The sequence below is a fragment of the Ostrinia nubilalis genome, chromosome 10 (assembly GCF_963855985.1).
Source record: "Ostrinia nubilalis chromosome 10, ilOstNubi1.1, whole genome shotgun sequence".
NCBI classification, from domain to species: domain Eukaryota; kingdom Metazoa; phylum Arthropoda; class Insecta; order Lepidoptera; family Crambidae; genus Ostrinia; species Ostrinia nubilalis.
Genome location: NC_087097.1, coordinates 7,097,110 through 7,203,049, shown reverse-complemented (window position 1 = coordinate 7,203,049; position 105,940 = coordinate 7,097,110). Strand labels below are relative to the sequence as shown.

Sequence of the window (105,940 nt, the reverse complement as noted above, 5' to 3'; positions counted from 1 at the left end):
GGCGAAAAGTAATTTGGCCAAACGGAAGGATACCCTTTGGGGATTGAAGAAATGTTATTATTGTATTGAGGATAAATGATAAAAAGTAAAGATCTCATTTTGTTAAATGCTTCCTTAAAATTTTATGCTGTGTTGTATAATTTGTGATTTTATATCGGTTGATGTTTTTTAATTATCCTGTTTTTTTCCAATATTTCCAATACGATAATGTTATTGTTTATGGAATAAATGACTATGACTATGACTATTCGGCAGGTCCATTTTAAAACCTAGTAGTGGACACTTGCAAAATTTCATTTTTGTCATAAATCAATAGTATAATGTTGATGGTGCTGCGACGTTATTTATCGATACTAATCCCTTAGTATCGATTAGCGCATTTGCATGATAAGTCTGCGGTCTATGTCATTATACAGGGGGGAGGGGGGTGCGATTGTCTTTCAATGAGTCACGTCCAGTCCAGTCTCACTGCAAAGTGATGCAGTGCTGGACGTGACTCACGTGATAGTGCCATGCAAAGACACTAAACTTTTATTAGTGGGTAATTAGTGTGATTGACTTACATAGTTTTTAAGACCTTTGTTACTAACACTTTTAAGGGCCATGCCATGCCTGAAATTAATGACTTTTTTTATCTTACCATTGATTTGCCCCCATAGTTATGATACCCTTTTTGATCGAATCGAAAATCGAATCCGTCATAACTCCACGCAAAAAAAACTTTTCAACTGGTTTGCTATTTAATTGTGCACCTTTGTCTACTCTAGACCCACAGCTATCGATATTCGAAAATCGTAAGTATCGATATTCGACAATCGTGAGTCGCGACATCATTATTCCTCAACCAATGAAATGTCAAACTGACAGTTTAATAATCACAGATAATAATCTTCGCTTGTTGTTGTGAGATTTATTGTGGGTTTTAATAAATTATAGCCTGACCAGGAACATAAAAACCCTCGCCATGTTGCGGAAAACTAATGGTACTAATTTCTTTTAATGGCAACAGTAACTGAAAACTTCATTGACATGTCACCTTGCATGTCAGTCTATTGCTGTCAAAGTGTAAACAAACTTTATTTTAAATGTGCGCAATTGGTTTTATGAATTAAATTGCTAAAATATTTTTATAGTCGTGAAAGAAAAGTGGTTCACAATGTGTTAAAGTATTTGTCGAAGAGAAATACTAAGGGTTCGGACAATATTTTCATTGAATAATGTTTCCGACAAAGGTTGTCAAATTGACTGTCATGTTTATCGTATAGTACAGTCCACTATGAAAATTAGCTGTGGTTTGTTTCAACTACCTATTTTAAAAATTTTGTCACTTTCTAAGTGTTGAATTTTATGGGATTGGGAAAGAAGTACCGAGTTTGAAGCGTTCATGAGCAGACATTGCAGTTGAATATTCAAGTTCTGAATTTGATTATTGATGAATAATAAAATAAATCTATTAGCTCGATTGATGGTTTCATTTAATTTATTTAAATCAGGTTACCTATAATAATATTTTTTCGTTAATTTATGAAAATATCAAATTAGCCCGTAATCCTGAATCCTGATACATAAAGTTAGCATATTAATTTAACACAGGTACGACTGTACTCAGTGTTGCACTATCAAATGCAATTGAGGCGCCTCTATGCCAGGGTTTTTATGTTCCTGGTCAGGCTATAAATACATAATTTTTTTGTTAATTCGTCGCTAAGTCGAAGATAAGCCGCTAAGGAGAAGAAAATTTATTTCAAACTACACAATGGCCGATGATGAGCAAGATCCTAAAGAGTACCGATGGGAAACAGGTTATGAAAAGACATGGTAAGTTTTTATTCGTTTTATGGTTTTATTAATCTAAGGTTTTATGTATTAAATTTTAACCGTAAATTACTTATTTACCGACTTGTTGTTTAATTTAATTCTAGGGAAGCTATCAAAGAGGACAAAGATGGTCTTGTGGAAGGTTTGGTCGCAGAGTTCGCCCAGAAAGCAGCCCGCAAAGCATTGGTGCCGCGGCGCGGCCCAGTCCGTTTGGGCATGATGAGGCACCTCATCGTGGCTGTAGACTGCTCAGAGGCTATGAGCTCACAGGATTTGAAACCAACCAGGTTCTTGTGTACAATTAAGGTACTATATCCCATATTTTTAGAAACTAAGAGTAGAAGTTCTAATTGAGTGAGAATGTTATCAATTTGTTTATTTTTAGTTGCTGGAGAAATTTGTTGAAGAGTTCTTTGACCAGAATCCTTTGAGTCAATTAAGTATTGTAGCCATGAAAAACAAAAGAGCCGAAAAAGTTACTCAGCTGTCTGGAAACGTTAGAAAGCATGTAAAAGCTGTTCAAGGGTAATAAATTTTAGAAGTAATTTTTGTAAGTTGTTTATTTTTAGGATACGGATATAATATATTTCTACATTGTTGGGATTTCAGGTTATCAAACATTGCTCTTACTGGTGAGCCATCATTACAAAATACATTAGAGTTAGCAGGCCGAGTGCTCAGGCCACTGCCTGGCCATGCCTCTAGGGAGCTTCTTGTTTTATTTGCATCACTCACTACATGTGATCCTAGTGACATCACCACTACTATACAGGTAGATATTGTTTATAAACATTGAGTTCAATTATTATTTATATGTATACCTACCTATTATTACTTCAATTGTTTTTATATTTTGTTGTAGACTCTCAAAACAGATGGAATTAGATGTTCAGTTATTGGACTGGCAGCAGAAGTTAGGATTTGCAAGAAATTATGCCAGGACACTGGTGGGGAATATGGGGTAAGAATAGAAACATAAAGTTAACATTGTAATATTTATCTATAAAACAGACTTAGATGATTGCTTTTAATAATTAGCCTATTGGCTAGAGATTTCTGTTTTATGGGAATTGTCGGAAACTCCGCCACTACTTGCTCTTATTAAGAATATGATTTTTAGTAGCCTTGAAATTAATAAAATAAATAGTCAATTGAGCTTATGATAAGCTTTATTATGGCAAAGACAGGCTATGAGGTCACTACCATTCAAACTTTTTGTAAAGTTTATTGTCACTTTCTGTCAGGTGGTGCTAGACGACGTTCACTAAGGCCCAGAACAGATGGTGAAACGCAACTGCAACGAAACTGCAACTGCTAGTTACTTTTGAGTTGCATCTAAGTTTCTGCCATAGCGTCCGTTGAGAGACCACACATGACGCGACCAGTTTGAAACTTTCAGTTTCAGTTTCATTCATCAGAATCATCACAAAGTGGCAGTTTCGTTGCAGTTGCGTCTCACCGTCTGTTCTAAGCCTTGGATTTTCGAAAAGTTTACTATGACTTTCCCCTAGGTGGTGCTAGACGACGTTCACTACCGCTCCCTGTTGTTAGAGCACACAGCGCCGCCGCCGCGAGCGCGCGCCCTCGACGCGGGCCTGGTGAAGATGGGCTTCCCGCACAGCGCGCCGCCCGCCGTGCAGCCCGACGCCGCCGCCGGCGCCGACCCCGCCATCACTGTGTGCATGTGGTCAGTAGCAAGTGTAGTGATGTAGTAGTAGGACACTATCGATAGTATTACTGCTGCCTGAGCACACGGTAGCGCTCGACGCGGGCCTGGTGAAGATGGGCTTCCCGCACAGCGCGCCGCCCGCCGTGCAGCCCGACGCCGCCGCCGGCGCCGACCCCGCCATCACTGTGTGCATGTGGTCAGTAGCAAGTGTAGTGATGTAGTAGTAGGATACTATCGATAGTATTACTGCTGCCTGAGCACACGGTAGCGCTCGACGCGGGCCTGGTGAAGATGGGCTTCCCGCACAGCGCGCCGCCCGCCGTGCAGCCCGACGCCGCCGCCGGCGCCGACCCCGCCATCACTGTGTGCATGTGGTCAGTAGCAAGTGTAGTGATGTAGTAGTAGGACACTATCGATAGTATTACTGCTGCCTGAGCACACGGTAGCGCTCGACGCGGGCCTGGTGAAGATGGGCTTCCCGCACAGCGCGCCGCCCGCCGTGCAGCCCGACGCCGCCGCCGGCGCCGACCCCGCCATCACTGTGTGCATGTGGTCAGTAGCAAGTGTAGTGATGTAGTAGTTAGACACTATCGATAGTATTACTGCTGCCTGAGCACACGGTAGCGCTCGACGCGGGCCTGGTGAAGATGGGCTTCCCGCACAGCGCGCCGCCCGCCGTGCAGCCCGACGCCGCCGCCGGCGCCGACCCCGCCATCACTGTGTGCATGTGGTCAGTAGCAAGTGTAGTGATGTAGTAGTTAGACACTATCGATAGTATTACTGCTGCCTGAGCACACGGTAGCGCTCGACGCGGGCCTGGTGAAGATGGGCTTCCCGCACAGCGCGCCGCCCGCCGTGCAGCCCGACGCCGCCGCCGGCGCCGACCCCGCCATCACTGTGTGCATGTGGTCAGTGACAAGTGTAGTGATGTAGTAGTTAGACACTATCGACAGTATTACTGCTGCCTGAGCACACGGTAGCGCTCGACGCGGGCCTGGTGAAGATGGGCTTCCCGCACAGCGCGCCGCCCGCCGTGCAGCCCGACGCCGCCGCCGGCGCCGACCCCGCCATCACTGTGTGCATGTGGTCAGTGACAAGTGTAGTGATGTAGTAGTTAGACACTATCGACAGTATTACTGCTGCCTGAGCACACGGTAGCGCTCGACGCGGGCCTGGTGAAGATGGGCTTCCCGCACAGCGCGCCGCCCGCCGTGCAGCCCGACGCCGCCGCCGGCGCCGACCCCGCCATCACTGTGTGCATGTGGTCAGTGACAAGTGTAGTGATGTAGTAGTTAGACACTATCGACAGTATTACTGCTGCCTGAGCACACGGTAGCGCTCGACGCGGGCCTGGTGAAGATGGGCTTCCCGCACAGCGCGCCGCCCGCCGTGCAGCCCGACGCCGCCGCAGGCGCCGACCCCGCCATCACTGTGTGCATGTGGTCAGTGACAAGTGTAGTGATGTAGTAGGATACTATCGATAGTATTACTGCTGCCTGAGCACACGGTAGCGCTCGACGCGGGCCTGGTGAAGATGGGCTTCCCGCACAGCGCGCCGCCCGCCGTGCAGCCCGACGCCGCCGCCGGCGCCGACCCCGCCATCACTGTGTGCATGTGGTCAGTAGCAAGTGTAGTGATGTAGTAGTTAGACACTATAGTATTACTGCTGCCTGAGCACACGGTAGCGCTCGACGCGGGCCTGGTGAAGATGGGCTTCCCGCACAGCGCGCCGCCCGCCGTGCAGCCCGACGCCGCCGCCGGCGCCGACCCCGCCATCACTGTGTGCATGTGGTCAGTAGCAAGTGTAGTGATGTAGTAGTAGGACACTATCGATAGTATTACTGCTGCCTGAGCACACGGTAGCGCTCGACGCGGGCCTGGTGAAGATGGGCTTCCCGCACAGCGCGCCGCCCGCCGTGCAGCCCGACGCCGCCGCCGGCGCCGACCCCGCCATCACTGTGTGCATGTGGTCAGTAGCAAGTGTAGTGATGTAGTAGTAGGACACTATCGATAGTATTACTGCTGCCTGAGCACACGGTAGCGCTCGACGCGGGCCTGGTGAAGATGGGCTTCCCGCACAGCGCGCCGCCCGCCGTGCAGCCCGACGCCGCCGCCGGCGCCGACCCCGCCATCACTGTGTGCATGTGGTCAGTAGCAAGTGTAGTGATGTAGTAGTAGGACACTATCGATAGTATTACTGCTGCCTGAGCACACGGTAGCGCTCGACGCGGGCCTGGTGAAGATGGGCTTCCCGCACAGCGCGCCGCCCGCCGTGCAGCCCGACGCCGCCGCCGGCGCCGACCCCGCCATCACTGTGTGCATGTGGTCAGTAGCAAGTGTAGTGATGTAGTAGTAGGACACTATCGATAGTATTACTGCTGCCTGAGCACACGGTAGCGCTCGACGCGGGCCTGGTGAAGATGGGCTTCCCGCACAGCGCGCCGCCCGCCGTGCAGCCCGACGCCGCCGCCGGCGCCGACCCCGCCATCACTGTGTGCATGTGGTCAGTAGCAAGTGTAGTGATGTAGTAGTTAGACACTATCGATAGTATTACTGCTGCCTGAGCACACGGTAGCGCTCGACGCGGGCCTGGTGAAGATGGGCTTCCCGCACAGCGCGCCGCCCGCCGTGCAGCCCGACGCCGCCGCCGGCGCCGACCCCGCCATCACTGTGTGCATGTGGTCAGTAGCAAGTGTAGTGATGTAGTAGTTAGACACTATCGATAGTATTACTGCTGCCTGAGCACACGGTAGCGCTCGACGCGGGCCTGGTGAAGATGGGCTTCCCGCACAGCGCGCCGCCCGCCGTGCAGCCCGACGCCGCCGCCGGCGCCGACCCCGCCATCACTGTGTGCATGTGGTCAGTAGCAAGTGTAGTGATGTAGTAGTTAGACACTATCGATAGTATTACTGCTGCCTGAGCACACGGTAGCGCTCGACGCGGGCCTGGTGAAGATGGGCTTCCCGCACAGCGCGCCGCCCGCCGTGCAGCCCGACGCCGCCGCCGGCGCCGACCCCGCCATCACTGTGTGCATGTGGTCAGTGACAAGTGTAGTGATGTAGTAGTTAGACACTATCGATAGTATTACTGCTGCCTGAGCACACGGTAGCGCTCGACGCGGGCCTGGTGAAGATGGGCTTCCCGCACAGCGCGCCGCCCGCCGTGCAGCCCGACGCCGCCGCCGGCGCCGACCCCGCCATCACTGTGTGCATGTGGTCAGTGACAAGTGTAGTGATGTAGTAGTTAGACACTATCGATAGTATTACTGCTGCCTGAGCACACGGTAGCGCTCGACGCGGGCCTGGTGAAGATGGGCTTCCCGCACAGCGCGCCGCCCGCCGTGCAGCCCGACGCCGCCGCCGGCGCCGACCCCGCCATCACTGTGTGCATGTGGTCAGTAGCAAGTGTAGTGATGTAGTAGTAGGATACTATCGATAGTATTACTGCTGCCTGAGCACACGGTAGCGCTCGACGCGGGCCTGGTGAAGATGGGCTTCCCGCACAGCGCGCCGCCCGCCGTGCAGCCCGACGCCGCCGCCGGCGCCGACCCCGCCATCACTGTGTGCATGTGGTCAGTAGCAAGTGTAGTGATGTAGTAGTAGGACACTATCGATAGTATTACTGCAGCCTGAGCACACGGTAGCGCTCGACGCGGGCCTGGTGAAGATGGGCTTCCCGCACAGCGCGCCGCCCGCCGTGCAGCCCGACGCCGCCGCCGGCGCCGACCCCGCCATCACTGTGTGCATGTGGTCAGTAGCAAGTGTAGTGATGTAGTAGTAGGATACTATCGATAGTATTACTGCTGCCTGAGCACACGGTAGCGCTCGACGCGGGCCTGGTGAAGATGGGCTTCCCGCACAGCGCGCCGCCCGCCGTGCAGCCCGACGCCGCCGCCGGCGCCGACCCCGCCATCACTGTGTGCATGTGGTCAGTGACAAGTGTAGTGATGTAGTAGTAGGACACTATCGATAGTATTACTGCTGCCTGAGCACACGGTAGCGCTCGACGCGGGCCTGGTGAAGATGGGCTTCCCGCACAGCGCGCCGCCCGCCGTGCAGCCCGACGCCGCCGCCGGCGCCGACCCCGCCATCACTGTGTGCATGTGGTCAGTGACAAGTGTAGTGATGTAGTAGTTAGACACTATCGATAGTTTTCTGCCGCTGGAGTACACGGCGGCGCGGTGAAGATGGGCTTCTCGCACAGTGCGCCGCCGCCGGCACTGATCCTGCTATCACTGGCGGCATTTGTGGTCAATCAATAACGAGTGTCTTTTTTTTTATTTACCAGACTTTTATGATAGTTAGATACTATGGATGGTATCTATTGTATCGATCGATAGTGACTATTATTATTATTTATTATGAATTGGCCTACATTCCCCACATTGGCCTACATATCCTTTTTCACTCCTTACTGTCTAACCTAGATAAAAAAGAATTGTTGTCATGTGTCAGTGAAAAGGAGTGTAAGAAAATTGTTATCATTAATCATTACCTAATTTAACGGTGAATATTGTTGCAGCCACTTGGAGGAAGGCGAGAGCGTGGGCGGCGAGGGCCACTTCTGCCCGCAGTGCCGCAGCAAGTACTGCTCGCTGCCGGCGCAGTGCCGCACCTGCGGGCTCACGCTGGCCTCCGCGCCGCACCTGGCCAGGTACCTACACCAATGATGAAAACATGACGATCGTTTGATAAGCCTAGGCGTTTGCCTCCTGTCACATAAAAAAAACAACTTTTAGTCGGCCGATAGTTGGGCCCGATTTTAATTTGTATGAAAATATAATCGGCGGTGTAATGTGCGCACTTCATACATGTCCATATTGATTAACAGAACGACCCAACATCTATCGGCCGACGAAATTGAAGGGTTGAGTGGACAAAGGTCATAACTAACAAAAAGTTCAAAATGAGTTATGAGTGTTTGAAAATGTTAGTCTGGTATGAATGCTTGTCAGATAACACCTGTGTTAAGCCACGTACCTACCACAAATGCCACAACAAATGTTGCGTAATGAATACGTAGCTTTAAGGTCTGTATTTTTGACACGTAACAAAATTTGAGTGTTTTGAGCTCATTAGTCGATTTTGTCATCACTGAAAACCTATGTTCATGCAAAAAAGTAGATTCTTCAGTTTTGTCAGATAACACCTTTGCCCACTTACCCCTTCAATTTAGATGGTCTGCGTCTGGGCTAAGAGAGTTACTGGCGACCTGTAACAGCTAGCCTTTACACGCTGTAAGCAAGCTTTACTATAACTGCGAGCCGCGGACAAATATCCAATTTTAGGACAATAACTCGCGACTTCGTGTGATGGCCCCGGAGGACACCGTTGGGTTTTAGTGGGTAGGCTGCGCTATTTTGGCTGGTAGAGTCCCACTTAACCAGTGATGTATAAGATACCCAATATAAAGTATCTGAAATACAAGATGCAAGATACTTTAAAAAAAAGCATTTCAGATACCAGATACAAATAATTTTCTAAAAAGGTATCTGAAATACTAGATACAAAATACCTATCTTTCAAATACTTTTTAAAGATAAAATACTTTTGTAAGAAAACAACATTTAATTGAACTTATCTAAGTTTATTCGTTCGAGAAAACAATTTTCGAATAGATCGCGTTGATAACAAGGATCAGGCAAATGTAACAAGACAAAATATGAAGGTATTAAAATAGAGACTCATAATTTTAATGCTTTAGTTGAGATTTGAGTAAAAGTAATTCCTCAAACATATTGTCAGTCATCTTCCTTCGATGAGGCCTCATGATCATGCCCCCAAAGGAAAAGAGTCGCTCCACAGGGGCAGAGCTGGGCAAACAGGTGTTATATTTTAGGAATATTTTTTTTACTGTAGGATAAGCATTTAAGCTCTTAAAGTTTGCATCTTTATTGTTGAGGTACTGGAGTGTCTCTAAATCACTGGTGCTGCTTGTGTTTTCGCCACTAGCAATAGAGGAATCGGAGTCCTCTAGAAACATATAATAAGATTCATCTTTTGTCTTTTTTTTTATTTCACCTTCAATGTTGTTTAAAGCCTCCGATTTTTGTTTTTCAGATCGATTGATCTTTCTTGTTTCAGACAGAAAAAGTTCTTTTACATATTCCTTTCGCGCTTTTGGTACCCATTTTAATTTAAACATGGGATGGGACACTGAGGCTAATATAGCATCGTTTGCTGCTGGTTCCAACTGCAAAAACCGTTTAAACCGTCTCTCTAGGTTTTCTTCCAATACATCAAGCAGAGGGCTGCAGTATTTCAGATTTTCCGTTCTGAGGCTTTTGATAACATGTTGGATTCTGTATAATTCCGGTAACAGACAGCCATAATAAGTATCTTTTTCCCCTTGCAGGCTTTGTATAGCTTCTGCTATTGGCTTTGAACAATCCACATATTCACTTAAAAAGTGAATTTCATTTTCTTTCAGCTGTGGTAACTTTAACATTTTCAAGGCTTCACTCAAACGGTTCTGTACAGCTAAAAGATCTTGTATAGAATTATAGTAGGAGTTCCATCGAGTTGCACATGGAGAAGTTGGTGACTTCCCTGTTATTTCTAAATATATCTCGCATGCCTTTGGGGATCTAGCACACAAGTTCCACAGTGCTTGGCACTTTGATAAGGCTGTGTCATGTAGTTTCTTATAAAATGTATTTTTGGTTCTTGCTTGTTTGAAATCAGTACTAGCAATCAGGTGTAAAGTGTGTGTAGCACATCTTTCATGTCCGGGCAGAAGGCAATCACCTTCTAAGTCTGATGAAGCATCTGGAAAAGCTTGTAGTACTAGAAGTGAATCATCATCTTCACTACCTTCATCAAGTGATGTTTTTTCAAGATCTCCAAATGCATGTGAAACATGTTCATTTAGAACTACCTCTGAATCAGACTTTCCAAATACCTCAAAAGCCTTAACCATGTTTGAGCCGTTATCTGTAACCGTTTTAACAATTTTTGATAGTTTCAGATTATAGTCTGAATGTATATCAGCTATCATTTCAGCAACTTTATCATATGTGTGAGCCCCCTTGAATCTTCTGCAAGCAATTGCAGCACTTTTCCTTTCAAACATCTCACTTTCAATCCAATGGACTGTAACCCCCAAGTAACTTCTTTTAGATGAAGACCAAATATCAGCTGTACTGCACACAAATTCGACGTTGTCCAACTCTAGCTTAAGGTTTTTCTTAAATTCATTGTACTCATTACTAATTTTATTCTTAGCTGTATTACGACACATAACCTTTGGAGGCTTAGTTAGTTGCTGTGAACCTTCAATTAAAGCTTTAAAATACTTATTCTCCACTATTGATACTGGTGACATGGTGTCAACAATAAATTGTACAATCAACTTGTCCAAATTAACAGATCTTGAACCGCTTACATCTGTAAGAAGAGACTGCTTCAATTTTTTACATGTTGATTCTGAACCACTTGCACCACTGTTACTAATCTCAGTAAGTTTTCTTTTTTTAAGAGTTGTGTTTTTAACATTTTCATAATCTTGCAATAGATCTGAGTGGCCTTTAATCTGTAATAACATAAAAAATATATTAGTACATTTAAAAATGGAAAATTGCAAGAAATTTAATATCTTTCAGGACAAAAACCTAGTATAAAAAAAATGTAGCACAAAGTAAGTAAATAAATGATTTCTTAAACAAATGAATCTGTTTACAAAACCTACCTTTAAATGCTTCAGGAAATTTGTAGTAGAAGTAACACTACCCTTTATCGTTTTTGAACATACATTGCACACTGCAGATACATTCACATCACTTCCATCCACTTGTTTAATATCTTTGAAGCAGTACTTTAAAATGAGTGGTATACTCAACTTGTTCTCTTTATCCCTGAAAACAAAACAAACTTTGTTAGGAAAAGTAATATAAAATTTTACCGTGGCAGTGACGAAGCAACGGGCTAAGTAGCCAGCCCAGAATAACAACTAACCTAACAGAATGAACTCTCTGATTCGACTCAAAACTTATAAATTGAATGTTACTAATTTAAAAACAAATGCGTAAAAAGATCAATTTATTATGATATTTGTCCGTTGTTATTGTTATTCTAACCTAAACTTTTCCCGTTTTGTTCGCAATGCACGTTACATACATATTTCTGACGAACATGTAATGTAGTAAGCATCTTAACAAAATAAAATAAGACTTACGTTTCCATGTTCGCGATCCCGAATCCCACAAAGGCGATATTGTTATTTATTATTTAATTTAAAACACCATACCTACAACATGTGCACACGAAAAAATTACGGAATGAGTGACAGCCGACAGGAGTGACAGACATCTTAGCTGATGACATTTGTAGAAAGATAGTGTCGCCATCTGTTATTTGATTCCCGAATTCCGACAATATTGACCAAATTTTTAAACGACGCGCTACGTTCAGTTGCGTTCGGTTAGAAAAACTGCGAAGTTTACTTCAGTAAAAGTATCTTGGAGAACAAAGTATCTTCAAAATACTAAGATATCAGTAAAATGTATCTAAATATCAGATACAAAATAAAAAATAAAAAAAGTATTTCAAATACAAGATGTAAATACGTATTTTGTATCTTGTATCTGTATTTCAGATACTTTTATCTAAGATATGTGACATCTCTGCACTTAACCCACTGACCGTCTCCATCGGCTTGTGGTTATGCAAAGTATTTCCCGACGGAAAAAAACTTCCTGTAACTGCGACCTTGTTTTCAATCAGTCAGATCTTCTCTGCATCCTCTCACACAAATCTGTTATTAGCGTTGTACCTATTTATCGAAAATGCACAGTTTTGCCTGAAATATTTGCGATAAATGACTCATTTGCCTTCTTTCTAGATCCTATCATCACTTATTCCCAGTGGAGCCGTATGAGGAATTGCCCAATGAAGGACAAGCGCAATATTGTTTTGGCTGTCTGAGACAGTTCACTGATCAGGATAAACAGGTACTATTAATGTGATATACGTATTTAGAGAGTAAAAGATATCCAATTGGATAGTTTACATCATTATTATTTCCATTTGATAATTTATTTATCTATTTATCTTGGAAATTGACCAATCAATCAGTTTTTAGCCCGGAAATTTAAGCCAGTTTTAAATTTGTTTCAAAATAGCTGATGCCTATGTTCAGCAATGCACATCCTGTGGCTGAAATGATGATAATAGAGGACACGATATAAAATAGTATCAAATCTATGTTATTTCGTCTAAGACGAGCGTCTACCCCTTACAGCGTTGTGAGTGCAGTGGTGGTGGTACACTCAAATCCTCTTCCTCCGTCCCTTTATATCAAAAATTTAGTTCGATCAAAGCAGACGCCCATATTTTGCGGCTCCTAAAATCCTGCCGTCATAGGCTTCCTATTGCTTGATCCGCCGACCGCTACTGAGTGAGTAACCCTTCTCCGCAGGTGTACCGCTGCAAGCGCTGCCTGGAGTGCTACTGCTGGGACTGCGAGGGCTTCGTGGGCGCCACGCTGCACGTGTGCCCCGGCTGCGCCGCGCGTCCGCATCTCTACCAGCGTCTGCCCGATACCGCCTGACGAGATATACTGTGCTTTTGACATATTACTGGAAGAGCAAAAACGGCGTAGCGTGCCTTAGGCCCAGTGCCCCCAATGCGCTAAATATTTTCAACTACAACGCGACTAGACGACGAACGAAAATTACAAATTCGTATCGCGGTGTCGCTTTGACAGCTAGTTCAAACTAAAACAAAACGCAACTGCTTCTTTGTGTAAAAGCTGAAACAAGCTGAAAGAAAGCTACTTTTTCTCAAACGCAAGTCAAACGTCTTCACGAACATTGCTGTGTTTTAGTGAAAAAATAAGGTGTTCGGACTTTTAATGGAAAGTTGTTTGCGCGTGAACTTTACCGCGATACCGAATTTGCACCTCAGCTGGAATGAAAACGTGAAATCGGGGCACAGGTTCAGATGATGAGCTCTCAACGCGCGTTTACCCTATCACGGCGTATTTAAAACGTGCCACGACGTTTCAGGAACGCGGCGTTAAAGGTGCGCTTTTTTACTACAAATGTCTATAGATTGGGTCTGAATTTCGCGTGTATCGCGCTTACAAAACGCCGTGTGCATAGGCTCTTAGACGGGCCCTTTATCCAAAATTTTTGGGAAGATTAAAAGATTATCAGGGGCCCTTTTCATCTATCTAAATGGAACTTTTCAACTATTGGTATGTCCTGGTAATGGGGTATCCTGTATCAATTAACACAACGGTAACCACGCCCCTGGCCTTAAAGTGTAGATATGAACTTTGTTACAATGGCAAGCAGTCACTTAATGATGAACAATCAAGACTGAAACACATTTCTTGTTGATAACTCTATAGTGAAGAGATTGTATTTGTCCAATCAAATGTTATGTACATAATGTATGTAAGTATAGAAATAAAATTATGCATAAATTACAACAACATAATGTTTTATTTAGAGCGTAGGTATATGAAAATATAAATAAAAGACAGCATTAAAATATTTCGATATATTTTTATTAATCATATCTCAATTTGTATATTTTCTACTACACAATAGAAAAAATAACTCTTACGCTAAATACATAGTCTCAGAAGCACCTACACATTTATTATGTATGTACAACACGGTAATTATATAAATCACAGATAAAAATCTCGTATTGTAAAAGTTATAGCAATGACATAGATACAATTTATGAAATATACGTACATATTTCTTGTTTTTTTTTTTAACATTAATCATTGTAAAAGTTGCGTATAAATGCACTTATTTGGGCACTATTAAAACAATCTAAAATATAAAAGGAGCTGGCTCATATTTATCATACCATCACAGATGTGTATTTGTATTTTCTATCTGACATATTTGGTCAACATTGTCTTACTTAATACGTGTCAGTAGAATAATCTATACTTATAATAAATCTGTAGAGAGGTCAATTCTGTACATGAAATATATTTCTAAAATAACTATCAGGGGGTGATTAGTGATCGATACTGATGCCAAAAATGCAATCAGTAAAATTTTTGTCTGTCTGTCTGTCTGTCTGTATGTTCCTTATAGAAACAAAAACTACTCGACGGATTTTAATGAAACTTGGTACAATTATTCTTCATACTCCTGGGCAGGTTATAGTATACTTAGGAATTCCCACGGGAACGGGAATTAGCGGGAAAATCCATTTGTATGAAAAATCTAAACCGCGTAAGATAGTACAATACAAAGTTTGTTGTATTTAATAAAAAGGTGCTAAATCAAATCTAGCAAACAGTCCCGAGGAACATAAAACGCTGTTGTCTACTTATTTTAGAAAGGTTTTATGATTCTATTAACTAATTATAAGATCTAAATCATATTACGAGAAATAAAGATCACGACACCTAAATGATAAACAGTCAAACATAACTGTTACGATGAATCAATACAACACTTTACGGATGCTCACAGATCGTGCGTATAAATAACATAGACAACAATATAACAATTACTATACTAATCGTTTCAAACGGCGTCGCTGTCACCGTTTTTCTTCCGCGTCACCCACATGATGTTGGATTTCTGGTAATACTGTTCAATTTGTAGGAGAGATTTTCCTTTAGTTTCTGGTAACATTAAGTACAGGACGATAGTGGCGAGGGCGGATGATGCGCCGAATAAGCCGAAGACTCCAGCCATTCCGATGGCGTTTTTCATGATGGGGTAGAGTTTGGTGAATCCGAAGAGGACGGTGTTAAATAGGCAGAATATGTAGCCGCCGCAGAGGCCGCGGACTTTTGTGGGGAGGAGTTCGCCGATCATGAGTCCGGGGAGGAGGAAGAAGCCGAGGGTGTTGAACCCGACGTAGCCGAGGATGAGCGCTGGCGGCAGCCAGCCGGAGCCGCGACCCTGGGTCAGCATGAAGGCCAGCACCAGGGTACAGAAGGCCGTCCCCACTCCTGAGATCATGACCAGCGCGCGCCGCGTCATCTTCAGCAGCATGATGCACGCCACCACCGTCACGCCCAACCTTACTAAGGCACTTACGTTTGCTGCCATCTGCAAATAAATGATCACATTAGTAAATAAATCATCACCGCGGACGATATCAAACGGACGAATGCCTCGCCTATCAGCGAATTTCCCTATTGTATTTTGATAGCCTATAGGCAATACAAATTGTACTTAATATAACTTATAACTGATGTAGGTAATTCTTTCTTAGTAACAGGAAAGTAATAATAACCATAATATACAGTGTGAGTCGCGTTAAAGTGCACATATGAAAATAGATGAAACTAGACCTATTTTTATCGACAAAAAAGAGGTCAAAAAATATTTAAGTCTTTTTTTTTAAATTATAGTTTTTTTTTTCTTCCAATGACTTATTGTAAAGAAAACGTCATAACTTTTAAACTAAGAGGTATATACTGATAAAATAAAAACAGTAATAATGCTAAATAACAGGCGATACTAAAAAAATACATAAAATACTCAGAAAATGGCAACAAATAATAAAAAATGATAAATTTTGAGAAAAATCTGCATTTTGATTTGTGTTTTTTTGGTTATTTGATAAATTTCTCCAAATAATGCCCCCATAACAGGTAATTTTTATTATAGCCTGACCAGGAACATAAAAACCCTGGCATAGAGGCGCCTCAATTGCATTTGATAGTGCAACACTGAGTACAGTCGTACCTGTGTTAAATTAATAGGCTAACTTTATGTATCAGGATTCAGGATTACGGGCTAATTTGATTTTCATAAATTAACGAAAAAATATTATTATAGGTAACCTGATTTAAATAAATTAAATGAAACCATCAATCGAGCTAGTAGAATTTATTTTATTATTCATCAATAATCAAATTCAGAACTTGAATATTCAACTGCAATGTCTGCTCATGAACGCTTCAAACTCGGTACTTCTTTCCCAATCCCATAAAATTCAACACTTAGAAAGTGACAATTTTTTTTAAAATAGGTAGTTGAAACAAACCACAGCTAATTTTCATAGTGGACTGTACTATACGATAAACATGTCAGTCAATTTGACAACCTTTGTCGGAAATATTATTCAATGAAAATATTGTCCGAACCCTTAGTATTTCTCTTCGACAAATACTTTAACACATTGTGAACCACTTTTCTTTCAAGACTATAAAAATATTTTAGCAATTTAATTCATAAAACCAATTGCGCACATTTAAAATAAAGTTTGTTTACACTTTGACAACAATAGACTGACATGCAAGGTGACATGTCAATGAAGTTTTCAGTTACTGTTGCCATTAAAAGAAATTAGTACCATTAGTTTTCCGCAACATGGCGAGGGTTTTTATGTTCCTGGTCAGGCTATACTTTGTGTTATTCTTTATCGTATTACCTTTGTAAAACCAAAAATCGCATGTCTCTATCCCTATCACAACGTTTGCAATGATCGTTTGAACAAAGGCCTGCCACCACATTATTCTCCGCTACAGGTAGAGACAATTTTAATTTTAACTAAAATGTTTATTTTACTTCGAAATCTTTTGTTTTTATTTGAAATCTACCTTGTCTTTATCAAAATTACAAATCTAGAGCCACTTTCAGTTTCGTTGTTAACGAATCGTTGAATGGCGCGCCCGGAGAGGCTTAGTTCAAACGATCATAGCAAATGTTGTGATAGGGATAGATAGTCTCTTTTTTGTCGATAAAAATTGGTCTAGTTTCATCTATTTTCATACTAGCTTTCCGCCCGCGGCTTCGCCCGCGTGGTTTGTTATTCCAAGTCTGATTCTTTTTTGTTATACCACGTTTTATAGTGACTGACGTTTCATGTCAAGTCGAACGGGATAAAAAGTATCCTATGTCCTTCTCCTGACTCTAAACTACCTCCCTGACAATTTTCAGCAAAATCGGTTTAGCCGTTCTTGAGTTATAAGTGGAGTAACTAACACGACTTTCTTTTATATATATAGAACTAGCTGACCCGGCGAACTTTGTTCCGCCTTAATGGCAATAAATAAGCAGACTTTTTTTTTATTTCGAACGGGATAAAAAGTATATCCTATGTCTTTCTCCTGGCCCGAAACTACCTCCCTGACAATTTTCAGCTAAATCGGTTCAGCCGTTCTTGAGTTATAAGTGGAGTAACTAACACGACTTTCTTTTATATATATAGATATAGATGTACAGTTTTGGTAGGCATAAAGCACCGCAATAGGTGATATGAATTTTAAGAAAGCAAAACATTGGGTGCGTTTGGCCGTTACATAACTACTATAGAATACTTAATACTAAATTATACTAGTTTTTGCAGTGTCTGTGATACGAGGAGGGGCGGCTGAAAAGTTTTGAGCCTAGGGTATTAAAAATGCCGATAGAAAAGTATAAAAAATATATTTTCCTCTTTAATCTCCCTCTACTACAACGGACTTCTTACATTTATGTAAAAGAGCTTTTAACACACTGAAAAAAAATTCGCAATCTTTGCCTTCGAAATGAGCCTTTAACGCCGCCTTAATTTCTTTGTCACTCAAAAATCTTCGTTCCTGAAGGTCTTTTTTCCAATTTGAGAATTAGACAAAATAGCTAGGGATTCGGACTAAACTGTGTAGTGGGTGATTAATTTCTTGAAATCCAATTTTACCTGGGGCAAGCCATGCAACATGCGCGATGTGCGCGGGCGAATTGTCTTGCAATAACAGATTTCCTTTCGCCAGTTTGCCTCTCAATATTTCAACAACCACTTGACGCACTCTTATCAACAGTACAGTGTAATAATCTCCGTTTATTGTAGTTTTTTTTAAATAGGTAGTCAATGAATAAAATTCCTCCACAATCCCAAAAATAGTGTCTATGAGCTTGGGTGTCGATCGCTCCACTTTGAATTTCCGCGGCGGCGTTTTCCCTTTTAAATCCATTGCATTGACTCTTATTTTCTTATTTTGACTCGACATCGTACTGCCGGATCTATTACTTATCAATAGTGACAATGTGAGAAAAAAAATTGTTAGGATTATGGCCAAAGATGTCCTAAAACTCCTGCGAAGTTGTGACTCGACCCTGGTTGTCGAGCGGCGTGAGCATTATTGGCACCCATCGCGCGCACCCCTATTTCATGTGCAAATTAGTATGAAAAATATCGCCAATACGTTCCTTGCTAATGCCTATGGCTTCAGCTATCTGTCACAGCTTAATTCGCTGATCTCTAAAGCAAGATTCATAAAATTTTCATTATTTTATTCGTTAATGGCGAAATCTGGCCGCCCTGACTTGCGGTCATCTTTTAGCGACTCCCTGCCATGCTTGAACTATCGGATCCAATCTTTCATGATGGCAAATGAAGGCCCAGACTCCCCATAAACTGTAAACATCTCATCAAATGTTACCGTCAGCGGTTTGTTCCTCTTTTTGAGGAATTTTATGACAGCTGTGTACTTCAATTTCGTACATTGCGCGGATGACTGAGACATGATGATGTTTACGAATTAATTACTAAAAGCGTGATGACGCTAATGAAATGAAACTTTGTACATATACTAAGGAGGTTATTGGCAAATTAATTAAATTTAGTGCGAGTCAATAATAACACTTGAAGATACTTAGGCTCAAAACTTTTCAGCCGATCCTCGTATGAATTTTAAACTATCTGAAGCAGCATTTGCTGCTCTATTAATGAATCTATTTGAGACGGGCATCTTGTTTAATTGAGTTGTTTGTGTTTTGGGGGACTTCTTAATTGAGTTGTTGTGACATTGTTACTATCAACATTATGGATTATGATTTAGTTTGAGCTACCGGGTTTGCTAGGTCAATTGAGCGGTTGCTTAAAGTTATAAAACAAGCGAGAACTGGTTGATTCAAAAACTAACACCTTGACGTGACCTGTTTAGTTCCTTGGGGATATTGATCTTGGCGCGCGCCTCACTTTGGTCAGGAACCTGATGCTCTCTCAGTCCCGCGCCTTCTCTCTACTTACTTGAGGGTTCATAGAGCCGCCCGAGTCCTTCACGATGTCGACGGCGTAGAAGATGACGACGTAGCTGCCGGATAGGATCTGCAGCATGTTGAAGGCGTTGATGAGCAGCAGCGGCTTCAGCCCCGGCGCGCGCCTCACTGTGGCCAGGAACCTGATGCTCTCTCAGTCCCGTGCCTTCTCTCTACTTACTTGAGGGTTCATAGAGCCGCCCGAGTCCTTCACAATGTCGACGGCGTAGAAGATGACGACGTAGCTGCCGGACAGGATCTGAAGCATGTTGAAGGCGTTGATGAGCAGCAGCGGCTTCAGCACCGGCGCGCGCCTCACTGTGGCCAGGAACCTGATGCTCTCTCAGTCCCGCGCCTTCTATTTACTTACTTGAGGGTTCATAGAGCCGCCCGAGTCCTTCACGATGTCGACGGCGTAGAAGATGACGACGTAGCTGCCGGACAGGATCTGCAGCATGTTGAAGGCGTTGATGAGCAGCAGCGGCTTCAGCACCGGCGCGCGCCTCACTGTGGCCAGGAACCTGATGCTCTCTCAGTCCCGCGCCTTCTCTCTACTTACTTGAGGGTTCATAGAGCCGCCCGAGTCCTTCACGATGTCGACGGCGTAGAAGATGACGACGTAGCTGCCGGATAGGATCTGCAGCATGTTGAAGGCGTTGATGAGCAGCAGCGGCTTCAGCCCCGGCGCGCGCCTCACTGTGGCCAGGAACCTGATGCTCTCTCAGTCCCGTGCCTTCTCTCTACTTACTTGAGGGTTCATAGAGCCGCCCGAGTCCTTCACAATGTCGACGGCGTAGAAGATGACGACGTAGCTGCCGGACAGGATCTGCAGCATGTTGAAGGCGTTGATGAGCAGCAGCGGCTTCAGTACCGGTGCGCGCCTCACTGTGGCCAGGAACCTGATGCTCTCTCAGTACCGTGCCATCTCTCTACTTACTTGAGGGTTCATAGAGCCGCCCGAGTCCTTCACGATGTCGACGGCGTAGAAGATGACGACGTAGCTGCCGGACAGGATCTGCAGCATGTTGAAGGCGTTGATGAGCAGCAGCGGCTTCAGTACCGGTGCGCGCCTCACTGTGGCCAGGAACCTGATGCTCCCTCAGTCCCGCGCCTTCTCTTTACTTACTTGAGGGTTCATAGAGCCGCCCGAGTCCTTGACGATGTCGACGGCGTAGAAGATGACGACGTAGCTGCCGGACAGGATCTGCAGCATGTTGAAGGTGTTGATGAGCAGCAGCGGCTTCAGCACCGGTGCGCGCCTCACTGTGGCCAGGAACCTGATGCTCTCTTCACCCCGTGCCTTCTCTTTCTCCCGGGCTGAGATCAACTCGTGGAGTTCGCGTTGCGCCTGAGGATAATGCCAGTAAAACGTGGAAATTTGCCATCGAATGGTGCTCATTTGAAGTAAGTAGGAGGCATTTTGTTGTTACTTTGTCGTAAGTCGTTCGTACCGTAAATAGGCCTCACCTAACTACCGAGGTAATTCATTGGACTTTAACTTTGAAGCATGGTATGTAATTCATTAAAATATGTAAGAACTTTTTTGTATTTTGTAAACGTTTACGTAGGAAATATTTGTGTTGTGTATAAGTAACTGGCCGTTTCCGGTAAAAATCTCTACCTAGCGTAACACAAAAACGTTTCAACAACAATAAATACGTCAAGCGTACCTAGATACATAACTTGTATAAATTAACAGAAAAAAACATTGGTTCAGTATTTTGATACAAAATGTAGCGTATAATTCTCATGTAAGGTGGAGCATTCAGAAAAGAAAAAAAAACATGGATTTTAATGTCATTTCAATCTACCGCTTGAAACTCGATCCTCATGCCTAAATTAGTATGCAAACACCACAGTGCCTGGTAATTGTATCGCATCCAGCATATTCCAGAACTCCTCCAATTGACCATATCTCGTTGAGCTCATTAAAGCCATTGCGTGTAGCAATAAGTAGTTTTGGGGTTCAATTATAAATGACACTTGTAAGCACATAAGGCATTTTGTATGTGTAATAACTGTTGTAAGAAAGAAACTATGGTTCATGCACTGAGTATGTACTTAAAATATAAATGGGAGACTGCATAATACTGTATCATCTCCAAAGATGTTGAAAGTCCGCCTAATTAGAGCTTTACTGCAGTCTCTCTCTATCATGTTTTCTGTGATTCACCTGAGCCACGTTATGTAGGACATTTCGGGAAGCATCAATTATTAATATGTATCCTACTTATGGTTTCGAATACTTAACAGTATAAACTATAAAAACTGCCCTAGAACGATAAGGAAGTCTATGGTGTTGACCGAGCAAATGAAGTATAACATTTCCGGATGGATACGGAAGGCGACGCTAGAGGCACAGCTAGAGGTCAGCTTTCTGCGAAGGTTTCCTTAAGTCTTGAAAATTTTTATCATCGGATAATTGTGGCAGTACTTACCTAGCTAAAAAAAACTGAATTGGAAACATGTAGGTAACTAGCTGTTTCTATAAATAAACATTTATGATTGTTACTATGCCACATTGGATCGAATAATTTCTTAATTTACCATTTAAAGAAAAAGTATTTGTAGAACACTAATATTAATAACATTCCTATCCTACCTCGTAATATTTAATCAAGTGTACCTATGTAAGAAGTGCCAGAAGCACTTCTTTATTTTAATTTCGTAGAGAAAAAAGTAGATAGGTAAAGTGGAAAAATACTACAAGCAGATTAGCTATAATTTTCCACTTTATCTACTTTTATGGCATTATTTATGGTAAATTACCTGTTCAGAAGGAAACTCAATTTTATATTGCAATGAAACTGATATCCATTGGGTAATGCATTATGCATTTTATCATCGAGTAAAATGCCTCAGAATATCGCACTGTATAATGGTTCAGTGGCATCAACAATTTGAGACCACAAAGAACAATGCGTACTTGTGTGGCTGCTGCTTCAATAATGGCACTGCAAATAACGGGTACTTACAATATCGGGGTCGCCACGCAGGCGTGATATGGCAGCCATGGCTTCGTGGAAGCGGCCTCGGCGCGCGAGCCACGTGGGGCTCTCAGGGGAGAAGCAGAGAGCCACGAAGGCAAGAGCTGGCAGCACAACGGAGAGATATGCCACGGAGCGCCACGGCAGGGCGCCTCCCAAGGCATACACGTATAGAACTCCGAGGGAGTAAGCCACAAACGGCGTCCCGATGAGAATACCTCGCAGTCTTGGCTCTGAGATCTCTCCTAAGTACACCTGAAAATAAATCTCACGCTTTTCAACTGAACTACAGTTCTAAGTCCAGAACGTGATTGTAAGATGTTTCGATAATGATCCATTCGTCGTTTTAGATAAGAGAACTGACACAAACGGTCAATCTACGTAGTCACGTACTTATCAACATGATGTAATTGCTTTAGGTACACGTGAGATTAAAATCAAATAAAGATCAAGGGGCATATAAAGTTTCCAAGTAGGCATTTGGCCAAATGGGCCCAGTGGCCTGGAGGTTAGTAAGAGAGATAATAATGTAGCACAAAATCTCACTTGTGAAGGCGCGGCCATGATGCCCACAGCGAACCCGCATATGATGCGACCGAGCAGCAGAACGGCGTGGTGCACCGACGTGCCGATTATGACCCAGCCCACGATGAGTGGCAACACGCAGGCCTGCAGCGTCCGCCGCCGGCCTATCGCCTCCATTATTGGCCCTGACAGCATTGACCCTAGCGGCGTCGCCGCTGAGTGTATACTGGCTGTTGACAAACAAATAAGTTATGTTAATCGAAGAAAAAAAGTGCTAGACTCTCGGAGGTTCCGGGTTCACTACCCAGCTGGATGACACATAGTGTACACTTTTACTACATAATAGTTTTGTGTAATTTGAAAATTATAAATAACTTGAAAAAATCGAACTGCCAAAGGCGGGAATTGAACCCACGATTTGTGCAATTTGTTTTCAGTCTGGTTAGAGCTTTTTACTGTACTGAAGAAGGGAAAAGTTTCCGTGCTTCGGAAGACACGAGTCTAGTTATGTATGTGCCATGTCAGATTCCTATTAATAAAAAAGAAATTTAAAATAACTGAACGTTTGTTTTCCTATCTCTATTTCTACATGAATAGAGCCAAAGAGTCGATTGTGAAATGTACTATGCATGCAAAGGTACTGTAGTCGTCAGGTTGTGTATTGGTTTTAATTTAATCGTTTAGCCACGAAGTCTATCCGCTCACAATACAGCGGGTAAGCATCCGCGTGTTGTATTGCATTTGCGGAATGAATACAACATTGTGCTCAGTCATTTATGTTCATTAGGTACAATTTTAACAAAAGAACAATAGGTACCGGTTCAAGGATTGGTGTACCTGTTCAAAGGTTACAAAATGAAGAAGTTAAGCGTTTTTGTGCCAAGATAATGTTAGATTCTATACAGGGTGGAAACGATAAGTGATCTCACTCGATTATTTCTAAACTATACAAGATATCGAAAAACTGGTTACTGATCCTGAAAGTGCTTCACAAGCTCTTTCAAACGGTACCAATAATAGGTTACACAATAAACTGGAACTATCCGAAAATTCTAAGTTTCCAGCTTCCATACTAAATGTATGCCAACCACATAATATTAGAAGTGTAATTTATTTTTTGTTAACCTCCTGCGTACATTTGTCCTACACACAGTACATAAAAAATAAAAAAATCTGTTGGCTTCATTTTACTAGAAAACACTAAACTATGTAACTTTTAATGTTACTTGGCAACACTAATCTATGGTAAAAAATGAAAACGTCAACTATTATCTATAATTTGGTCTAAAATGGCGTCCAGAGATAAATCTGAGACTTTGATTCCGCGCAAAGGAAAATAAATCTTTATTCATCTATAGAAATAATGAGTAAATATGTATTAGTTTGTGGTAAATAATATATTAGTTGTATAAACTAAAGATTTAAAGTTCTATTTTGTTGAAGAAATAAATACTGTGGTCCTACCCTCAATTTCATTTTTTATGTCCTTTGCAAAGTACAATAGCATGTAATTAATACTAAAATTCTAGAGTTCTGATGTTCTATGTAAAGTACATATACGTAAATTTAAGTTTTTTATAGCGGTTAAAAAAAGATATCATTGCAAATATCTTGATGACTCCAAATCGGACTTTTCTGGTGATGATTCCGATGAAAATCCTGAGTTATTCCCACAAAAATTCCAACAAAGAACAAATGACCATCGTATCAGTGCATCTAGTAGCTCGGATGAGGGAGAGATAGCTTTGATCACTCCTGTGGATTCTCAAACATCTTATGCATCATCAGATTCCTCATATCTACCACCAATAAGAGGATGACTTAGTATTGCATCGCGGGAGCGGGGATGTTCGCGTGGCTTTAGACGTGGCTGTACCGAGGTGTTGGTTCGCCATCGGTATCTACGCCAGATAGCTATGCAAAACAATGCTAACACTCAAAATAGATGGCCAAATGACACACTAAAAACAGAAAATTAAAAAAATGATGCAACCTGCCTATTTTCCAGAACATAGTGTAAAACAATCGCGCTGCAGAAGCATTGGTTGTAATAAAAAACTACAGTACTCTGCAAAAAATGTGGGATCTACCTGTGTTTCACTCCTAATCCCAACTTTTTCACCAATTTCCATGTAGAATTCATAAATTTGAGTCTTAAAAACTAACTATTATGAAGAACTGACTGATCTCTAATGTTTCTAATGTTTAATTATAGTGATTTTGTAAGAGAAAGTTAAATTTTGAGAATTATGTTGATTAAAATTTGAATTTCGTTAATTTTGATAAAGAACAATAAAAATAAATATTATACATCTAAAATTATGTTTGAAATAACCTATTATTTGTAGTATATTCTAGATTAACCCGCAAAAAATGGCTATGTCCTTTACAAATGACATGTTGATTAAATACCGTTGTCCTTTATAAAAGACATAGTGAAAAACAAGATTTTCCAATTTGATAATTTTTTTTCTATTTTTTTTATACTAACTTACCATAATGTAGTGCACTACAAAAATTTCATAACGGAACTCCAAAAAAAGTATGTCTGGTACTCAGGAGGTTAAATAATAAACTTAAATAGTCGGTTAAATAAACTCGTAAATTGCAATTCATTTAAAATTATTTGTGGGAAACATTAGTTTTAGGCTTTACTTGCTATAATATTATCAAAAGATGAGTGCCATGACTGTGTTAGTACTAAATGTATGGAAGATGAAAACATTGATTTTTTTAATAGATCCCATTTATTCTGTAAGCTATTGTTGATACCGTTGGATAAAGCTCGTGAAGCACTCTTAGGATCAGTAACTAGTTCTGCGATATCTTGTGTAGTTTTTAATATTATGTAACTTTACCAAATGTATGGAAGCTGGAAACATTAAATTTTCGGATAGTTCCAGTTTATTCTGTAACCTGTTATTGATACCGTTTGAAAGAGCTCGTGAAGCACTTTCAGGATCAGTAACCAGTTTTTCGATATCTTGTATAGTTTAGAAATAATCGAGTGAGATCACTTATCGTTTCCACCCTGTATGTTGGATTCACGTGTGTAGCCATGATACAACGCCATGATAGGTGTTTTTAAAAATAAGTAGGTACCTAGGTATGTTTTTGTACGTAACTGTAAGTAAGTAACATTTTTTATTTTTTTGGTTACATATTGCTAATGTAGGTATTCAGTCTATGTCCAATGGTGGAATTTTTTATTTTTAATTCTTTCTTTATGATCTAGATTTTAAAAATGTCCCCTCTATTAATAATACTAAATAAATAAAGTGATCCATTCCTCTCAATTGGAAACATGGAATGGAAATTTTTGTTTATACATCGCAGTTATTATATTTAACGAGTCGCATTGTTGAAGCACCATCAATATCAATTCATCAAGCGCTTTCATACACACTTGAGAGCATGGCAAAAACAGTTTGTTCACGATGATTTTACCTACGGGTAATCCCTGTGACACGAGTTACTAAACGTGTGATTTCAATAGATAGTAGGTAATAATTCCAGTAAATAACAATCTGACAACGTTTTGGCACAAACTTTTAACTCTATTAATTATCAAACAACTGTTCTAGTTTTGAAGATACGGGCAATTATAAAATAACTTAATTATTTAGTAATCTGACCTACCCCTCTTAGCCGCTAGTTAAGCGCAAATGTATGCAGATGACGTTATCATTAATAAGAAAATAATTACTTGCATTCATCGACAATGAAAAACAAATCATTCGAACACAAGTGTGACTCTGTTGAGACTCCTCAAGAGGACGTTTATTAAGATATCATTTATATTATTTATCTGCAAATGACACAAAATACAATAACGGCGTTCCTTGTCCGCCAAATCCTGAGGGAATGTAGAGAATTAATTGATTGACTCTACATCAAACGTCGCAATGGTGTTGCTGAAAATGAAACGGAAATTTTCCTGAAAAAACTGCAGGCCACACAACAACACACATGTTGTTGTAACGCATTAAATTGTTTTGTTAGGCTACACAGGGTGTAAATAACAGCCTAAAATTATAAATATCGAATTCATGAAAATGAAAATTATTCCACACAAATAAATTAATTAAGCGATAAGGTGTTCACAGCATACCTATCCTATCTCGTAATATGTGTTACTCCCATTACAAAAGTTGTATCCTTTTTCCTGTAACTGCTTCATGTTTTAATTAACAATCTCATTACGTCGTTAGCAAATAGGCTCGCGTATTTGAAGGCTAACTACGACTACATCAGCCCCTTGTAGTATGCCTTGTAGTAGTAGTTAGTATCTACTTCTAAAACAATTATTTACTTAAGGAAACATGATTATAAAATATTATTTTCTAGAAAATGTCGACATAATACATAACTAGTTGTATTTATCATAGAACTAGGAAGCGGAATTGCTACATTGCTGTGGTACAGGGAGAGGTATGTATTAATGAATTGAAACATGCTAGTTAAAACGTTTTACCTACATAGATAGGTACATTTTACAGGGAGGTATGTTGGTACAAGTACGTACAGATAGGTACGTCTAGTTCTTGGAAATGTTAGGCTTTTAAATTATTTGTATTTAATTAAACTTCATTACTTTGGTATTTTACTTAGTCGCTATTATAATAAAAATGTGGAAAAATTACGGTCTCAGGAAGAAATTCCATTGGTGTTCAACTTATTAGAAGCATGGTCTGTCTTTTGTGTTTATCCACAAAACAGATCTCTCGTTATCAGAAGCATTATTATGCAAGATCGTGCAATCAATTCCGCATTTTTGTGTACATTCGTAAAAACTGCAGATAATGGTGACGATTGATTCCTATTTTTCAAAATCTGACACAAATTGATGCAACCTCAACAGATACGGCAATCATGACTGATAGTAGTTCAAGAGCAGTACTTAGATAACTGATCAGGCGACACGTTGATTAATCTTTTCGATATTGATGTGATTGTTATCTCTACTGATATTATAAAGTGAGGAGTGAGTGCATTTTGACAGTTTGTGTATGTGGGGGGCTATGATAGCATAGGCACTTTAAGGTAGAGAGTAATCTAGTAATACGTAATCAGAAGGTATAATGTAAAATATGCCTATTCATATTTTAAAAGTTTACAAATAAATTATTCCTACAGAAATAATTGTAAAAAACATGAAACACATGACACATGAGTTAGACGCGAACAAACACATAAGTAAGGTACATTTCATTTGATTATTACGGCATGCTTATTCATTTTCGTATAATGTCAAAGATTGATTAAGCTCTATCCATAAAGTTAATATTGTGGATTGGGGCGTGTATGGCGTTGCTCACAATAAAATTATACTTCAGGGTCAAAAACAGTAGAAATTGCAAAATAAAGACCAATTCATCGTATAATAAGGGTTGTATAGGTAAATATCCTTGGACATTTTACACTGCGCCGCTAGCCCAAACTAAGCAAATCTTGTACTATGGGTACTAACAATGGATATAAATTAGAGATTAGAGTTAATTTCTGTGATGGGTCTGGGTGTTACTATGTATAATAAGTATGTATTTACAAAAAAAAAACAAGTATTTAAGTATGTTTATATCCGTTGTCTAGTAGGTACCCATAGTACAAGCTTTGCTTAGTTTGGGACTAGAAGCGTGGTGTAAAAATGTCCAAGGATATTTATTTATTTAAATATACTTAAATACTTTTTTTTGTAAATAAATACATATTATACATAGAAAACACCCAGACCATTCATCATTTCAATTTCTGCCCGGCCGGGAATCGAACCCGGAACCTCTCGGCATAGTAGTCCGTTCTGAACCACTACACCAAACGGCCGACGAGGTTAAAAAGGTGAAATAACTAATTAAGGTGTAAGAAAGTTCACTTAGATGGGTTATAATAAAATAAAATCGCAATGCAAAATAGCGAGGCTTACTAACTACCCAATATTAATTTTATCATTATCACCAAGGCAACCGATCAAAGTGTCTCTAAACTAAATAAAAAGAACTCGAAATAAAAAGAGACTATCTAAGAATTAATGCTGGCGTTAAATCGAGTTATAGGCTAGTTTTACATAAAATACACAACAGAGCTCATTTCCAGTAACACTTAAATCTTAAGTATTCTTTTGAAATGACATCATCTAAATTTATCTACGTCTAAAAACAGACAGACGAACCGAAACAAAGTAACTACTTACTTAAACTTATGTATCCACATAATTATGACAGATGACTCTTGTTTTTGTATGATCACAAATTACTTGTAACTACTAGCAGTTATTTTAACAAGTTATGATTAACTAATTCTATGATACCTATTCTATTTTGGGGCAGTCAAAATGATTGATAGATAGAGCAAAAACTTGCTAGCGTGTGTTAGTAACTCATTTTTAAACAAATTGCATAAGTGTCTTGCGAATCTTGCGATAATGTTTAACATTTCTTCTCGATATTTATAAATAGTCGAGTAATGATGTAATTCTGTTCATTGTCAAGAGCACCACTTCAATTCTTGTACTAGATTACGCAGCACATTTTTGTATGATGAAAAAACTTCAGTTTATTAATATTTCGGCTTAATTTAGATGTTTGTTAGATTGCATGATGTTAGTAGAGAACTAGAGAGATAAACATAATAAACAATCCTAAATACCAATATAGGGGAATTCGCAGTAACTACGTGTACAATTATAAAATGTTGTAAATCCTGTAGGTAACCAGGATTTAGTTTGGCCGTCAATGAAACCCAACCAGAAGGTTCAGTAGTCCCGCGAATAACAATTAATGGAAACCCGCAATTAATTAAATCAGAAGAATATAGGAGCTGAAAGTTCGATGTTTTAACCCATTTGTAAAACGGGAGACGGATGACTGATAAAAGTAAGAATGAGATTGAGTTAATATCACAGACAGTTCAGATATTTCTAGTCCTACAACAAACTGGGAAGGTGCTTACCTATCCAAGATCCCATTTCGTCGTCTATCCTCATGGTGGAGTTTTCGTCCCTTAGCTGGGGCAGCGCCACGGCTGAGAAGCCGATGGGGTGGCCCGCTCCCGCCGCCAGGATCAGCACAGCCGATGTTATAAGACACTACAACAAATATTTACATGATTAAAGCTGAGTTGCACCACCTAACTTTAAGGGTAACTATAACGAATAACGATACCAGTGTATTTTTTATGGATTTTGACTGATTTGTGACATTTGTTAACGTTAAAGTAAGATGGTGCAACCCAGCCTTAATGTTTATGCGACATTACAACAGTCATTAAAGACGTTCAGTTTCAGTTATCCAGGTGGACATTATGAGAATTTAGGCGCGTAACTGATCGATGCTCAAGTGTCGATTTAATTCCAAGCATAGAAGGATCCAACCAGTGGTGATGGTGATACAGGAATTACAATAATGATCGTAATAGCACAGGTATTCAGATCTCATCCACTTACTTAGGTACTGGTCCTAATTATGGTCTTTTGTCGCTATTAAATCTATTCTACTTAGTGCCGATTTTTCAATCGTCGGATTAACTGAAGAATAAGTTTGGCACATTGACAGTTTCAATAGGAGAAATACGTCAAAATGACAAGTTTATTCTCCAGTTAAAAAATATCTGACGATTGAAAAATCAGCCCTTAGTAATTTAACTACTAATTACTTCCTTTATAGAGATTTCTTAGGAGTTTTCTGGTTTGAACTTTGAATCTGCATATGTATTATGTATGCCGCGACTCATTTACGTCAATAGATTTATGTAAATATGTACCTTTTTTAATACCTACATCGTCTATGACTTTCTCGAATAGTTAAGTAAAAAAAGCATATTTTTAACTTAGTTACTTTAGAGATAAAATACTCTGTTGTTACTTGCATAAAATGACATGCATGTAAGTATTGCAATGATTGGTAGAGCCTCTGTTTCCTAATCCTATGCCCGTTCATTAAATGAATTCGTCCATAATAAGTAATTTTAGTAAGTATTTTCCTTTAGAATTTGTGTTTTCAGCGAAGTCTGTTGGTGAACCTGTCCTTGTTTTATTTTCAAATTGCATCGTAAACTTATTAACTTTTCATGTATCAGTCTCTAGCAACGTCTCTAGGTATGTACAGCGACAGCATGTCAACGTAAACACTGTGGTATCTTACGTAGTTGTGATAGGGGCGACTTTGCAACGAAAATGTATAGTCTGATGTGCTTTCGACTGTACCTCCTAGGAAGACCAATTACTTTAATAGTAATAGAGTGCTTTGATAAGTGTTGACACCACGAGAAGTAATGAAAAACTTCCATTCGCCATGTGTGTTAGCACGTGCTGTGTCTGCTGCTCACTCACATGCCAGCAATCTAGCTAATTGAGATCAAATGTATCATTACACTTTTATCTTGCAAGAAAACATAAGGGAAAATGATAAGTTATAAGTGCCGCCTAGATAATACGATATTATCTTTTAATCGCCTCTGTAGGCTAGTGGTAAGAATAATTAAGACTAAAGTGAGTAAGACCCAGAGGTCTCAAGTTCAATTTTCAGTACGGTTAAAATGTTCTGCTCTATATAGTTGGCGTTAGAGCTTTCCACAGCTTGTTATATGCAAGTGTGAAGTTTAAATATCTTATTCCACACTATGTAGACTGGTAACAATAAGAAATGCAACATATACCTATGTACATATATAGGTCTAAGAACATGCATCTCATGAATAGGTAGATAGATATTTATGTATGGATGTAATAAAACTGTTCGTTATGTATATTCATATGTATCTTTTATTTATTTATCGTGTGGTTTGTAACAGCTTTGTTAAGACAATGTAACGATTTTATAAGTACATACGTAACTTATATTATTTGAGATGTGAGTGATCACGATCTTGTTTTCTTGACTCAGAATAAAATAAAATTTCTCTATATCGATATATATTAAATATTTTTTCCTTTTAAGAAGAATAATATTAATCCTTAATTAATCTAAAATCATAATGACGTGTAGAGTCGTGCACCTCGATGATGAAACAGCTATCAGTGAAATACTCTATTTAATTAATTTTTTCAACAATTAATGCAACTCACAAACTTAACTTACAGCTAAAGTGAAATTCTCTACTTCATTAACTTTTTTTCAGCAATAATGCCGCTATTATAACAAACTATATGGTCAGTATAAAGTGTTACGGTTGATCGACTACGATGGAAGGATTCGCATGCTGCGGCCTCACTCCATTTTGCAAGTTACGGGTCAATTGCTTTATTCACTTCTTTTTTTATTAATTTTCTGTTCTCTTGAAAAAGTTATAATACAATTTAAAAGATCTACTTAGGCTGGGTTGCACCATCTTACTTTGACTTTAACAAACGTCAAAAATTCGTCAAACTCCATACAAAATACACCGGATAACGTTATAGTTACGGTCAAGTTAGTTGGTGCAACTCAGCCTTATACTGTTATGCTATTTAAGATTAGATTAGATATTCCTAGAGGTCAATTAAGTAACAAATGATATCTACTAACTAGGGCATAAAATTACTATTGACCAGTGATTGAAAATTAAGGTCACCATATAGGTTACTTCATATTCTATAATATTTACCAGCGTAGTCATTACATAGAGTCGTAGAGTCGTAGCGTAGTCGTTTTATTCTGGTAGGCTACCCATTTGGTATTGTAGTACCCATTTTAGGCCTTTCATAGAAGGCTTACCACTTTTTTGAGACTGGGAATTACCTTAGCACATCAGAATACATAATTTTTTATGTAAAAAATGACACTATTTTAAGATTAAGAAGTGTAAAGCTTCCGTGCCATCGTCTGTAACTACAAAATATTGTACCTATTCGTTGCATGGGTAATCCATTGGAATAAATTCAGCTGATATGGGTTTGCCTTGACATATCATCCATATCCATTTGCATTTCCATCAAAAGTTTACCTACATTTGTCCGAGTCTCAGGAAAATGCATTTTAAAGTGCAGGTGTCTTCACCGACTGATCTTCTTTAACAATTATTTTTTTAATCACTGTCTAGAACCACAACATCGATGTTGGATTTCAGCATTCGGCATTCGCTTGAGTTCGCATAGACCCGAGTGAATCGTCTGTTAGGGCCATAAGTATAATGCGTAGACAATAGAAAATCAATTGTATTTAGCCGCGAGTCAATTGTTTCTATTGTGTCTTCTTGTACGGTGTTGACGTATTTTATTATCAGACTGAAGTTTTTAGCCCCGTTTAGTGGCGTGGTGATTGCCTGGAGTGAAAGATGTTCCTGGTTCGATTTTAGTCGTATGTGAGTGTGCTAGGACAAAGTTCCGAGTGTATAGACTTTATTATGCAAATTGGTATGAAGTCACCGATATAGTCTATGATCACGGCCTTGACCGCTAAACAAACCCAAACAGTTAAGTAGGTACCCAGGTATGGTACAGGTAGTCTAAATATAGTTTGCAGGTAGGACTTCCAATGATTGGAAGTAAGGTAGTTGTCCGTGACTAGTCGACTAGCCACCTAAGGGGAGTTAATTACTCAAAGTACTTGGCTTAGTCAATAGAAACTATAATTAACAAATGCTATCAATTAATTTATTGGAAAAAACTAACTAAAAGTATTACTTTTCTTGGAAATCTGTCAGCGAGAGCTCAAGGAGGCTCAAGGTGTCTGTCAGATGGAGGTCACTGTTATTTAATTCAATTAATTTTATTAATACCAGCGTAAGTTTTATGTCCTACGTAAAAAGAAGTTTATTAATATTATTTTAATGCACTTAATCGGTAGAGAATGGCTATTTGGCAGTATTCTCTCACAAACAAGATAATGCTCTACATTTTGTGTCAATTGAATTTGGCATGTTATCTATGTATAAATAATAATAAAATACTGAAAAGAGACTTTGTCCCGGTGACCTGTAAGATTTCAAGGACATGCATTGAGATGATGCTATTATTATTGAGGCTTATATTTTTATTAAACTTTTAAATAAAACATTTGAATCCACTAAAACCGAATCGTGAGGGATTAGATTAGACTTGGCCGACTCGGCATCCGAGGAACGCGTTTTTGAACCCTGTTGCCGCTCGACTATTGTGGTGAACCCACTCGCAACACAAGTATAAATTAGTACGAGGGGTTAACTCACATGACTATGAAATTAGTAGATAATTTTACCACAAATTCATCATCATCATTTCAGCCGTAAGACGTCCACTGCTGACCTTTAGGCCTCCCCTAATGACTTCCATATTGACCGGTTGGTAGAGGCCTGCATCCAACGCCTTCCTTACCTTATGATGTCTTAGTCTTCTCTTCTTTGTCTTCGTCTACTTTGTGGAACACAAACTACTAATATTCTTTAAAAAAATGTATTCTTACCTGGTTAAAAACACCTCTGTAGGAGGAGTAAGTCTCGCCCTTGACGTAGGGCGGGAGAGTGGCCGTAGAGCTGATGCTGCGAAGAAAGCTTTGTAGAGCATCATAGTCGTCCTGTTTCCTGGTTTCTTTCTTTGTGATTTGCGGCTTGTGCTCGTCGCTGAGCATGGACTCGTGAGCTCCATCACTGTCGACAAAAACACATCTATACTAATGTTATAAAGTTGAAGAGTTTGTTTGTTTGTTTGTTTACTTGAATCTTCGGAACTACTGGTCCGATTTGAAAAATTCTTTCAGTGTTAGATAGCCCATTTATCGAGGAAGGCTATAGGGAAGGTTATATGTTGTATAAATATCACGCTACGATCAATAGGACAATGAAATATGTTGCGAAAACGGGTTTTCACGCGTACGAAGTCGCGGACACAGCTAGTGTAATTTATAACTATGTGCAAGAACGAAGGTATGTAAAACTAAACGCTATAAATGGCTCAAAATACATGTTATTTCATTCATTACTCTATGTGTAAGAACGAAGGTATGTAAAACTGAACACATTGGTACTTTTATGTAAAAATTGGTGCGATTCTACAGTCTAATGTTCATCTACAGTTGATATTAAGTTAATGTAGAGCAAATCGCGGAAGTAGCTGTGTCGTTATGTGTAAAGTTACTAAATTAATTACAAGTTGTAGTATTTTATTTTATTTAGTTTCTATATTATATGCGAAATAAAGGCAAAAGACAGTAAGTAAGTAAGTAAATAAAGAAAACCTAGGTGATTTCAAGGACTATGAAAAAACAATGTAATCAGTTTCTTCATTTAATTTACCGTTCATTGTATTTTTATCACAAGATAAACACCAATACCTAGTGAAAATACGTTGAAAATATAAAATAGTAAAATAATCAGTTAGTTTCTAATACTTAGTTTAACTAAACGGATTTTGTATTTAATGAATATTATTTGTGACTAAGTACCTACCTACTAAATAAAACAAAATTAGAGTAAGCATGAAAAAATTTATTACAAAACCAAAATAGGCATTGAATAAGTACCTAAGTAATCGAGGTATTTATTTGCGAGATTTACCTTAATGAATCGATGTTTTTTGTGCTTGCAAATTTTAGTCACATGACTTTACTTTTACCTACATACTACGTAAATATGGAATATGGTTTCGTGTTTATTGGAAAATTTTATATTCTCTAGATTTTTGGCAAATGTGCGTAAGAAACATCTTCCTCCACAGGACAGGTCTGCAGGTCTGTCTTTTGTTCTGTACTACGTGATTTGACAATCATTTTTTTCATTTTGATTTTCAAACAAGTTCATGATTAAATTACACTTTCGACAACAGTAGAAGGTCAGGCAGGCTGCAATCACGCTAAGGCTTTAGTAGGTTTACTAAATTAGAAAATTTTTATAATGTGCATCAGAATGCTCTTCTAATATCATAATAGATTCACTCGGGTCAAGTAACGGGCTTGTTTACGAACATGTAAATAGCTATTTACAAAAATGATGACCATTGCCAAGCACTAGCAAAGACAACGTCTATCCTGACCTTGTGGTGATAGTAGCGGCCAAAGCCAAAAATAAAAAGTCATACGTGCAAATAGCACATTAATCACGAATTACTAAGTACATAGGTAGGTACATACAATTAGGCATAACCTATCTCTAGGTTACGTTTGGTAAACAAAATTCTTAAATGCTGATAGGTAAGTACCTCAATTTAATAATTTTTATCATACTGCATACGACAAACGCATGTCGCCAAAAACGCAGCTACTTATAGCTAGTGTTTCATCTAATACACTGACTTATAGTAGAGCTAAGCTAAGGTAAATGCTGTTTCATAGTTATTAGACTTATTAGCAATTTAATCCTTTTTATTGACCTATCGGTAGTTGGTACCTACATTTCGTGAACATTGTTACACAATATTAATTTCAATTTGTTCAGCGCGTCAATCTCAATATTTTACAACACACTGATCAAGATCACTAGTTTATTTATTGACTGACCACTGTGATCAGTCAAGTTTGCACAAACAGGCCAAACAAGACTTTCATTGATTGAAAACGATTGCAACATAATGCCTTGTGGTAGGATTGTTGATAATAATTAGTTGTTGAATCATAGTTGACTCTACTATTGGCGATACATACATATTACTTATTTTAACTCAAAGATTATACAGTGTGAGTCACGTTAAAGTATACATATGAAAATAGATGAAACTAGACCTATTTTTATCGACAAAAAAGAGGTCAAAAATTTTTTGAGATTTTTTTTTTTAATTTTTATAGAATTTTTTTTCTTCCAATTACTTATTGTAAAGAAAACGTAATAACTTTTAAACTAAGCGGTTTATTCTGATAAATTAAAAACAGTAATAATGCTAAATAACAGACGATTCTAAAAAAATGCATAAAATACACAAAAAATGCAAACAAATAATAAAAAATGATACTTTTTGAAAAAAATCTGCTTTTAAATTCGTGTTTTTTTTGGTTATTTGATAAATTTCTCCAAAAAATGCCCCTATAACAGGTGGTTTTTATTACTTTGTATTATTCTCTATCGTATTATCTTTGTAAAACCAAAAATTGCATGTCTCTATCCCTATCACAACATTTGCTATGATCGTTTGAACAAAGGCCTGCCACAACACTATTCTCCGCTACAGGTAGAGATAATTTTAATTTTAACTAAAATGCTTATTTTACTTTGAAATCTTTTGTTTTTATTTGAAATCTAACATGTCTTTATCAAAATTACAAATCTAGAGCCATTTTCAGTTTCGATGTTAACGAAGCGTTGAATATCGCGCCTGGAGAGGCTTAGTTCAAACGATCATTGCAAACGTTGTGATAGGGATAGACACATGCGATTTTTGGTTTTACGAAGGTAATACGATAGAAAATAATAAAAAGTAATAAAAACCACCGGTTATAGGGGCATTTTTTGAAGAAATTTATCAAATAACCAAAAAAACACGAATTTAAAAGCAAATTTTTTTCAAAAAGTATCATTTTTTATTATTTGTTGCCCTTTTTTGTGTATTTTATGTATTTTTTTTAGTATTGCCTGTTATTTAGCATTATTACTGTTTTTATTTTACCAGAATATACCGCTTAGTTTAAAAGTTATTACGTTTTCTTTACAATAAGTAATTGGAAGAACAAAAATTCTATAAAAAAAATAAAAAAAATCTCAAAAAAATTTTGACCTCTTTTTTGTCGATAAAAATAGGTCTAGTTTCATTTATTTTCATATGTACACTTTAACGTGACTCACACTGTATATTAACAAGACAGTTCATTGATTACTGCATTCGATAATATTCATTACACTTGTAAATTAGAGCCAAAAGTCAAGCCAAGTTAGTCGGTAATTAACATTCACTATACGTGCTATTAACTACATATTATGTATTAACATTTGCCTTGACATAATATTGTAATAATGTAGAGTTTGAAGTGCAGATGATTCGAATCCTGAATTAAGATAGAGCAGAAAATATTATCCTATTTTAGCTAACATTATACAATTAAATACTTATATTATTAATTGTAACCTAATTTACTGAATTGTCTCGAAATATATAACATCAATTACATCTATTTTGGAGTACCTAAGTTAGCTAATAATGTATGTAATTTTGTTTATCTTTGAAATAATACCTACCGAATTTTAAAAAAAGCTTATAACTATATACTTTGACTTGTTAATTTATTCAGTATAATTATTTAAATAAGTAGGTATAGTGTGTGGAACGGTGATTGTGATAAGTATGTACGTTAATTAATTAGTTAAGTGATTGGATATTGAATAACAAGCGAGATGCAAAAGTAAATCATTTAAATTAAGCCAGCAAATCAAAAGGCTTCTATTACAGAAGCAGGTCAATACAAGCAGTAAACAGCTTACAATGGTCTTTTGTGTGCAATAGGTACAATGACTTGTTAACAGAGATCAGTTTTATTCACTGAGATAACTTAATTAGCAATAAAGTAGGCTAACATAGTGGATGGGACTACATCGGTACACAATCTTACAGTAAGAAGGTTAATATTACATTTGTTTTGTAAAATTTTATCCAGAATTCACAATAACGTGTTAGGTACCTATACTTAATTAAAAAAAAAACTTTAAAAAACAATGAAAAGCGCTGTAAACATAACCCTCCTTCTGGCGCAGTCGGGTAAAGATTGGCACTAACCAAGGTTTGATTATGGGGACGTGAGCGTAAAGAAAATGAAAATTTACCTTTGAACTTTCACTATTTTTAATTTTCGTCGACAGTACACAGCATAACCAAACACTATCAAAACCATTTTATTAATCTTAGTATTATGACGTATACTCTTGAATTATTATAGAGCAGGATGGCGTCTCACTTCTGAGGATACTGGAAGCGACTGTCGAGTCGTAAATACAGTCTTTATCTTTGAACCCTTAGGTCACAGAACAGAATAAGGAACCACCATTTGTAGAAATCTGGTGGGATATAATTATAAGTAATAAGTTTTATTGTTACAGAGATATGGGTACTTTTTCAATGTATTACCTATACCTTACCTAAACCCGTGTGAATGAGTTTGTGCTCATCAAACAATCTTAGAGGAGGGCAGATACTGCACTAAGTACGCACTGGTAATTTGCTAGAGTCTCGCCTAATCTTTGGTCTTTCCTAGGGCATATTAGGTTATGGGTCATGTAGGATTATCATTTATCTCATGTTGGATAAACATTAGTTAAATCGGTACTACTGATCGGAAACCTTTTCTGATGAAAAATTATATAAATTATTATAAAATATTATTACTTCTAATAATCTACTGTCAAGTTTGTCCGATACGTACCTATAAAGTAAAAATATGGTTACTGTATTTTGTATGTCAATGCTATTATCAACGCGATGCGTACGCTAAGTTACATAGTTTATAGGTTTATAATTAAACAATAAACATAGTATTAAAACTCTTGTGTTCAAATTAAGTTGTGACTTACATAAAAAGAAAAAAACTTCGTCCGACTCTACATTCTCAAAGACTAGAAAAGTTTTTGAGGCAAGTTCAGGGGAATTGCTTAGTAGGTACGAATTATGTCAACTACTACTACTACCAACATATTTATAGCAATAGAAGCTAAGCAAATAAGCTCTAGTTTCAACAAATAATATTGAGAGTTAATTTGTTAATCAGCTCTCTTTACACAATGTGACAGCTTGCTTTCGCTACTTATGTAGATACATCTGAAAACATCAGTCTGCTAAACTGTGTACCTATTTTAGGACTTGCGAAACGATCACGATTAACACTGGGTCTTTAGACATATTGTAATTGTAAGAGGTTACTCATAATATAGGCAACTTACTATTTGGCAGTAAAGGATACTTACTAATAGGCTGATTATTTAGTTCTTTATGAAGAATTTTAAGTATAAACAATTCAGGTACTTACATTCTTATGGCGTATTTGTTAGAAGTAGAGATAATAAACATTTCGAACTTCTACTTACAACTAGCGTAGTTATCATACAGTAAGTATGCTCTTAATTTTAGCTAGAGTCCACGCTAGTTACTTAGTTAGTATAGAAGTATTGTCTGTAGCTATTGTTTTCTTTCTTAGTAAGTACCTACGTCAGAGGTGTAAAAATGTTATATGACTGCTAGAAGGTGAAATGAGACATTTTAAATTCTTCAAAAATTCTGTTCAATTTGTGCAACTATAAAATTAGAAACTGCGCTCAGTAGATGTAAATAGACTTGTTGTTTAACTTTCAATTGCATATCTTTCATTGCATTCCATACATTTTTACAGTGGAAGTATAAAAATAAATAAGAATTCACGAAGTGCTTTGTCGCAAAAAAGAAGTTCTTATTTAATAATCTATTTAATTATTAGGGCTATTAAAAAAAATGTGTTGAACATCCTAAACTTATGTAAATCTACCTCATTCACATTAACTAGAGGTCTGGTTCCTAGACTTCCTTGTCTACAAAAAAGTAATATCTTATATCACAGACAGACACGTTCGTTGCACAGGTAGAAAATAACGGTTTCGAGGCATCGTGACTGGCAATGGCGTGGCCAGTAGGTACGTAAAAAGTCTGAAGACTGGTCCTTGACTATTAAAGACATGGAATACCGAGGTTCTGCTCAAAAGAGTAAGAAATGTTGATTCTACGAGTAATAATTGAAATTAACTGTAATGATTAGAACAAATCCGCACGTGACGTTTTTACAGGCGTTGGTTTGATAAAAAACGCATAAAAGTTGCGATATCCGTACCTACCTTAAATCAACATCGTCTCGTTGCTGTTTAAAATTTAGGCAACTCTTTGGCAATAATAAGCCTGCTGTAATAATTTAACTATATTGTATGTAGTTGAGCATGTAAGTTTCGAACTCATTCAATAAGATAATATGCGTCAATGTTTACAATCAATGAAAAAATTGTTTGTCACAACATCATCGCGATTACGAAATACTTAATAATATGGTGAATCAATAAGTCAATGAATCAACAATATTTGGCACAGCATATTTTTTATTGTTACAAATTAGAACATTTAATTTTTAAACTAATAAATCTACTCTATCGCATTGGGGAAACCTCTAACGTTAGATCTATAAAATTAAATAAACAATAAGTATGTACTCGTAGGTAATACCTACTCATATTAAAATCATAATTAGTATGTCATGTTTTTATCATTAAAAATTAACTAAATTAAGTTTGACTGCATATTTAACAATGTAGGTAAAGTCAATTGATAAGAATTCTAAAAGTTAATCATAAATTAAACGAAATTTATTCAATAAAAGATTTTCAGAAAAAATATGTATAATAATATCTCTATCATGCTAAACTTAAAAAGCTTTCAAAACTTTCTGAAGGAAGCTTTTAAGTATTGAAGCTAAGTAGATTATTTATTTAAGTCTATATTTTATCATTGTTAATGTAATAAATATAAATACATAATACCTTGAAGATGTTTTTGTCAGTTTTATAGACTGACCAGGAACATAAAAACCCTGGCATAGAGGCGCTTCAATTGCATTTGATAGTGCAACACTAAGTACAGTCGTACATGTGTTAAATTAATAGGCTAAATTTATGTATCAGGATTCAGGATTACGGGCTAATTTGATATTTTCATAAATGAACGAAAAATATTATTAAAGGTAACCTGGTTTAAATAAATTAAATGAAACCATCAATCGAGCTAGTACGATTTATTTTATTATTCATCAATAATCAAATTCAGAACTTGAATATTCAACTGCAATGTCTGCTCATGAACGCTTCAAACTCGGTACTTCTTTCCCAATTCCATAAAATTCAAAACTTAGAAAGTGACAAAAAACTTTAAAATAGGTAGTTGAAACAGACTACAGCTAATTTTCATAGTGGACTGTACTATACGATAAACATGTCAGTCAATTTGACAACCTTTGTCGGAAACATTATTCAATGAAAATATTGTCCGAACCCTTAGTATTTCTCTTCGACAAATACATTAACACATCGTGAACCACTTTTCTTTCACGACTATAAAAATATTTTAGCAATTTAATTCACAAAATCAATTGCACACATTTAAAATAAAGTTTGTTTACACTTTGACAACAATAGACTGACATGCAAGGTGACATGACAATGAAGTTTTCAGTTACTGTTGCCATTAAAAGAAATTAGTACCATTAGTTTTCCGCAACATGGCGAGGGTTTTTATGTTCCTGGTCAGGCTATATAACATTCAATATCATGCAATACCATTGAAATCGTGTCGTGAGTAATGAACAGCTTTTGGCCGTGCGTGTTCTGTCAAAGGTAGAGCGTTATGTCAAAATGTCGATGTTCCCGGGACTCGTTCGTACAAACTTTGATAATTCACATTTAATAAGACTAGGTAGAATAAAATTGTAATTAATAAAATATTCTTACCTTTTTTTCTTATCCTTCATGTTGTTGAAAAGTAAAAATATTCTAAAATGAAAACAACCGCAACTACAACTTTCACTGGCGAGATTGCGAAACTGGTAGAATAGTAACTTCTTGTATGAAAAGTAGGTAATAAAATGTTCGTATGCGGTTTCAGGGCACGGTAGGCACCATTTATACTATCCGTCGCCAAAACATTGTAAATGAATGCGATCGATAGGGTGTAAGATAGGACTGAAGCTCCGAGCACGCGGCGTCGAGCGTGTGGACCGAGCGACTGCGAGCGCGGGCTGGCGGCCGCTGTGCTAGCGGGTTGGGTTCCGTGACGTCACCATCAATCAATGGGCAATCAAAACCTTGAACTGCCTCAGCATGCGGACAGCTTGCTACTCAACGCAAGTTACGCAGCTTATCACCAACACGCTGTGATAAGATGCAAACCACTTCTATGCGTGGCGCAGATTTTGCGGAGGCGTCATGGTTGCGTCCGATTGCGACATCACGCACGCTTCTGTTTTGTCTAGTCATTGAGGAACTGTTTATAATACCTATTAGGTATATTATGAAATCATGAAGTTCGCAGAATTAATTTCAATTAGTTTTCATACCCAATAAACTGAGATTTAATAGCTGTGCTGATGAACAAAAACTTGAGCATGCAAGAGCTTAGAAAAATAGACTATATAAAACCCAATTATTACTACATACTAAATAAACTTACCCCAAAGCTCGCAATATTATTACCTCTAGGTACATAAATAATAATGTAATTTAAGCGTTTATTTTGTGGTTGTCTCAAATTCAATGGAACATACAATTTCCCTAGTGCCAATGGAATAAGTAGCATTTTAAAGTTCACTCAGAATCCCACTCACTTATTTTATCAGCTAGATCATGAAAAGCAGTATTACTACTTACTCTAGTTACTCACATGAAAATGACCAGCTTTTGCAGCGTTGCTCGCATTCACCCACATCCTTTTGTAATCATCGTATCATAATAATGTATGCTGAAAATGAAATCTATTAAAACCAATCTACGGTTTAGGCGTAAGAGACACAGGTCAGGTAGAGTTAACATACTTTCACATTCATTAATTAGTCAGTAAGCATATGGACGGTGGCGGCATTCTAAGCAAATAATTTGTACTCAATACTCAATATGTTTATTGCTTCCATAATACATAGTAGGTAATACTTACTTAGTTGTTTTATTATTTACCCTGAGTACTTATAATGCCTGTAATTTGTCTCAATCATACTTAAACGTGAGTGTGTTTAACTCTTATGTCCCTTTCTTGTATTGCATTTTTGATTATCTACCTACATACATAGTTAACCAAGATAGAAAGTATTTTACTGAACAAGGCAAATAAGCACATGTGCTGATTTATCGCTTTATACATAGGTCACCTTACGAGTATATTATTTGAAAAAATTTTGTTGTAAAATGATAAGGAAAGGTTAGGTGTACATTGGTCAGTGGGTAAGCGCAGAGCATTTCCCGACAAAAAAACTGCCTACAAATGAGTACCTAAGCATGAGTGCTTAACATTTTTATAATTTTTGTAACGAATAATGGCATTTCAGTTACTTAGTTTAATATCTGTCCATTATAAAAAAATATATATCTAGTTAAACTTGTAAAAACTATAATATTATTTATGGGAATGTCGCCATAGCTTATGCTAATGTTGCTTTAGTCTCTAATGCATGTTGTTTTCACCTCTAATTAAGTTTGCATTAAACAAGTGTCGTTTCTGTAAGTTATTCTTGTGAACGCTACAATGTAATCTTGTTATTTGATCACCAATCAAATAAATAAATAGCTCCTGTATGAACGAATTGCGACCTTGGTTTTATGTTTACAATTACCTCCCCACATAAGTATCCTCTAGCTTGCGTCAAATGCTTCAGATATGAGGAAAACGTGGTCAGTAAAAACTACAAAGTGGATTTGTCAACTTAGTATTAAAATAGCACACTTAATCGCATCGACCTGTCTCCTTAAAGGTACCAGCCGAGTTACAATTTAAGTACATAGTTATTTTTTTTAAACAAAATGACACGCAGTAGGTGCGGACGACTTAAAATGTCACGCAATAATTAGTAGGTTGTTGCCAAAGACGCCAAAGCCGAATGCAATGAAAGATTCAGACTTGTCTGGGGGCACGGCAGTGCCCCCACCAAGTCGAGCAAAAAAGCGGCACGGCCGTACCATCCTTTTCTCGAAGCAATTCAGGCCATTTTCGACCGCCTGTAACTTCGTTGTGGATAAAACTAGAAGGCTGAATTTTCATTAGCTATGCAGGCATTGTAAAGACACGGTATATTTAAAATTTCATTCAATTTGAACCAGTAGTTTAAGAATTATAACGGGTCAAAGTTACTTAATTTTGTCACTCACTGACTGACTCACTGATCATCAAAACTCTAAGGCACTTCTAGCAGACCTAGAAGCTTCAAATTTGGAATATAAGTAGTGTTTGGTGTATGAATCAAGGAAAAACTAAAATATTTGGGGGCACGGTAGTGCAACCGCCAAGTCGAGTAAAATTTTTCAATTTCGGTCCAGTTTTCTAGATACATAACTGCTGTCTACAAAATACAAAAAGAAATGAGATCCCATCAAAAACAATACTTGTCAAAAAAACCAAGTCTCGCAACTCAGTTGTTCTACGGTAAAAAGTTGTGAGATCCATGTAATACCAAGTCCAGGCCAGGAAATCTTTAACGTTTTACATAAATATATTGACTTGGCCATCGCATGAAAACACGTGTAAATTAAATTATTTAGTGCGATGGCCAAGTCAATAATTTATGTAAAACGTTAAAGATTTCCTGGCCTGGACTTGGTATTACATGGATCTCACAACTTTTTACCGTAGAACAACTGAGTTGCGAGACTTGGTTTTTTTGACAAGTATTGTTTTTGATGGGTATTACTTACTCGAGCTGAAAGATATTGTTAGTCTTAGTAGATTCATAGCACAGTATCTACTGTGTGTATCTACAGTAACTAGCTGCCCCAGCTAACTTCGTATCGCCTATCAGAAACATTTTAGGATTCTAATGTGTCAAATAATTTTTCAAAACGGTCCAGTAGTTTTTGAGCCTTTTCAATTGAAACAAACAATCAAATCTTTCCTTTTTATTTATAACTAGCGGCGCACCCCGGTTTGTAATGCAATTTCTCGACTTTTCTCTTCTAAGTATAATATGCATGTTTTATACTTATAAACCTTCCTCTTGACTTTGTCTATTAGAAAAACCGCATCAAAATCCGTTGCGTAGTTCCAGTAGTTCTAAAGATCTAAGCATACATAAGGGCAGACAGCGGAAAGCGACTTTGTTTTTATATTATGTATGAAACATTATTTATTTGTACTACATGCAAAACTTTAAATCGCGTTAGTTTTTGCTATTTTAACATACGTAAGTACCTACCTACGGTACCTACGTACGTTTTCTACGTAAAAGCCAAAGTCTAGCTAAAAATCCATTGCAATGGTCCGATGCACGGCGACAGTCGCTGTATAATTTAGCTCATAACTGCAAGTTGTGGCGCATTTTCGAATGACTCTGCATTTTATATTGTCTTTGGTTAGTATCTCTTCTTCCTAGTTCTGCGACTTTCTTAAAATATAAATAAACTTTTGATGCATGCTCTACATGTGTTCATTTATGGTAACAATGAGTTAAAGCATGCTGTTTAGCATTTTTCCCTTTGTTTTGAAAACCTACACCTGTGTTTAGTAAAAGAGAAATTTTTCGAGCTCTACAGTTTTGGACACAACATACCTACCCATACTTCTTTTAATTAGGAAACATTATAAATCGGATTAAGTGGATTTAAAATAACACATTGATAAACTTTTCAGTAAACACGACGCATTAAGTATGACTACAATATTGAGTTCTGCGATTCAATTGATTTGTGAATTATTTTCCTATCTTAAACTTAAGATGGGGAATGGGGAAGGCCCAATCGCAGATGTTATACAGGTGTAGATGTTCATTATATTAACTACCTATTTTTTTATACATACTTTATTATTATGACACAATATTACGCAATCTGTTCACCCCACATCCTGTTTTGGCACTTGTCCATTTTAGAATACCTACTTATTATTTAGATTAGAACCATTTATAAACGACATTCAAGCACAAATCTACTTTAATTTACCAATCTAAGTATCTATAAAAGCGAAAGGTTACTGACTCACTCTGCTCACTCATCACGAAATCTCAGAAACGACAAGTGCTAGGAGTCTCAAAATTTGCATAGGGGTTCCTTTTAGAACATAGGTTCACTAAGACGGAATTTTGCAAAATTCAACCCCTAAGGGGGTAAAACGGGATCCACGCGTACGAAGTCGCGGGTGGCCGCTACGTAAGTAGTATAAGGTCAGGTATAATTTAAAATTAAATTCAGACAGGTAAGTGATTTTACCAAATATTCAAAATTCAAATTCTACCAATTAAAATCTTGAATCGAGTTAAATGAAAAATGACATTTTTAATGCAGACCTAAATTATGCTTTCCTACTTATAAATAACTACCTAGGTACCTACTTGGTTTAATTTTCAGAGCCCGCATAATGTACGGATAACTAGGTAGGTAGTAAGTTATTGTTAAATGTTTTAGTAACAGCGTAGAGTACCTAAGTAGTAGCGACGCGGAGGTATGGGTTCGATTCCCAGGTGGTGTTCATTGTCATTCGTTCGTTATACGTCATAATGTGCTCTGCTAACCTGCGGGGGAGGTTGTGGTCTAGACCTAGTGGTACATGGGCTCGGGGATACTTCTTCTTACCTCTCGACCCACCGCCGCGCTGCAACTCCTGTGTATCTAGCTAGCAAGGATATACAGCTTTACCGTGAATAAAAACCTAACCAATGAATATCAAGTTTGCCCCGGGGAAAGTTAAATTGTTGGACCCCGCAAAGAAATTGGTCAGAAGAACATAGGAGTTCGAAGTTACGGATGGACTTCCCTCCAGTGCAAAGTGGACATGTGACAAACAAAGGTTTAAGTAACCATAAGTAAAGATACAGGTAAATCACTGATAGTAAAATCGTTTAGAAGCACGTACTGGACAAAAGAAAGATAATTTCATAGATACTCAAATTGAATACGAAACGGCTCTACCTAGTTCCACGGTCTGGCCGCGTGTTGCCTAACCGACACCAACACGACGCTAGACCAAGGCAAACAAGCCACATATGAAAATATTGGCAAGATACTAAAACAGAAAGAGATCATATAAAATTAACCTTGAAATTGGCCTCATATAGCAGCTAGACAGTTATACATAATTGCATAATCATAGTCTTAAGAAGGCATTAATACCTACGGTAAAAAACATTTAAGTATAGAACTTGTTGAAAGATCTAATTATAGCCCAGTAGTATTAGCAATACGAGAGTGATTAATGTAGTGTGTTTTCAAAGAATTGCTTGTTTAGGATTAGTAAAGTTTATTAGCTTTATATAGCTGTTTATGTTGTAAATGATTCATCGTGACTTTTATGTGACTGATATGGGTAAACAGTAAGCGCAGGGGCTTCAATTCATAATCCGGTCGCTATTACGGCTACAGAAACTAGAAAAATGCTTATTCTAGGATTACTTATTTATTCTTTTATCCAAATTTCGTCAAAATTAAATAAATTGGGCTATATCGCAATGTGATGTCAGTAATTAACAAAATAATTTCAACAGTGCATAGGTATTTGGGATATTATGCTATTTTAAACTAGCTGTATGTATGTTTACTTAAATGTTAACGTTAAATGTACAATGTGAATAACCTACCCAGTCCTACGCTTAATTAATGCATTTAGGATAGAATTAACAAAACAAACATAAAACTAGTTTTGCGTTCAAGGACAAGGTCTTTTTCGCAGACATAGGCTCCTAAAACGAGTTAGTTTTTAAAAGAAAAAGTAAGTAGGCCACAGGTAGGAAGTAGGTAATGTAACTAAAAATAGATATTTATTTTCTGTGTAAAGGAGACTATGAATGTGAGCCAAGCATGTGATAATTGGAAGTGACCGTATGACCCGTTACGTTTCCTAAAACATCTCCGGTAAACAAATGCACTGAATGTGTGTCACTCGATCATATCGTCCCTATAAAGGATGCCGTGCCCTCGTTTAGCTATTAAACAAGGATTAGGCTTCGAAGTTGGAACTTGAATCAATAAACAAAAATGAAGTTTTCAGTTATAATTTTTGGAGTATTCCTACTCGTGTTGTGTCCAACATTTGCGCAAGCTAAACCACTGGAAGAGTCGGGATTAAGTTCTGATGACGAGATGATGGAGACGGCAGAGGCACAGAACCCCTTCCTACCGCGATTTGCGATGAGGATCCTGAAAGAAAGAAGGCTTCGAGCCCAAGCCCAGAGGAGGAATAATCAGGGAATTCAGGGACCACAAAGGAGGACACAACCCGTTCATAAAGCGAAGTGCAGTACCTCTAGAGAACCAATCTACAAGCGGGACTATTATATTGTAAGTACATATTTATAGGACTACCAGTCTTCGCGACTTATTTACCGAATTCATGTTATTTAGATTTGACAGTTAAAATTATACATAAGCTGATGTGTAAAGAAAATTTGAATTCTATAGTTAGTTAGAGACTCTTTAATTGTTTGTGTCTATGATTTATAGATTTTATTTCAAGAAATAAGAGTAATTTACCTCAATTTATGGTCAAATATGGGTAACGGTCGATGTATGGTCAATCATAAACCGCCAAAGCACATCATTTTATTTCCTTCCTGTTTCAGCGATCTTAAATTGTTTTGTTATATTGGTTTCCCCCAACCTCGAATAGAAAGAATAAGTAAATAAATAAACCTTTTCCTTATAAATTGTTATGACAAAATAAAAACCAGTGCTTTCAAATGTGTACCTAACAATATACAATATTAGCACCTTCGTTTTCACCTTTCTTCGGCCCACTTAGTCAGCGATATAAGGCCTATACCTTTGACCTTGTCATCAGTTTCTGATTGTACACTAACTTGACCATATCATCTTACAGAGAAAATGAAAACACCAATAATTTTATTACTGACGCTGGGACTCGCCATCGCGGATCCTATTTCAAAACAAATTGTTTCGGCCGATAACAACCACGCACATTCGTCAAAATGCAGTGAGTCAGAATCCAAACACAATGAAGAAACAACAGCGAACAAAGGCGATTCGGAACAAAAGAAGCAAGTATTACATCCTACTAGAAGTGATGATGTAGAAATGCAAATACCGAATGTGGAGGTGATTGTTGAAGAAGACATTGATCTGCCGAGTGACATTTATTCGCAAACAGATAACGAGGTATTCTTTGACAATGATGAGACTCTAACCGACGAGTTTGCTGATGATATAATGGAAAAACATCCTGACGAGTTGATGGAGACAGCAGCTGGTTTTGCTCCCCTACCGTTTATCAGAAAAAGACAAAAATCGAAAAAGCGGTTCGCAACCCGGCGTCATTTCAAAAGAAACCCATTACCATATTACTACTCTTCATTCAGAAGAAGTCCCTACTTTTTCTATCCATATTACGCATATTATCGCCCAAGCTCTCTGAGATATTATTAAGTGTACCTAGATTGTATTCATTAATGTATTAGTGTAGGAAAGTAATTTATTTCTTAATTTATTTAATAGTATTAAAATGAAATACGTAATAGATTTTCATAGTTTTATTTCTGAAAAAATCTTTTCAACTAAAGCATAATCCCTTACCGATGTAATAATTTCAATATCATATATTACCAATTCATATAATTATATTTACAATTATTATTGAAAAATTATTCTTGTTCACTATTGGCTACGTAACTAAAATAAAATTAGGACATAATGTTGTACACTAAATTGTATTCATGGCAGTTGTTTAGTCAGAAGTGGTTCTTGAATAAGATTATATGAAGGGCTTCATGTTTAGTTTTCTGGGCCTTCTCGTATAATGATTGTATGACACGATATTATTTATACAAATACTAACATATACAGATTATAGGTTAATCACAAAATATCTTGGTTTAATATTTGTGGTCTTAAAAATTAAAACACATAATTTAAATAACACCTACTGAGAAAACGATGAATATTCATCAGACACAAATAAATATAGATTCATAAATAACATTATTATATAAATCAGTTAAATATACTTCGTTACAGACAATAATAACCATAGAATGTAACAATACGTATGTCATTCATAAGGCCGGTCGCTTGTACTTTCTGCATAGAATGTAGTTTAATCAGTTACCGGCTTCAGTATACATCACACGATACACAAGTGTTTATCATTATTTTAAATTCTAGGTAGGTACTCTTGAATGATTGGCCTTTTTTATTTATATGCGGGTTAACAGTCCGATAGCGAATTGAACTGCCTTCTATACACCACTAAATTTTTATCACCGAAAAAAAATATCTGGGTAATGAGTTATTGATACTGATCCCATTTGTGCAAAAAAAGAAGTGACACTTTTATAATGCGAACAGCTAGGGACTGGAATTCGTTGCCTGCTGCTGTCTTTCCCGAAAACTATAATCCGGGCCTCTTCAAGGCGAGAGTGAATAAGCACTTACAGGGCAGATATGTACCATCCTAGACTGCATCCCACTTAACATCAGGTGCGATTGTGGTCAAATACCTGCCTTGTTATGCATAAAAAAAAAAAAAAAAAAAAAAAAAATAATAAAGCGACTCAAAATTTCCTCCTAAAATTGGTAATTTAAGGACACACGCGTCGCTAGCACTATTTAAGTACGATAATGTAACACTTATTAGAATTCAAAATGGTTTAAGTTAGCTAAGTATGTAATAATAACACTGGAAGCGTGGTCGAGGCGTGAGCGAGACAGTCAGAACGATGCAACGTGCGAGCTTGTACGACTACTCTAGCGAGCAGCGGAGTGACAAAGCTGTGACGCGTAAAATACGGACTAACGAAAATTTAATTAAAAAATTAACTTAATGAAAACCATTTCTTTTTCTTTCAATATTCCACACGTTTCTACATAACCTGTTAAAAATTTTTCGGTGATAAAAATTTAGTGGTGTATAGGGGAGTCGGGCGCGCGTGACACTCCAACTCACTTGCCGGGCCCGACTAGCGCTTCGTCCATGAGCTCGTCGTCGGTGATGCCGGGCGAGTTGGAGTGCGGCGACGGCGCCACCAGCGGCGACGGCGCCGGGCTCTTGGCCAGCTGCAGCGCCAGCGCCGGCGACGCGGGGTACACCGGCCGCACCGCCACCATCCCCGACACTTTACTCCCCGACGATGACGAAAAATCTAACAGCATCTCTGCCGCCTCCTGAGGAGTGGTCGCGCCACTGCGCGGCACCGACCCGCTCGCCGGAGGCTTCATGCACGCGTCTGCCCCTTTCCTGTCCTCTGAACTACCTTTCGGAGCGGGAAACCCCTTCGCCATGTCAGTTTTAAAATCTAAAGGCACCATTGGATAAGACACCGAGTAGCCTTCCTTCGCGTCGTCTTTGCTGCGCTGGGGGCTCTCGCCCTTTAAGCTGTCGATGGCCTTAGAATATTCTATAGGCCGATCGGATTGGTCCACCTTGTTAGGCTGAACGGTTTTCGGACTCATTCCACCCATGTTCAGTAAGGGTTTCGGTACGTTTAGTGGATAGGCGGATTTTTGTAGGTCGGAAGGCCTCGAATTCGAGTTGTCGAAATGAGAAAAAGAATATTTGCTCTGATCTAATCCTCTAGCAAAATCGTTCACCAAAGACCGACTGTCGTACTGTGATACCGGGCTGTTTTTGTCCGGAGTGCTTTGATTTTTAAGTTTCGGTATTTGGAATTTGCTGGTATCGAGAGGCTTGATCAGACCCTCGACTAGAAAGTTGGCTTCTTTAGATTTATACCTGTCTCCGTCAACGTCATCCCTCGAGCCACTGGGGCTCGAGTGCCTCTCAGACTTTGAAGCGAATATAGATTTTTCTGAATTACTGGTGAGTTTGGTTCTGGCTTTTTCTCGTTCCCTGTCTCTTATTATTTTGGCAATGTCCATACTACTACTTTTGGGTGAACCGGAGCTAGATTTGGATGCCGATTTGGACAAATTAATACCAGCGCTACTGGTACTAGAAGATTTAGAATAAGGCACTTTGGGTAGACTGCTATTACCAGAACTTGACGATTCTGAGGGACTCATATTAGCTTTCGGTGGTGTAGATCCTGGAGTCACGCTACTGGATTTTGATGACTGGAGGACTTGTGTTTTCTTTGACGCCGGGCCGCTAATGACGCCAGGCTTCAGGCCTGTGTGCGTCTTAGGCGAGCCCTGGCTCGGGGGAGTTAGTTGCGGGGAAGATTGTTTACTTGAACTTGAACTGCTGTAGTTCAATTTTGAACTACTACTAGAAGATTCTTTTGTTCTTGTTTTATTAATGGTGATTTTCATACCGTCTAGACTGGGTTTGACCATATATTCTTGATTTTTGCTTTCACTCATTTTGGAACTACTACTAGCTGTACTGTTTTTAGGGTCTGAGAATTTGTTAGTACTACTGGACGAGCTACTAGATTTGGTACCGCTTAGTTCAGTGTCGGTGCCGCAATGTTGAGCAGATTTCAATTTATCTATCACAGCGCTGAGAGAGCCCTTCCTATTCCGAGCTTGACTCGGAGCATTAGATTTGTTTACTTCGACGTTTGGTGGGGATATTAGCGGTTCAGTGACGGGGCTGTCGCACGACACTGGGGTTATTTCGAGTTGTTTTAATTTTACCGGGTTTTTTAACTTCGGACTACTTCTATCGGAACTGGAAAAAGACAAACTGGAATGTTTTTTCTCCTTGTCCCTGGAGGACACGGAGCTCGATCCGTAGCTGTCTTTTGACATCTTTTTTGATAAATCATAACCTGTGGTACCGGATTTGCCGGACGGCGAACCACTGGTGGCAGATTTTAAAGCTGACATGCTCGGTTTTCCCGACCCCGAAGAACTGTGTTTAGGGGAAGAGATACTATGGTTTTTTGGGCTCGAATACCCTGGCAAGTGTTTTGGGCTGTTTTGTACCGGCGAGTGTCGGGGGCTACTGTGATGACTAGACGTGCCAGACGGTTTTCCCATACCTTTAACCGTGCTGGGACTCGGAGATTTTGTGATGGAGACAGACCTACCATGGGTGGGACTCGGACTAAATTTTCTCAGCAGCGAATTCGGGGACGTCGAACGCATCGGTGAACCGTCCGTGGGTTTGATGCTGACAGACACGGGTTTTGTCAGCGGGTCTTGCTTCGGTGGTACTTTTTCTGGTGGCCCCATGGAGTCGTCTCGGCGTCGCTTCTTTTTCTTTTCCTTGCTCCGTTCTTCGCCTGATTTGCTGGATTTCTTTTCGGAGCGATGGCGTTCGTCGAGCGATTTGAGTTGAGACGACGTTATGGGTGTTATTGTTATGGAGCTGGGTAGGGTTGCGGGTGCTGCTGCGGTGATGGGTATGATCTCGATTCCCGGGCGACGGTCAAGGCAGAGCATGGAGCTGATACTGGACCCGGATTCGGAGCGCGCAGTATTCGCTGCGTTGGTCCCTATGGGCGTGATGCTCACCGACGACGGCATGTACGATTTACCTTCAGTCAAGTCGAGGAGCAGAGAAGATGTGCTTCTATTACTTCTCGCTTCCGAGTCTTTGCTTTTCAGCTTTTGCCTTTTGTGATCAGACTTCTGAAAAGAATTCCTGGAACAAAACACAATTCGGTGAGTTTCTTGTAGGTACAGTATTTTGCTGAATCGCTAAAATCAAGTGGCAGTGGGCGGGGCACATAGCTCGAAGAGCTGATGGCCGCTGGGGCAGGAAAGTTCTTGAGTGGCGACCACGAGCTGGAAGACGTAGCGTGGTCAGGCCTCCCACTAGGTGGACCGACGATCTGGTGAAGGTCGCGGGAGGTACCTGGATGCAAGCGGCGCAGGACCGGTCTTTGTGGAAATCCTTGGGGGAGGCCTTTGTCCAGCAGTGGACGTCTTTCGGCTGAAACGAACGAAGAAACGAACAGTATTTTGCATGTAAAAGTAAGGAAATAAGATAGTAGTCACGAACCTGATAATATCTTCCACGTCGCCATCATTAGAGTTGTCCATATCGGAGGAGGTCCTGTTGTCTGGTCCGCCCAGGGCGTCCGCGTCCATGCCCGACAGTTCCAGATCTGACGCGAACTCGTTTTGGGAAACCGACGACTCCCTGCCTTCAATGTCGTCGTTGGTCGAGTTACTATTCATGGTGTTATCGTCCTCGTTGACGTATCCATCGGAGTTTTCCATGTCGCTTTCCGAGTCTGGCATTTCGCTGAGGCCGGGTTTGCCCTTTTTTTGGTTCGCCGACCAAGGATCTATGTCGGACTTCCTCTTTTTAGATTTTCGTTCTTCAGACACCTGGGACTTGCTGTCCCCCGCGTTGGGGTCTTGGCATATCATTGAGAGGTGGTGTTGCTGTTCAGACAGGTATGCGCCTGTAAAGATACAGGGTTTTATATATTTTTTTAAGACCAGTACATACTCGGACATCGAAATACCATCTTCGGACATAAACTTGAAGCTTCTATCTTAATGATATAAATGAGAGTTTGTGAGAATCGATGGATGTTTGTTATTCGACCTTTTAGGGTCTACGCTAAGCTACCGCGGCCCGTATACAACTAAAAAGCAGGGCACAACCGGGCCGGTTGCGCTTATTTATTTAGTTGCCGGTTAAACCAGCGCGAAGCGCCTTCCCGCGCCACATGTCCGGAGCGAACACTAAATCTAAGTGCTCGCGCATATTTTAGTAAAGGCCCTTAAGCAAAAACTACTGAACGGGTTTTAATCTATACTATTCTATACTAATATTATAAAGCTGAAATTGTGGAATGTGACGCTCAACCACCATAAGGAAGCTAAGGTGTTAGTGCATCTAATCTGCATAATTTTGGTTTGTGTATATATACTGGGCAGGGTAAAAAACTTCGTCACCGCGATGCAGGATTGTATGCGCGGTGGAGTTTTCCATAGTAAGATCGTAACAGCGCCATCTGTTGGTACGGTTTGTAGTGGCGCAATTTATTAATCACAGTTTGTTTATTTGGTTGAACGCGCTAATCTCAGGAACTACTGGACCAATTTGAAAAATTCTTTTTGTGTTGGATAGTCCGTTAATCCCTGAAGGCTTTAGGCTATATATCATCACGCTAAGACCACTAGGAGCGGAGCACCAATGAAGAATGTTTCAAATCAGTGATTTTTTTCCTTTTGAGAGCTGACGCTGCGTAAACGGTTAAAGTTTCGCATAAATTATGTATGATAGGATTTTCCCCTTTAAAAGTTCTACAAAAAAGTCCGCAACAGCATATGTCTATCTTTTATGGTTGGCTCACTGTAACCTTTTTGTCTGGATGTCTGGATGTTTGTTCCTCTTTCACGCAAAAACTAATAAACGGATTTTGTTGAAACTTTTCAGTATTATTGTTTATAACCCAGGCTAACATATAGGCTACAATTTATGACGATATGTGACAAAATAAATTTCAATAAATAGTTAAGTGGTGAGAAATTTCGTTAAAAACGCCATCTATCGACGTGCTTTTGACGGTCGTAAACATTCATGAGTGCGAAGCTGTGGCGAAGCCGTGAAACGTATCATTAGTCCTAATTAGGAACTAAATATTACATTTATAGAACTGTTCATAATATTTAAAATTTAATCAATAAAGATATTTTATGTAATTTTATAATTCACTGTGTTTAAACGAGCAAATCAAAGTCTAAATTAGTGACCGCCATCTATCGACGTGCTTTTGACGGTCGTTAACATTCATGAGAGCGAAGCCGTGAAACGTATCATTAGTCATAATTTAGTAATTAAATATTACATTTACTATATTGTTCATAATATTTAAAATTTTATGTAATTGAATCATTCACTGTGTTTAAACGATCAAATAGTATTCAAACATTTAGATAATAACGTTAAAAACCATTTAAAAATCCTATGAGAACTTTTTCGACTTCTACACGGACGAAGTCGCGGGCAAAAACTATTTGTAAAATCATCATCATCATCATTTCATCCATAGGACGTCCACTGCTGAACATAGGCCTTTGTAAAATAAAATTAGACTAAATTATTAAAAGTGCCTACCCAAAGTCATTATTCCACGCGGACGAAGTCGCGGGCACAGCTAGTAGGCTATAAAATTCACGCGGGTGAAGCCTAAGTAAAACCCACAGATCACAGAAACTAAAGGGAAATGTGACATGGGGGCGGGGCCGGTGTTGCAGCAATATGCCCAAAAACAGAACACATTGCTCGTGAAAGCAATGCTGACAGCAGCGACGTCATAATGTAAACAGCTTACATTGCTTGCGTAGTACTAAAGATTATTCAAATGTTGAGTACTGATACAGTGGATAATTAGCACATATTTTGATTTGATTGTGTGTGTGAATTTCTAATGCGACACTGAGTTTCGAACTCAGAACATTAGTTGGCATCTCTCTATCATCATTTCAGCCACAGGACGTCCACTGCTGAACATAAGACTTTCACTTCGCACGGTTGGTAGCGGCCTGCATCCAGCGCCTTCCTGCTACCTTTACCAGCCCATTGCCACTTTAGCTTGCTAATCCGTCGGGCTATGTCAGTGTCTCTATATCTCTATGGTAAACCCTAATGCCAACTAGCTGGTACTCACCGCCCTGGTGCGGGTGGCTGACGCTGGAGGGGTAGAGAGCTCGGCCGTGCATGGTCCCGGGCTCGTGCTTCACGTGCTCGCCCCCGGGATCCATGCCCCCCAGGCCGCAGCTAAAATTCGACTCCAGGGCCGAGTAGCCGCCGTTCATCTGCTTCGTGGCTGCTTCGCGCTCCCAGATTTTCACTAGCGACCTGATAAACAAAGACGGATCATAGTTTAACTTCATTCGTACTACACGGGAGTCACCAAGGGTCATATAGGGTCCCTGGGCTACAGGGGAACCCAGGCCGGACTAACCATAAGGCAGTGTAGGAAACGTGCAGAGGAAGGTTGAGGGTACAAGAGCGCGTGGCAGATCGCCCATGTACTAGACTGATCAGGTCAAAACCCAACTCAATGGTCCATTCCACGAGTGCACAAGAAAGGCTGCAATGCGGAAGGAATGGCGACGGATTGTGAAGCTTGCTACCAAACCAGGTGTGACGACCACGGCCACTATGGTAAGTAGGAAACTCTTAGGGGTCTAACATTAGTTAGAAGTCATTCCGTGCACAGGTTGAAAAGTTTTATAATCATGCAATGACGTTTTTTTAAGAGATAAACATCTTCAAATGTATGAAATAGGGCCTAGAGTAGACCGAGACACGGGGCGCCGCCGGGTCGGACAGCTCCAGTTCAAAGGGTGCTCGAGTGAGATAGAGATGTGCTGACGTCACGGTCACTCACCTCAAAGTGATGGGTATCGAGTGGCTCTTCTGCAGCACTCGGCTGATATAATCATCTATATGTTCTCTCGGTGGCGAGTTGAGAGTGTAGACCGAGGCCCGGGGCGCCGCCGGGTCAGACAGCTCCAGTCCAAAGGGTGCTCTAGTGAAGTAGATGTGCTGACGTCACGGTCACTCACCTCAAAGTGATGGGTATCGAGTGGCTCTTCTGCAGCACTCGGCTGATATAATCATCTATATGTTCTCTCGGTGGCGAGTTGAGAGTGTAGACCGAGGCCCGGGGCGCCGCCGGGTCAGACAGCTCCAGTCCAAAGGGTGCTCTAGTAAAGATGTGCTGACGTCACGTCACTGTCACTTACCTCAAAGTGATGGGTATCGAGTGGCTCTTCTGCAGCACTCGACTGATGTTGTCATCGATGTGTTCCCTGGGTGGTGAGTTGAGAGTGTAGACCGAGGCCCCGGGCGCCGCCGGGTCGGACAGCTCCAGTTCAAAGGATGCTCTAGTGAGATAGAGATGTGCTGACGTCACGGTCACTCACCTCAAAATGATGGGTATCGAGTGCCTCTTCTGGAGCACTCGGCTGATATAATTATCTATATGTTCTCTCGGCGGCGAGTTGAGAGTGTAGACCGAAGCCCGGGGCGCGGCCGGGTCGGACAGCTCCAGTTCAAAGGGTGCTCGAGTGAGATACAGATGTGCTGACGTCACGGTCACTCACCTCAAAGTGATGGGTATCGAGTGGCTCTTCTGCAGCACTCGGCTGATATAATCATCTATATGTTCTCTCGGTGGCGAGTTGAGAGTGTAGACCGAGGCCCGGGGCGCGGCCGGGTCCGACAGCTCTAGTTCAAAGGGTGCTCTAGTGGAAGAGATGTGCTGACGTCACGTCACTGTCACTCACCTCAAAGTGATGGGTATCGAGTGGCTCTTCTGCAGCACTCGGCTGATATAATCATCTATATGTTCTCTCGGCGGCGAGTTGAGAGTGTAGACCGAGGCCCGGGGCGCGGCCGGGTCAGACAGCTCCAGTCCAAAGGGTGCTCTAGTGAAGTAGATGTGCTGACGTCACGTCACTGTCACTCACCTCAAAGTGATGGGTATAGAGTGGCTCTTCTGCAGCACTCGGCTGATATAATCATCTATATGTTCTCTCGGCGGCGAGTTGAGAGTGTAGACCGAGGCCCGGGGCGCCGCCGGGTCGGACAGCTCCAGTCCAAAGGGTGCTCTAGTGAAGTAGATGTGCTGACGTCACGTCACTGTCACTCACCTCAAAGTGATGGGTATCGAGTGGCTCTTCTGCAGCACTCGGCTGATATAATCATCTATATGTTCTCTCGGCGGCGAGTTGAGAGTGTAGACCGAGGCCCGGGGCGCCGCCGGGTCGGACAGCTCCAGTTCAAAGGGTGCTCTAGTGAAGTAGATGTGCTGACGTCACGTCACTGTCACTCACCTCAAAGTGATGGGTATCGAGTGGCTCTTCTGCAGCACTCGGCTGATATAATCATCTATATGTTCTCTCGGCGGCGAGTTGAGAGTGTAGACCGAGGCCCGGGGCGCGGCCGGGTCGGACAGCTCCAGTTCTACGGTCGCCATGCTCTCGTCCAACGGGTGCTCCAGTGAGATGGAGATGTGCTGCCACGAGAGGGCGCTGACTTCGAACATCAGCACGCTTTCGAGGTCCAAAACTGAAAAAGAAACATCAGATCAAAACAAAATTGCATAAAAAATTAAGTAAACTTTTTAAAGAAAAAATGTTACTTTGTACCTAAACTTGTACTGTTGCTGTTGTTGGTCCGAATACATTAAATGGTTAGCTAAATAAACATACCTAAATCAAAGCACACCCTCAGCTCTATTAATATTAGGAAAATCAGGGTTCAAGTTATTTCATTGTTTTAATAAGCTTTGTTCTTATCGTAATTGAGTTGAATCTGCTCTGTTCATGCAGATTGTCACAAAACAGTACACAGGCACAGCTAACGAACCATATCAACATAATCTGCCTGCTTATCGGTTCAAAAATAAAGACACTAGGTAGTGTTATGAGACAGGTTGCAGATTTGAGAGTTTATGCTTTGACTAAGTATTAAAGACTAGTTCCTTTATCGTACCTTGCTTGGTCTGCAAACGCACGCAGCTTGCCACCAGCGCGTTGAAGAGCGCCTGTTGCCGGAGACAGGCCAGCAGCGGCGGCACGTGCGACGGGTGAGTGAACGGGACGCTGGTCACCACGCAGCCTTCGAGCCCGCGAGTCTCGCACAAGAAGTAGCACTGAGTCTGCTCGGGTAGGTTCTATAATAGGAAATTTTAATTTTTTTTGTCAATATCTACTTGATATTTTTTAAGAAATTAAAAAAAGGATAGACGAATAATGGTTTATTCCACTTTGTTTACTTGGGTGAACCAAAGTAGATTTTTAGTGTCTTCATTTCACCTCAAAACCATTTCACCCAGGTGAAAAAAGTGGAATAAACCATGAATAACAAGCAAAACTTCACTAAACTAATTAGAAGATTCAAATATAATGTGTAAATGTAGAGGACGCCTACTGGCCACCTGACGGTCTATGGTGGCCAAGGACTTGGAGCGTGCCCAGACAAATATTTCAACTGCCCATAGACTGTCCTGGCGCCTCAGAACAAAGAGAGCCGATCAGCCGACCCCAAATAATGGGAAAAAGGGCTAGGGAAAATAAGAAGAAATGAAATGAGTAACAGTCAAGTATGTTTATACTTACTACAAACAATCCTTTGCTTAGATTCAGCTCTACAATCTTGCCTGGTGCGAGCTTGTTGTAGGCTTGCTGGGCCACGAGGCCTAGCAATGGCTTCGCATTCGCCCAGTCACCAGCCACCTCCACCTGGGAAGATGAACTGAACATTAAACAAGACTACAGTAAAATATAGACAAATTATACTAAGAATAGTTACATATTATGTTACATTTTCTCTATTCGATAACCTAATCAAAAGTCTAAGTGCAGAAAATAAGCATCATCTAACTATAGTTTCTCTAAAATCATTTTTATTCATATAATTACCTCAGTTGTAGCATGTATGAGTTTTGCTAGCCCAGAGCACATAGGTGTAGGTTGGGACAGCTTCAGAGTGAAACATGCTGGCAACATCGCACTGTTTTGAGGCACCAGCGGTGCGTATACCGGGCCGTTCCTAAAGCACAAAGAAATTAAACACTGAAAAATGCTATCTTTTAGCAAGATAAAAAGTTTTAAGTGCACTATACAGGGTGATTTTGCAATCAGTATCCAATTTTTTTAATAAGCACTAAAGAACAATTTAACCAACTAAATTATTTTTAATTATGGTAGTTTTCGCGAAAAAAAAAATCATTGAAAATCTAATTCATGGTATTCTAATTCGCGCATGTCTATTAAGCTTTGCAGTATACAGTATGTACGTATTTTTCTATGAACGAAGTAAATTATCCACGTGTGCCAATTTTGAAACCGCGTGCAGCTGATAAAAATAATTAAATATGAAAAAAAAATAAAAAATTCTTTACATAATTCAAACAAACTCTGTATTTCTAACTTACCCTTTTCCTGGCCTTTGGCCGCCACCAGATATGATTGACTGCAACTGCAGCTTGTTAGCGGTAGAGCCCTCCAACAGGACTGTAGCTGAATGCCCAATGGGAGTGTGAGTTGGAGCCACCAAAGAAGCGAGACCACTCGAAGCTTGAGGTTTGCCCAGTGTTAAGAGTTCTACTGTGAGTGGTTGAAGGCCTTTGTCTTTATCCAGAAGTTCATAAGGTGATACGAAGTATGTGAGTCGCATGGCGTGACCTGTATTAAAATGTACATGACATAATAAGTAAGTCTTATTATTCCAATAAACAAGCGTAATGTGGTATTATAAACAAAAATAATTTAAAGAATGTTCTATACATTACCTCCCCTTCGTTTTTGGAGGAACCCAATGGGGCTCTTATGAACCTGTGCCCATGGATCTTTGATGAAGCTTTGCAGCTGCCTTAAGGTGCAAAGATCTTCTTCCAAGCTCTGCAGGGCACTGAATGCTTTGCATTTCACCTATAAATATTGTTTATACATAGTTATTTAATTGTGAGTATAGAATAAAAAACATTGTTTTTGTATTGTATTTACATTCAAATATATTAATATAAACTTACCTTTTTCTCAGCATTTAACTGGTAGACAGCTGTTAGACCTTCTAATTGAGCAGTAAAATCAGCAAAGTCACCCCGAGATATACAGGAAACCAATTCTTCACAACTTTGTTGTTCAATCTAAAAGACAAAAAATAAATCAATAAGTACCTACTTGATACATAGTTTAATTAAATGAATAAACAACACTTGAATCAACAGAGGTAAAATATAGCATACCTTTCCTTCATGATGAATCTTGACATCTTTGATTGAGCCAGATGATTCCACAAGTATCTCAAGGTAAAACATATCGGATGATATGAATAGATTAACACCGGAGGTCCCAACAACAAACTTAAGCCTGTAATATTTTTTTTATACAGTTATTTGTGAAAAAAGACCTATTTTTAGCTGAATTCACAGGTACATGCATGTAGAAGTATGTAAATGTGGATATTTTAACAAATATACAGTAAATATTATTTTTAATTGCTGCAATACACTTACATGATTCGGGACTCTGTATTTAAGATCCAAATGTACCAACATGATGCAATAAACATTTATGACTATGACTACATTTAGACAAAATTTGAATATAGAGTTTACTAACCCAAGTTGTCGCGACAGACACTCGAGTCTCTCAATGAGGCTTTGAAGAGAGCTAATCTTGATGCAGTGCTGAAGACTGTCCAAGCACTTTTGAAGAATCATGCGGTCTTGACTGTCCACAGCCCAGCGCTTGTCCTAAAGAGTAATTCACAAAATATTGTCAATTGAACAGTATTAAATTAACTGTGTAATTATGAAGAAATAGTTTTCGCATACCAGTAATGCCATTCGAACTGCTTTTGAAGTCTCCGACAAATTTTTGTATTGTGAAGTTTTAGATCTTAGTTTCTCCATAAGAATTTCCTTCTGGAGTTCCTTGGATTTATCCATAAGACCATTTGCTGGCCCCATGGTTAAAGCTTTGCTGTCTGTCATGTTGTTCATCATATCTATTTACTTCACTGATAAAACAACACAAATAATGATAACATTGAACACAGACACTTTGCAACCTCGAAACATCTGATAGACTTTGTTTTGAAATTATAATAATAATTGATACGATTACATTTTAATTATAACACTATAGAATTACTATTTATTGATTATCATAAGTAAGTTATTAGTTGGTCGAAGCAAACGTTAAAAATAGTTTCTTTCTTTCGTATTCCCTGCTCAGCATTTATTCGAACTGTCAAATCGTTCCCATGGCCGATGCCATTTGCTATTAACCACCCTAATTTAATTTAGTTTTGCTTTCAGCTTTACTTTTTTAAGTGGCGCTAGTAGTTACGTATCATATTAAAGCTAGAAAGAGATAGAAAAACTTGTGTTAGTGGGATGACGTTCTTTTGCATTTGGTTGGATAGTCCTAAATGCCAACAGTCAACATGTCCGTTTAGAAATCAAACTGACCGAATTCTAAACATTGATTTCATGATAGAGTAGGCTTAATAAAATTTCCTCGTTAATAAATTCATTCTCCATTTTGGTAAGTGCAATACAATAGTACTTTTGTAAACAAATGTAACTTTTAAAATAGGGAAATAATTACGTTCCATTTCTATAGTCCTACCTATGGTCATGGTCAAGCAAGGCTATTAAGTTTTGTCGACCTCAATCAATCCTTTGCTAATCCATTGAAGACATTCGATTCCTTGAATAACAGTAACCTTTACAAGGACAAACTGGGCTTTCACTGGTTGAGTATTTGTTAGCGATCAAGTTGTAGATCCTGATTCCTAGTTTCATAGAAAAAGCGGTGGTGGGAACGAGAGATGGGAGTACTTAGTCCCGTTATTAACCCCGAAGTTTTTAATTTTCTGAGCCTATCATCTGAAAATAAGAGTTGTTTAAATAATAACTAGTACACTCAAAGCTCACACACTCTTTCTTAAATAAGTTTGACTCGTGTGCAGTCTGGCCAAGCACGTTTACAGTTCGTCTTGTTCTTTACTTAATACTTATTAATAGTAATTCTTGTTAATAATGATATTAATTCGTATTTTCTTTTTGTCACTTTTGAAATTAATATTCATACAAATTCTATAAGTACCTAAGCCCAAAACTCACAATTTAGGAAATTATCTAAATCCTAAGCATTACTTAACCCATAATGTTACAAGGACTGCTCTATTTCTGCTCTAGCTAGCCTGTGGATTGGCGGAAAAAATTTTCTTCGTGTGAGCACGAACGATACGGTCGCTGCTAAACCCTCTTCATATTTCCAATTAGGGCTACCGACAATGTTAATATTGGCTTCAGATGAAAATTATTGGTTGCAAATAAAATAAAATTGTGAGTCTGTAATTAATGTCTCACCAACAATATATTATTTGCTTATTAAATCAGACATAGCTGCTATGGAGTGGGACGGGCATTGATCACTTCATATGGTGTTTGGGTGGTAAAAATGGAAAAAAATAATTCAGACTATAATCCATAATCATATTTAACAACTTCCTGATAAAGTCGCTGATAGCCTATAATGATTATTCGCTTATAAACTTTCAGCTTTTGGTTTCTTAGGTCTCAGATAGAGATATCTGGCAGATCCTACCGTTAGGGTAGGTACCGGTAATTGCAGGAATGTATTGTTAAATAGATTTATTAGATAATTTAATTAATAACTATCTGTCACTTTATCAAGAGTCTTGAGAGTTCTTATGAATATGTTATTAAAGCCTAAAGTTTTGTTGTGACAGTGGTAGAGTTGTCAAGTCAAATCATTAGTAGCGAGAGCTCTCGCTAATAGTCTCTATAATAATTTGTATTTGATAACCATTTACGTACCTAAGTAAGTATAATACAATTTTATTCCATTCTCTATATATCTAGATGCTTATCCTTATTATCTCCTTCTAATTCATTTCATAATTACTGGGATAAGTATTTGCGTGAAGGCGTTTAACGACATAATGACGAAAGGACCAACGAACTATTATATTCCTTTTACTGTTCAACTCGCCTTGACGTAACCTAAGTTTTATTTAAAAGACTGTTCAGTATACAGCTCACGCTTCCCGAACTAAAGGGATCGTTTTGTTCGGATAAGTGAGACGAAAGGTTAACGAATCAACTTAAGGCTGTTTTCCATTTTCCCACTACACAGGAAAAGTATCTTTTACCTGTGTTAGTATACCGTTCGCTTTTATGAAAATGTGAAATTGTGAATACAAAGAACGCTATCTATCGACCCTCCAATGAAGCGGTGGCAAGAATAATATTTTTAATGTTTGAATAAAGTCAACACCTATTTACCTATCATGTGGCCGTGTTTTGGTTTGTGCTCAATATTATTGTTGATTTTCGTTTAAATGCGCCTAATACCTACTGCTGTCCAGGGACTTCATTGTTCTAACGCGGTAAAATTATAACTGTGATTTCATAACCTTGTTAAATTCATTGTTAAATTATTCATTTAACAAGGTTATGAAATCACAGTTCTTGGTGGTTTACTTAAGCAGGATTTAAATAAACATATTCGTTTGTGTAATATAATTTCTGTTATTAATACCTAAGTAATTATTTTTTGGCCACTACAACTGTGTATAGTCAGAATCTACAGTTGGTTTCCAATTAAACCTCAGTGAAAGTAGAATAGAGGCAAATCAGACTAAGTACCTACCTACTATGTGTCTTAAAGTTTGTCATGAGAGATGATGGAAAAGATAAAAAGCCTGCACTACCTACTCTGAGAGTAGGTAAATATGAGTAGTTTCTACTCAGGTAATATCAAGTAGATTACTTATATGAGCTGCTTCCATACAACTCCGAAGCCAGGGTGAAACTTGGTGGAGCAAGTACGGCAAGTCTCATCAATAAAACAAAGTTCATCAAGATATGTGTTACTTCGGCGCTTCTCCGAAGGTAGTCTTTGATTGTGTTAGAATCTTCAGGGTTTGTTACCGTTGGGAATACATTCCATATTGTTGGTTTAAATATCCTGAATACGCGATCCAATATATGCACATATTTTATCAATTGTACCGAATGTTTCCTTAATATTTCTTTCTAATGCCATTTCTTTCAAGTACCTAAGTGAATTATCAAGATTGTTCACTAATTAAGATCTAATACATAAAATATTAGTAACCACGGTAATTGATTATTTAGTTAACAAACCGCTAGAGCTCGGTAAATACTAAAAAGTCACAAGCATGCAAAATATAGGTACCTACGTACCGGAACAGTACATAAACCAGTACATAATCCAATACGTAAACTACAAAGTTTACGTATTTTTGGTACACAAGTTAACCTTTCATTCGTTGACTTGGCCCTAATTCTGTTTATCTCATTTTATTACTCCTTTACATTTTGGTAGTAATAGTTTATTAGACCTTAATTGTAGGTACCACTATTTTAGTAATTCAAAACCAATTTGTCGGTCAAAGTTCTGTTAAATCAACAAAGAGAACGTAAAGTGCCTTTGTTTGATGAGACTGGAGTTATCTGGGGGACGTAGTTTTCAGTTGAGAGGAACTCGGCTATCGCAGCTAATTTAAACAAAAGTTCCTATTACATCGTAATACACGGAGGGTAGCTTCATTAATTTATATGCCTTGAGATACTAATAGTTATTGCTAGTAGCTCATTGGAACTACAGCTTGGTAAACGTGGTCGGGCCACATATACGTACGTATTTATACTACGAGGACGCCAGCATCAGAAACGAGTCAATTTAGAAAGGAAGAAGATTCTAAGATCATGGATCTGACAGATAATCGAAATTGGAACTCACTGTCCTTATACAATCGCATCTATACCATCGCGCATCAGTTTTTTTAACTGAATATACAGGCTGGCCAGGGAGTTGACGTTCAAAGCTGACCGCCGCTCAAACCGCCTCTGTGGTCTAGTGGTAAGACCACCTCCTTCAGACGCAGAGGTCCCGGGTTCGATTTCGGTGGGGGACGATTTTTCTGTTCGGTTTGGTTGGTGGTAGGGCTTGTTCTAAGTCCGCCTGGCTAGCTACCACCATCTTACCTAAGTCTGTCGCCATAACAACAATGTTAACAGCATTGTTGTGTTCCGGCAGTTAGAGGTAAGACAGCCAGTTCCTCTGTGGTTGAGGTTTCCTGCCTGATCATCACTTACCATCAGGTGAGATACAGGCCAAGAGCTTCCTCGTTGTTGATAAAAAAAGCTAAAATTTAGATTATTTACATCAAGGTGTATCTAAATCACCCCTGTATGCTCTACGATTTTGCTTTGTTTAGGAGATAGAGTTAATTTTGTGATTTATCCTTAACTATCACCTATGGTTGGTTTTTTATTTTTTTCTCAATCTGGAAGCTTCTCTAGCGTAAATCATAAAATTAACTCTATGTCCTAAACTAAGCAAAATCGTAGAATATACATGGGGGTGATTTAGATTCTAATACACCTTGATGTAAGAATTATAAATTTTAGCTTTGAACGTTAACTACCTGGCCACGTGTATAATGTATGTTCATAAAGTAGGTTTAAGTATCTAATAAATGGACTGCGATAATTTAAAATTACTGGATGAGAGTAGAACTTTGAAAAAAAAAAAAAACAATTCTACTGGGAATCGAAACCATACTCCACTTTGTTTTTACGATAGGTATGCTAAACGGTTAATAATAAGCACCCAGCCAAGTATTTCAACAGTGTTTCAATTCAAGTTCAACATCATCTCCAGATATCAATTATGGGCAATATGGTTAAGTACTGTTGCAGGGATGCCGGGTGTAGGGCGCCGCCCAGCGCCCAAACCTTGCGGAGGCGGGCGGCCGCGGGTGCGTATAAAAGCGGGCTCTCGCGGGCGGCACGGCACAACGCGCTTCGACCACCGCCAACCGACAACCCCCGCATCCGCCTACACTCCACATAAGGTTTGGATAAAAAAATACGTATTTTTTGTTACATTTTTCAAACTTCTACAGTAACGATTTTAAAATCATTTGTGTGGTTGTGTCTTATCAATTTTAAGTTTGCTTTCAATTACTTTTTTTTACAATCATTATGTGATTTTAAAAGTTATTCTTTTTATTCATTTTGATAGTCACGATTTTAGAAATATAAAAAATTTGAGATCGCACTTGGTGGAGTAAATTAGGCTTTTTCGCCCAGCAGTGGACTGTTTTGGGATATTCAAGACATAGCTAGTCATTACTTATTTGAAAATTAATCAAAATTCCTGATAAATTAAATTATTTTAAATTATTACTCCGACGTCTAATCTCCGAAAGTTGATACATTTTCGGAAACCGTTTATTCTATTCTGTCTATTTCCTTCAGTTCACTTCACTTAACAATAATGATACAACAATACTGAAATAATTTCAAATACCCAAGCTTAAACAAGAAATACAACAGGTTTTCCATTTTATTTGGCCACCGAAACGCGTTGATGTCTTTCAAGAGTTACGTTAAAATAACAAGGAAAGCGCTCCAATAGTCAGGAAAACTTATTCAAACGTTATTAAAATAAAGGAATAAATAAATGTGAAAAACGAAAAATATATCACGAAACTTGAAAATATGCATTCTGCACATCCAAACGAGCTATAATTACTCACAAAATATGAGTATGATTACTGAAAAATCACTAGAATTTTTAAAATAAAAATAATGACACACAAACTGCAGCTCGCTAAACTTAAGTGTGGATATAGTTTAGTGGAGTTTAATTATGTCATCAGTAAAAGTAGCGAGGGAAAAAGTTTCTAAGTGCCGCTAAAATGTTTTTATTTTAATTATTAAAAATGCCATAAACTTGACCTTCAATATTATTTCTAAATGCCACTTATGTATGTATGGTCTCCAAGAAAAATATGTGGAGCATATGTGATAATCAATTTTGATAAAGCTTTTTTATACAAATTTTGGTTAGACGAAATATCTTCACAAACGATAGAATGAAACAACTTAAAAATAGAAATGTCTACAAAAATGCGATAATGATATTGTCTTTTGATAGTCGAATTATTTGCTTAATGATTTCTTCATTTCCCTCAATTATTTCATTTGAGATTTCACATTTGTGGGACTTTTAAACAGTCTGTAATGGTATTCAACTAGCACGTAAAAATGCCATCAAATTCAAGGTCTAAAGAATTAATGATATTGATTGCACCAAGTTGCCAATAAATTTTATTTACTGAAGTAAAACCAGACCGTTTACTCCGACATTTATGAGAATGCAATAATACGTACGAGTATTGCGTTGACTTCGCGCAATTTCGACGGATTTTGTGCAAAACCCATGTTATGTGAGTCGAACGGCGACGAAGAGAATAATAACTTAATATAAACGTTCACGTAGCTTTTTAACACGTACCTAACCGAACATACTTATTGATTTTAATAAATATTTTTGAATTGTTTATCTATCTATACTAATATTATAAATGCGAAAGTAACTCTGTCTGTCTGTCTTGCTTTCACGCCTAAACCATTGAACCGATTTTGATGAAAGGTACAGAGATAGTTTGAGTCCCGGGAAAGGACATAGGATAGTTTTTATCCCGGTTTTTGAAACAGCGCGCGATAAAGTTTTTCTGTGACAGACAAAATTCCACGCGGGCGAAGCCGCGGGCGAAAAGCTAGTGTTATATAAAAGCGAAAGGTCAGAGGACTGACTGACTGACAATCTCAGAAACTACAAGTGCTAGTGAATGGGGGTGGTTCCTTTTAAAACGTAGGTGCTCACTAAAACGGGATTTTGTAAAATAAACGGGATCCGCGCGCACGAAGTCGCGGGCGGACGCTAGTTGATAATAGATAAATAGTACATAATACCATAGGGATTGGTGTACGATAGTACTCGGTCTTGAAGCAAAGAATCATATCCTTGTGTGTGTAACTGAAGTTTTCCGTTTGTGCCCCCAGGACACCAAAGCTATAATGTTTTCTTGTGTTAAAGAAAAACTTATGAAAAGTACTTTAAAACAACCTTAAAGCTTTTTTATGCCAAAGAAGTAGCCGCAACATTTTTACAGGACTTATTTGTTTAAGTTGTTGTAAATCTGTCCCGTGCACTCTTCATTATAATTTAAGGTGGCAAATTGTAACAAAAGTATCTCTGAATTTAAATTGCATAATTATAAAAAGTTTACATAAAATCATAGCTAGACAAGAACATTAATTAACAGTCACTTGTTTAATATTATTCAAGAACTTTGTCTTGGTTTCTTGAGGTATTACAAGCTATTAGAGGTTGTTGTATGTTACAGAGCTTGTACTTTCATAATTAACGTATTTATTATCTATCCTTATTCCCTAAGGGATGTAGCGAGTTATTTCCAATACAAGTGTCTTTGACTCCATACCGGGAAGACTTAGCAAAACATTTTAAACGTGTATTTTTGGGAAATAAATATTTTTCATGTATTTATTTAATACATTTGTTCTTGTAGGTACTAACACCAAGATGCGTGGAGCCGGCGGAGTGCTTGTCATAGCCGTGGCTGCTATTATTGCGTGCTGTGGCGCCGATTCTCACCAGGTAAATAATAATTACGATATTACATTTTGCCCTACCAGCGATCGATATAACGATCATAATCATAATCATTTATTTGCCTTCAATGGGTGGTTACAGAGTAGTTCTTATTTGATATAATGTTACTTAAGACCTATTTAGTCATAGACTATGGCATGCAAATATAAAGAATGGTTACTGTTAATGGTTGATCGAGTTCCTAAATGAAAGTAGACATCTCATTATAACATAACATCTCAGGATTTCCTATTAACTATGTACTAAATTAATTTTGCCTCGAGTCGTCATTTACCTGATAAATGATATTTACATTGTATGTACGTACAATGTAAAGAAGCGTAATGAGATTGGGATCCAAACAATTTAATTTAGACTGAACTTATAATTACAGAAGAATGTTTATTAATTTGACAATTTACATAATGAAATTACTTGATACAAAATAGGTACGTTCTTTCTCACACGGTTAATTTTTTTTAAAATAATAATGTCGTAACCATACATGTACTTATGAAGTAATTTATTATTTCACTTCTACCCGTCAGAAACAAAACTGTAGACGCGTAGTCGTAGTTTCGTAGCAAACCGTAGCATGTCGTAGCGATGGCACGTCTTCGTAGTGCTCCGTAACGATAACTGACGGCTTGTTTATTCAACCAAACCAATATCGCACGTGTCACTGATAAAACCACTGACATTATTTTTATTTCCCTCACATTTCACGATATTTTGAGGAGTCTGGGGAAAAGTAAATTTAGATCCAGATAATAAGTGTAGTAGATCTATTATTGATACAATAATGTGGTAATCGCGGAAAGGCCAAGGTCTACAATATTTCGTTTATACACGGTGTCGTAGGTATTACACTTCTTTATATTGAGTTTGCCATTCTAGTTTATATTGGAACGTTATTTGAACACAAATTTGAGTATTTCGAGGAGATTTGAAAGTAATCCTCAAATTTCCATAGCCTTGGTTCGGGAAATTGGGCATAATGAAATGGTTAAAAGATGTACATCCAATTTACTTTCAGACGTTTTGTCTAAATATTAAACATAATTTATTGCAGTAATTGAGTAAAATTAGAAAATAAGACTAATTGAAATCGATTCACAGTAATGGAAAAAAGAAGTAATACCGTACAGCTGCATTCAATGTCGTTCCCACACGTCAAGGTGGTAGAAAGTGTGTTAATAATTCATCCTTCTTTGCCAGGAATCTGACATGAGCGCCGGGGAGAGCCCCGGGGAACATTACGACGCCGGTGAGTCCTCACACACGTGTGACGCACTTTCAAAATTTTTACAACCTGTCAGAATTCTTCCTTCACTTGCAACGAGCACGTGACTACTTTGTCGACTCTTTGCACATAACACCACACTATTTCAAGTTTATGACATCCTTATATTCATCTACATTCTTGTATAACGACGGTTATGCTGTTATCACATATCACTTTTAATCTTGATTGATACACACTGTAATGTAAATAATTGTTTGATCGAAATTTGACTTTCCTAGCACAATTAGCTTTTAAGTTCTCATAAATATTTTGAAATATAAAATGTGGTAATTATACTACAAGCACATGAAATAATTACACCCTTTTAATCACTTCCTTGCACGATCAAAACATCACGTGACCACACTCAATCGATACACCTCTTCCCGCACACGTCCCACCATAACCACGACACTTGTTAACGATTTCACAATATTTGCACTTAGCTTTTGAATAACTGTCACTAACTTCTGTTAGTAGTGGCATATTGATGCACCTCCTTGGAGTTTGACCCTGCACAACGAATATCACGAGCTTCCTAAGCACTGTGCATCCGTTTTTATCACACCCGGTGAGTAATCAATTTGTCTAAATTATTCAGAAAAGCTACTTATTTACAGCTCACCTATATCAGAACTGATGTTGTTTCAGGACCGTTAAAAGAGGAATATGATCTCTTACGTCTTCTACAAAACTATCAAAACACCCTGGGAGAATCGGGGTTTGTTGATAATATTGAGAAACCTATGAAAAGGAGAGGAATCGGTATTGCATTGAGTAGGCCTGGCGCTTGGGGATGGGGGTCAAGGTATCCGAGGTACGGTGAGAGTACATTCCAGCGTAGAAATGTCCATGGAACTGGCGCTATCAATAGTATTGGAGGATCATCTCTGATAGGCAGGCTGGCAGGTGATCGACTTGGGCCAATGGGCGGTAATTCTGAAGATAACGATGCTATGTCTAGCTCGGTGAGAGGAGAGTTTGTGCCTAACAGGGATTTAGCGGGAGCGACACAGTTTCTCAGGAATCTTGATCCGATTGGTGGTGGGAATTTTGTGAAGAAGAATCTGGATCATATTGGAGGACCTAACCTGGTCAAGAAGACTTTGGATTCTTTAGGAGGCGGCAATCTTGTAAGGAGTTTCGACCCCGTGTTCAGTCGCTACATACGACAGCTAGATTCCATCGGAGGTGGAAACCTTGTTTAATCATTACAGTTTGATGTTGTTGTTTGCGATAACTTACAATTAACATTACCTTCTCTCTTAATACAACAGAATTAAATGTGATAATCTACGGTCTTATTTAAATTTATCGTGGTTTACCTCCTATTGGTGTTGTGAGTTTAAAATAAATTAGTAGCTGTGTTGACTCCTATATCTGGTGTTTTATTACTAATCCCTTTCTATTTATTCATTTTGTTAATTAAAGAAAGGATATTGATTGATGTAATCATGAACGGGTAAGATATAAATTATAAGTATTTTATTCGATTTTTTTAAATCTATTTGAATAGTGATAATACTTGTTACTGTTGTAATACCAATAGGTCATAAAGCTGTGAGTATGGATCACCCTGGAGGCGCTTTGGTCAGATCTGCAAGGGACACGGGATTTGTACCGTATCTCATGACAAGAAAATTTGATAACAGGTAAGGGTTGTTAAATATTTTATTTACACTTTAATATAAACCTTATTTTTTTGCAGTCAGAGTCATTTCTTTTTCGTTCTGTCGAATACACTTGATTACAATGTTTCAATGTTCGTTAAATGTATTAAATGTTTATTTATTCATGTTCTATTCCAGTAGCACTGGCAAACACAAAAGTCAGACGCCAGTTTCTCAAGTACGAATTAATATGTGGTGTATCATACCAATTGATTATGAGTACAACGATTAGGTAATTCATAAACTAGAGGATTTTCGCAGTGCCTCAGTTGCGCGCTATATGTATTTATTTATTCATTTATTTTCCTAAGACGTAATATGTTGGCAACGCGGTAAAGCTAAGAAACACGCAAATATAAGTATTGGTAGCTTTTGAGACGAAAATCTCATTCGTTTTTGACCAAGAAGCATAATCTGAATTCACTATTTGAGGTTTTGCTAGTAAATTTAATACGATTTTCCAGGGCTCTGCTCATTTTTGTAGACGCTTAACGCATTAACCTCGAACTTTCTAGAATCCAGGCAAGACCAATCGCGAATATGGAACGAATGCACGTACAGTCACGGAATGAAAAGGTTCGTCAGTTTTCAAATTGATTCCTTCAACGAATCGCGAGCACATATTACCTTTTGAAACTATGTTACAGAATAATCTCGAATCTCGAGAAAATAATCTTTAACTGTTCGTCAGTAAAGTTCAAAATTATTTATTTGTCGGCCGTTTGGTGTAGTGGTTCAGAGCGGACTACTATGCCGAGAGGTCCCGGGTTCGATTCCCGGCCGGGCAGAAATTGAAATGATGAATTTTAATTTCTGTGACGGGTCTGGATGTTACTATGTATAATATGTATGTATTTAAAAAAAAAAAAAGTATATAAGTAGTATATCCGTTAAGCTAGCACCCATAACACAAGCATTAAGTTGCTTACTTTGGGGCTAGCTGGCGCTGTGTGAAAATGTCCAAAGATTTATTATTATTATTATTAAATTTAGATCAAAGTTGTTTGACGATTTAACTTGTCAAGAAGATTATTATGATTGATAAACTAAAACCTTCTTGTTGGTTCAACCTGTCATTATCTATTAAATAAAAATAAAATAAAATAAAAAAATATTTTTCAAAAACAAGCTTTTAATGCTCTAAAAAGAATAAAATAAAATATAAATTATTTTAAACCCATCAACTTATTACTTTTCTCAATTTATATGATTAAAAGCTTGTCGCGAGATTTACTAGATGTATGTATTTAACTATTTGATTTTTTTCTCAGATCAAAGTTTTAGCAAGATCAAGTTACGTATTTAATGTATTTTTTATACAAGTAAATCTCGCGACAAGCTTTTAATCATATAAATTGAGAAAAGTAATAAGTTGATGGGTTTAAAATAATTTATATTTTATTTTATTCTTTTTAGAGCATTAAAAGCTTGTTTTTGAAAAATATTTTTTTATTTTATTTTATTTTCGACTTTTTAGTATTTATAATGCGGGTTTGAAAAGTTGAAATTTATTGAAACATTTTGGTTAAGGCGCAGCGTTAGTGATTATGACATATTATTTTTTATACACCCTCATAATATTCAGCTCTCAGCTCGTGCACCTTTTCAATGGGTTATTCATCTAATCAAAATGAAACTACATTCATACTAAATGTAACGAACATTATTCCCATTTGATAGGGTTACACTTGCGACGTATTAAATGAGCCCAAAGTCTACGGGGTTGTGTCGCTTTATTGCGGAGTTCCTATGGCCACATTCCAACTCCATCATTAGACCCTAGTATTATATAGGATGAAGTTATCGTCAATACAAATTAAACGAGCCCAAACTCGATGGTATTGTGTCGTTTTATTGCAAAGTTCATGTGACCACCTTTCAGCTTCATTATCAGACCCTAGTTATCATATTATGTGATTGAAGTGCTCATCAATACGAATCAAATGAGCGAAAACTCTATAAGGTGGTGTCGTTTTAGTGTGGAATTCCTATAGCCACCTGCCGGCTCTATCATCAGATCCTGGTTATCATATAAAATTGAAGTCCTCATTAATACGAATCAAACGAGCCCAAACTCGATGGTATTGTGTCGTTTTATTGCAAAGTTCCTATGACCACCTTGCGGCTCCATCATCAGACCCTGGTTACCATGTAGGATTGAAGTACTCGTCAATGCGAATAAAACGAGCCCAAACTCGACGGGGTTGTGTCGATTTAGTACGGATTTCATAAGGCCACCTTCCGGCTCCATCATCAGACCCTGGTTACCATGTAGGATTAAAGTACTCGTCAATACGAATCAAATGAGCCCAAACTCGATGACATTGTGTCGTTTTATTGCAAATTTCCTATGACTACCTTCCGGTTCCATCATCAGACCCTGGTACCATGTAGGATTGAAGTACTCGTCAATATAAATTAAACGAGCCCAAACTCGACGAGGTTGTGTTGTTTCAGTGCGTATTTCCTATGGACACCTTCCGGTTCCATCATCAGACCCTGATGGTTACCATACAGGATTAAAGGTCTCGTCAATACAAATTAAACGAGCCCAAACTCGATAGGCCTGTGTCGTTTTATTGCGGAGTTCCTATGGCTACCTTCCAGCTCCATCATCAGATCAGCTCCGTGTCATCATAATATTGCATTGTCATCCGACTTACACATGCATGCAAAATTCCAGCTCAATAGGAAACCGGGAAGTGGGTCAATTTTAAGTTGCAAGATTTGACGACAGACACCAGACATGTGAAAGTAAATAAAAGCTTGTAAAAAAAACTACATTTTGTAACATTGCACTGATGGGATAGAAAAATAAACAAGCAAAACCTTATTCGTTCGCAAACGTCATATTTTTTTAAATGTTAGCAGCACTGTTTCTTGCACGGTTATGTTTGACTCTTACAGTACCTAGTGCAAACGAAAACCGACACTAAGGTGACGAACCTTTTCATTCCGCGACTGTACATTGTTTGATAAATTGGCACTTGACCAATAAAATAATTCCGAGAAACAACTTCTTTATAAAATCTAGCTCTGTATAATAGAGTTGGTTTTCAATTTCCTGTAAAAAATTTAAAATATTTTTGGTTTTCAAATTCATTTATTAGTTAGTCAATTGAGTTAGCAGAAATGGTAGTTACGTTACGTTTTGACACATCATAAAAAGTATGTCAAATTACTGTGGTGTCAAGTGAAACAAACCTAGAGCAGCAAAATACTTAGATCATTCATTAATTCATACATGTTTTTCCTATTACGCGGACTGCATGCACGCAACCAGTACGGCTAGCACGAAAAATTTTCCAGTTCAAATCGTTTGCGTACTCGAATCGCCATCAAAAGTTTAGTAAGAAAACTACTTTATGAGATGTGGTTGCATGAAACTTATTTTGAGAATCAAAATTGTCACGTTATCGTTTAATTCGAAAATTGTCGTCTTGTTTCATGATACCAAACTACCCACCCACACTAACTTAGTTTAGCACGCTCGCGTATTTGTAAAACGTTTATTTTAATATATTTTTTTTTATTTCTAAGTTCTCATGTAAGTGAAGTAATTCTTATGAGAATAAAGTTTCTTTACCCGTAATTTTATCGAGTAGGTACGCAAACGATTCGAACACGAAAGTTGTTCATGCTAGAGGTACTGCACGCCACAGATTAGAGAGAGCAAATCCACACGCGTGCCGAAATCAGCATCAATAGAAAAACTCTCTGTATATTTTTATTGAAAGCTTATATTCGATACCCGATCTCAATAAGTCCGTTGTTGTAGTCCCTTCGGCAAGCGCGAGCCGTGGCCGGCGGCGCCCGCGCGCGGCGGATATTACCCCGAGTTCCCCAAGCGCAATTTTGACGAGATAGACCGGTAAGTGGGACTGCGTCTGTTCCAGCGATGGGGATTATCTGAAGGTGTTTTTTTATTTTACTTTCAATATAGTGAAATCGTAGTTAATCTACTGAACTTTAAACGTAGCACGAGTAGATTGATAAACTTGTATTTCTATTATTTTGGTAGTTATACCAGTTTATACCTAGGATTTTTCGTAATTAAGACATCTGTTGAGAAGTATATTTGAGCTTAATCTTTTTGTTTCTAGTTCGGGTTTAGACCAATTCGTGATCAAGAGGAACTTTGACGAAATTGACCGGTAAGACTTTTAGAAAATGGAATGAGAATTTTAGTTGCCTATTTCTTATTTGCAAATTACAATTTAGCAAACACATACGCCGTAAACACATATTTACCGCCTTAGGGGTTGATTTTTGCAAAATCTCGTCTTAGTGAGCACCTATGATCTAAAAGGAACCCACCCCCATGTAAAATTTGAGACTCCTAGCACTTGTAGTTTCTGAGATTTCGTGATGAGTGAGTCAGTCAATCAGTGACCTTTCGCTTTTATAATTACTTATCTATTTGAATTAACTTTTTTTTGTTCCTAGATCTGGCCTAGACCAGTTCGTGATCAAGAGGAACTTCGACGAGATCGACCAGACATCGATGCCGTTCCCGTACGCCACTAAGCGCTTCTACCACCTGTACGGGCCCAACCGCTTCGAGATTGATATGCCTTTGTAAGTGTGTTACTATGAGGGCCCTCGCCCACGGCGACTTTTTGTAGCGATGCAGTCACGTGTTAGTAGCGCGTTGGCATCACTTCTGTAGTGCGTTGCAAATGCGACTAACGCCGTGGGCGAGGGCGCTAAAGTAGTGCGATGGATAAAGGAAGTTAGACAAGACCCTGGCAAACGATTTAGTTAAGTTACTTTGAAATAAAATATATCCCTGCGCTGCCCGCATTCAGGCTCTTCCCGCGACCTTTACCAGATCGTCGGTCCACCTAGTAGGAGGTCTGCCCACGCTACGTACGTCTTCCAGCCCGTGGTCGCCACTCGAGAACTTTTCTGCCCCAACGGCCATCGTCTCTACGAGCTGCGCAAGACCGTGCATTGTGGAAAACCTTGGAGGAAGCCTTTGTCCAGCAGTGGACGTCATTTGGCTGAAACAACAACAACAACAAAATACATGCCACTACTGTTAGTGCCAACATAATAGAACTTTACGTTTCATCTTTTGGCTAAGAGCATAAAAAATATTCTGTGTTATCGAAACGAAAGAAAAAAGATTGCAATAATATTATTTTGTCTAAAAGTGAGTAAAAAGTTGAAAGATAAAATATGTAAGATTCTACCTAAACTAAACTAAACCTTTTCTAACATGCTCTGCTTCAAAAGTTTCGCTATTCATAGAGTAGCTTTATAAATGCAAAAAAAGTATCTCAAAGCTTGACCTTTGATTTGAATTATAAAATTATAGAGTAAGAAGGTTATATTCTCAATGTCTTGACATTTTTGTTTCCTATTTAAGGTTCGAATAGTACTTAAAATTCAAATGTATATTAATTACTACAAGGTTCGACGAGAATCGAAATCTAAAAATAACCTTTTAGAATATGTTTTTTTTCTTTTGATCAGTAGGTACTCATAATGTAGGCAATCAGCCTTCATAATGTATTTGTCTAATAAATAGATAATTGCCACAGAACTGTAGTTATTGTCTGTTTACTATAGGCTTGATTCATCGTGAGAGCATACATTTTTACTGTTACCTCAGACAAGATCGTGAAACTTGATTCGTAGGTAATTTTCTTGAAAAATAGAAGATAAATATTTTAGCATCTTTGCTTGACGACTAGGGTTGCCAACTTTTCTTTCAAAATATAAAGTATATTAGAGGTCGGAGAAGGAAAACAGACAGTATTAAAAAAAAACAAACAGTATAGCTCTACAACGCGTACTTAAATGTGGTGTTGGGCATTTACTTTTAAAAATATCTATGGATACTAGTGATGCTAGCTGAAAACAGTATTTTGTATACTTTATTTTTGTTCAACAGTAAAAAGTATAATTTAGTGAAAAACAGTATAATACTGTTCAAAACAGTATAGTTGGCAACCCTATTGACGACTAGCTATGAATATTAATGCTTGGTTTTTGTTCCACAGATCGAGTTTCGACAAGAAGAGGTATCGACCTGACTACCCTATGGATGAAATCGATCTCTCTCACTTTCCCATCGGTTCCAAAAGGTCCCAAGACGCTTTCAGGCCGACCCGCTAATTTTATGTCTACTTATCCCTCCCGTTATTTGACTAGTGTAATTAATATTAGTACCATTCTTTACATAATATTCATAATATTTAAACAATGGCATAATGCAGGTTCTTTAAGGATTCGATTATGTTATTCTCACTCATTTGTAAGGAATTAATTTTAATCATGATATTGTGAACTGTTTATTATATGTTCGAAAGTTATTAAATATTTTGTTTACTAGTTACTACTATTGTTAAGTAATTTAACTGTAAGTTAAAAATTATGTCTCATTATTAATATGTCAAAAAAATTAATAGGTGTTGATAAAATTAAAAATATACCTGTAAATTATTTTATTAAATGTATTTTGGTGATGCCTGGCTCACGATGTAAAGTAAGTTTTATTGTAAACGCTATATGGAAATAAAAAGATATTAGTGTTGTTAAAAATGGTTTTATTTACTTAAAAGATAGCGAATATAAAGGTACATTTACCATCATATTCGCCATCTTTTAAACTTCATTCATTCATCTTTCAAAACCTTACATAACTAATTTTTTGATAGTTACACGTCCTTCACAATTACAATAATGCATGCATGTAAGATCGCGCTAACATTACGTTCAGTAAACAGTATTAGGCCTGTTAGGCTCTTATTGATGTTCGTCAGTGAGTAAAATCACGAATCAGTACCTCTAGTACGAAAAACTTTCGAGTTCGTTTCGTTGCGTATTCAAAGTGTCATCGAAAAATTTTGTATGAAAAATTAAACAGCGCCCCCTAGGGCGGCTATAATATAGGGGGCGCTGTTTAATTTTTCATACAAAATTTTTCGATGACACTTTGAATACGCAACGAAACGAACTCGAAAGTTTTTCGTACTAGAGGTACTGTAGGGCTTTCGAACAATATTACACTACAAATTATTGACCTTCATTGGTTGAGTTTTTATGGCAGTCAAGCAGTGTAGTGAAGTATAGATCCTGGCTACACAGGAGTTGCAGTGGTGGGAATGAGAGGTGGGAATAGTCCCGTTAATAATTATTGCAAAAGTATACGTAACTCTACATTTTCGCATATAGGGTAATGATAAATAGAGGCGATATCTTTTGTCAGCTTTCATAGCAAATATGAATAAATTCTAAATTGCCTGAAATACTACCTAGTTAAGTATCTTGTACACTTGTATATCTATCAAACTTGTTCTTGGGATACTCGTAGTAGGAGTAAGTACATATTGTCAAACTGCCTTAGTACCTACTACGTTAAGTTTCGAATATTGGTATACTACCTCGGCGACGAACATATTATAACAGAGTTTTGAATAAACTTGACGTAAAGTACTGCTAGTCTGTTAGGATCACGTTCTAGAAATACCTAAGCCCTGAAACTTTTGAAGCCTTAGATATTCGGGCTACACAAACATTATATTCGAACATATATTATACCATTGTTTGGATATAATGTTTGTTCTACATGAGGCATTGTTCAACGTTCACTAGTTAAAGTACAATTACATTTCTCCAGCTCAAATAGTACACCAATTTACTATTAATTACATTAGTAGAAACAGATGTGTAAAGAAGTGTAAAGAAGTAGGGTACAGATGGATACAAAATGGTACTGAAATTGAATTTTAAAATTTTATTCACTACTTAATAGCCAAATAATAAAACAAATTGAAATCATTCAAGCTTTACCGCAAATATATAAAGTATTCAAAGTCATTCATTTCACGAAAGACAAATATTTTAATACGGTTAACTTTACGCCTGCGTGGACTTTTTCTACATTACACGTGGTGAGGATTGTCCCTTCGGTGACTGTGGAAAAGTCATAGGAGAATACTACCAATTATTTTTTCAGGGCTTTTAATGATATTTATTTGTCTGAAAACAGGTTAATTAATTTAAGGCAAATTCTAATTAGTTACTTTGCACATATTGAGAGTTACATATTTCCAATTTTAAATTGAGTGAATTCTTTGGGTGTCTTAAAAACGGGATGCCATGTCAATTGTCCAACTATCAAAATGGAACAATAACTAGAAACGGATAAGTAGAAAAAGAACGAGTGAAATTGAATAGCCGTGCAGCTGACAGCGGTGCACGGACGATGCTCGCTGGTCCTGATGCCCGAATGGCACACCCTCGAGTGACAATGCACATGCTAGGAAACAATTGGATTATACTCGTGTTCCGCTGAATCGCAACAAAAGATCCGGAATACAGTTTCGCAATTTTTTTTCGGACTATTCCGGATCATTGTTACATCGTACATTCCCAATCAGTGAATGTGAAATTTTTGACATTCGCCAAATTTAGAACTTTCGTGAACACTGCTCTGCACCGTTATGGATTTCAAACACAAAAATAAACAAGAAACGTACGAGTTCGTTTTATACATCAGCCGTAAAATGTTTAGGTTTCAATTTAGGTACGTGTACAGTTTTACTTGTATTTTATGTTTTCTTGAATGGTAAGTATAATATATTAGCCATCTCAGTATCTATATTAAAATATGGATGGGTACGTTGTATGTTTTGAAATAATCTAATTTCGGATTTTCACTATTACCTATTCAGTGTTAAAACGTTTGTAATGTGATGCGTTAAAAACCTATTATTTGTCCGCTCTTGACGGTAGTGAGCCTTCCTTCTTAAGATATTAACTGATTAGGCTCTGACGCGACACTCCATGATACGTGTTGACAGGTGTTCATACTCGTAGTGTGAATCAGGTGTAAGTCTTAACTGGATAATAATCTCATCGAAAATCACTATATACCTAGGTACGAGTAAATGAGTACATCATTAATATTTAGTTACAATTTATTTTGTAGGTAAGGTAGAGTCAGTCATAAAATTCAACCAGTTCACAATATACCTACCTATTTCAATTTTCAGAAAGTGAAATGGCACAAGGTAGCTTAACTGTAGGAAATGATATTATGAAGCCTTTCAGTGTGAAGATATAGAGTCGGACTTTCCTTTTTAATAAAATAAAATGGCGTTAAACTCCTGTCTGATATATTTAATCCTAGAAAACGTATCGCAGCATTAGTGTTTCTCGGCAAGCTATATCTAAAGACTGGACAAGTCCAGATGATATATTTGTATTATAATTAGTAATGGAATTAAAGTTGTCTCTATGGTACGGGATTTTTGTTGATGGCTACGTTTATTTAACATTTCTTACTGAAAATAAATGTCTAAATTAAATAATCTACCCGTAAATTATGTGCGACGGCCATCCAGAATTTGTTCATGAAGAATAATGACAACAATGTTACCTACATGTCTTAGGACTTATGAGGCCTTCAGGGTATGCCCTAAATCAGGCCTAATATGGGTAGAGTCCTACTATTAAATGATAAACAAATGTTAATGTGGGTAGATTAACATTTGTTTTCCATTATTCTCCCTTAGTTCTGACAGTTAAGTTGATAATTACATATTTTTAAATCCTATTTTGACCGAGAATAAGTTAGAAGTTGTATCGAATTTCTGAAGGAAGCACATAATATTTGTGTCACTTTAACGTTAGCTCTAGAATAAAATTCAGGAATCATCAAGTTTTTCAGAATATTAACAGCAAATGTGTAGAGACACTTATTCAGTTTGTAAATATTTGAAAATTAACATATACCGGTCGGCCGTTTGGTGTAGTGGTTCGAAACGGACTACTATTCCGGAGGTGGCGGGTTCGATTCCCGCACAGTACAAACATTTGTGTGCATGAACATATTTGTTTGTATTGGACTGGGTGTTTTCTATGTTTAATAAGTATGTATTTACAAAAAAAAAGTATTTAAGTATGTTTATTTCCGTTGTCTAGTACCCATAGTACAAGCTTTGCTTAGTTTGGGACTAGAAGCGTAGTGTAAAATGTCTTTAAAAAAAAAATATAATTTTCTGATAATGACTGACGATAAAGCAATAAAATGTTTATTTCCAAACAAAAAATAATTATCGGTTGTTTCCTTATAGGTGATTTTTGGATGGGTTTAGGAGCTTTTGAATCAATCCAAATTATTGTTAGTAGGTAATAACTTTTTAAACTAAGCCTAGATAGTTTAGAATGCCGGTGATATAAGCAAAATCCTGCAAAATCGCGCGAGTTGAGCGTGTAAAGGCTATTAAATATGTCTGTGCATCTGTCAGTTAATCTACATGTTTATTTATATTCGACACACCACATCAAACTTGTCGCTGACGTCGACCAAGTTACTCGAAGTTATCCCGATGGGTGTATTGTGAAGAAAATTTATGCCGACCAAATCCAATCAGAAGGAGAATTTGTGATTGATAGCTAGGATCAAGCGGGGAAAACAAGTACGAAAGCTTTTAAACGTGAGATAGGCTGTAAACAAAGACGTATTCACTGATGAGATTTAAATTTAAGTAGGTTTACATCGATTTTATGGAAGGTTCGTTCGTTGTTTTCCGTACGTTACTAAAATAAAAACTGTTTAGAAATTGTGTGCTATACTAAAATGCGATAAAAATGAGCAGACGCTACTACAAGTTCATATTATTATCATTTTGTGAATAGTAACTATTACAAGAAACAATTCGATATCACGCAATTTTAACCACGCTATGGTTCATCATCATCATCATCATCAGCCTACAGCAAATTAGGTACTGCTAATTAATACGGGTTCTTTTATTTTACCTTATCTTTTTGTTTGGTACCCAGCTTCTGCCATCGACCTGTCATAAGTCGTCACTCCACCTAGCTGCGAGGCGCCCCACTCACTTGCTGGGTTAAAAACCCCTACAACAAAACTTTGTGTGTTGTTGTAAAAAGTTGAGGAATAATTTCTGAATATTTTTATAACAAGGTTTAAAAAGTAATTGACAATTTTATTTCGTCCAATTTCCTTTGACAATTTCTGATCAAAGCTCAGTTTTAATGGTTGTCGAGTATTTTCTTCCAATGAATTCTACTTGATTACGAAAAAGATTAATTTCCTGGTACATTGATCCTGAAATAGGTTGCAGCGTATCAAAGGCTAGCCAAGATTAACTCGATGAGTGTCTAGTCATTATAAGGGGTGGAGCTTTTATAGCTAACTAATATGGATTATTTCATTCATGATTTTCTGTCCTGTGTGCGATAGGTTCTAGTTTTTTTCCTAGGTTTTAGTTTAGGAAATAGTACGATATGTAATATTATTAAGACTTTATACGCTATATCAACCATCAAGTTAACTAATAGTTATTTGGTGTCAAATTTAAGAATGAAAATATTCAATACAATTAGGGTTCGCTTTGATCTACCGCAGGATTTAATTAGCTGGTTTTAAAATCTAGTAGGTAGTTAACTTTAAAAGTATGAGAAGAAATAATACTGCTTTTATCTATGTAGGTATGTTATGCAGCGTATATCATAATATTAAACTTGAAAGTTTTCCAAGTTCAACTACAGTTACATCTTTTAAAACTGTGAGGTGTTAAATTTATTGCATGACCTATTTTCAAACAACACTTCATTTACAACTACACACATGAAAAGGAAGATTGGCTAACGTTGCCAAATTAGTGTTAGGGACTTAGTTCTTTATTATCGTATATTACACACTTGTTAGTGATAATGGGTAAACTTAGTCTTTTACTAGTTCCCTAATAGTAGTTAGATTTTGCTCTACGTTAGCCCACACCCAAAATCTATTTTAGAAAGGTAAAAATATTATCCGAGTCTATTCGTTGAATAGGCTAGATGACAAAATTGCAATTATTTGTCCGTCAGACAGATAATTAGAAAATATTAGACTCGTATTTTTTATTTTCTTTCTTAATTAAATAATAATAGTGCTACATCGAGTTAAAACAGCGCGTTACGTCACGCCTATGTACGAGTAAGTAGATTTTTTACTTAAAAGTGTCGTCACGCGACATTTCAACTCAATAATAACACTGTAATTATTCGATTATGAAAAAAATAAAAAAAATATGTGTCCAATATTTCTTTATTATCTGTCTGACGGACTAAACAGAATTTCAATTTTATTACCTAATCATAGTAATCATCATCCCAATTACGCGTTCGTGCCTTACTTAAAAGAAAGATTGAAAAGTTAGTCCTACCTGTGTGTGTGATGTCGGAGTGGTCAAAGGTTTAACATGAAATTCATTAGCGTAGCAATAACCTGCAATATTGTCACCACGAAATATTAGGTGCGAATATTGCGATTCATTCCGTGAAACGTTCATAGCGGAAAAATGAAATTTAATGTCATATCACAGAGCTGCTTTTACTGTGAAGGGTAGGTGTTTTCATCGGATGCGATTCTCCTGACATTCAACCGGTGGCTATTTGTCACAGTTTAGATTGTTTAGCTGATTGCGGCTGGTATCACGGCGAAGTTTAATTACTTCGGAGTTGCCCCCGCCGGCCACACGCACGCCGCACCTACGATTTATAAATCGGCCCATTCGTCTTTTCGACAGTAACTACACAACACATATGTGTGAGTAAAGGCTCGTTTACAGTTATTGTAGCAATGTAGAAGACTACGATGATGAAAGAATCCTGAAAACCACAAAATGTTACAGTTACGATAAGAATCCTGTACTTCTAGTAGGAAAAACTTTCGAGTTCGTTTCGTTGCGTATTCAAAGTGTCATCGAAAAATTTTGTATGAAAAATTAAACAGCGCCCCCTATATTATAGCCGCCCTAGGGGGCGCTGTTTAATTTTTCATACAAAATTTTTCGATGACACTTTGAATACGCAACGAAACGAACTCGAAAGTTTTTCCTACTAGAGGTACTGAAAACCGTTAGTTACCTACATGGGCATTTTAAATACCCGATATTAAAGGTACCCATAGTTAGATAAAGCTTGAAAGTTTTTAAATAAAGGTTGGATGTTAACTTAAGTTCTTTGATAAAAACGGCAAAGGTCTGTCTCATTCTTCATTGAACTTAGAGGTTTTCAATGAAAATATTAGTTCGATAAAAAAGCTGTGTTCAATACTCGTTATTTTTGTATACTTGGAATCATCATCAGAAGTTAAAGGGAATCCAGCGGATGTTCGTGAGCCTTAAAAACTATGTTAGCACTTGAAACGCTGTTATGTTATTTTTAGGTTTTTATAGGGATGTCTTTACTTTTTATTCGGAAATATCATTTACACTGTAACATTTTCACCCTGAAAATTTTGTAATATGTACGTATATCAGAAGTTTGAGTCACTTCAGTTCCTCCTTAATTTGGTTAATTAATGTTTTTAAAACATTAAAATCGATTCATGACCTCTAATGATAAAAAGTACTTAATTATAATGAAAATGGCTCCATTAGATACGCTCTACAAATTGGTTGTTGAAGAGGTTCATGATTTTAATGCCCGTGCTAATTAATATAATATTGTAACTGGGAGTAATATTAGCAACTAGCTTTCCGCCCGCGGCTTCGCCCGCGTGGAATTTTTTCTGTCACAGAAAAACTTTATCGCGCGCGGCCCTGTTTCAAAAACCGGGATAAAAACTATCCTATGTTCTTTCCCGGGACTCAAACTATCTCTATGCCAAATTTCATCAAAATCGGTTGCGAGGTTTAAGCGGGAAAGCGTAACAGACAGACAGACAGACAGAGTTACTTTCGCATATATAATATTATAGTTGGGATTAACCTTAAATTGCAATTTGTGGTACTCTTCAAAATACAGCGCCACACTTTGGAACATTGCGTGCCACGCCTCTATCCTTTTGATCCATAAATTAAGAACTACTTATTTGTTAATTAGTTAAGAACTTTTTAGTAAAATAATATTTTGAAACAGTCTTGTTAATCGCTTTAAGCTTTTTGTAGTTTTTTTTTCATGATAAAATTGTACTGTACATGCCTAGATTGTATAGATTGCTAAATAAATAAAAACTAAGAACGATACCAAACTGTGTTTATACTCGTAAAAGCAACATAAAACAATTCTGCCTATACATATAACTTTAAAATTGTAATGTGAATTGAATGAGCTTAGTAAAGTTCGTACAGGCAGCAATTCAGGAATTAAATTACATACTTAGTTTACATAGAATTGAAATTGCGTGGGTCCGATTGTTCATAGTAAATTAGATTTGAGACCATAATTCTTATAAAAAGTTAGATATGAAAGGGGTGTGCAAATAATTTCACTTGTTTTTGATACTACGAGTATACTTCCAAAATGTTTGAGACTGTTAGAAAATAAATTCTCTTTAACTTGGTCGATTATGAGACAAACAGTAATACATAAATCATTTAATTTCAAAGAGTCCAACTTTAGAAACGTTTAATTATACTTAACCGTTATTAACTGTTATTGCCACATTTAGATATTTTCATTATAAATTTTGAAAATTTTAGTCGCTGTGTTTTACTATAGTTGCCTACACCTAAATAAGTTCCCTTTGAAACGTAAACCACAGCTTTGGGTTAGCTATCCTATTATTTGTATCGTATTCTCTCAAAGCTTAATCTTAAACAAAGCAATGCTTAGGCAAAATGCATGTTCATGTTTAGGATGCATCGTTACATTCATTGTCTCCTAATTCATACTGTTAGGTACTATGTCTAGAGTTTAGATACTAATCACATTCAGTTAGATTATGAGCAAGCGTCCTTCAGTTTGTGTGCGAAACTTCGCTAGACTTGTGTGCGTTCCTAGGAACAATAACTAATGCTTCAACCACACCAACACGTGCATATCGCCATCACAAGCTTGGAACATTAAATTTTCAGATAGATCCAGATTATTCTGTAACCTATTATTGATACCGTTTGAAAGAGCTCGTGAAGCTCTTTCTGAATCAATAACCAGTTTATCGATACCTTGTACAGTTTAGAAATAATCGAGTGAGATCACACCCTGTAATCTGGCACCAGAGTTAAGAACTCAGTGGTTGAAGAAGCTTGAGATCATCTTAAAGCATCTTCCTTGCCTCTTATGTACTCTACCATAGATCTTACTTTTTCGTTGCAAACCTTTTTATGCTCCTACAGAATAGAGTAAGAAGATTAATTTTGTCTTTGTCTACATATTATGCTTACGGAGTAAACAAAAACCTTAATTAAGGTCGGGTACCTTAGCCTTTTAAAACATTTCTCAGAGGCTTTTCAGGTTGAACTTAATATTTTGAGAAAGTAATGGAAGTAAACAAAAAAGGCGTCTATTTACTCCATGATTGCAAACTTCGAGGAATCTATTTAATGTTAAATTAGGCAGAGCTAGCCTTCGGCGTGTCATTACTTGTGCTTTGAATTGTGGTTAACGTCGCAAATAACCGCTGATTACATTGATGTACCAAGATTACCTAACTGGAGCGACGCAGTGTCTGAGAGACGATAACGACACAAGTTTAAAAGTATACCTTTCAATGAATGTATAATTAATGATAATTACTCGTAATATGTATTATTTTTTTATTTGAAAAACTCTAGGAAAAAATGTTATTAATTTTCAGTTATACCTCTATCATCGAAAATGCGATCTTAATTGATGTTCAATTAAGTTTCCATAAAAAAGTCAACAGTAAAAAGTTAAGTTATTAGGTTTATTCAATCTATGTAGCCAATCTAAAATTAATGTCTCGTTCTATGCATTTATACATAAAAAATGAGCTAGGGACTGAGCAAAATAAAAGTGTACACGTCTTATTTTAATTTAATATTTATTAAAATATTTCTAGTACTATATTTCTAGTCTACATTTTATTCTAGCGTCAACATTACTTCGAGCAAATATCTACGTAATTACAATATTTATAATATCATTTATGTTAAAATCAAAATAAATATCAATTCTAAACCTCTCTCTCCTTATTAACACTAGTCTACTTATTACACATTTTTAGGTACCTATTTGTGAAAATTTGATATAGTTTGAAAACTGTAATAAGATTATGAAGAATACTAGTTGTGTACTAGACTTGTACTACTAGTTATGTTTATTCTTTGTTTATGTAGCACGTACTTAATTAGTAGATCTTCGAATGGCTTTGTCGTTTGTTGTATGTTAATTATTAATTTGGGCGTTTAACGAAGAGGCCACAGCGCGTCCTGAGACCTTTTGGAACCGATGGGGAAGTGCGAGAGGTCGATCTCATCCATGGGGTAGTCGGCACGGTACCTTTTCTTGTCAAAGCTCGATCTGTGGAACAAATACAAATTAAATTAGGTCAATAGATTACTTAGTTAAATCATGTAAATAAACACGTTACAGGTTACAAATTAAATACACAGATCAATATGACTGTGCTAGAACTAAGTTATTGAATTGAAAAAAAAAGCAAGAGCATTTTTCAATGATCGAATACTTAATAGAAAGAAAGATGAAATCGCAAAATTGTTGTGGATTTGTCATTATGAGTTATGTTGCGGCTCTATATTTGCCAAATGGAATCGAGAGTATTTTTTAAGAAGTTGAACTTTTTATCTAACTATAGTGGATTACTAATAATGAAATAAGTTCTTACAAAGGCGAGTGGTTGGGCCCGTACAGGTGGTAGAAGCGCTTGGTTGCGTACGGGAACGGCATTGATGTCTGGTCAATCTCGTCGATATTCCTCTTCTGCACGAAGTTGTTCAGACCAGATCTAGAAAAGTAAAAAATATTAGAAAAGGTCATAATATGTATAACAATTAATAATAGTAAAACTTATTCGTTTCAGTTCAGCCAAATGACGTCCACTGCTCGACAAATTAACTTATTTAAAAATGTTTTAGTAATAGAATGTGTTTCTTAATTTGGCTTATGTTCAAGTTATATCTTCCTGCACATTTAGGTATGTACAATTTAATGCTGTTGAAACATTGTTAAACAAATAAAATAAATAAATCATCATCATCATCATTTCAGCCATAGGACGTCCACTGCTGAACATAGGCCTCCCCTAATGCTTTCCACGTTGATCGATTGGTAGCGGCCTGCATCCAGCGCTTCCCTGCTACCCTTACGATGTCATCGTAAATAAATAAATAAAAATAAACAAATAAAATGCCTCCCATAAGGATTTCCATAACAACCGGTCCTACGCTGCCCGCATCCAGGTACCTTCATCATACTTCCCGCGACCTTCACCAGATCATCGTTCCAACTAGTGGGCCTGCCCACACTACACTTGTACATTAATTTACGTTCTAAGTTCTCAGTCGAGAACATCCTAAGTTTCAGAGTTTAACATGTAACAACGTTGTAAAAAATAATATTACAGTGTATATTATAACTTCAGAAGATACGTTACGTATTAGATTAAATGTTTTTCTGCAGCGATACTATCGTGTCATTGATAGCATCTTATTACATGCTTGTCGAAACTTATCTTGAGTTGACAGGGGTGCCGTGAAACACGAGTCGTTCACGTATCACATGAGCCGCCTGACGCGGACGCGCGTAAGCTCTACGTTGACTTATTTGCAAAGCAGTTTTCCATACTTGCTCAATAACAGGAAATCCGGGATATCCACTTAGGATATTATTCGCAGTGAAATGGCAGAAGTACACAAATATAAAAAAATACCAAAATTGCTATGGTATTTCAGATTTTTAGGATTACAAATTAATAATGGAAATTTTAGATACAATTTGAAGGAAGAGTACCTACCAAAGATTAATTTCAGTAAATTAATTAATTCATAAATATATATTTTGGCTTGTTTTTACTTTGAGTTTGGGGCCAGTAAGTTTAATCCTATTTAATGGGATATTACAATACAAGGGTTGTTGCTTGTAACAAGTTGTTAAAGTTAAAGGCAAGGTAAGTAGAGGGCTTAATAGAACCGAGAGTATAATCTGTGGTATAGTGACCAAATTGACCAATATACATTATACATGAGTCTCGTAGCTACGACTGCTACGAGTTATCGTAGTCGAAAAAATCGTAGCTACGACTTGTGAATATTATGTTGAACTGTCGAATTTCAGTAACGTATTGTTTACAATTAAAATGCACGGTATCATTGAACTAGTAACGCTAAAACCAATGAGTACTAGTAAATCGACTACGAGTATTGTAGCGTTGGTGGTGCAGATATCAATATTTGCTTTGCTGTCAAAGTGTTCCGAAACGTTTCAGTATTTTTGTACGTACTCGTGTGTCGTAACAAATAGTAGTTTAGAACATTTTACAAACAAGTCTAATCCCTTCTTTTTTATTAATAACAATTATAATTCATATTTAACCTACCTATATTTGTTCACATAATATATGTTTGCAATAGAAGGTCTAGGAACTTTACCCGATTCTGTAAATACGGTTACCAATAGAAGGGGACAATTCCCCAGTTGTGACTGGTGATTCTACTTATTATTCTGGTAATATCAGTTCCTGTGGGAAGCGTATAAATATTATTTCTTTGACGGACCGAAGTTTTATTTCAGGATTGCTTGGAAAGGCTGCTTGGAAATAAATGTAAGGGATGTGTTATCTAATAACAAGTATGTAACTAGTATTTTGTAAATAACACATATTTATTATAAGCAATTTTTAAAGTTTAGTTTTTAGGTAATTTTAAGTTTTTTGTAAGTAAATGTATTATTTAAAATAGTTTATTAATATGTAAGTGTTTGTGACATGCATATAGGTAGATAAAATGATGAGTTTCTCTAGAAACTTTTTAAGCATAAATTTAACACGTTTATTATTTCGAAATAGTCTCATAAGTCTGTTATATTTAGTGTCTATTTAAGTTTGCTCAAATTGTTCTGAGAGGTAGTGCTTTTTTAGGACAACTCTCTAAGAATAAATGAAGTTTATGAATTTATTTGAAGCTGTTTTAAGTTTTTCAGGGTAAAGTCGAATCGAAGAAAAACAATTAAGTAGGTAGGTTAATCAATAAAAAGTTTCAGTCGATAGAATCAGTTCTTCCAAGAGTGAGCAATTATTTATTAAGCCATAAGTTTTCTTCCCAAAGGAGGATGGAATAAACGTAACATTGATCCCCAAACTATTTGTTTCCAGCTAAGTTTAACTACATTCATGAAAGATAAACATCGGCTGGAATTGGTCTTGAATTAATGCAGGCTATTCAATGAAGATTCGATCAATTTTAGCTAGGTACTTAGTCAAACTATGCTTACCTTTATTTTACAACTCATTTTGTTTGATAAATAAAATAATGGTCAGTCTCATAACAGTCCATAAAAAGGAACCCATACGCACTCCTATATTTTTTTTGGTTTTGTATTTCTTTGTCTGTGAATTCGGATGAGGAGAAGGAAATTCAGTGTCATCTTATTCAGTGACCAAAAGATACTCATAACTAAATTCCTAAATAATCAGCTTACCTTTCTATTATAATGTAAGCTTAGGATCGTATTTGCTTAGGACCGAGGAAATATATCCGATGAGTTGATATCAGAAGTACAAAACTTTGAATATGATTGTAATATTGCTTAGTCTAAACTTTCACAATATCTATTGATTCAACAATTAATACAATAGGTAGGTACGGCCGTAGTAGCGACTGTTAATATAGTAAAATGAAGGATGACTAGAGTTAATAAGTATACCTACTTTCTCGTACTTTAGTTCGGACTGCAGGTCACTACGAGAACGCAACGCTTGGTTGGTAATTAAACCAATCATAAATTAATGAAAAGTATAATATAAAGATACTCACAGGTCTATTTCATCAAAGTTCCGTTTGGGATATCCGTCTCCATATCCGTACTTGGCTGCTGACATTGGAAACAGTTCGCGCTTACTCGAAGGTCTGTAGGCAATCAAGCTTCCAAATTAGATACAAAATTACACAAGTTCTAGACAAGCATGACCTTATGAGAAAGCTTATTAAATGTCAAACAAAACCTACAACTTATTACCATCATGTTAAAACTAGAAACTCGCAGCGTGTTCCACGCTTGACTGGATAAATATTTGTTATGAAAAATATTGTTTCGTCTTTAACATATTTTATATCCTTTTTACAATATTTTTATAAGTTTGGGTAAGCTTTCCCTGTACATATTTTACGCATTAAAATGGATCGATTCGCTATAAACTCTTCAGCTTCACTTAACTTCCTACGTAATATTATTGTTCAGCACGTTCAAGGTGTGATAAGTAAAATGCGTCATAAAAAATATTATTCTGTGTTTCAACTCACTCATGAAACATGTAAGTATGTTCTATTAAAAATAGTCACCCATATTATGCCCATATTAGTCAAGTGGCACAAATTAATGTTCGAGTGTATTATATTAATACTTGTATATAATGCTTGATGTAAGTATTTGTTTGTGTAAAAATCATCGGTCTTATAGCTTAAATTATTCTCACCCGTTATAGTGTTGTCGAGCCAAGAGGTATGGAAGCAGCATGTGGCTTGTGTCGCGTACATTCCGCACCAGGTCGCTACCACCCAGGTTGGTACCACCCAGGTGGTCCAGGGCCCGAGGCTTTTGTCCTACACACCCACAAACCATATTTAAAGGAGCCATTTAGAGTAACTTTAACATTTTAAATAAATACATGAATAATCTTACCTAATCCAGGGTCTGAGAACTCTTCTCAATTTGTAATTTATGATTTTGTTGAAACAGGAAAATAAAATCGCAAATTTTAGGTTGCTACAGATTTATTTCATTATTTAAAGTTTTCAATGACATGATAACGAAAATTAAATGAACTAAATAATATTTACTATCACATTTCAGGGAATAATTATGGAAAAGATAAATAATAATACGGCATCAAAATGATTAGACTAGATTTCCACCTCCAATGGAATCCAGTTCGCGGACAAAGTTGCCTCCGCCAATGGAGTCCAGGTTACGCACTAGGTTTCCACCTCCAAGAGAGTCTAAGTTCTTCTTTACAAAGTTGGGTCCTCCGATGTGATCCAGATTTTTCTTGACAAAATTTCCGCCGCCGATTGAATCAAGATTCCTCACAAAATTGCCACCCCCAATAGAATCCAAGTTGCGAACGAAGTTACCTCCTCCGATAGAGTCAACAAATCTAGAGTACCTTTTGTCACCCTCGGTATTTCTTCCCAATAAAGCAGAGCCTCCTATGCCAGCAAGGTTCCTGCCAACTAAACTAGAACCTCCAACACCATGAAGATTTCTGCCCAGAAGAGATGAGCCCCCGATGCCGTTCACATTTCTACCAGGAAAGGTTGAACCACCAATGCCGTGAAGATTGCTATTTTGGGATTCTATATTTCTTCCTAAAAGTGAGGAGCCTCCAATGCCACCCAGGTTTCTTCCAAGAAGAGAGCTTCCACCGATTCCATCAAGGTTGCGATTATTTTGATAATTAATTAGGAATCGCAGGAAATCTTCGTATTCTTCATTCTGTCTCAACTCTAGAAAAATATTTAAATAAAGGTTAGGTATTAGGTACTTATTAATTTAATAGAAATTAGATTTAAAATATATATACAGATGTACAAATACAAGTACTTACCACAAAATGATGAAAGGCGGTGAAGGGAAAATGGTGCACTAGGAAAGTAAAGATAAGGTTTTTGTGCAGATGCATTCTGGGAAAAGTGCGTAGTCCCATCCACCACTATATTTATAGAGATATAGTACAGTAGTTTGACAAAAAGTGCAATAATATATTTTGTGTTATTAGAAAGATATTTAATAAAATAATATTTGATAAAATTATAAAAGTGCTTCGTTTAAGAAAAGATGTGTAGAGTACCATTCACGTAAGATGATTTTATGTGTTTTCACAGTTAGTTAAAAGTGTTTGAAAGAGAGTAAAACGGTGTAAAGGGTATTATGTGCTACGAATAAAAGGTGAATTCAAACCGTGATAACAATACGAAGTTGAGAACGTGAGCTCTTATGTTATTCTGCACTTAAAGCATTGAAAATGGACATGGTATTTTTAAATTCGAGCCTTAAAAGGATAAATTCCCCATGTATCTACTAACTTAATGACAGTCCCATTGTAAATACTTTAAGTGCTAGAAATAGGTACTATAAAGTATCAATTAACACCTCAAATCACAAAATGGAACTTACCACCAGTGTCGTAACGTTCCCCAGTGTGTTCGCCTTCGTTCCCTTCAGAGTCCTAGTCAGAAAGAAAAAGGATAAAATTAACTTTCGATTCACTGTAATAAAAGAGCTATTTGTGATGTTGGTCGAGAGAGACCCATGTCTGGCAGTTGAAGGTAATGTGATTTGATTGACATGTAACTGAAAATATAAGACTCAAAGATGTAGAGAATGTATTTCGATAATGTGCTTCTTATATTTTCACCAATTATGAGCCTGTGATGGTAATATATTTATAACCTTGAAATCACAATGAATGCTAATATGAGTACGTATGGCATTAAAGATTACTGTACCAAGTATCTGAGTAAACCAGCAACGTGAATAATTGAAAAATTCTCAAAAAGGTAAAGCTAAGTAATGAATGACTACGCAATGTTGTCGGAATCGTACTGAGCGTGAGCTGTGAGCATTGTATATTATTCAAGTAGCTTTATTTGTTTAATATTAACATAAAAGTCCTCCCATTTCTCAACTACCAAGTGATGAGTAATGAGAGATAGAGCCATTTCAGAAAATTTATGCATTTAGAGTAAACAACAAATTCAAGAATTATCTGTTTGATTGGGGGCTTAAGTTATCATTATGTTTTCTGCCGCCGAGAGCCGAAAGCTTTTGGTAACTAAAATTGGGCAAGACTTAATTAATATTCTATCGCAAATGTCAATTTCATCGAGTAATTTAGATCAAATGAAGGAAGATTTAAGTAACATTTTCAACAAAGATTTATATTAATTAAATCACGTCGAATGCAGTATTTGGGTTTTGTCAATATAACGCCTTTGTTAGGAATGTAGACCCATTTGAATTAGGAAATGGATTTTAAAATTATCTAGCAGTGGCAGTTGTCTGATAAAGCTAGACGGTTTTCATACCGTTATTTCGAATCGAATGGGAGTATAATTATTTCCTGCGCAAGAAATGTACAATCAATTTCTAGTCGAAAGTTTTTCTAAATGCTACTTATCTGTATTTGCCTTTTTATTTAATATCAAATACAAGAAACTTAAAAAAAGAGCCCAAAAGAACATCGACGTTGCATGTATATGCAACGCCGTCAGCTAGGAGCCTGAAAGGGCAATATAACGAGTCATGACTCGGTGAAAAGTGTCCTTTCAGGCCACATGTTTGACCACATGACTTCTTCGCCACGTAACATAATGTTTTAATGCGTACCTGGTGAGGGTTTGCGCTGCAGCACACAAGTAGAGTGGCGACGGCCACGGCCAACACTCCTCCAACTCCACGCATGATTTGATCTGTACAACATAGCGTGCATTTGAAAACTTAGGCTACATACCAAACTGAAAGCTTATTACGAGTGCTTAGCAATTGCCTTATAACAATTACAGTCCACAGCTGAAAGAAATGGGCGCTAACGAGCACGTTCTTTCGATTTTTTCATATAACAACTATTCCAGCCACCTTATTGGCAACTTTTATAGGAGTACCAGTGCTTATTATTCTGCGTATTAAACAATTGCGTAATAATTGAAAACTAGTCCTGGTACTTACGTAGAAGAAAGACCTCGGTATGGATAGTCCTATAGTATTAAAGACACCTTATTTATAATGTGCAGATCCTACTAACGCGAGGCTGCGGAGCAAACTGTTTGCACCAAGGGGTCGAGTTATAATATCCTAACTTCTAGCTCAAACTTATCTTAGAGAGTTGCTGTCATTAGAAATACCTTGATAGTGCCAGAACTTTGTTCTTTGACCCTAATCCTGATATTTAAACTTATATGTGCGCATACAGTCTGAATTTATATTATTAAAAGCAAACATTTTCAGGTAAAATGGCTCTATGATGCGTTGAGGTTTCTAAATTTTAAATCGTATAAAATATTAGTTTAAATTACATACTTCAGACATTGTGAATTTTATTGTTAAATGCTATTTCACAACCAGGATATTTCTAAATCTATTTGTAAAACGCAGGTACAAAAAAAAATACTATAAGCTTTTTTTCTCAAATACAGTTTTGGTAAGTACGAATAAAGCTAAATTTAAACGATTTTCCTTTCATCTATCTTCTAAAATGTATTTCTGTCTTCAAACAACAATCATTAGCATACTCGTGCAAGCAATTTTGTGGAATTATTTCTATATCGCGCACGCTGATTGCCATTTCTATAAGGATGATTGGGCTGATACAGTAGCAAGTCTAAACGATTCTACTCAGAGTTCATAGCCCAACTTAATGTCACGTGGACGTAATTTTACACGTGCTTGCTACTTTTAGTATAACTTTTGTTTATTACACTCGGCATCAAATAAATCGCACCTCCCGCGACAAGCACTTATCAAACGTATGCATCCCTACTTCCCACCAACATTGGTACCATTTGAAAGCCTAGTTCTATACTTCATTTCATTAAAGGAAAGGTTTTTACCCCAAAAATGTGTCTTTACAAGGATCCAGAGTCACTTCTTCAAAAAATAGGTAGTTACGCTGTAGCCATTTTTTATGACTATAAAACTGTTAAGTTGGGATTAATCGCTATCCATCTGTTAAAGAGGACACGTGAGATCTTTATTTGGTTTTATAACCATAAAAATTAGTCTAATTGATCCCAGAGGTGAGCCCAAAGTGAGGTCTATTTTCAAGTCACATTTATGGTATATGTTAATCATTTATTTAGAAATGAAATGTATTTTTCTTTAAGGATATTTATTGGGCTTTCAAATAACACCAATATTGTTGGGGTACCATGATTGTGTCAGGAGAAAATCTTTAAAGTTCGCGTCGCGGGAGGTGCGGTTTATTTGATGTTGAGTGTATATAGGTATTAAATAACATACCTTCTAAAGTTTTCAAATACGCTAAAGAAGTTTTAAGGGAAATTTTATAACATTTTTTTCAGATGTATTGTAATGATCTCAATAATATTTCCTGTGGCAACTGGGAAACAAAAAATACATAGAATAGATAATAAGCTATTCTTTCAGTTTCTATTAAAACGCGTACATATACACTGAATATTTTTATTCGATCCATTCGGCCCTATTCACAAACATTACTATGAGGTCTCACAGTGCGCGTGGACGCACAGGGTGACACATTAACCAATCACAGAGCTCTATTCAACACTAGCGTTTGATTTGCTGCTTTACTTACGCTAACATCGTTTGTGAATACGGACGTTAATGTAACTTAAGTTAATATTAAAGTTAAGCGATCTCTATGGACCCTGTTGAACCTACTGCCCAAGCACCTAGTAATCTAGTTAGTGGGGAGTAGTTAACCATAAACATTTAAGTTGAAATGAAGTCAGCTAATAAATGTGAAAATAAAATGACACTGGCCACTAAAAACTTCACTTTAGGAAAATATTTGAAAATTAATTAAAAAAAATATGTAAAAATATTCATTACTTTTCTAACCTTTACAGCTGGATGGGATGATGGTCGAATCGAAGGCTGGGACGCGCTGTGCCGGAGAAGTGTCCACCACGGCTTATATACGCCGCTCGCTGGCCACGCCGCCCGCCTCCGCGCTTTGGGCGGCAAGATAACCGCCCAAACCATTCTTGCAACAAGTTCTGATAGACACGTGTAACTTTTGGTAGTGAACTTGACAAATATTCAAGGTACGTTTTTAATAATAATAAATAAAAAAAACTTTTGTAGAAATTAATACGAATGTGCAAGTCTGAATACTATTAGAGATGTTTCATTTTCTGGCTTTAAGAGTTGCTGAAATCTAAATGCCCAAAAGGTAGTTAGGTATTTATGGAAAAAAATCTTCGGTTAAATAAGGTAAAACTAAGTTCCCAAATACGATGTCTAGCTAACCAGGCTTTATTTATTGTAACAAAATAAAACGAAATTAAAATTATCGAGATAAGTTTTTTTTTTTTTAAATTAATATGTAGTTGGAATATTTATGTAACATACAGAAGTGTATCAAAATAATAAATTCAAATAGTTCCATTCCAAGGTTATAGAGATATCAAAATACTGTGAATGATCTATCTCGGTAAACATTTAAAACAGCATAATGACATGAAATTAACAAAGTCCTAAAAAGTTTTTAACGATGCACAGGCGAATGGAGGAAGACATCAAGTGGGATATGCGACGTAATCAAATCACCATACTAAAGAGTTTTAAATTAAAAGCGAGTGGTTGAAGGCTCGCCGGCAAACAGTCTGCAATGGTAATTTATGAATTATCTTGTGAGAGCTTATTTTTGTTTAGCGCGCGTTAATAATATTTACCCGTAAAGCAGAAAATCTTCGAAATAACTTAAACAAAGGGAACACCATTTTGTAACTGTTATTTTGTATTAATGAATGCACCGTTACCGTAGTGACATTCATTCTAATATAGGCATTATTTTGTTTTTCTTAAAGCCATAGTTAATTCCCTACACTCGCTCTGTATCGTTTCTCGGCCTTTTGCCTAAAAACAAAGTGTACTCACTATGTTATTTTACGTCGCTTATTTTGTATTTCAAAACCTAGTGATTTTTAAAAACTGTTTTAGTAGACAATTGTATTTTATCGGGCACTGTTTTTGTATGAATTCATCTTAATGATATGGTCTTGTATATTCTATTCCACTTAAATATTATTTAACATTATTAAATAACTTGAAAAACAAATAAAAATGAATACCAACGCAACGAATCTGCCAAGTGCAAGAGTTTTTTATTGAGAGGCGACGCAACAAGATAAAATTGTATCGCCCCGTGAAGGCTGCAGATGACAACACAAATAAATGATGCATTTTCTTTTTAATGAAAATGGTTTGCATTTTTCTTTTTTTACTATTTAAAATGTAGCGCAAGGACACAAGATCTTTCAATTTGTACCTACTTTGTATCATCTAGGTTGGATAGAAAAAAACTTATACCTTAAGCTCATAATTTTAGCATGAAATATTAAACTTTTGACCCACAATCTTGCTTTTAATTAAAATATATTAGAAATATAATATATAAGTTGTATTTTCTTCTCAACTAGTCTCGTAGACATACTCGTAAACCAATAATAAATAGTTATATTTACGAAATAAAAGAGTGGATTGTACAAAGGACAGCGGACAATTGATTGAGTGTTCTTGTAAGTGAATTTGGTTTTCTTATGAAATTGGAGAAGATAATAGTTTGCATTTATATTCGCGACCCGAACTTCCTGAACAAAATCATATTGATTTTAGGTATATTTTTTTGCGGGAATAATATTATCCGATTGGATCGCCTACATATTATAATCAAAACTAATGCCCGTTTTCACCATCAATACCTAATGTTCAAGTGACCCCTATGAAAACAAAATTCCTGTTAAATGTTACCATAGGGGTCACTTAAAAATTAGGAATTGATGGTGAAAACGGGCATAAGTATGTCGCTTTAAAACGGACGAGATACATTTATTTGAGATGTTTCCTCGTCGATAAAATTGAAAGTTTTTTTTAGTTAAAATATCGGAATAAAAAAAAGAAACAAACTCAATGTCACATTACTTACATACTCCTTTGTATCTTTTATTATGAAAGGCTAGCAATTTAAGCGCGGGTTATACTCGCAGGCAGTGCCTTCTCGGAAAACAGTAGTACCTATATTCTTGGGGAGAAGTTTAGGTATTGCAAGCGCCTCTCAATGAAATTATCCACTTCACTCATTTTTCAGGGATGGCATTGGTACCCTTTATAATAGTCATTTGACAGAACTAAGTGCTTTTCATTGTTAAAATATACCTAATGTTTTCTTGACAGGCCATCACTCAAAATAGAACTCGAATTTGGAACTGGATTACCAGATTGCCTTTCGCAGAATTCTCAGATTTGTACAGTCGATAGACTCACAACATCAGACTTTAAAGGACATTGTCAGAAACCGCCTTAAATTCCTGGGCACAGCAGTAAATTATCAAAATTAATCTCTTACTTTTTGAATACTTAAATATTAATTAGATTGTAACGGACACTTGAGGATTAAAAAATGAAATAATAAAAGTATTTTATATGTATTCCATAATACTATGACGACATCCGGACATTTTAGGGCGTGGCCTGCTCCATATCCTATGAAGTTCCATAATTTGTGTCGATAAAATCTATATAAAATCGGCACAAGGCAATGCCGTACTTCATTGTTAGGAATCCATGTAATAGTGATGTTGACTGCGGTCATCATAGACAATAAGATACCGATCTTGTAAATAAAATAAATCGTCCAAATTGCTACAGTATGACTAGATTTTAATTAAAAGTTAAAAATATATTGCACGATACTACAAGAAGCTATCTAATGTGTCCAAATGGTCGAAGGTCATGAATAAAATAAAAAGAATTGTGATCATAACACTGATATAGACAATGACAACAATATGGGATCATCTTTAATATATCTGTCGGCGCCGGACACAGATGCTGCAAATTATTATTGATGATTAATAGTACCAATCTTAATATTATGTTATCTGTAAATCTGTAGAGCGGAAGGTTTGTGATTCCTAAACGTAACACCCGACTGATGCGCAGAAAAAGGTAACTGTCAATCAGTTGTGTCATGTCAAGTGTGAGCAGGCGGCTGCGAGGTTATAGTTCCAAAATACTGGACTGTCCTATCGATGACATTGACAGTGGGGCGCCACCGTCAATACCGGATCGCTGGTTCCGATTTTTGTCATGTTGGAAACCATATAGTTGAACGATGGTAGCGCCCCCCTGTCATTGAGTTTGGTGGGACAGTTCAGCGTGGGTCATCTACATCTTATAAGCGTGTTGAGTTTGGTGGAACGTTAAATTGTAGGAAAAGTGATTGTCAACCATCCAAGATATTATCTCCTTGCCCGTTAACCCACGCCTATGGAGATTCCACCCCTAGAGTTCCTTCAGATAGAGACCCTGTGCCTTTATATCTGTTACAGTTTCAAAATTCGATGAAAAATCCAATGCCGCTTAAAGTGAGAGAAATGTCTAAAGTTCTAATAAAATTGAAAGTTTTATTCGCTCAAAATGCTTATAACAATAATTGGTAATACATTTCAAATATTAAGTACCTTTATAATGTATCGATAGAACCAAAATGATATCCTCTCAGCTTGGAAAGGGAAAACCCAGGATTGGGGGAGCGCTCCAGGCAATTTTTAGAACATTTCATAGGTGGTAGTAAATAATATTTATTTTATTATTAAAATTGAATATTTTGATATTGATAAAATTGAATATATCTTTCGATTCAAATACCGAATATTTTTCAATCGATAATAATTATCGAGAATTGTTAATAATATTCAATTAAAAGTTGTTCAATCCCTAGTCATGCATAGACTAAGACGGTAACCATGGAGATAGTTAGTTTGGTAAGTCACGTGTTAAATGTCAAGAGTGGAAAGTAAACATAGGATTCATGTTATTTATTTACGTGCAAAATGTAAGTAAGTAAATCATAAAAGTGGAACGCCGAGCTATTTCCAAAACCCGTCCAATATTATAATACAATTTGGCTGCGACAACTACAATACAGAACATCTCCCAAATCGATGTGCATAAAATAATATAATACAATACTAGTAAGTAAGAGGTTATGATAACAATATTGCTATCAATAAGTTTATAGAATTGGTCCGCCAGGAATAATTGTTCTTACATAAAGATTTGTGTCATTTAGAACCTAGAAAGTATTATTTCGGCACTGTTGATCTAACGGCGAACAATGTATGGAGAACGAACATTGTCCTTTTTGTTGCAATTTTTTTTTATCCACAACGACGAACCTCTTGGCCTGTATCTCAACCTGACGGTAAGTGACGATCAGGCCGAAGGTCCTATCATAACAACATAAATGCCTCGCGGCATTCTTACCATCATTTTGAGTATCGTCGAATCGCTGCAACGAGGCCTCCAATCTCCATCTATACGGCACGGATGGCCAATAAATCAATTTCGCTTCTTACCCATCGATATTCAGAGGTATAATCGAGAGATCGCAATCTAATTACAGGAGGACCATGCCATGCACGGGACAATTTAAACGCCATACGAGCAACTCGTAAAGTGATATTACCGCCTATAAATTCTTTAGTTCAACTATCTTGGATGATATTGTTGAATATTCTAACGTTACGATGTAATCGCTTTACATTGTAACTTAATTCGCTAATGTTGAACCCATATGAAGACCTAACTAAATTACGTAACCGAATTTAATTAATTTTAATAGCTGCTGTACGTATTTATATAAGTAAATACGCTATTTATAATTGTTTTTAAAATGATAGAGTCGTTTCAGTAAAAAATAATTGAAATATTGATTTGTACTTTCTATAAAAGCAGTAATTCAAGTTTTTAACGAAAGCACAGATTGCTAATTGATATTTTATTAATGCAGATACCTACTTCGCACAGTAGTCGTTAAAATCAATCCCCAAAAGTTTAAATTTCAATACTTCCAAGAACGTAATCTGAGTTTTTCTTTAATATACAGTGTGCAGACTCGTCGCGTCCATTTCGGCAGGTCCATAATCTGACACGTAGAAAATTAAGTGTACAATTTTGTGTTGGTATAATTTTCATAGCGGCGGTCACCCGCGGTTATTTCTTCGCATTTGCAAGTCTTTGAGTGCTCACGTATGCAGAGCACGATCATCTCATCTTTATTAACAAGAAATGAGTATTTTTCTTTAAGGGGACGACTGAAGCTCTGTTACAGTTACAATTTAGATGCCATTTAAACTTAGTTGTATGATTTTCATATTAATGTCAGAAGTTATAGCGTGTGTGATTACACTCCTCTACTAGAAGCTTGACATTTATTGCTGACTGGGAAGGAAATATGATAGGTACTTTTATGTTTTACGAAAGTTGTTGAATATGCTCTACTAAGATCCTTCATCTTAGTGTAGTACCTTCAACAAGTTATATGAATGAGTTTGATTAAATCTTTTACCAATATCCCTACTTATACTGCCTGAATGAAATATGGCCCCTTACCTTGTTGTTTGCATTTGCCAGGTGACAAAACAGGAATTTACTCAATTACTCATACACTTTTAAAAATCTATGCTAATTTATTTGGTAGTTGGCAATTAAGTAAGTACTATAATAATATGTTAATTATTAGTTATCTAATATTATAAAACACGAATCTAAACAATTAGTTCATATCACGAGGACGATGGTTCACATTTCCCATATTTTTTAAAAATAAGAAAGCGTATAACCCTTATATTTACAACGTATAAAGTTAGATTTCTTAATTGTAGCCTACGTCTGATGAGCATCTCTTAAGCGACCACTTTATTCCATTTTCATCCCTGATTACAATTTATTAAATGTCTTTTATTTATGAATAGCAGTATGTCCATAACAAAACAATTTAACGCCTACACAGTAATTTTACAAAAATAGGCTTTCGCTCCCTAAAAAAAAGATAAATTATACCTATCGTATTCGGGATAGTCGTGGGTTCAATTCCCGCCTTAGGCAGTTCGATTTTTTCAAGTTATTTATAATTTTCAAATTAGTCATATCAATTCGTTATTTAGGTTTTGCAGACTGTTAATATAAAATACCATTTGAGTTAGTGAGCTCTTCTACAACCATAAAATTATTGTTGTTCGTTAGTCCCCCTAAAACTGAAGAACGGCTGGGCCGATTTAGCTGATTCTAGTTTTGAAACGTTTGTCCTGAAAGAAAGAGATAGATTACACGAGTATGCGTATGTAGGTGATACCTACAAGTTCACCAGGACATCTAGTTTGTTTATTAGTATTGACATAAACTACTTATATGGCCATAGTAGCCATGAATAAGTTTTTCAAACAAACATAACAAGCAATCTAAAAACTTTCAGATATACGAGTGCTTTCAAAAGTTATTTATGCACTTTATTTGCAATAAACATCCTTGACTATTCGCGATGACATTCACAGCTCACAACTATTACAACTCATTACCAAGTTTAAAACTGTTTTAGTATTAGTCTTGCTTTTCTGATGCTACGCCGTAGTCGGGGCTAAACTACGAAAAGTTTAATGATTTGCTTCGATCGAAGTACGAGTATAATTTATGTATCTTTGGTTGTTAGGGCTTTTCATTAAAAAAGGTTTCTTCGGCTGGAATTATGACCTCTTAATACCCACGGTAATTTAATATCTATAGATCAACTGTCAGAACTCTTGTAAGCATTTAAAGGTCCAAGACTCTACCGAGCCTTTTTTCGCATTCACATTCTTTTAAGTAATTCTGGAACATCATATTAATTAATTAGGACATTAGTGCGGAAAAATGTGTATTTATCAGAGGCACGGTAATACTATCTATACAGTATTCCAACTCGGCCATATTTTTGAATTAAATGTCAACAGCCGCGCGGTACGTCACGCTATGACAACATGCGATAGGGCTGCCCACCTGCAGACCCTATTTTCATTACATCTGCCTATTTAGAATTTCTATCTAGTTTTGTGAATGTATTTTGTGATTGTAATTTGTTATTTTATTTTGACAAACAAAATACTTCGTGAATGAAATAGGATAAAATTGCATGTTGTTTTGTGATTA

General features: G+C 37.4%; 6 protein-coding genes across 9 annotated transcripts; 1 reads left to right on the top strand and 5 right to left on the bottom strand.

The window, feature by feature from the left end:
* Positions 1–9,052: 9,052 nt before the first annotated feature.
* On the bottom strand, positions 9,053–12,054 carry LOC135075778 (uncharacterized). The gene is made up of 3 exons (XM_063970263.1): positions 11,660–12,054; positions 11,174–11,339; positions 9,053–11,017 (listed from the first exon to the last, which is right to left on the bottom strand). Exons 1-3 carry the CDS (start codon positions 11,665–11,667, stop codon positions 9,179–9,181), a joined length of 2,013 nt encoding a protein of 670 aa, XP_063826333.1. The 5' UTR covers positions 11,668–12,054; the 3' UTR covers positions 9,053–9,178.
* Positions 12,055–14,930: 2,876 nt separating this feature from the next.
* LOC135075109 (facilitated trehalose transporter Tret1-like) lies at positions 14,931–19,620 on the bottom strand. Its single transcript, XM_063969451.1, has 2 exons — positions 19,429–19,620; positions 14,931–15,518 (listed from the first exon to the last, which is right to left on the bottom strand). Exons 1-2 carry the CDS (start codon positions 19,513–19,515, stop codon positions 14,985–14,987), a joined length of 621 nt encoding a protein of 206 aa, XP_063825521.1. The 5' UTR covers positions 19,516–19,620; the 3' UTR covers positions 14,931–14,984.
* Positions 19,621–20,535: 915 nt separating this feature from the next.
* LOC135075378 (facilitated trehalose transporter Tret1-like) lies at positions 20,536–42,559 on the bottom strand. The gene is made up of 6 exons (XM_063969822.1): positions 42,266–42,559; positions 34,303–34,486; positions 29,897–30,032; positions 22,970–23,178; positions 22,412–22,678; positions 20,536–20,784 (listed from the first exon to the last, which is right to left on the bottom strand). The coding sequence occupies exons 1-6, from the start codon at positions 42,283–42,285 to the stop codon at positions 20,536–20,538; spliced, it is 1,065 nt and encodes a 354-aa protein (XP_063825892.1). The 5' UTR covers positions 42,286–42,559.
* Positions 42,560–49,971: 7,412 nt separating this feature from the next.
* On the bottom strand, positions 49,972–63,103 carry LOC135075376 (mediator of RNA polymerase II transcription subunit 1-like). The gene is made up of 19 exons (XM_063969821.1): positions 62,674–63,103; positions 62,459–62,592; positions 62,083–62,206; positions 61,867–61,983; positions 61,627–61,765; positions 61,270–61,519; positions 60,755–60,884; positions 60,452–60,574; positions 59,826–60,006; positions 59,165–59,399; positions 58,982–59,122; positions 58,799–58,939; positions 58,616–58,756; positions 58,433–58,573; positions 58,073–58,213; positions 57,715–57,855; positions 56,989–57,179; positions 54,363–54,771; positions 49,972–54,002 (listed from the first exon to the last, which is right to left on the bottom strand). The coding sequence occupies exons 1-19, from the start codon at positions 62,842–62,844 to the stop codon at positions 51,395–51,397; spliced, it is 5,658 nt and encodes a 1,885-aa protein (XP_063825891.1). The 5' UTR covers positions 62,845–63,103; the 3' UTR covers positions 49,972–51,394.
* Positions 63,104–63,209: 106 nt separating this feature from the next.
* Positions 63,210–79,836, top strand: LOC135075776 (orcokinin peptides-like). Of its 4 annotated transcripts, none has more exons than XM_063970262.1 (8): positions 63,210–63,388; positions 67,592–67,757; positions 70,284–70,372; positions 71,585–71,633; positions 73,201–73,303; positions 77,100–77,192; positions 77,425–77,475; positions 77,768–77,903. In XM_063970262.1, the coding sequence occupies exons 3-8, from the start codon at positions 70,298–70,300 to the stop codon at positions 77,901–77,903; spliced, it is 507 nt and encodes a 168-aa protein (XP_063826332.1). In that variant the 5' UTR covers positions 63,210–63,388; positions 67,592–67,757; positions 70,284–70,297. The 4 variants fall into 4 exon arrangements, with proteins under 4 accessions (XP_063826332.1, XP_063826329.1, XP_063826330.1 ...); XM_063970261.1 differs by lacking the exon at positions 63,210–63,388 and adding an exon at positions 79,330–79,836 and having other exon boundaries at positions 67,613–67,757; positions 77,768–77,899; XM_063970259.1 differs by lacking the exons at positions 73,201–73,303; positions 77,100–77,192; positions 77,425–77,475; positions 77,768–77,903 and adding an exon at positions 72,303–73,028 and having other exon boundaries at positions 63,215–63,388.
* A 9,378-nt stretch (positions 79,837–89,214) lies between these two features.
* On the bottom strand, positions 89,215–98,893 carry LOC135075375 (uncharacterized). Its single transcript, XM_063969820.1, has 8 exons — positions 98,810–98,893; positions 96,599–96,681; positions 95,387–95,438; positions 94,115–94,716; positions 93,687–93,847; positions 93,028–93,120; positions 89,883–90,002; positions 89,215–89,557 (listed from the first exon to the last, which is right to left on the bottom strand). The coding sequence occupies exons 2-8, from the start codon at positions 96,671–96,673 to the stop codon at positions 89,443–89,445; spliced, it is 1,218 nt and encodes a 405-aa protein (XP_063825890.1). The 5' UTR covers positions 96,674–96,681; positions 98,810–98,893; the 3' UTR covers positions 89,215–89,442.
* Between the last annotated feature and the right edge of the window lie 7,047 nt (positions 98,894–105,940).

Coding starts and splice junctions, on each gene's coding strand:
- LOC135075778 (XM_063970263.1), bottom strand. Junction 11,018..11,173: donor ATTTCCTGAAGCATTTAAAG/GTAGGTTTTGTA, acceptor ATGTTATTACAG/ATTAAAGGCCACTCAGATCT.
- LOC135075109 (XM_063969451.1), bottom strand. CDS start 19,515: ATGCTGCAGATCCTATCCGGCAGCTACGTCGTCATCTTCTACGCCGTC. Junction 15,519..19,428: donor GCGGCTCTATGAACCCTCAA/GTAAGTAGAGAG, acceptor ATTTATTTGCAG/ATGGCAGCAAACGTAAGTGC.
- LOC135075776 (XM_063970259.1), top strand. CDS start 70,298: ATGCGTGGAGCCGGCGGAGTGCTTGTCATAGCCGTGGCTGCTATTATT. Junction 70,373..71,584: donor GTGGCGCCGATTCTCACCAG/GTAAATAATAAT, acceptor CTTCTTTGCCAG/GAATCTGACATGAGCGCCGG. Junction 71,634..72,302: donor CGGGGAACATTACGACGCCG/GTGAGTCCTCAC, acceptor ATGTTGTTTCAG/GACCGTTAAAAGAGGAATAT.
- LOC135075375 (XM_063969820.1), bottom strand. CDS start 96,673: ATGCGTGGAGTTGGAGGAGTGTTGGCCGTGGCCGTCGCCACTCTACTT. Junction 93,121..93,686: donor GCTCGACAACACTATAACGG/GTGAGAATAATT, acceptor GATTGCCTACAG/ACCTTCGAGTAAGCGCGAAC. Junction 89,558..89,882: donor GGGCCCAACCACTCGCCTTT/GTAAGAACTTAT, acceptor TTTGTTCCACAG/ATCGAGCTTTGACAAGAAAA.
- LOC135075378 (XM_063969822.1), bottom strand. CDS start 42,285: ATGAAGGATAAGAAAAAAAG. Junction 23,179..29,896: donor CGAAATGGGATCTTGGATAG/GTAAGCACCTTC, acceptor GTTTGTCAACAG/CCAGTATACACTCAGCGGCG. Junction 22,679..22,969: donor TCATGGCCGCGCCTTCACAA/GTGAGATTTTGT, acceptor ATTTATTTTCAG/GTGTACTTAGGAGAGATCTC.
- LOC135075376 (XM_063969821.1), bottom strand. CDS start 62,844: ATGATGAACAACATGACAGACAGCAAAGCTTTAACCATGGGGCCAGCA. Junction 61,520..61,626: donor CCTCCAAAAACGAAGGGGAG/GTAATGTATAGA, acceptor ATTTTAATACAG/GTCACGCCATGCGACTCACA. Junction 59,400..59,825: donor GCGTTTGCAGACCAAGCAAG/GTACGATAAAGG, acceptor TTTCTTTTTCAG/TTTTGGACCTCGAAAGCGTG.